Here is a 144,179-nt window from a genome sequence, read left to right as displayed (position 1 = left end):
TGTGTCACTATTGAATAAAGAAGTAGCTGTGTTTATCTAGGATTGTAATCAGTGACAACTGTCAACTTGTGTCACTATTGAATAAAGAAGTAGCTGTGTTTATCTAGGATTGTAATCAGTGACAACTGTCAACTTGTGTCACTATTGAATAAAGAAGTAGCTGTGTTTATCTAGGATTGTAATCAGTGACAACTGTCAACTTGTGTCACTATTGAATAAAGAAGTAGCTGTGTTTATCTAGGATTGTAATCAGTGACAACTGTCAACTTGTGTCACTATTGAATAAAGAAGTAGCTGTGTTTATCTAGGATTGTAATCAGTGACAACTGTCAACTTGTGTCACTATTGAATAAAGAAGTAGCTGTGTTTATCTAGGATTGTAATCAGTGACAACTGTCAACTTGTGTCACTATTGAATAAAGAAGTAGCTGTGTTTATCTAGGATTGTAATCAGTGACAACTGTCAACTTGTGTCACTATTGAATAAAGAAGTAGCTGTGTTTATCTAGGATTGTAATCAGTGACAACTGTCAACTTGTGTCACTATTGAATAAAGAAGTAGCTGTGTTTATCTAGGATTGTAATCAGTGACAACTGTCAACTTGTGTCACTATTGAATAAAGAAGTAGCTGTGTTTATCTAGGATTGTAATCAGTGACAACTGTCAACTTGTGTCACTATTGAATAAAGAAGTAGCTGTGTTTATCTAGGATTGTAATCAGTGACAACTGTCAACTTGTGTCACTATTGAATAAAGAAGTAGCTGTGTTTATCTAGGATTGTAATCAGTGACAACTGTCAACTTGTGTCACTATTGAATAAAGAAGTAGCTGTGTTTATCTAGGATTGTAATCAGTGACAACTGTCAACTTGTGTCACTATTGAATAAAGAAGTAGCTGTGTTTATCTAGGATTGTAATCAGTGACAACTGTCAACTTGTGTCACTATTGAATAAAGAAGTAGCTGTGTTTATCTAGGATTGTAATCAGTGACAACTGTCAACTTGTGTCACTATTGAATAAAGAAGTAGCTGTGTTTATCTAGGATTGTAATCAGTGACAACTGTCAACTTGTGTCACTATTGAATAAAGAAGTAGCTGTGTTTATCTAGGATTGTAATCAGTGACAACTGTCAACTTGTGTCACTATTGAATAAAGAAGTAGCTGTGTTTATCTAGGATTGTAATCAGTGACAACTGTCAACTTGTGTCACTATTGAATAAAGAAGTAGCTGTGTTTATCTAGGATTGTAATCAGTGACAACTGTCAACTTGTGTCACTATTGAATAAAGAAGTAGCTGTGTTTATCTAGGATTGTAATCAGTGACAACTGTCAACTTGTGTCACTATTGAATAAAGAAGTAGCTGTGTTTATCTAGGATTGTAATCAGTGACAACTGTCAACTTGTGTCACTATTGAATAAAGAAGTAGCTGTGTTTATCTAGGATTGTAATCAGTGACAACTGTCAACTTGTGTCACTATTGAATAAAGAAGTAGCTGTGTTTATCTAGGATTGTAATCAGTGACAACTGTCAACTTGTGTCACTATTGAATAAAGAAGTAGCTGTGTTTATCTAGGATTGTAATCAGTGACAACTGTCAACTTGTGTCACTATTGAATAAAAAAGTAGCTGTGTTTATCTAGGATTGTAATCAGTGACAACTGTCAACTTGTGTCACTATTGAATAAAGAAGTAGCTGTGTTTATCTAGGATTGTAATCAGTGACAACTGTCAACTTGTGTCACTATTGAATAAAGAAGTAGCTGTGTTTATCTAGGATTGTAATCAGTGACAACTGTCAACTTGTGTCACTATTGAATAAAGAAGTAGCTGTGTTTATCTAGGATTGTAATCAGTGACAACTGTCAACTTGTGTCACTATTGAATAAAGAAGTAGCTGTGTTTATCTAGGATTGTAATCAGTGACAACTGTCAACTTGTGTCACTATTGAATAAAGAAGTAGCTGTGTTTATCTAGGATTGTAATCAGTGACAACTGTCAACTTGTGTCACTATTGAATAAAGAAGTAGCTGTGTTTATCTAGGATTGTAATCAGTGACAACTGTCAACTTGTGTCACTATTGAATAAAGAAGTAGCTGTGTTTATCTAGGATTGTAATCAGTGACAACTGTCAACTTGTGTCACTATTGAATAAAGAAGTAGCTGTGTTTATCTAGGATTGTAATCAGTGACAACTGTCAACTTGTGTCACTATTGAATAAAGAAGTAGCTGTGTTTATCTAGGATTGTAATCAGTGACAACTGTCAACTTGTGTCACTATTGAATAAAGAAGTAGCTGTGTTTATCTAGGATTGTAATCAGTGACAACTGTCAACTTGTGTCACTATTGAATAAAGAAGTAGCTGTGTTTATCTAGGATTGTAATCAGTGACAACTGTCAACTTGTGTCACTATTGAATAAAAATATAGCTGTGTTTATCTGGGATTCTATTCAATGAAAACTGTCAACTTGTGTCAATGTTGAATAAAGAAGTAGCTGTGTTTATCTAGGATTGTAATCAGTGACAACTGTCAACTTGTGTCACTATTGAATAAAGAAGTAGCTGTGTTTATCTAGGATTGTAATCAGTGACAACTGTCAACTTGTGTCACTATTGTCAACTTGTGTCACTATTGAATAAAGAAGTAGCTGTGTTTATCTAGGATTGTAATCAGTGACAACTGTCAACTTGTGTCACTATTGAATAAAGAAGTAGCTGTGTTTATCTAGGATTGTAATCAGTGACAACTGTCAACTTGTGTCACTATTGAATAAAGAAGTAGCTGTGTTTATCTAGGATTGTAATCAGTGACAACTGTCAACTTGTGTCACTATTGAATAAAGAAGTAGCTGTGTTTATCTAGGATTGTAATCAGTGACAACTGTCAACTTGTGTCACTATTGAATACTAAGTAGCTGTGTTTATCTAGGATAGTAGTAAGTGACAAATGTCAACTTTTGTCACTATTGAATAAAGAAGTAGCTGTGTTTATCTAGGATTGTAATCAGTGACAACTGTCAACTTGTGTCACTATTGAATAAAGAAGTAGCTGTGTTTATCTAGGATTGTAATCAGTGACAACTGTCAACTTGTGTCACTATTGAATAAAGAAGTAGCTGTGTTTATCTAGGATTGTAATCAGTGACAACTGTCAACTTGTGTCACTATTGAATAAAGAAGTAGCTGTGTTTATCTAGGATTGTAATCAGTGACAACTGTCAACTTGTGTCACTATTGAATAAAGAAGTAGCTGTGTTTATCTAGGATTGTAATCAGTGACAACTGTCAACTTGTGTCACTATTGAATAAAGAAGTAGCTGTGTTTATCTAGGATTGTAATCAGTGACAACTGTCAACTTGTGTCACTATTGAATAAAGAAGTAGCTGTGTTTATCTAGGATTGTAATCAGTGACAACTGTCAACTTGTGTCACTATTGAATAAAGAAGTAGCTGTGTTTATCTAGGATTGTAATCAGTGACAACTGTCAACTTGTGTCACTATTGAATAAAGAAGTAGCTGTGTTTATCTAGGATTGTAATCAGTGACAACTGTCAACTTGTGTCACTATTGAATAAAGAAGTAGCTGTGTTTATCTAGGATTGTAATCAGTGACAACTGTCAACTTGTGTCACTATTGAATAAAGAAGTAGCTGTGTTTATCTAGGATTGTAATCAGTGACAACTGTCAACTTGTGTCACTATTGAATAAAGAAGTAGCTGTGTTTATCTAGGATTGTAATCAGTGACAACTGTCAACTTGTGTCACTATTGAATAAAGAAGTAGCTGTGTTTATCTAGGATTGTAATCAGTGACAACTGTCAACTTGTGTCACTATTGAATAAAGAAGTAGCTGTGTTTATCTAGGATTGTAATCAGTGACAACTGTCAACTTGTGTCACTATTGAATAAAGAAGTAGCTGTGTTTATCTAGGATTGTAATCAGTGACAACTGTCAACTTGTGTCACTATTGAATAAAGAAGTAGCTGTGTTTATCTAGGATTGTAATCAGTGACAACTGTCAACTTGTGTCACTATTGAATAAAGAAGTAGCTGTGTTTATCTAGGATTGTAATCAGTGACAACTGTCAACTTGTGTCACTATTGAATAAAGAAGTAGCTGTGTTTATCTAGGATTGTAATCAGTGACAACTGTCAACTTGTGTCACTATTGAATAAAGAAGTAGCTGTGTTTATCTAGGATTGTAATCAGTGACAACTGTCAACTTGTGTCACTATTGAATAAAGAAGTAGCTGTGTTTATCTAGGATTGTAATCAGTGACAACTGTCAACTTGTGTCACTATTGAATAAAGAAGTAGCTGTGTTTATCTAGGATTGTAATCAGTGACAACTGTCAACTTGTGTCACTATTGAATAAAGAAGTAGCTGTGTTTATCTAGGATTGTAATCAGTGACAACTGTCAACTTGTGTCACTATTGAATAAAGAAGTAGCTGTGTTTATCTAGGATTGTAATCAGTGACAACTGTCAACTTGTGTCACTATTGAATAAAGAAGTAGCTGTGTTTATCTAGGATTGTAATCAGTGACAACTGTCAACTTGTGTCACTATTGAATAAAGAAGTAGCTGTGTTTATCTAGGATTGTAATCAGTGACAACTGTCAACTTGTGTCACTATTGAATAAAGAAGTAGCTGTGTTTATCTAGGATTGTAATCAGTGACAACTGTCAACTTGTGTCACTATTGAATAAAGAAGTAGCTGTGTTTATCTAGGATTGTAATCAGTGACAACTGTCAACTTGTGTCACTATTGAATAAAGAAGTAGCTGTGTTTATCTAGGATTGTAATCAGTGACAACTGTCAACTTGTGTCACTATTGAATAAAGAAGTAGCTGTGTTTATCTAGGATTGTAATCAGTGACAACTGTCAACTTGTGTCACTATTGAATAAAGAAGTAGCTGTGTTTATCTAGGATTGTAATCAGTGACAACTGTCAACTTGTGTCACTATTGAATAAAGAAGTAGCTGTGTTTATCTAGGATTGTAATCAGTGACAACTGTCAACTTGTGTCACTATTGAATAAAGAAGTAGCTGTGTTTATCTAGGATTGTAATCAGTGACAACTGTCAACTTGTGTCACTATTGAATAAAGAAGTAGCTGTGTTTATCTAGGATTGTAATCAGTGACAACTGTCAACTTGTGTCACTATTGAATAAAGAAGTAGCTGTGTTTATCTAGGATTGTAATCAGTGACAACTGTCAACTTGTGTCACTATTGAATAAAGAAGTAGCTGTGTTTATCTAGGATTGTAATCAGTGACAACTGTCAACTTGTGTCACTATTGAATAAAGAAGTAGCTGTGTTTATCTAGGATTGTAATCAGTGACAACTGTCAACTTGTGTCACTATTGAATAAAAAAGTAGCTGTGTTTATCTAGGATTGTAATCAGTGACAACTGTCAACTTGTGTCACAAGCTGTGTTTATCTAGGATTGTAGTAAGTGACAAATGTCAACTTTTGTCACTATTGAATAAAGAAGTAGCTGTGTTTATCTAGGATTGTAATCAGTGACAACTGTCAACTTGTGTCACTATTGAATAAAGAAGTAGCTGTGTTTATCTAGGATTGTAATCAGTGACAACTGTCAACTTGTGTCACTATTGAATAAAGAAGTAGCTGTGTTTATCTAGGATTGTAATCAGTGACAACTGTCAACTTGTGTCACTATTGAATAAAGAAGTAGCTGTGTTTATCTAGGATTGTAATCAGTGACAACTGTCAACTTGTGTCACTATTGAATAAAGAAGTAGCTGTGTTTATCTAGGATTGTAATCAGTGACAACTGTCAACTTGTGTCACTATTGAATAAAGAAGTAGCTGTGTTTATCTAGGATTGTAATCAGTGACAACTGTCAACTTGTGTCACTATTGAATAAAGAAGTAGCTGTGTTTATCTAGGATTGTAATCAGTGACAACTGTCAACTTGTGTCACTATTGAATAAAGAAGTAGCTGTGTTTATCTAGGATTGTAATCAGTGACAACTGTCAACTTGTGTCACTATTGAATAAAGAAGTAGCTGTGTTTATCTAGGATTGTAATCAGTGACAACTGTCAACTTGTGTCACTATTGAATAAAGAAGTAGCTGTGTTTATCTAGGATTGTAATCAGTGACAACTGTCAACTTGTGTCACTATTGAATAAAGAAGTAGCTGTGTTTATCTAGGATTGTAATCAGTGACAACTGTCAACTTGTGTCACTATTGAATAAAGAAGTAGCTGTGTTTATCTAGGATTGTAATCAGTGACAACTGTCAACTTGTGTCACTATTGAATAAAGAAGTAGCTGTGTTTATCTAGGATTGTAATCAGTGACAACTGTCAACTTGTGTCACTATTGAATAAAGAAGTAGCTGTGTTTATCTAGGATTGTAATCAGTGACAACTGTCAACTTGTGTCACTATTGAATAAAGAAGTAGCTGTGTTTATCTAGGATTGTAATCAGTGACAACTGTCAACTTGTGTCACTATTGAATAAAGAAGTAGCTGTGTTTATCTAGGATTGTAATCAGTGACAACTGTCAACTTGTGTCACTATTGAATAAAGAAGTAGCTGTGTTTATCTAGGATTGTAATCAGTGACAACTGTCAACTTGTGTCACTATTGAATAAAGAAGTAGCTGTGTTTATCTAGGATTGTAATCAGTGACAACTGTCAACTTGTGTCACTATTGAATAAAGAAGTAGCTGTGTTTATCTAGGATTGTAATCAGTGACAACTGTCAACTTGTGTCACTATTGAATAAAGAAGTAGCTGTGTTTATCTAGGATTGTAATCAGTGACAACTGTCAACTTGTGTCACTATTGAATAAAGAAGTAGCTGTGTTTATCTAGGATTGTAATCAGTGACAACTGTCAACTTGTGTCACTATTGAATAAAGAAGTAGCTGTGTTTATCTAGGATTGTAATCAGTGACAACTGTCAACTTGTGTCACTATTGAATAAAGAAGTAGCTGTGTTTATCTAGGATTGTAATCAGTGACAACTGTCAACTTGTGTCACTATTGAATAAAGAAGTAGCTGTGTTTATCTAGGATTGTAATCAGTGACAACTGTCAACTTGTGTCACTATTGAATAAAGAAGTAGCTGTGTTTATCTAGGATTGTAATCAGTGACAACTGTCAACTTGTGTCACTATTGAATAAAGAAGTAGCTGTGTTTATCTAGGATTGTAATCAGTGACAACTGTCAACTTGTGTCACTATTGAATAAAAAAGTAGCTGTGTTTATCTAGGATTGTAATCAGTGACAACTGTCAACTTGTGTCACTATTGAATAAAGAAGTAGCTGTGTTTATCTAGGATTGTAATCAGTGACAACTGTCAACTTGTGTCACTATTGAATAAAGAAGTAGCTGTGTTTATCTAGGATTGTAATCAGTGACAACTGTCAACTTGTGTCACTATTGAATAAAGAAGTAGCTGTGTTTATCTAGGATTGTAATCAGTGACAACTGTCAACTTGTGTCACTATTGAATAAAGAAGTAGCTGTGTTTATCTAGGATTGTAATCAGTGACAACTGTCAACTTGTGTCACTATTGAATAAAGAAGTAGCTGTGTTTATCTAGGATTGTAATCAGTGACAACTGTCAACTTGTGTCACTATTGAATAAAGAAGTAGCTGTGTTTATCTAGGATTGTAATCAGTGACAACTGTCAACTTGTGTCACTATTGAATAAAGAAGTAGCTGTGTTTATCTAGGATTGTAATCAGTGACAACTGTCAACTTGTGTCACTATTGAATAAAGAAGTAGCTGTGTTTATCTAGGATTGTAATCAGTGACAACTGTCAACTTGTGTCACTATTGAATAAAGAAGTAGCTGTGTTTATCTAGGATTGTAATCAGTGACAACTGTCAACTTGTGTCACTATTGAATAAAGAAGTAGCTGTGTTTATCTAGGATTGTAATCAGTGACAACTGTCAACTTGTGTCACTATTGAATAAAGAAGTAGCTGTGTTTATCTAGGATTGTAATCAGTGACAACTGTCAACTTGTGTCACTATTGAATAAAGAAGTAGCTGTGTTTATCTAGGATTGTAATCAGTGACAACTGTCAACTTGTGTCACTATTGAATAAAGAAGTAGCTGTGTTTATCTAGGATTGTAATCAGTGACAACTGTCAACTTGTGTCACTATTGAATAAAGAAGTAGCTGTGTTTATCTAGGATTGTAATCAGTGACAACTGTCAACTTGTGTCACTATTGAATAAAGAAGTAGCTGTGTTTATCTAGGATTGTAATCAGTGACAACTGTCAACTTGTGTCACTATTGAATAAAGAAGTAGCTGTGTTTATCTAGGATTGTAATCAGTGACAACTGTCAACTTGTGTCACTATTGAATAAAGAAGTAGCTGTGTTTATCTAGGATTGTAATCAGTGACAACTGTCAACTTGTGTCACTATTGAATAAAGAAGTAGCTGTGTTTATCTAGGATTGTAATCAGTGACAACTGTCAACTTGTGTCACTATTGAATAAAGAAGTAGCTGTGTTTATCTAGGATTGTAATCAGTGACAACTGTCAACTTGTGTCACTATTGAATAAAGAAGTAGCTGTGTTTATCTAGGATTGTAATCAGTGACAACTGTCAACTTGTGTCACTATTGAATAAAGAAGTAGCTGTGTTTATCTAGGATTGTAATCAGTGACAACTGTCAACTTGTGTCACTATTGAATAAAGAAGTAGCTGTGTTTATCTAGGATTGTAATCAGTGACAACTGTCAACTTGTGTCACTATTGAATAAAGAAGTAGCTGTGTTTATCTAGGATTGTAATCAGTGACAACTGTCAACTTGTGTCACTATTGAATAAAAAAGTAGCTGTGTTTATCTAGGATTGTAATCAGTGACAACTGTCAACTTGTGTCACTATTGAATAAAGAAGTAGCTGTGTTTATCTAGGATTGTAATCAGTGACAACTGTCAACTTGTGTCACTATTGAATAAAGAAGTAGCTGTGTTTATCTAGGATTGTAATCAGTGACAACTGTCAACTTGTGTCACTATTGAATAAAGAAGTAGCTGTGTTTATCTAGGATTGTAATCAGTGACAACTGTCAACTTGTGTCACTATTGAATAAAGAAGTAGCTGTGTTTATCTAGGATTGTAATCAGTGACAACTGTCAACTTGTGTCACTATTGAATAAAGAAGTAGCTGTGTTTATCTAGGATTGTAATCAGTGACAACTGTCAACTTGTGTCACTATTGAATAAAGAAGTAGCTGTGTTTATCTAGGATTGTAATCAGTGACAACTGTCAACTTGTGTCACTATTGAATAAAAAAGTAGCTGTGTTTATCTAGGATTGTAATCAGTGACAACTGTCAACTTGTGTCACTATTGAATAAAGAAGTAGCTGTGTTTATCTAGGATTGTAATCAGTGACAACTGTCAACTTGTGTCACTATTGAATAAAGAAGTAGCTGTGTTTATCTAGGATTGTAATCAGTGACAACTGTCAACTTGTGTCACTATTGAATAAAGAAGTAGCTGTGTTTATCTAGGATTGTAATCAGTGACAACTGTCAACTTGTGTCACTATTGAATAAAGAAGTAGCTGTGTTTATCTAGGATTGTAATCAGTGACAACTGTCAACTTGTGTCACTATTGAATAAAGAAGTAGCTGTGTTTATCTAGGATTGTAATCAGTGACAACTGTCAACTTGTGTCACTATTGAATAAAGAAGTAGCTGTGTTTATCTAGGATTGTAATCAGTGACAACTGTCAACTTGTGTCACTATTGAATAAAGAAGTAGCTGTGTTTATCTAGGATTGTAATCAGTGACAACTGTCAACTTGTGTCACTATTGAATAAAGAAGTAGCTGTGTTTATCTAGGATTGTAATCAGTGACAACTGTCAACTTGTGTCACTATTGAATAAAGAAGTAGCTGTGTTTATCTAGGATTGTAATCAGTGACAACTGTCAACTTGTGTCACTATTGAATAAAGAAGTAGCTGTGTTTATCTAGGATTGTAATCAGTGACAACTGTCAACTTGTGTCACTATTGAATAAAGAAGTAGCTGTGTTTATCTAGGATTGTAATCAGTGACAACTGTCAACTTGTGTCACTATTGAATAAAGAAGTAGCTGTGTTTATCTAGGATTGTAATCAGTGACAACTGTCAACTTGTGTCACTATTGAATAAAGAAGTAGCTGTGTTTATCTAGGATTGTAATCAGTGACAACTGTCAACTTGTGTCACTATTGAATAAAGAAGTAGCTGTGTTTATCTAGGATTGTAATCAGTGACAACTGTCAACTTGTGTCACTATTGAATAAAGAAGTAGCTGTGTTTATCTAGGATTGTAATCAGTGACAACTGTCAACTTGTGTCACTATTGAATACTAAGTAGCTGTGTTTATCTAGGATAGTAATAAGTGACAAATGTCAACTTTTGTCACTATTGAATAAAGAAGTAGCTGTGTTTATCTAAGATTGTAATCAGTGACAACTGTCAACTTGTGTCACTATTGAATAAAGAAGTAGCTGTGTTTATCTAGGATTGTAATCAGTGACAACTGTCAACTTGTGTCACTATTGAGTGTATGTACTTGTAATGTCTCGACTAAGTGATAGTACCAGTTTTGTCAAGATTAAGTGATAGTACCTGTTATGTCTAGAGTAAGTGATAGTACCAGTTATGTCTAGTGTAAGTGATAGTACCAGTTATGTCAAGATTAAGTGATAATATCAGTTATGTCAAGATTAAGTGATAGTACCAGTTATGTCTAGAGTAAGTAATAGTACCAGTTATGTCAAGATTAAGTGATAGTACCAGTTATGTCAAGATTAAGTGATAGTACCAGTTATGTCAAGATTAGGTGATAGTATCAGTTATGTCAAGATTAAGTGATAGTACCAGTTATGTCTAGAGTAAGTAAATGTACTTGTTTAGTTTTGGCAGTTTTTTATGCTGTTAAAGACAGTGAAGTGTAATGACTGTTGTGCCTGTAACCTCCTTCTTGAACCGTGACGGTTGCTTAAATTTTTTTTTAATTTGAAAATATCAGATAAAAACATGAGTTAACACGTGTTATTTATATTTATCTCATGAAATAAGAAATATTCGACTGTTAATTTGGTATAAAATCCAGTCTTATTCATTAGTGAATACGCGCGTTAAGATATACAGTTAATGTAAATTGAATACCGACGTATCATATTATGTTTTTACGTTTAACGTTACATTCTAAGCAGAAATAAATGACAGTTTAAGGAAAAACACGTGATATGTGCTGTAGTTATGGTTCATGATATTCAGTTCAGGATATTCGAGGACGTCCTAATTAATACTGTTTGTTCAGTCTTTATTACACTGTGTCCAAACGGCGTATTGTAAGAACTCGTATTGTGAGATCATACTCTTAAGAAGTACCGTGTCGTGGCTATATATCTCATTAACGTCTGTTTGATGAAGTCACCAGTACGTTTAATATAAGAGATTTTATTTATGTCTACAGATGTTTATTTTTTAATTTATTCGTGTTACAAATTACCTGAGTTACAGTGATCCAGGTTGGTGTCTGTAGACATTTTGTGTGGAAAAGTTTAGTTCAGTAGTTTTTCAATGACGTACGTACGCGCCTGCGTACTTGATGTTACTAGTACGAACCACACAACCAATAACAGAAACAAGATTAATTAATCTCCGCCTACAATTAATACTTCTATTGTTCCCGATATCAATCCACTTGAACTTAGGGAAGTGTCTTCTTCCCCTAAGTTGGTCTCTCACAAAATTAAGAAGTTATAACACAAAGCTGGCCGGATAGCGATGAACGAACCACTGAACTGATTCAACGGGAAATATGAACGAGTTTCGATGTTATTATTTATTCCACACCTACAACAACTGAATTATGGAATAATATTAGTCACAGTATTCAATTATAAATCAGATCGTTGGAACTTTTGTCACTCTCCATGTACTTTGACATGTAAGTGGTATATGGCCACTCAAGTAGATTTCACAATTGTTATTCCAACTACGTCATGTTCAACCTTTGTATAGAAAACTTCATATAGAATAAAAAGTAAACAAACACCAACAGCATGTAGCTATGGAGAGAAAGATGATAATATAAAAATTAAAAATATTAACAGCACACGAAAATCAAGGATGTTAAAAAAACGTGACAGTATTCCGAGGGTGCTATAAATGACAACATGGCTTCGTTATGCTAAAGGAAGAAACCGCGGTTATTGGACTGAGTACGTTATATGTGACTGACGCAAAAGAAACTCACGTTGTCGTTAAGTTAGAAACAGATTGGGTCACTTGAAAGATTAACTATACTGTTTGACAATAAAAAAACAAATATTTCCAGTCACAACACTTTTACTGTTTGAATTAATTACAATATTAGTCGTTAGAGGGCGGGTGATGAAGAGAGAGGTTGATGGAAACATTGATTAATATATATTTTAGTTGGATGAATATTAACAACTATACGTTGATCAATATTGTTAGGCTGTTAAGATAATTTTAGTTTTTCTTTATATTTATAATAAAAAAATTAAACAATGCTCGATATGTGAAACTGTTTAAAATATTCTCAAAACAAAAGGGAAAAACATATTTTTTTTTGCTTTTATAATTTTAGGAAAATAATGGAAAGCCGTAGAATGTTTTTTTTTTTTAATAAATGTTTCTTACACAATATGTCCCAATATATCCTCAAAACCCAATAAGGTTCACTTATTAATACTCAGAGCTAACTGAAGATTCAAATCACTCTGAATTGTGATAATTTACGATTATATATACTGTTTGTTTGTTTGTTTTGAATTTCGCGCAAAGCTACTAGAGGGCTATCTACACTAGCCGTCTCTAATTTAGCAGTGTAAGACTAGAGGGAAGGCAGCTAAAAGGCACCCACCGCCAACTCTTTGGCTACTCTTTTACCAACGAATAGTGGGATTGACCGTCACATTATAACGCCCCCACAACTGGAAAGTGCAAGAATGTTTGGTGCGAACGGAATTACGAGTCGAACGTCTTAACACGCTTGGCCATGCCGAGCCTTATGTATACTATAGAGTTAGCCATAAAAAAACAAACAGGTATTTGTAAATAGTTCAAACAAGGGCTAGGGATGGATGAAGAAATTTTTCGGTGAAATTTTAAATCGGCAATCCACTAAAATCATGTAAAGTAAAGAATAAATCCACTTAATTAGCGTCCATATGAAACATATCAAGGTAATCTAAGAGGACGATCCAAACAAATTAACAAATCAACACAAGTCACGTCACAGTTACTATAATAGGAATGACAATGATATAATTTTATATTACATGAGACTAGCTGGTTTAGTCTGGTGTACTAATATAACTTTATTATCCATGAGATTAGGTGGGTGAAATTGATTTACTGATATAATTTTATGTTACATTAGACTAGCTGGTTTTGTTTGGATTACTAATATAACTTTATTAATCGTTAGATTAACTGGTTTTGTTTGGATTACTAATATAACTTTATTAATCGTTAGATTAGCTGGTTTAATTTGATTTAGTAATATAAATTTATGTTACATAACATTAGCTAGTCTAGCATGCATTACTAATATAACTTTATTATCCATGATATTAGCCTGTTTAGTTTGGTTTAATAGTATAAAAATGTGTTACGTGAGACTAGCTGGAATGTTTGTTTTAATAATATAACTTTATTATCCATGAAATTAGCTGGTTTAATTTGGTTTACTAAAACAAGTTTATGGTACATGAGATTAAATGGTTTACTTTGGATTACCAATTTTAACTTTATTATCCATGAGATTAGGTGGTTTATTTTAGTTTACTAATATACCTTTATTATCCATGAGATAAGCTGGTTTCCTTTAGTTTACTAATATAACATTATTATCCATGAGATTAGCCCGTTTAGTTTGGTTCACTAATATAACAATACGTTACACGAGATTAGCTGGTTTAGTTTTGTTTATAAACATAACTTTATTATCCATGAGATTAGGTGGTTTAATTTCGTATTCTAAAACAGCTTTATTATCCATTAGATGGTTTACTTTAGTTTACTAATATAACTTGCTTATCCATGAGATGAGATGGTTTTGTTTGGTTTACTAATATTAATTTATGTCACATGAGATTAACTGGTTTAGTTTGGCTTACTAAAGTAACTTTATTATCCATTAGATTAGCTGGTTTAGTTATGTTTACTATTATAACTGTGAGATTGGCTAGTTTAATTTGGTTTTACTAATATAAATTCATTATTCACGAGATTAGCTGGTTTTGTTTTGTTTTTAATATAACTTTATGCTACAAGATATCAGCTGGCTAAGTTTGGTTCACTAATATAAATTTATGTGAGATTAGCTGCTTTACTTTGGATTAGTAATCCAACTTTCTTGTGCACTAGAGTAGGGGCTTTAATTTGGCTTAGTAGTATTACTTTATTATCCGTGAAGTTTCCCGGTAGTATAGCGACAAGTTAACGGATTTACCACGCTAAATTAGGGGTTCGATTCCCCTCGGTTGGCTTTGCAGATAGTCCGATGTGGCTTTGCAATAATAAATAACTGTAAAATTTGCTGCTTTACTTTGGTTTACTAATTGCACATTATTATCTACAAGATTAGTTGTTTAGTTTGGTTTACTAATCGCACTTTTTATCTACAAGATTAGTTCTTTTGTTTAGTTTACTAATTGCACATTATTATCTACAAGATTAGTTGTTTTCTTTGGTTTACTAACTGCACATTATTACCTACAAGATTAGTTGTTTAGTTTGGTTTACAAATCGCACTTTATTATCTACAAGATTAGTTGTTTTGTTTGGTTACCTAATCGCACTTTATTATCTACGAGATTAGTTGTTTTGTTTGGTTTAGTAATTGCACTTTATTATCTACAAGATTAGTTGTCTAGTTAGGTTTACTAATAGCACATTATTATCTGCAAGATTAGTTGTTTTGTTTGGTTTACTAATCGCACTTTATTATCTACGAGATTAGTTGTTTTGTTTGGTTTACTAATTGCACTTTATTATCTACAAGATTAGTTGTTTTCTTTGGTTTACTAATTGCATTTTATTATCTACAAGGTTAGTTGTTTTGTTTGGTTTACTAATTGCACTTTATTATCTACAAGATTAGTTGTTTTGTTTGGTTTACTAATTGCGCTTTATTATCTACAAGATTAGTTGTTTAGTTTGGTTTACTAATTGCACTTTATTATCTACAAGATTAGCTGTTTAGTTTGGTTTACTAATTGCACTTTATTATCTACAAGATTAGCTGTTTAGTTTGGTTTACTAATTGCACTTTATTATCTACATGATTAGTTTTTGTTTGGTTTACTAATTGCACTTTATTATCTATAAGATTAGTTGTTTTGTTTGGTTTACTAATTGCATTTATTATCTACAAGATTAGTTGTTTTGTTTGGTTTACTAATTGCACTTTATTATCTACGAGATTAGTTGTTTTGTTTGGTTTACTAATTGCACTTTATTATCTACAAGATTAGTTGTTTTCTTTGGTTTACTAATTGCATTTTATTATCTACAAGGTTAGTTGTTTTGTTTGGTTTACTAATTGCACTTTATTATCTACAAGATTAGTTGTTTTGTTTGGTTTACTAATTGCGCTTTATTATCTACAAGATTAGTTGTTTAGTTTGGTTTACTAATTGCACTTTATTATCTACAAGATTAGCTGTTTAGTTTGGTTTACTAATTGCACTTTATTATCTACAAGATTAGCTGTTTAGTTTGGTTTACTAATTGCACTTTATTATCTACATGATTAGTTTTTGTTTGGTTTACTAATTGCACTTTATTATCTATAAGATTAGTTGTTTTGTTTGGTTTACTAATTGCATTTATTATCTACAAGATTAGTTGTTTTGTTTGGTTTACTAATTGCACCTTATTATCTACAAGATTAGTTGTTTAGTTTGGTTTACTAATTGCACTTTATTATATATAAGATTAGTTGTTTTGTTTGGTTTACTAATTGCACTTTATTATCTACAAGATTAGTTGTTTAGTTTGGTTTACTAATCGTACTTTTTATCTACAAGATTAGTTGTTTTGTTTGGTTTACTAATTGCACTTTATTATCTACAAGATTAGTTGTTTTGTTTGGTTTACTAATTGCACCTTATTATCTACAAGATTAGTTGTTTAGTTTGGTTTACTAATTGCACATTATTATCTACAAGATTAGTTGTTTAGTTTGGTTTACTAATCGCACTTTATTACCTACAAGATTAGTTGTTTAGTTTGGTTTACAAATCGCACTTTATTATCTACAAGATTAGTTGTTTTGTTTGGTTACCTAATCGCACTTTATTATCTACGAGATTAGTTGTTTTGTTTGGTTTAGTAATTGCACTTTATTATCTACAAGATTAGTTGTCTAGTTAGGTTTACTAATAGCACATTATTATCTGCAAGATTAGTTGTTTTGTTTGGTTTACTAATCGCACTTTATTATCTACGAGATTAGTTGTTTTGTTTGGTTTACTAATTGCACTTTATTATCTACAAGATTAGTTGTTTTCTTTGGTTTACTAATTGCATTTTATTATCTACAAGGTTAGTTGTTTTGTTTGGTTTACTAATTGCACTTTATTATCTACAAGATTAGTTGTTTTGTTTGGTTTACTAATTGCGCTTTATTATCTACAAGATTAGTTGTTTAGTTTGGTTTACTAATTGCACTTTATTATCTACAAGATTAGCTGTTTAGTTTGGTTTACTAATTGCACTTTATTATCTACAAGATTAGCTGTTTAGTTTGGTTTACTAATTGCACTTTATTATCTACATGATTAGTTTTTGTTTGGTTTACTAATTGCACTTTATTATCTATAAGATTAGTTGTTTTGTTTGGTTTACTAATTGCATTTATTATCTACAAGATTAGTTGTTTTGTTTGGTTTACTAATTGCACTTTATTATCTACGAGATTAGTTGTTTTGTTTGGTTTACTAATTGCACTTTATTATCTACAAGATTAGTTGTTTTCTTTGGTTTACTAATTGCATTTTATTATCTACAAGGTTAGTTGTTTTGTTTGGTTTACTAATTGCACTTTATTATCTACAAGATTAGTTGTTTTGTTTGGTTTACTAATTGCGCTTTATTATCTACAAGATTAGTTGTTTAGTTTGGTTTACTAATTGCACTTTATTATCTACAAGATTAGCTGTTTAGTTTGGTTTACTAATTGCACTTTATTATCTACAAGATTAGCTGTTTAGTTTGGTTTACTAATTGCACTTTATTATCTACATGATTAGTTTTTGTTTGGTTTACTAATTGCGCTTTATTATCTATAAGATTAGTTGTTTTGTTTGGTTTACTAATTGCATTTATTATCTACAAGATTAGTTGTTTTGTTTGGTTTACTAATTGCACCTTATTATCTACAAGATTAGTTGTTTAGTTTGGTTTACTAATTGCACTTTATTATATATAAGATTAGTTGTTTTGTTTGGTTTACTAATTGCACTTTATTATCTACAAGATTAGTTGTTTAGTTTGGTTTACAAATCGCACTTTATTATCTACAAGATTAGTTGTTTTGTTTGGTTACCTAATCGCACTTTATTATCTACGAGATTAGTTGTTTTGTTTGGTTTAGTAATTGCACTTTATTATCTACAAGATTAGTTGTCTAGTTAGGTTTACTAATAGCACATTATTATCTGCAAGATTAGTTGTTTTGTTTGGTTTACTAATCGCACTTTATTATCTACGAGATTAGTTGTTTTGTTTGGTTTACTAATTGCACTTTATTATCTACAAGATTAGTTGTTTTCTTTGGTTTACTAATTGCATTTTATTATCTACAAGGTTAGTTATTTTGTTTGGTTTACTAATTGCACTTTATTATCTACAAGATTAGTTTTTTTGTTTGGTTTACTAATTGCGCTTTATTATCTACAAGATTAGTTGTTTAGTTTGGTTTACTAATTGCACTTTATTATCTACAAGATTAGCTGTTTAGTTTGGTTTACTAATTGCACTTTATTATCTACAAGATTAGCTGTTTAGTTTGGTTTACTAATTGCACTTTATTATCTACATGATTAGTTTTTTGTTTGGTTTACTAATTGCACTTTATTATCTATAAGATTAGTTGTTTTGTTTGGTTTACTAATTGCATTTATTATCTACAAGATTAGTTGTTTTGTTTGGTTTACTAATTGCACTTTATTATCTATAAGATTAGTTGTTTTGTTTGGTTTACTAATTGCACTTTATTATCTACAAGATTAGTTGTTTAGTTTGGTTTACTAATTGCATTTTATTATCTACAAGATTAGTTGTTTTGTTTGGTTTACTAATTGCACTTTATTATCTACAAGATTAGTTGTTTTGTTTGGTTTACTAATTGCACTTTATTATCTACAAGATTAGTTGTTTAGTTTGGTTTACTAATTCCACTTTATTATCTACAAGATTAGTTGTTTTGTTTGGTTTACTAATTGCACTTTATTATCTACAAGATTAGTTGTTTAGTTTGGTTTACTAATTGCACTTTATTATCTACATGATTAGTTTTTGTTTGGTTTACTAATTGCACTTTATTATCTATAAGATTAGTTGTTTTGTTTGGTTTACTAATTGCACTTTATTATCTACAAGATTAGTTGTTTTGTTTGGTTTACTAATTGCACCTTATTATCTACAAGATTAGTTGTTTAGTTTGGTTTACTAATTGCACTTTATTATATATAAGATTAGTTGTTTTGTTTGGTTTACTAATTGCACTTTATTATCTACAAGATTAGTTGTTTAGTTTGGTTTACTAATCGTACTTTTTATCTACAAGATTAGTTGTTTTGTTTGGTTTACTAATTGCACTTTATTATCTACAAGATTAGTTGTTTTGTTTGGTTTACTAATTGCACCTTATTATCTACAAGATTAGTTGTTTAGTTTGGTTTACTAATTGCACTTTATTATATATAAGATTAGTTGTTTTGTTTGGTTTACTAATTGCACTTTATTATCTACAAGATTAGTTGTTTAGTTTGGTTTACTAATCGCACTTTTTATCTACAAGATTAGTTCTTTTGCTTGGTTTACTAATTGCACATTATTATCTACAAGATTAGTTGTTTTCTTTGGTTTACTAACTGCACATTATTATCTACAAGATTAGTTGTTTAGTTTGGTTTACTAATCGCACTTTATTACCTACAAAATTATCTCTTTTGTTTGGTTTACTAATCGCACTTTATTATCTACAAGATTAGTTGTTTTGTTTGGTTACCTAATCGCACTTTATTATCTACGAGATTAGTTGTTTTGTTTGGTTTAGTAATTGCACTTTATTATATACAAGATTAGTTGTCTAGTTAGGTTTACTAATAGCACATTATTATCTGCAAGATTAGTTGTTTTGTTTGGTTTACTAAACCCACTTTATTATCTACGAGATTAGTTGTTTTGTTTGGTTTACTAATTGCACTTTATTATCTACAAGATTAGTTGTTTTCTTTGGTTTACTAATTGCACTTTATTATCTACAAGGTTAGTTGTTTTGTTTGGTTTACTAATTGCACTTTATTATCTACATGATTAGTTGTTTTGTTTGGTTTACTAATTGCACTTTATTATCTACAAGATTATTTGTTTTGTTTGGTTTACTAATTGTACTTTATTATCTACAAGGTTAGTTGTTTTGTTTGGTTTACTAATTGCACTTTATTATCTACAAGATTAGTTGTTTAGTTTGGTTTACTAATTGCATTTTATTATCTACAAGATTAGTTGTTTTGTTTGGTTTACTAATTGCACTTTATTATCTACAAGATTAGTTGTTTTGTTTGGTTTACTAATTGCACCTTATTATCTACAAGATTAGTTGTTTAGTTTGGTTTACTAATCGCACTTTATTATCTACAAGATTATTTGTTTTGTTTGGTTTACTAATTGTACTTTATTATCTACAAGAATAGTTGTTTTGTTTGGTTTACTAATTGCACTTTATTATCTACAAGATTAGTTGTTTTCTTTGGTTTACTAATTGCATATTATTATCTACAAGGTTAGTTGTTTTGTTTGGTTTACTAATTGCACTTTATTATCTACAAGATTAGTTGTTTTGTTTGGTTTACTAATTGCACTTTATTATCTACAAGATTAGTTGTTTAGTTTGGTTTACTAATTGCACTTTATTATCTACAAGATTAGTTGTTTAGTTTGGTTTACTAATTGCACTTTATTATCTACATGATTAGTTTTTTGTTTGGTTTACTAATTGCACTTTATTATCTACAAGATTAGTTGTTTTGTTTGGTTTACTAATTGCACATTATTATCTACAAGATTAGTTGTTTTGTTTGGTTTACTAATTGCACTTTATTATCTACAAGATTAGTTATTTTGTTTGGTTTACTAATTGCACTTTATTATCTACAAGGTTAGTTGTTTTGTTTGGTTTACTAATTGCATTTATTATCTACAAGATTAGTTGTTTAGTTTGGTTTACTAATTCCACTTTATTATCTACAAGATTAGTTGTTTTGTTTGGTTTACTAATTGCACTTTATTATCTACAAGATTAGTTGTTTTGTTTGGTTTACTAATTGCACTTTATTATATATAAGATTAGTTGTTTTGTTTGGTTTACTAATTGCACTTTATTATCTACAAGATTAGTTGTTTAGTTTGGTTTACTAATCGCACTTTTTATCTACAAGATTAGTTCTTTTGTTTGGTTTACTAATTGCACATTATTATCTACAAGATTAGTTGTTTAGTTTGGTTTACTAATCGCACTTTATTACCTACAAGATTAGCTCTTTTGTTTGGTTTACTAATCGCACTTTATTATCTACAAGATTAGTTGTTTTGTTTGGTTACCTAATCGCACTTTATTATCTACGAGATTAGTTGTTTTGTTTGGTTTAGTAATTGCACTTTATTATCTACAAGATTAGTTGTTTAGTTAGGTTTACTAATAGCACATTATTATCTGCAAGATTAGTTGTTTTGTTTGGTTTACTAATCGCACTTTATTATCTACGAGATTAGTTGTTTTGTTTGGTTTACTAATTGCACTTTATTATCTACAAGATTAATTGTTTTCTTTGGTTTACTAATTGCATATTATTATCTACAAGATTATTTGTTTTGTTTGGTTTACTAATTGACTTTATTATCTACAAGGATAGTTGTTTTGTTTGGTTTACTAATTGCACTTTATTATCTACAAGATTAGTTGTTTAGTTTGGTTTATTAATTGCACTTTATTATCTACAAGATAAGTTGTTTTGTTTGGTTTACTAATTGCACTTTATTATCTACAAGATTAGTTGTTTTGTTTGGTTTACTAATTGCACCTTATTATCTACAAGATTAGTTGTTTTGTTTGGTTTACTAATTGCACTTTATTATCTATAAGATTAGTTGTTTTGTTTGGTTTACTAATTGCACTTTATTATCTACAAGATTAGTTGTTTAGTTTGGTTTACTAATTGCACTTTATTATCTACAAGATTAGTTGTTTTGTTTGGTTTACTAATTGCACTTTATTATCTACAAGATTAGTTGTTTTGTTTGGTTTACTAATTGCACTTTATTATCTACAAGATTAGTTGTTTAGTTTGGTTTACTAATCGCACTTTATTACCTACAAGATTAGTTCTTTTGTTTTGTTTACTAATCGCACTTTATTATCTACAAGATTAGTTGTTTTGTTTGGTTACCTAATCGCACTTTATTATCTAAGAGATTAGTTGTTTTGTTTGGTTTAGTAATTGCACTTTATTATCTACAAGATTAGTTGTCTAGTTAGGTTTACTAATAGCACATTATTATCTGCAAGATTAGTTGTTTTGTTTGGTTTACTAATCGCACTTTATTATCTACGAGATTAGTTGTTTTGTTTGGTTTACTAATTGCACTTTATTATCTACAAGATTAGTTGTTTAGTTTGGTTTACTAATTGCATATTATTATCTGCAAGATTAGTTGTTTTGTTTGGTTTACTAATCGCACTTTATTATCTACAAGATTATTTGTTTTGTTTGGTTTACTAATTGCGCTTTATTATCTACAGTTTGTTGTTTAGTTTGGTTTACTAATTGCACTTTATTATCTACAAGATTAGTTGTTTAGTTTGGTTTACTAATTGCTCTTTATTATCTACATGATTAGTTTTTTGTTTGGTTTACTAATTGCACTTTATTATCTACAAGATTAGTTATTTTGTTTGGTTTACTAATTGCACATTATTATCTACAAGATTAGTTGTTTTGTTTGGTTTACTAATTGCACTTTATTATCTGCAAGATTAGTTGTTTTGTTTGGTTTACTAATTGCACTTTATTATCTATAAGATTAGTTTTTTTGTTTGGTTTACTAATTGCATTTATTATCTACAAGATTAGTTGTTTTGTTTGGTTTACTAATTGTACTTTATTATCTACAAGGTTAGTTGTTTTGTTTGGTTTACTAATTGCACTTTATTATTTACAAGATTACTTGTTTAGTTTGGTTTACTAATTCCACTTTATTATCTACAAGATTAGTTGTTTAGTTTGGTTTACCTATTGCACTTTATTATCTACCAGATTAGTTGTTTAGTTTGGTTTACTAATATAAATTTTTGTTATATGATATTATTTGGTTTAGTTTCGTTTTTAATACAAGTTTATAGTAATGAGATTAGCGGGATTAGTTTACCATTATACTTCAATCTGTGATGACGAGAAATCCCACTTGTATAGAAACATATGTATGTAAAAACGGGTTGTATAGAAACATATGTATGTAAAAACGGCTCTTATGGGTTTAGAAAATTTCTTTAATACCACTACTAAAAAGTAAAAAAACCAACACAATTTCACAAACACTTTATTACAACCTACGTAAAACCGACTCACGCACACCGCAAATATACGTCATCCCCAAGCCTCATAAACCAGATTGTCCATTACGACCAATAATGTCCACATATCAGTGATGACGAGAAACCCACTTGTTGAGAAATTTATATGCAAAAACGGCTCGTTTGGGCTGAGAAAACACTTTATATAGAAGAGCGAACAACGTTTCGACCTTCTTCGGTCATCGTGAACTATATATCCCAACATCAACTTCACATGTGAACAAGAAGAAAGCAATCACATATCATTTCTTAACCTCAAAATTACAAGAACCGATACACAATTTAAAACAGAAATCCACCGAAAAATCACCCATACTGGACTATACATTCCTTGGGACTCAGCACATGAAACAAAACAAAATCTTAACATACTAAAAAACCAAATAAACACAGCCATAAAACTATGCTAACCAGATAAAATTAACGATGAATTAGACAAAATAAAACAATACTTCATCAACACCAATAAGTTTCCTCCACAAATAAGAAACATTATACGCACACACCTAAACAGAAAGCAAAATCAACTAACAAAAGTAAATATATCCCACGATTTAAAAAATCACGAAACCATATACTGCTACATACCATATATTCACGACATCAGCAGAAAAATAACCAACATTTGGCTAAAACTAGTTACAAAATATGACATTCCAGTTAATACCAAATTTATTCAAAAACCAGGCACAAAACTGAGGTCTATACTATGTAAAAACTACACTGACAAACACCACACCAACATTATTTATAAAATACAATGTGATAACTACCATGACTTCTATATTGGAGAAACAAGTAGAAAAATGGAAACCAGGTTCAAAGAACATAAAAAGTCACCTTCACAAGTTTTCAAGCACTGAAAATCAAATAAACACAACAGAAAACACTCAAATACTAAATAAAGAAACAAACAAACGCAAAATTAAAGAAGCCTTACTTATACAACAACTCAAGCCCAAATTAACCAATGCAAAGGAACACCTTTATACCTATATTAATAAATATAATCAAAATATAAGCACGCCCTCTACATTCCTACACTGAATTACACAATCCTCTTCAAACATGTGGTCAGCTATCGGTCAGTTACCTCTTTCTTTCTTTGTGAACCTGACGATGACCGAAGAAGGTCGAAACGTTGTTCGCTCCTCTACATAGACATTTTTACATCCCATTCAAGCCGTTTTCACATATATATGTAATATAACTTTATTATGTTCGAGATTAGTTGGTAAAGTTTGCTTTACTAATATAATTTTTCTATCCATGATATTTACTGGTTTAGTCTAGTTTCTAATACAATTTTATGTTACATGTGATTAGCTGATTTAGTTTCGCTTACCAATAATCTCTTTATTTTCCGTGAAACTAGCTACTTTATTTTAGTTTACTTACATTACTTTGTTTGGTGTCGCTTGATTGGTGTTGTTTGCTCATACAAATTTATTTTCCCTGAAAATGCTACGTTAGTTTCATTTACTAATTTAACTCTATAATCCCTAAGATTAGCTTGTTCTAAAATATAACTTTGTTGTATATGAGATTATCTGGTTTAGTTTGGTTTACTAATATGACTTTCCTATCCGTGAGATTATCTGGTTTAGTTTGGTTTACTAATATGACTTTCCTATCCGTGAGATTATCTGGTTTAGTTTGGTTTACTAATATGACTTTGTTATCCGTGAGATTATCTGGTTTAGTTTGGTTTACTAATATGACTTTCTTATCCGTGAGATTATCTGGTTTAGTTTGATTTACTTATATAACTTTATTATCTTCGAGATTAGCTGGTTTAGTTTGGTTTAATAATATAGCTTTATTATCCACGAGATTTACCTTTTAGTTTTGTTTACTAATATAATTTTGTTATCCAAGAGATTAGCTGGTTTAATTTGGTTTTTATTATAAGTTTATTATCGGCGAAATTAGCTGCTTTTGTTTGGTTTTTGACACAACTTTATGTTACTTGCGATTAAGTAAGTGGTTTAGTTTTCTTTACTAATATAAATTTATTATCCCCGTGAATATCTGATCTAGTTTGGTTTAACAATACAACTTTATTATCCTTGAAATTAGCTGCTATAGTTTGGTTTACTAATATAACATTAGTAACCTCTATTAAGCATGGCAATATTTGGTCGTGTTTATTCTTTGCTTTGGGTCTTCTCAGGGTATAGTATTAGATAATTATTGTTGTTAAACGTGGTGGACAATATAGATACCCTCGTACTGACAACAGTATATTTTTTACACGATCTTTAACCATGATAAGAAACCGATCTTTGTTTTGTACTCTGGTGATTCTCGGTGAAAACAAACAAACTATATTTAAGTAACAAACATTTCATGAGTTGAACGTTACTAATATTTTACAAATTTTCTGTCACAAAATGTACGTACATTCAGGGGCGGATACAGGATTTTTTTGGTGGGGGTGATGATCAACTCAGTAACAGTGACTTAAACCCGACCCCAAGTAAACTTTTCCTTGTTGCTGCAACGTAAATTTCATGGAATTAATTTAGAAACAAAGAAAAGAAACATATTTGACTATTAACACTCATTTATTGATTTTATTCTAAAATATCACGTTACAAGTAATTGTACAGCACTATCACTAGGTCTGAGGTCACTTTAGTAATGGTGAGACAGTAGCTCCTTGTTCCTGGTAAGATCCCACTCGGTGGTCTACGTAATAAAAAATATTCTAATTGAGATTATCAGTATTATATTTCTGATTTCCCATTAACCTACACAATTTTGGTATGGCCAGTCAGTATCCATCCCTGCGTACATTACTCGGAGCACTTCCGGAGGTTGATCGGATTATTCTCGGAATATTACGAAGAGCTATTGCCGATACTAGCTTGACATCTGTAAAATTTTAAGTGTTTTTCACATGTTTTTGAAGCGGTTTTGTTGCCTATTCGGTGTCACAAAAAAACATATCCAAGGCTAAATAGCTACACTAACGGATGTTCCTTCATACACTTCTCAAAGATGTTACTGTGTTTAATCTGGTCAAAATCGGATGTTTCCAAGAAACACGACCTTGGCTAATTACATAACCCTCGTTATGAGGGCTTGTTTGTTTGTTTGTTTTGAATTTCGCACAAAGCTACTCAAGGGCTACCTGTGCTAGCCCTTCCTCAATTTAGTAGTGTAAGACTAGGTGGAAGGCAGCTAGTCATAACCACCCACCGGCAACTCTTGGGCTGCTCTTTTACCAACGAATAGTGGGATTGATCGTCACATTATAACACCCCCACGACTGAAAGGGCGAGCATGTTTGGTTCGACCGGGATTCGAACCCGCGACCCTCGGAAAAAGAAAAAAATGTCTCATTACATTTATATATTCACAAACTTTGTACGTTAACATGACACGACCACAGTTAGGTTATTGTTTAGTTTAAATGAAATAACGGAACTACGTTCTCTTATTTATATATTTATTACGCTATTTAATATGACATACTGTGTAAGATAAAAAAATATTATTATACAGATGCGTTTATTCTAAAGGAGATAGAGGGGTTGATGGAACTTCACTGTTTATGAACCAATAAAATTTGTTTTATCGTTATTAAAAAAAACACAGACTAAATAATTAAAATACATAGATTGTCTCCAAGACAAACAATTTAAATACAAACACCATGAAAACACCTATGACGATCAATGAACGTTGTCCTGTGCTTTATAAGTGAAAGTTTCAATACCTATACCAGCAGTTCTGAGATACATTTTTACCTCAAGGGTGTTTCTCGTCATCACAAATTAGCTCATTGAATAGCTCTTGCTTTACCGACAGACAAACACAGCCTAAAATCGTTAAGACATGTCTTTGGTTTCAACAGATACTGTTTGTCTATGATTTACGTGCTAGAATGTTCTCCATAAGTGAAACGACAACGTCGCATCACGTCTCTATCTTGAAAGTCAGTTGCCGTATTTTCCCTGTACGTTTTTAGGCTTATATATTTTTGAAATTTCTTTCGTATTTCTATATAGTAATACAAGATTGTGTGTCTACAATTGATCAACAAACAAAAAAAGCTTATTAGGCATAAGAATCCGGAATCATATTTCGTGATGACAGAGAGGATTTGGGGTCGAGTTGTATTAAGTGACACCTTATATTTTTTATAGAGCGACATCTGTTAGTCTTTAAAAAAACTAGACACAAACGAATAACAAAAAATTGTCATCGTAACTGTGTTATCGCAGAACATATTTATAATTACTGGTATTGACAGCTAAAGAAAAACGAGAAATAGAAGTTAATATATCAAAGCTTTGAATAATTGATATTCATCGTTTAGTTTTCTAAAACTTTAAGGGTAGATCCAAAAATTACAGTCCAGTAAAGAAAAAGATAACAAATGTAGCTACAGTGTTTTAACTACTAGTGCTGTTTAATCAGCCATCTTATTTCTTTACAATTATGGAGCATTCATATGGTGTTACACTTTGGAAACTCACAATATTAACCTTTCAAATCGTATACTTATAGTGTTACACCTATAAAACTTATAATATTAACACCTCAAATCATATAGTTATAATAATATACCTGCAAAACTTACAACAGTATCTCTTGAAATTATATTCTTATAGTGTTATATCTACTGAGCTTGTAATATTAACACGTCATATCTTATACTTATAGTGTTATACTTACAAAGCTTTTAATGCTAACCCTTCAAATATTTTACTTATAGTGTTACACCTACAAAACTGATTAACCCTTCAAATCTTAAAAGTATAGTTTTATACCTACAAAATTTATAATGTTAACCCTTCACATCTTACACTTACAGTGTCTCACTTTAAAAACTTGTAATATTAACCTTTGAAGTCTTATACTTATTGTGTTACACATCCATAACTTATAATATTAACCCTTCAAATCTTTTACGTATAGTGTTATACACACAAAACATATAATATCAATACTTAAAATCTGATACTTATAGTGTTACATCCAGAAAAAATGAATATATTAACTCTTGAAATCTTAGTGTTATAATACAAAAACTGAAAATATTAACCCTTGAAATAATTTTATTATAGTGTGACGCCTTGAAAACTTATAATATTAACACTTCAAATCTTATACGTATAGTGTTATATCGACAAATCTCATAATATTAACACTCAATCATATAGTGCTATACCTATTTATATTTATGATATTAATCCATCAAATCTTGTAGTTATAGTGTTACACCTACAAATCTTTTTGTGTTAATAATTCAAACCTTATACTGAAAGTATTACACCTTGTAAACGTATAATATTAACCCTTGTAGTATTATACGTATAGTGTTATATTTAGAAGGGGTATAATTTTAACCCTTGAAATTTTATACTTATAGAGCTACACCTACAAAAACTTAAATATTAACGCTTGAAATCTTATACATATAGTGTTACACCTTCAAATACTTAGAATATCAATTCTAAAAACCTTATTCTTTTAGTGTTACACGAACAAAAATTTAAAATATAAACTCTTGAAATCTTATTGTGCTATATATACATAAACTTATAATATTAACACATCATATCTTAAACTTATAGTGTTACACCTACCAAACTTATTATGTTAACCCTTCAAACCTTATAGTGTTCCACCTACAAATCTTATAATATTAATGCATCAAGTCTTATACGTATAGTGTTATGCCTACAAAACATATAATAATAATCCCAAAAATCTTATACTTATGGTGTTACACCTACAAAACTTATAATATTAACACTTCATACATTATACTTACAGTGTTATACCTATAAAACTTTAATGTTAACCCTTCAAACCTTATACTTATGGTGTTAAATTTATGAAACTTATGATATTAACTTCTTTATTCTTATTGGTTTGGGTTATACCTACAAAACTGTTAATATTATCTCTTAAAACCTTATTCTTATAGTTTTATACCTAAAAACTTATAATAAAAAACTTATTTCATACTTAAAGAGTCACACCTACAAAACTTGTTAACACTTTAAATCTTATGCGTAAAATGTTATATCTACAAAACATATAATATTAATCCTTTAAATCTTTTTGTGTTATTCCCAGAAAAATTATAATATTAATTCTTCTAATCTTGTTGTTATAGTGTTATACCTAGAAATCTTATAAGTCTTTGAAATCTTATACTCAAAGTGTTACACCTAAAAACATATAATATTAATTCTTCAAATCGTATACGTATAGTGTTACACCTCGAAAACTTATTATATTAACACCTGATATTTTATACTCATAGTGTTATACCTATAAAACTTTTAATGTTAATGATTGAAACCGTACACTTACAGTGTTACACCTACAAAACCTTTCAAACCTTATAATTATAGTGTTACACCGACAAAAGTTATGAAACCTTCAAATCTTATATGAATAGTGTTATACCTATAACACTTATAATGTTAACCCTTTAAGTCTTATACATATTGTGTTATACCTATAAAACATAAAATATTAATCCTTAAATTATTATACTTCTAGTGTTACATCTACACAAATTTAAAATATTAACCATATAAATCTTATACTTAAAATGTTACACCTACAAAACTTATAATATTATATATTCAAATCTTATAGTTATAGTGTTATACCTACAAATCTTATAATATAAACATTTGAAATCTTACACTCAAAGTGTTACATATAAAAACGTATAATATTAACCCTTTAAATCTCATACGTATAATGTTATACGTACAAATCATATAATATTAATCCTTAAAATTCTATACTTATAGTGTTACTCCTATAAAAATTTAAAATGTTGGTTCTTGAAATCTTATAGGTTATACTTATAAAATTTATAATATTAACCTTTCAGATCTCATTCTGATAGTGTTATATTTACAAAACTTATAATATTGACCCTTCAAACCTTATCTTATAGTGTAACACCTAATAAACTTATAATATTAACCTTTCAGATCTCATTCTGATAGTGTTATATTTACAAAACTTATAATATTGACCCTTCAAACCTTATCTTATAGTGTAACACCTAATAAACTTATAATATTAACCTTTCAGATCTCATTCTGATAGTGTTATATTTACAAAACTTATAATATTGACCCTTCAAACCTTATCTTATAGGGTAACACCTAATAAACTTATAATATTAACCTTTCAGAACTCATACTGATAGTGTTATATTTACAAAACTTATAATATTAACCTTTCAGAACTCATACTGATAGTGTTATATTTACAAAACTTATAATATTAACCTTTCAGAACTCATACTGATAGTGTTATATTTACAAAACTTATAATATTAACCTTTCAGAACTCATACTGATAGTGTTATATTTACAAAACTTATAATATTAACACTTCAAATCTTTTTTTTTTAGTGTTATACGTTCAAAATTTATAATATTAATCTTCAACATTTATACTTATATTGTTACACCTACAAAAACGTAAAATAATAACTCTTGAAATCTTATTCATCTAGTGTTATACGTATAAAACGTAAATTGATAACCCTTGAAGTCTTATAATTATAGTTATATACCTACAAAACTTTTAATGTTACCCTTCAAATCTTATCTCATAGTGTTACACCTACAGGCCTTATAATATTAACCTTTCAAGTCTTATACGTAGTGTGTTATACCTTCAAAATGTATAATGTTATCTCTTTAAATCTTACCCTTATTGTGTAACACCTAATAAACTTATAATATTAACCCTTCAAATCTTATACGTTTAGTGTTATACTTACAAACTTATAATATTAATCTTTAAAATATTATACTTATTGTGTTACACATACAAAAATATAAGATATTATCTCTGATGTCTTATTCTTATAATGGTACACCTGCAAAACTTATAATATTAACCCTTCAAATGTTATACTTAAAGATTTACACTTATAGAACTCACAATTTTAACCCTTCATATCTTATATTTATAGTGTTACACCTAAAAAACGTATAATATTAACCTTTCATACCTTATACTTATAGTGTTATAGTATGCTTGAATAAACGCTTAGACAAGGTTAATTAATCAACAAGTTACTGAAATTTCTACAAACTATGTTAATATTTTTATGTGTCATATCGAAACTCAACTTTGATAATTATGTCATCTAAACTCTCCTGCATGAAGTGTTACGATATGTTTCTTGTTTCGATAACCGGTTTTAAATCACTTAAATTATTTATTGTATTTCCAAATTTCTTTAACAAAACAATGAAATTTACCTTTGATTACTCACAAACTCAAATTAACTTTGTTGTCGTTACTGTCCTTTTACACTTTGATTGCTCTCCAACTCAAATTAATTTTGTTGTCGTTACTGTTTTTTACACTTTGATTACTCGCAAACTCAAATTAACTTTGTTGTAGTTACTGTTCTTTTACACTTTGATTACTCGCCAATTCAAATTAATTTTGTTGTCGTTACTGTCCATTTACACTTTGATTACTCGCAAACTCAAATTAACTTTGTTGTAGTTACTGTTCTTTTACACTTTGATTACTCGCCAATTCAAATTAATTTTGTTGTTGTTACTGTCCTTTTACACTTTGATTACTCGCAAACTCAAATTAACTTTGTTGTAGTTACTGTTCTTTTACACTTTGATTACTCGCCAATTCAAATTAATTTTGTTGTCGTTACTGTCCATTTACACTTTGATTACTCGCAAACTCAAATTAACTTTGTTGTCGTTACCGTCCTTTTACACTTTGATTACTCGCAAACTCAAATTAACTTTGTTGTCGTTACCGTCCTTTTACACTTTGATTACTCGCAAACTCAAATTAACTTTGTTGTCATTACTGTCCTTTTACACTTTGATTATTCGCAAACTCAAATTAACTTTGTTGTAGTTACTGTTCTTTTACACTTTGGTTATTCGCAAACTTAAATTAACTTTGTTGTAGTTACTGTCCTTTTACACTTTGATTACTCGCAAACTCAAATTAACTATGTTGTAGTTACTGTCCTCAAACACACTGATTTGTTAAAAAACAAACAAAACTGTAGACAGACCGTAATAACTTTACTGTCACTCCTCTTGCCCTAAACAAAACATTGCCTATGGTCAAGTCCTTAGAATAGAGAAAATATGTTCAACTGAGACCAACCACAGAAAACACAACAAATATCTGAATCAAACCAGACTGAAGACACAAACAAAACTCAGCTAACAACGTTCTGAATCAGTGTGACAGCAAACTTTCAAATAGAATTACTTTTATTATTTCCTACCAGTTTAAAATCAGAAACGAATTCTAAGAAACATTTTCAATTCCTACAACTGGATGATCTCCATAAACATATATTTCCTGAAGTTCTCGTTGTCTTTTTTCAGATAAACAGAATCCTTAAAGATATCCCTGCTCACACAAAAGTGGATTACATCCAACCAAGGTTGTCAATCACGTAATAAATAATGGTTGTCAAACAAGCTCATAAAAACTGCTGACTCGTTTTCTGTCAATCACAACCAAAGAAAATTAACACTTTCTTAAGAAATCACTTGAGAAACATCATATAGTTTATAAAATCTAAAAAATTCATTTATCAATACGTAGGACATAGGTAAACAACTTTTATAGAACGTTTTAACAACCGTTAATATACTAGAAAAATTATCTCCCTGTTGCTCAACCCTTTAACCAACGCGTCGTTCTATTGAGGTCGTATTAAGACTGATAGAAAGATAAAATAAACTTATTGGATAATTAATATAAATAGTGTTATACTTAATGTAATAAATCTAGATACTGAAATCATCCATCATTAATTTGTAGTCTACCAGAAAAAATAATGGTATTTACTCCTAATACGTATTATTTATCTGTGAAACTTTCAGTACTTATCTTTATAAATTGTTCTGTTTGAATTTTTTCTCCATGTATCACCATTATTTTACTTTAAGAACAATTTGAGAATTGTTTCTCTTAACCATGTATAAACTGAGACATCTCTAACACCTTTTACATAACGGTGTCGTTTCCGGTCCTGTGTCACAGGAAACGAGGCATACTTACAATAGAAGATTGATAAATGAACAAATACATTAACTGGAAGCCCGAGTGACATTTTTATCGTCACTAAGTTATTTCTATATACCACTGATACAGTGACACTACCATTTCCAGTTTGCACCCGAAGAAATGAGGTTCACCTTTTCAAAGGATTCGGGTTTTGATCCCTTTGACATAACTTTAACTCATTTAACTTTAACATTATAGTATCGTACGTTTGGCGTCTATTGGTAACATATAACATAGTTACGAAGAGCTAAACATTACACTCGACTCATTTTTCTACGTTTGTATGTGGTAAAAATAATCCTGAAGTTCAGATATGTATATCATTTATTTTCTTCCACATCTACCCAGGGAGGTATCAGTTTTATTGTTTTATTTTTTACCGGTAAATACTGAACTCCAACAATGAAACTTTAATCACTATTATGAAGGCCTGAGAATATGTTGACAATAATTGTTTTATTTGAAGTACATTTTATTAAAATAACCTGCTCTCTTTAAACAAAAACAAACACTTGATTTCTATCATATCTCTTATCATGTATATAAATGTTGTTTTTTAAAGAGCATATTTATTACTGATATTTATCGCTACATAAAATCACATGGCTTTACGCGCAATTACCCACCAAGGCCATTATATTGCACGCTGTACTTGTCGAGCCTCGAATTTCAATACGAATCATAATATTAATTAAGCTTTTTCTACCAGTAGAAGTAACTTAATAGCATTAGCAAAAAATAAAAATAAGAATCACTGTTCGTTCTAATTAATAAGTAGAACTTATAAGTTTAACATTCATTTTCCGGACTTTTTTCTTAATGATGCAATTCAAGAAGTACATTTTATTTTATGAAACTCATATCCTGTTTTTATTCTCACTCTATTCATATTTTGACAGGAACTTAGATGAAAGATACTAAAATGCAGAAACTATCTATAACTGAAGGCGAAGCTGAAAACACTACTTTTGTTATAATTCTAAAGAACTTCAAAAGCTAAATTTTAGTTTAATTCTATACACTGCTTTTTGAGATAACTTAGAAGACTACAAAACCCAAAGTTTATTTTTGTACGAAGGTACACAAAAGAATATCTTCGTTATTTCCACCATGGAGAATCGAACCACGAATTCTGTTGTTGGCTTACTGGTACACAAAAGCTAGCGTAAATAACTCAGGTTAAAAACAACAATAACAACACAGTTCGAACTATCTAAACGCTCTTTACTTTAGTAGAGAAAAAAATGAGTACATTTCTGAATTTGTATCTGTCTCTTGTTCAAAAAAGCTCCACCTTTCGGACATTTACCAAGTTTTATATTTTGTGTGTCGTAGTAAAAATAAGCTTTTTATTTACAGAGTGAAACAAGTACATTTCTGTTGTTTTAAAAGGTAAGTTTGTTGAAATTTTGTTTTATAAAAAAAACATTCTACCAACACAATATTAAAGTTATCTATATATGTCAAGCACAATTATTTATAGAATCATCAAAAACTTTAAATTCTAAGTAATGTTTCTATGACAACACGACTACAATGTACTCGATTTTAAACTGTTACACTGTTTCTATGGAAACGAGAAAACAAGTACCTACCGTGATACTGGTTACTTACGTATGCTTTATAAAGCCACTCGAAGCGGGTAAACAGTCACTTCTAAACCAACTGAAAGTTAACTGAGGTTATCAACAATTATTTTATGTAGTTGTAAGTTATCTTGTTGGATATCGTGTATTCCATGGATCATTAACTGTGAGTCCTAACTAGTCTAAAGTAGTAAGATTAGTTTAACATGCAAGAATACGGTTAAGATTTGTGTAGATTAGAACCGTTAACATACAAGCTTAACTCTGTTATGAAAGTAAACAGTTACTCGAACTTTAGAATGTTTTCAGATAAATATATAGAAAACATATCACGTCTTTGATTTACTCATTCGATAAAATATAAAACCTAATATCTCATGTATATAATCAATTATATATATATATATAGAATATAACATTACTTTTAAATAACGTCTTTAACCATGCTTCAGGCAACTCTACAATGTCCATTTATTAATCAGCTATTAAAACATGACTGATATTTGAAACTAACAGACTCATTACTGTCTCAATTAACGTTGAATACACAGCATTATATCTACCACTATTGTAAAAAGTTAACTGGGGCTTATTGTCACAAGTGTAAGCTTATTAATTATTGTTAGATAATTTCTGGTGAAACATAAAAATGTACAAGTTTATTCACTAAGCCCGGCATGGACAGGTGGGTTAAGGCGTGCGACTCGTAATCTGAGGGTCGCGGGTTCCCATCCCCATCGCGCCAAACATGCTCGCCCTTTCAGCCGTGGGGGCGTTATAATGTGACGGTCAATCACACTATTCGTTGGTAAAAGAGTAGCCCAAGAGTTGGCGGTGGGTGGTGATGACTCGCTGCTTTCCCTCTAGTCTTACACTGCTAAATTAGGGACGGCTAGCGCAGATAGCCCTCGAGTAGCTTTGAGCGAAATTAAAAACAAACAATTTATTGACTACTACTGATACTATTAATTTTAGAATGCTATGTAGTTGGCCTGCGACTCTATACTTATATAGTTTAACATTTGCTTTGACCCCGATAAACCATTCGTTGTGTACACAAGTCTGGCTGTGTATTAACCATTCGTTGTTTGCACAAGTCTGGCTGTGTATTAACCATTCGTTGTGTGCACAAGTCTGGCCGTGTATTACAATGCTGGAGAGAATTCGTTATGCCTTTCGTGATAGAAACCCCATGTTTACGACTAAGCCCTCGGACTTCCCGGTGAGATACCAGTAAGCATGCATATTGGTTCATTGTTTGTTTGTTTGTTTTTGAATTTCGCGCAAAGATGCACGAGGGCTAGTTGCGCTAGTCCTCCCTGATTTAACAGTGTAAGACTAGAGAGAAGGCAGCTAGTCATCACCACCCACCGCCAACTCTTGAGGAAATCTTTTACCAAGAACAAAAAAAAGTATTAACCGTCACATATAACGCTAACACGATGGAAAGGGAGATCATGTTTAGTATGACGGGGATTCGAACTCTCGACTCTCATGTACGAGTCAAGCGTCTTAACTACTTAGCCATGTCGGACCAACATTAGGTAATGAAATGTTATTAGTGTCCGTGTGCTGTGCTCTGTTTCGTACTTTTCAAACTAGGTTATTTTTTTAAAAATGTAAGTGTAGTAAAAACAAGAAACAAAGAAAAAAAACTACTTATTATAGGTTATATCTACGCCGAGCTACGATATGTTCGAGGTGTTCCAGTTTTACTTTGTAAGATTCACTAATGAGTGAATCGCCCTGTGTCTTTCCACTACTGACACTGTATAGAAAACACTAAATACGTTAAATAAACTATATTTAAGCTCATGCAATTCGTATTGCGCGTTGGTTTCAAAAAAGTTAAACTTTCGGTACTCATCAGAGTAAAACTACCACGCCATCTACATTTTGTAGATAAAAGTTGTGTTGGCTCGAAATCAGATAGAGATTCGACAGCACAACTTACTGCATACGTTTGTACTAAACGTGTTCGTATCCTACGAGTTGCTATAAGTAGCGATGTTTGTTAGTAAAAAGTTGCAAGTTAGAGACAAAACTTTTCCACTAAAGCTGGTAAATGAAAAAGATTCCTTACCACAGTCTGGCACTTCGTCAAAAAAGTGTCTTGGAATAGTTCTGGCAGTCTTATCAGCAGTAATGGGGGCTGTAAATGGACTACTTCTTAAAACTACAGAAGGAATCTCCCCCACAGTAATGTCCGGAATAGCCGCAGTAGCACCAGGTGTCGCTGCGCTGCCATTGCTCATATACAGAAGAGAACCTGTTATATTTTCCAAGAAGAAAATGGCAATAATAGTTTCTCGATCTCTTTTGGGAACCTTCGGTGAGGTTGCTCGGTTCATTTCCTTCACCTGTATTCCTCTTGGAGAGGCATCTGTATTGTACTACTCTCTACCACTGTACAGCTTGGTCTTTGGACGTCTTGTGTACCGAGAACCTTGTGGAATATGGGAAGTTGCCTTGGTTGGACTAGATGTTACTGGTATATTCCTTGTTACAGTTCCATCAGTGGTAAGTGGTGTTTTCGAATCAAGTAATTATGTAGAGGAGAAAAGGATAACTGGAATTGTATTTGCAATTCTTGGAGGAGTCTTTGATGCACTTAGTATTTCCATGCTTCAAATGGTCCATGATGTTCCGTGGGCTTCAAACCAAGTCTGGAGAGGACCTGCAGGGGCATTCAGTGGCTTTATTTGTGCTTTGTTCTTCAACGAACTTTTCTTTCCTCCTTGTGGATCTGAGTCGACAATGACATTAGCTTTTCTCTTCCTCTCTGTGTGTTATCAATTTAGCATATACTATGCAACATACTTCATAGCAGCAAGTCATGTAACTGTTTTCCTTACCTTAGAAATAGTTGCAGCTTTTATATTTGAAGTCGCCTTCCTTGGAGATGTGCCAACCGTAACTTCTGTAATTGGAGCCATTGTGGTGATAGTAGCAGCAACCATGTTTAGTTTCAAAGGGAAACTGTTGTCGTCGTTGCGGGATTTATTTAGAAAGGAAAAGAACGAGTGTGAGTCGTTTAAAGAAAAAACTACTGAAAGTAAAAAAAAATCCTGTTCTCTGCCACTGGATCCAATTCCAGGATGTTCTAGTGAAGCTTAATTATCGTATATATATTTTTTTAAATTATTTTTTAAGACTTGAAATGTATTTTTCATCAGTAAAAACACACAAAATGTTGATCTAGGAACTAATCACTGATCATTTAACTTCTTAAAATCTGATTTAAAATAATCATTAATTAAACATTGTTTTATTATCTGGTAAGAAGCGTACTAATAGAATTTGACGAATTATTTTCAGTTTATCAAAAAACAAACTGTATGCAGTGTACAAATTTAGTAAAAAACGAATAAAGTTATCCTGCATAGATCGGGAATGTATTTATTACCAAAAAACTCCTGTTTTCTCAGAGACATCAGGTACAAATTAACAACAACGTACAAGTAATGGGAGATTCAATTTATATTTATATTGTCTGCAAAAAATTAATTTGAAACCCTAAATTACGTCGATACCTTAGTTACTGTGCTTGTTTTGAAATTTTATTTCCGGCGTGCGTACAGTTACAGATCAGTCACGGATACTGATCGGATATACCAGTCACTTAAAGAGGCCTTATAGCATGTAACAATGTTTGTTTTTAATCTTATGATAGGTTAGCGCTTATGATGAAACGTTTGTTTTATTGTAGGTTAGAGAGTGAAACATGTCCGCAAAACTAGTTAGAATCGATCAAATTCAACACAAGTGAATTAACAGAACTATTTTAAAATACATAAACAGAACGTGAAATCGACTCTGTTTAGAAGCCGTGTTTTCAAATTAGTTTTTTTAATTGTATCACCGCTAGTGAACTCCGACCTTCTGGGGCAGTTTTGAACCTAAATGTATAAGACGCTGATAAGAGATTTACGTCGTGTATTAAGAATGACACCCTTTATTTGAATGTTTGTTGATTCATTAGTTATTTGTACATTGTTAAATATTGTTTGTTTCTCTATTTGTCGTACAATATGTAAAATATCACAGTGGGTAACAAACATTTATTTTATAGTGCGTAACTGTTTGAAGGAAAATCTATACAATTTCTTTAACCTATGTGTTTATCCATCATTTATGACAATTTAAATTTATTTTTAAAGAAAGTAAAGTTTTTTTTTCTGTTCTATCATTTCTAAAAGTTAATGAAATGTTAAAGAATATTGTAGATACAATTTATTTTGAATTGTTATACTTTTTGCTACTCGATTAAATGTACAAACAGAAAATCGAGAAATTAGTTAGTAGTTTTAACACGAGGCTTCGTTAAAGTGTTTTTATTTTATAGCAGTCATTAAGTTTAGTCAATCCTCCTTACATCTCAATGTATGATTCCTAACAAATGTCCAGTTATGAGTAGTTCAGTGTTTTTTATTATGATTGAAGTATCTAACTAATTGACAGGTTTTAAGTATAGGTCAGATTTTTCATAGCAGGTGTCTATGACTTGTTTGTAATGAACTTCAACAAAACACTAACAGTACACAGTACACGTATTTTAAAAAAATATATTAAAACAAGAAACAAAATTTACTAATGCTCGTTACACTGTTGTATTCAGAGCTTCAAATAATCGTCTTTTTATGTAAAAGTTCACAAAGACTGGCACAATTAATTAATAACACAATTAAGAAGACAAACTATTCTTCTGTACCTTGTAATTATAATACAATCAGTGATCATTTCACTTTAAAAATCGTCACTATATAATTTTCATGCCTAAATTGACCATCATGTTATCTAGAACTAGCTATCTAACTCTAATTAACTTGAACTGCATTTTGAGCACGTATTTATAGTTGACAGAGAACAAGAACATTACACCTAATATCAGAAGTCTCTGGTAACCAGAAACAGTAATACAACAATTGTCAATTCAAAACAGTTGAATTGCACGATATAAAAGTATTTATATTTCTAAATATAAGCACACTTAACACTTACGCTATAAGTAAACTACCTGAATGTTGACACTCATATTAAACGTGAACAGTTGTGTATACTTAACATTAATCCTTTCAGAGAATAGAACGGCAACAGTTGACAAAAGTAACTTATCTGGTTTTCTCCGTGAGAGAATGCAACCTGGCAAAGACGTAACATTTAAAACACAACAAGTTTCGAAAAACTTTCCCCGAATTAATCAAGAACAATTCTCTCTTCTGCTGATCCCCCACTGGTACAGCAGTATGTCTGCGGACCCCAAACCCTAGAAACCAGGGGCTTCCAACCCAAAGTACTATTACAAAGAAATTATGCTTGTCTCTTGGTAGGGTCCAAATTATACAACATTTGGAATAATGAGAAAAAAAGTCAAGTTTAAAAAATATTTTTCACAGAATAAAATTCAATGAATATTTCGTTATTCGAAGAAATACAGTTCTGTAAGTGACGTACAAAAAAAACTTTAGACCTTCACATAATGGTTAACATAATCACAAAGACTAGCTATAATATATTCGTTCTGATACAATCGAGGCCCGGCATGGCCAAGCGTGTTAAGGCGTTTGACTCGTAATCCGAGGGTCGCGGGTTCGCATCCCAGTCGCGGCAAACATGCTCGCCCTTTCAGCTGTGGGGGCGTTATAAGTGACGGTCAATCCCACTATTTGTTGGTAAAAGAGTAGCCCAAAAGTTGGCGGTTGGTGGTGGTGACTAGTTGCCTTCCCTCTAGTCTTACACTGCTAAATTAGGGACGGCTAGCACAGATAGCCCTCGAGTAGCTTTCTGCGAAATTCCAAAACAAACAAACAAACAAAACTGATACAATCGATTACCAGACAAAACTTACAAAATTTATAAAATACTTTTAACTAAATATTCTTGACAGAGAGTTTTTCCGCTCAATGTATTTTTCTTACACTAAGTTTATATATTTTAGTTATTCGAGATACATTATATGAAAATCAGTTTAGGAATGTCAACTGGCCTTGTACGTCTTTTTGTAGTTTATGCTTTAACTAAATTATTACATACCATCCTACATTTTGTATTTCTTTAGGTTGGTTGAATCATCTTAAAGATAAACGCGGAACTAGTTATATTAGTTAAGTACAAGTTATATTACTCGTTGTATCAAGTCTCCGAGGATTAAGTTATTTCTAAAACTGGGTATACTGTTTTCTATTCATGGAAGTATAACCCAAATACACGAGACTTCCCTTGAAAACAAACTAATACTTAAACACACAGCTGTTGTAAGGTCTGTGTTTTTAACTGTAATACTTAAACACACAGTTATTGTAACATCTGTGTTTTTGACTGTAATACTTAAACACACAGTTATTGTAAAGTCTGTGTTGTTGACTGTAATACTTAAACACACAGGTATTGTAGGATCTGTGTTTTTGACTGTAATACTTAAACACACAGTTATTGTAGGATCTGTGTTTTTGACTGTAATACTTAAACACACAGGTATTGTAGGATCTGTGTTTTTGACTGTAATACTTAAACACACAGTTATTGTAGGATCTGTGTTTTTGACTGTCTAAATGGTTTAAAGCATTGAAACTAAATACCACTACTGAAATAAAACTAACATTGTAAAGTAGACGTAGTTCACTTGATTAATTTTAGTATGTAGTGCATTAAGTCACTATGAACAACGAAACTTATAGTATGCATTAAGTCACTATGAACAACGAAACTTATAGTATGCATTAAGTCACTATGAACAACGAAACTTATAGTATGTATTAAGTCACTATGAACAACGAAACTTATAGTATGTATTAAGTCACTATGAACTACGAAACTTATAGTATGCATTAAGTCACTATGAACAACGAAACTTATAGTATGCATTAAGTCACTATGAACAACGAAACTTATAGTATGTATTAAGTCACTATGAACAACGAAACTTATAGTGTGTATTAAGTCACTATGAACAACGAAACTTATAGTATGCATTAAGTCACTATGAACAACGAAACTTATAGTAAAGTAAGATGAGAACAGATTTCTTATTTCACAATCAGTAACAATAAGAAAAACGTGTTTTGATATTTCTATTTCTGAAAACTAATTATCAATCGAAGTAGATGTAACATTGAAGGTTAAAAATTTATCTTACCAATAGTTGTAGCACTCAAGGTTTAAAGTTTATCTTACCAACAGCTATAACATTCAAGTTTTAAGGTTTATCTCACCCAAAGTTGTATCCTTCAATGTTTAAAGTTGATCTTGCCAACAGTGGTAACATTCAAGGTTTAAGGTTATTATCTTACCAATAGCTGTATCCTTCAAGGTTTAAAGTTTATCTTATCAATAGTTGTAGCAGTTAATATTCAAGGTTTATCTTACCAATAGTTGTATCATTCAAGGTTTTTATCTTACCAATAGTTGTATCATCCAAGGTTTAAAGCTTATCTTAACAATAATTGTAGCAGTCAGTATTCAAGGTTTGTCTTGCTAATAGTTATAACATTCAATGTTTAAAGTTTATCTGACCAATACTTGTAACATTCAATGTTTAAAGTTTATCTTACCAACAGGTATAACATTCAATGTTTAAAGTTTATCTGACCAATGGTTGTAACATTCAATGTTTAGAGTTTATCTTACCAATGGTTGTAACATTCAATGTTTAGAGTTTATCTTACCAATGGTTGTAACATTCAATGTTTAAAGTTTATCTTACTCGTAGTTATCATATAAAAGGTTTAAGGTTTATCTTATTAATATTTGTAACATTCATGGATTAAGGCTGAGTATCTTAGTCACAGTTATGACATTCAAGGTTTAAAGTTGATTGTCTTATCCATTGTAATAACATTCAAGATTTAAGGTTGATTAGTTTATCAATTAGTTCGAGTTAGTTTAGAGGACATGGTTGTATACATTATTGTAACATATAGTTTACTGTGAAACACCAGCAAAAACACAATTCTCACTCTTATGTTTTTTTATATATTCTAACAACGTATAACCAGTAATAAGTATATTTGATAACTAAGGAGCATACTAAATGGACTGATTCACACGTACATCTTTATGGGATGTATACAGAGTAGAAAACAAAATGTTACTTAAGTTTTACCATCACACTAATCTGAAGCCCCCCGCTAACACAGCGGTAAGTCTAAGGATTTTCAACGCTAAAATCAGGGGTTTGTTTCCCCTCGGTGAACTTAGCAGATAGTCCGATATAGCTTTGCTATTTTAAACACATACATTAATCGAAAGTAGACATACGGTTTTAGTTATTCTAAATACAAGTTTAGGTTAATAAAGTCAGCTAGCTACCAGGTGGCTTCAAAGACATGGAAATTAAAGTTTGTTTGTTTTGGAATTTTGCGCAAAGCTACACGAGCATGTTTGGTGCGCTGAGGTTTCGAACGCGCGCCCCTCAGATTACGAATCTAAGGCCTTAACCACCTCGCCATGCCAGGCACCGGAAATTGAAAAGTAACCAGCAACCAGTGAAATGTAAGAGATTGCAACATGTTTACAGAATTTTCGTGGTACTAATGAGAATACTTTACATTAATTAATTATAAATTAATCTAAATTATCAGAGATAAGCCATAACTAAACGAAACGAGTTATCACACTATCAAGCTTTTCAAAATAATAATTTTCAGCAGGAAAGCTGTGATGTTCTATACAATAGAGGCTACTGTAGACCTTAGATCCACGTCATATTTTCTCCGCACAACAGTATACAGCCTCACTTTCACGTAATCAACATCACTCTTCGAACCGTCTTAGTCCCAGGTAAGGAGTCAGATAAGAAACACATAAAGAGATTAAAGCTCTCAACTGAATACTTCAAACACATTTAACTTCATTCAATCCTAGATTCTGAGTTCAACCAGAAGAGAAATATGACTTTTTATCCAGAATGTTTTAACACATGAAACCACAATTGGAGAAACTGATATTTTTAACCACGATTCACACATACATAAAGCCAGTTCTTGAGGCAGTTATTATACACTATTGTCTAACTCATAGCTTTGTTAAAACATGACTTATTTTTACGTAATTTCTATTCTTATAAAAAACAATCGCATAATTAGTTAACTTTTATCAAATTATCCAGTTCTGACCTCTTTAGTGATACTATGTAACATGTAGCGCTCAGTGTTATAGTGTTTTAAGATGTGGGTTTTAATTTACTTACCTGGACTAAATGACACACCCAAGATTATATTTTAATCCGTGTAACTATGTGATGTTAGAGAAAAAGTTGTGGTAAGTTTGTGTGTTTTATAAATAGCTTTTGAAGTTGAAAGAAGCTTCGTTGTTTTGTTGAAATACTCAATATATAGGTTATGTTAAACAGGGAGGAGTGCTGTGGCAGCTTTACGGTTTGGCTTCTTCACATTATTAAAATAGTCAAACGTGGTGATGTGGACTGTCGCTACGTGGTGAATCTCCAAAACTGTTATACAATCACGTAATCAACCGTTGTAGTTGAACTATGATAACGAATAGTTTAAAATAATGAAACATATCTCTAATATATAACTAAAAACTAGTTTAAAATGTTTTAAAGTCAATGATTTTTCGAATACATCAATTGCAAGATAAAGATTCATTTCATAGCATTGAATAATGACAATAAATTAATAATAAAAACTAACATTTTGGAAAACTAGAAACTTTCTCTTTTCACCACCAGTTATTATATTAAACGTTAAAAAAGATGAATAAATCATTTATTTTTTCCACTATAATCTGAACATTAAACACAGATCTCTACTTAGTAGATCTGCTTTCACCGTGAAAGTGACTTCCGCAAATGTCTGATACTGATGCGCTATCCTTGTTATAAGACCACGTAGCCAGCACGTCTTTAATATAACGTTAAGCTTAAATAGTCCATTAAAAGTAGATTATTTTACTTCACATTTAACGGGATGAAGCTACTAAGCCTTCAATTGGGATGCTTCGAACGATGGGATATAACGTTTCGGGGTGTCCATTTTACTTCCTTCCAGAGGTTGAATCAATTTATCAAGTGTGACAAATGACACGTCCATAATATAAAACATCTAAAGGCTTTCTTCAAAGTTAATTTCATAACTAAACAATATTGAAGTTAAGGCTACAAAACTATACCATCTTAATTTAATGTTTTCTTTAATAATAAAACAGTATCTAGGTAAGGGCTATAAACCTATATATGGATGATATAATAATAAAACTTTATTATTATGTATCATAAAGAACCTACATATGTCTCTTATTTCAGGTGTGGTAATAATAAACTTTTACTATGTATTATAAGGAACCTACTAGTGTGTTGAAGGTTAATAATGAAAGGATGTTTTATTAGATATAACAAAGTTAACTAGTGATCGTTATTTTAGTTGTGGAAATAGTAAACATTTGTTATTATGTATTATAAATACATTATAAATGTTCGTAAGGCTATTTTGTGGTAGAGACTACAGTCCAAAGATAACTTATGCGTAATGAGCAAGTCTCACCATGGAATATGGATCCAAGGGAAATATTAAAGAATCGGTTTCAGACACATATCCAATTATTTATATATAATTACCAATAAAGGAAGGTAAACATAGAAAAAACTGGAAAGGCAATACTGATTGAATCTCGAACACAGATCTTAAAGAGTAAATATAAAGAGGTCATGGGTGAGCTTTATCCCTGTGAACTTTATCCCTCAGGACAACGAAATTGAAGTAATGATGATGTTGTTTATACATGTCTAAAGTAAAGCGAGTCAGTATTTAAAGATAAACAGAGAGGTTAGCCAGTGATAACAGAATAGTTTTACTTTAAAAGAAGGATTATTGGATTATAGAGTAAAGTTAAAATTGGTTTTTAGATTACAAAAAGAGAGAGATGCATACCAGTGACGATTTGAAATTTTTACAACTCACACTCCAGTTGAGAAGAAATTAATGTGTTTAGTTATAGTTGTGTCTTAACAGCCGACAATTTATTTTTATACCTTAATTATCACAGAGATTCATGCTACATAAACAGACTTCTCAATATTTAAACAATAAATTATAAAAAATAGATATATCTTCACTCAAAACAATACCATATGTTCACAAAAAAATAATGTTGAGTAGAGTAATTCATAATTATATAATCTTCGAATAATTTATTTGTCTGTTGTTAATAAAGTGTATACACGTACTAATAATATAAATAATTTATTTTTCCATTGTTAATAAAGTGTATACATGTGCTAATGATTTAAATATTTTATTTTTGTGTTGTGAATAGAGTGTATACATGTGCTAATGGTTTAAATAATTTATTTTTCTGTTGTTAATAGAGTGTATACATGTGATAATGACAAATATAATTTATTTTTCTGTTGTTAATAAAGTATATACATGTGCTAATAATATAATAATTTATCCTCTGTTGTTAACAAAGTGTACGTATGTGTTATACAATATAAATAATTTATTTTTCTCTTTTTAATAAAGTGTATACATTTGCTAATAATTTAAATAATTCATTTTCTGTTTTTAATAAAGTATATACATGTGCTAGTGATTTAAATATTTTATTTTTGTATTGTAAATAAAGTGTATACATGTGCTTATGAGTTAAATAATTTATTTGTCTATTGCTTATAAAGTGTATACATGTGCTAATGAAATGAATAATTTATTTTTCGGTTGTTGATAATATGGAGTAAGTTGTACTATTTTTTATCTAACATCGTAAAATCTGCACTATCCAACACACTTAGTCCGTTGTTTTGGTGTTGGAATATTATAGTATTTGAGAGATGGAAAGTGATCGGAGATGAACTCCTGTTCTTTACGTTAATATTTGAAGTACTTTTAATCTAATTTAAATGTCTTGTGTATTTCATGCGTGCAGCATATGGTTTAGTTTTTGGCCATACACAATGATTTTTTACATTTACTAATATGCACTTATTATATATGTACACGCTTAAGATTGTTTGTAATTTATGTGTTATGTGTTGTTTTGACTTTGTTGGCCAGATAGTCGTTATAAATCTTCATAAAAATGAAACACAAAATAACCCAAACCACTTTTGCAAGTTAATATTGTGTCAATATATTCTTGAAATTCAGTACTATTGGCAGGCTGTTAATATGTTTGTACAGATATTCCTGAGTGATCGATTGACTGCCATCTCTCCTTGAGTACTTCAAAAAGTTCATCTTCCTTGTTTGGCTTGTGATCTTTTGTTAATCAATATAACTGAGCCGATAAATTTTCAATGGGATTGATATCAAGTAATTCACCTGGTCATTCCATGACATCGATTTTCTTATTTCTAAGATATCTTTTAACGACTCTATAATTACAGAGAAACTTTTTTATCATTTTGTAGAAGTAATAAGATGTTAGAAACTACAGCAGGTGTACAACACTATTGATGAGAACATGTAACTAAAATCATGAAAGGTTTAGGTAGTTACGAAAGCCAGAATATCATATTTGAACATTTCTCATTGATGGCGTTTTAAAAACATATCATTTTGCATATTTTACAGCCATATAATAAAACATATAACAAATTAAGAACATTTTTAATATGGCCCACTTTCTTCTCCATCCCTGCACATATATATTTATATTCACATACATATATATTATCCAAGTTTTTTGTTATTGATTTGAAATTAACTAAAGGTTACCGAAATATTTAGTTTATAACACTTGAATTTTCTTATGAAGTAAAACTGAGTCTGTTGTCTCTGTTGTGATAAGAACCTGACTTTGCAACCTATATTTGTAAAAACAACTGGTATGGATAGAGAAAACACTATGTAGAGGAGCGAACAACGTTTCATTCTTCTTCGGTCATCGTCAGGTTCACAAGGGAACAAAGAGGTAACTGATCGGAAGCTGATCACATGTTTGAAGAATGTTGTATAACTGAGTGTAGGAATGTAGAGGGCGTGCTTAATGTTTGATTATACTTATTAATATAGGTATAAAGGTGTTCCTTTGTATTGGTTTATTTTGGGCTTCAGTTGTTGTATAAGTAAGGCTTCTTTAATTTTGCGTTTGTTTATGTTTGTTTCTTTATTTAGTATTTGAGTGTTTTCTATGGTTATGTTGTGTTTATTTGACTTGCAGTGTTCGAAAACGTGTGAAGGTGACTTTTTATGTTCTTTGAATCTGGTTTCCATTTTTTTCTTGTTTCTCCAGTATAGAAGTCGTGGCAGTTATCACATTGTATTTTATAAATAATGTTGGTGTGGTGTTTGTCAGTGTAGTTTTTACATAGTATAGACATCAGTTTTGTGCCTGGTTTTTGAATAAATTTGGTATTAACTGGAATGCCATATTTTGTTACTAGTTTTTGCCAAATGTTGGTTATGTTTCTGCTGATGTCAGGAATATACGAGATATTACGTATGGTATGCAGCAGTATATGGTTTCGTGATTTTTATTCGTGGATATATTTATTTTTGTTGGTTTTCTCGTCATCACGGATTATGAGTTTGCAATCTGAGGATTAAGTGTGCTCTTTCTTAGTATGTGTGTTTACTTAAGAATGAAAATATTCGAATTATGTTATCTAATTCAAAATTACATTGATTAAAACTCAGAATAATATAACTGTGTGATAAAACCATGAAAATGAAAACCAAATTAATAATAGTAAATTTAAGACAAATTTTGAGGATACTCTTTATAACAAAAATTTAAATACTACGACGTTTAGCAGAAACAGAATCCAAATCCATAATAAATTTTCAAAACTGATCCATTGTTACGTCATAAACAAAGTTATAAAATAACAATATTAAACAATGTGTAAAATGTGTAGTTTATAAAAAAAATGTATAAAAAATTTCAAAATGTATCCACAAGCATTGGTTATGTTAAATCTATGAAAGATAATGGAAAAAATAAAATAAAAAATTGACATTAATGGTGACGAGAAACTCACTTTTATGTTTATATAGAACTCACAACCAGTTTTTACTTATGGTAGTTACCCCTAAAATCTACCTTTTTTAACGCGAATAATGGTACTTTAATCATGAAAACAGAGTAGAAATATCTGTTGATGTAAAAGGTCTTGAGCTTTTGCGTGAAACCCACGGCTATATTCTACTTTATGGCAAAATTCAGAGAACCCTATACTTAAATGGTTCAGTAATAATTTATTTTTTGTTTAAAAGCATTTTTGACATGCCAAGCAGGTTCTGAGACAAACTCAGTTTCTTGGTAAAGATGGGAAACCTCAATATGACATAGAAATCTGAAATATTAAAATATTAAACATTAAAAAAAACACACAAGTAGATCTGTTTTGTAGTCCTTCTTTATTTTTGAAATGAAATCATTAATTTAACACAAAACAATTTACTATAGAAAAGTTATCAGGATATTTTTAATCTACTCCCTTGCATACCGATAAGATTAATGTCTGGGATATTCGGAAAACTCTCTCTTATATACTGACAAATTAAATTGTAGTTTTGGGATTTAAATGTATATTTATTTATATTAGTAAATTAAATGCTAGTATTAACCTGTTGACTGCCAAGTATTTCAGCTGCTACAATACAACTGTAATGCTTCTTCATTTTGTAACTTTTTTCGTCACGCCATTTTGGATCGCAAGTGAAGCAATTTGTAAGTAGGTCACGTGCATGTATGGTACTCACATTTAGCGTTGAAGTTAGGTATTCTTGAGAACGAATTAACTCGTCCGTGGCACTGTGTTACCGATCGGCTTGGACGAGTTATCTTATCTTGTCTACGGCACTGAACAGGTTAACGGTTTACAGAAATCCATTAAAATTAAATACGAACAATTGAGTCAAGTTTTTGTTCGAAACTTCGAAATTACGTAAATGGTCTATAAAATTTAGATTTATTTTTAAACCAAGGAATACAGTTAATAATCCTGTCTCTATAAAACTCTATATCTTGTATTTTATTGTAAATAAAATCATTGTTAGATTATGTTTCATATCATTGTTCATTCGTACCAAAAGCAGTGCATTATATATGAAATATCTGACTACTCCATATTTAATTGAAATAAAGGCTTCTTTTTATATTATATGTATTGATTATATTTTAGATCTCAGTTTCATTATTTCTAAACAGGACTACACTCAAAACCAATATATATATATATATATATATATTACTTTACTATCTGTATTAACTATGTTATTTTTAAACAACAAACCTTTAAACGAATGATTTGTATAGCTATGAAACCCTGTTTTTTTTATTTTCTCAAATGTGGTATCCAAACGTTTATGAAAATATTTTTATTTAAACTTTCCATTATATTAATGACTTGATTTTTATTAATAATTTCACACTTTATCACCATAAAATTTATCCCACAGAACATACATTACAAAAGAGGTAGCAATACTATTTATTGTAGATATTAATGATGTATAGATGTAGAATGAATGGTGCAGTTGATCATTAAAATAATTCAATCTACGAGATCTGATCAACAACTTCTAAGACTTCTTCTGTTATAGGTACCAGTACAGAGGACGTGAGCTTCACTGAGGTGTGTACAAAGCACAAACATCGATCCACCACACAAACAAGCCATTTCTCCAGACCTTATATTTGTGTGTTGTGAAAAACGTGTTCAAAGACAGACGTGTCTCTTGTCCCTGTGGTAATATAAATGGACAGAAAAGAAGAACAATGTGTTTGTATCAAGTTTTGTGTGAAGAAACCACGTGTTTGTATCATGTTCTGTGTGAAGAAACCACGTGTTTGTATCAAGTTCCGTGTAAAGAAACCACATGTTTGTATTATGTTCTGTGTGAAGAAACCACATGTTTGTATGAAGTTCTGTGTGAAGAAACCACGTGTTTGTATCATGTTCTGTGTGAAGATACCACATATTTGTATCAAGATCTGTGTGAAGAAACCACGTGTTTATATCATGTTTTGTGTGAAGAAACCACGTGTTTGTATCAAGTTCTGCGTGAAGAAACCACGTGTTTGTATCAAGTTCCGTGTAAAGAAACCACATGTTTGTATCAAGTTCTGTGTGAAGATACCACGTGTTTGTATCAAGTTCTGCATGAAGAAACCACATGTTTGTATCAAGTTCTGTGTGAAGAAACCACATGTTTGTATCATATTTGTGTGAAAAAATTACATGTTTGTATCATGTTCTGTGAAAAAATATTACATGTTTGTATCATATTCTGTGTAAAAAAATTACATGTTTGTATCATATTCTGTGTGAACAATGGTAAAGGAGGAACAGAAATCTTCGAAATGTAAAGAACTGCCTTTGGTGATGAGTGCTTAAGTAAGGATGTCACTTATCAGTGGATAAAACACTTCCAAGATGGCCGGGAATCAGTCAAAAATGGTCCACGTTTAAGATGACCGTCGACATAGTTCACTGATAAAACGATAGTTGGGGTGAAAAAAAAATCGAAGTGGCCAGTCAGTTAACCAGGCCCTTTATAAAGAGGTCTTAATTAGCGTCAGGAAGAAAGTTAGAAGAAACCGCCACGAGCTGTGTGAGAATGGTCACTGGTTTCTTCATAACGACAACGCGCCTTCACACACTGCTGTGAGTGTTCAAGAATTGTTGGCAGATAAAAACATTCCCGTGATACCACACTCCTCGTGTTTTCACGATCTTGCCCCGTGTCATTCTTTTCTGTTTCCAAAAATCAAAATTAAATTGAAAGGAAAGACATTTGATGATATTCCAACATCCATAATAATGTGAAAGTAGAACTTAGTTATATAACAGTTGATGAACATTTGATGATATTCCAACATCCATAATAATGTGAAAGCAGAACTTAGTTATATAACAATTGATGACTACAGAACTTAGTTATGTAACAGTTGATGAACATTTGATGACATTCCAAGTATCCATAATAATGTAAAAGCAGAACTTAGTTATATAACAGTTGATGAACATTTGATGACATTCCAACCATGTATAATAATGTGAAAGCAGAACTTAGTTATATAACAGTTGATGAACATTTGATGACATTCCAACAATGTATAATAATAATGTGAAAGCAGAACTTAGTTATATAACAGTTGATGAACATTTGATGACATTCCAACCATCCATAATAAAATGAAAGCAGAATTTAGTTATATAACAATTGATGAACATTTGATGACATTCCAACCATGTATAATAATGTGAAAGCAGAACTTAGTTATATAACAGTTGATGATTACAGAACTTAGTTATATAACAGTTGATGACTAGAGAACTCAATTATATGAGTTGATGAACATTTGATGACATTCCAACCATCCATAATCATGTGAAAGCAGAACTTAGTTATATAACAGTTGATGACTACAGAACTTAGTTATATGACAGTTGATGACTTCCAGCATTCCTCCCGAAAATGGCAGGAACATTGAATAAATGTTCAGATGGAGGAGATCACTTTGAAGGATATAGCATATTATACTCTTGTATGTACATTATTTTTCGGAATAAAAGTGAGGTGTTAGAACTTGTTGATCACACCTCGTATATACTGGAGTAATAACACAAAATTACCAAGGTAACGGTATATTTCTCAACATCCCAAAATCAATGATGATTCAGGTTTCAGTCATTATATGATTATCAGTTCTTCGAATACCCATACGTAACACTTAGTTCCTCTTCAGCTAAATTACTATCAATCAAACATAACACTTAGTTTCTATTCAGCTAATTTACTATCAATCAAACATAACACTTAGTTCCTCTTCAGCTAATTTACTATCAATCACACATAACACTTAGTTTCTATTCAGCTAATTTACTATCAATCAAACATAACACTTAATTCCTCTTCAGCTAATTTACTATCAATCACACATAACACTTAGTTTCTATTCAGCTAATTTACTGGTAATCAAACATAACACTTAGTTTCTCTTCAGCTAAATTACTATCAATCAAACATAACACTTAGTTTCTATTCAGCTAAATTACTATCAATCAAACATGACACTTAGTTTCTATTCAGCTAATTTACTAGTAATCAAACATAACACTTAGTTTCTATTCAGCTAATCTAATATCATCACACATAACACTAAGTTGGATATCTCTATTATTTTCATAACGATTTTGTTCTACAGTATTTACTCGTTTGTTCTCTGTTTCCTTTCAATTTGCTGTTTCTGTCTTTCTTCATTTGGATCAGTCAATTGGTTATGACGATATCTTTGGTTTTTATTATTATTGTGGCGTTTGTTGTCAGGGAGCGTTGGCGTCACTTGATTTTTCTGATAGAAGCACGAAAATATTAGACGAAATCCTTTTCTAAAATTCTCACTGCAAGCACCATAGATGATTGGGTTAATAGCTCCGTTTGCATAAGTGAATAGATGGGCCACGAAGAACACACGTCTGTACCAGTTCGGCAACTGAAAGTTAAAAATAATATGTTTATGTTTCCTTGAGCAGATATTTTCACATGACGATAAAATTACACATCACATAACTGATCAAAAACAATTGATATCGAGGTAAACAAACGTTAGAATTTTGTGTTTCAGATCTCAACATATTTGTATGAATGGATGATTTAGAAGAACCCTTATCGTTAACAAGGAAACATTAGGTAACCATAAATCTACAACGAAACGCGATATAATTAATTCCTCTTTATATACCCTCATCACTCCATACAGTGCGATCTATAGTTTAACCTCACCTACACAGTACTTACCTTCATCACTTCATTCTGTGAGGTCTATAGTCCACTTTTACATACACTGTACTTTCCAATATCCGCGTACCTTAAGATAACAGTTCCGTGTATAAATATATACACACAGAACCTATAATATATATGAACTGTTTCACCTGTTTTTACATAACCATAATTTTAAAGGTAATTTCCCATAATAAGTTTATTTATAATCTTTAAATATTATAAAGAACTTTCATATAAATTCTGCTTTTGAGTCTAAATGTCTATATTGTCTTTACTATTATAAACATACCCATTATAAAATAACATACATCCTATGAAAATATAAAATAATTATTAATAGCAATCACATTACCTAATTTTTGTATCTACAAGGTCTCTCAAAACATTTTTTTTTTACTTTTAAAATATTTCATAGTTCTGGCAGAATTAAAAACAGAGAATATGTCTTGCTACTTAATATCTATCATACTAAAAGTACAATACAGTGCAATATCTTTAATTAAACTCTTACCTCATAATTGGTTGATTTGACGTGGAAATATAACACAATGACTTTAATTAAACTCTTACCTCAGAGTTGGCCGATTTGAAGTGATAATATAATACAATAAGTTTAATTAAACCCTTATCTCATAGTTGGTTGATTTGAGGTGATAATATAATACAATAACTTTAATTAAACTCTTACCTCAGAGTTGGCTGATTTGAAGTGATAATATAATACAATAAGTTTAATTAAACCCTTATCTCATAGTTGGTTGATTTGAAGTGATAATATAATACAATAACTTTAATTAAACTCTTACTTCAGAGTTGGCTGATTTGAAGTGATAATATAATACAATAACTTTAATTAAACCCTTATCTCATAGTCGGTTGTTTCAAGTGGCGATACGACATATAGACATGAAGTAAACACCTACCTTATAGTTGGTTTATTTTAAATGGTGATATGACATAACAACTTGAACTAAACATTTACCTCATAACTGGTTGGTTTAAAGTGGCGATATAACACAACAACTTGAAAAGTGAACCAACACCAGAAACAGTTGAGGAGGTAGACAAACAACATCTTTATAACCTACAAGTCAATAAAAATAAGTCTAGTAAGTATTAACCTACAAGCAATAAAAGACATGTCGTTAGTTCTAACCTACAAGGCAATACAAGATGTTTAGTTAGTCCTAACCTACAAGCCAATATAAGATGTTTAGTTAGACCTAACCTACAAGCCAATAGAAGATGTTTAGTTAGTCCTAACCTAGAGGCCAATAGAAGATGTTTAGTTAGTCCTAACCTACAAGCCAATAGAAGATGTTTAGTTAGTCCTAACCTAGAGGCCAATAGAAGATGCTTAGTTAGTCCTAACCTACAAGCCAGTAAAACATGTTTAGCTAGTCTTGATGATGGTCTGGCGAGAAAGGAGAAAATGAAAATAAAGAAATGTTTAAATAAGTGTCAGGTGCCATTATATAAAAACTTGTAGTATAACTTTATAATACGTTTCTATTTACACGTTCTCATTCGTCTTGTAAAGATTAGATTTTTCACTATTATTTTAACTATATGATTGAAAATTATTATTTCGTTTTACAGTCCAAGAACTTAGTCACTCTTCATGCTGTTGATAAGTTTTGTGTTTCCTTTACAGTTATCATCAAGTTATTTAAAGAAATAATGAGAACTATTCTTTTTTTAATTAACCAACGAATTATTTTCAAAACAGTATGATAACATTTGCTTATCTATATAGCTAGTAGTGAGACTAGTTACAGGCAGAAAGTACAGTGGCTTGTAAACGTATTCACACATTCTCTTAAGTTTTCACATTTTGTTGCCGAATGAGTTTGTAATGATGAAACTTTCAAATAGACCTTCATATTAAGAATCTACATAATCTAGTCAGACAGAGAGAAAAAAACGCTGATATTATGTATGTAAGATAGATTTTGAAAGAAAATTTTTATCGTCTCAATTTTAAAAAATGTTCGGCCCTTTTGCTACGACAATGTTAAACCAGTTCACGTGCAGAAGATTTGTTTAAGTGGTAACAATATTAATGTGATGGTCTCTGACTCTGTGTAACCAAATTGGTTTAATTTTGGCTAAGAGAAATTTATAGGTTTAATCGACAAATCACATTTAGATGTATCAAACTAACCATGAAGACCTAGAAACCATCCAGAGAAGTCAGGGATGAAGTGGTAGAGAAGTACTGATCAGAAGGTTACAAGAAGATGTGTCCCTTTGAGAACAGTGAAGTTCTTTATAAAGATGTTGTATGTGTTTCATACCACCCAGATCAGGCAACCCTTTTAAATTAAGCAGCTAGACAAGTATGAAACTGAGACGCCTTGGAAAGGTTTGTAAAGTTCCATGTCTGAGATGGGAGTCAGTGTGCATACATAAACAAATATCCTGGTCACTATACAAAGCTGGTCTGTATGGATAAGTGGCAAGAAAGAAGCCATTACTCAAAATCAACCATTTTAAATCTCGTATGGAGTTTTTCACAAAGCATGTAAGTGATACTGCAGACATGTGACAGAAGGTTTTGTGGTTAGACGAGACAAAAATTGAGGATTTTGGTCTAAATTCAAAGCGTTATGTCTGGCACAGTACATCACCCAGACATCATCATCTCAACTGTACAATGATGGTGGTGTCAGCATCATGTTATGTGGATGTTTGTCATCAGTAAGCACTGAAGAGGATGTTAGGATTGTGGATAAGTTGGATAGTGCAAAGTACAGACAAATCATACAGGAAAACCTTGAGTCAGCCAAGAGTGTAAAACTTAGTCAAAACTTCACATTTAGCAGGATAATATCTCAGGATTGTGGATAAGTTGGATAGTGCAAAGTACAGACAAATCATACAGGAAAACCTTGAGTCAACCAAAAGTCTAAAACTGAGTCAAAACTTCACATTTAGCAGGGTAATATGTCAGGATTGTGGATAAGTTGGATAGTGCAAAGTACAGACAAATCATACAGGAAAACCTTGAGTCAGCCAAGAGTCTAAAACTTAGTCAAAACTTCACATTTAGCAGGATAATATGTTAGGATTGTGGATAAGTTGGACAGTGCAAACTACAGACAAATCATACAGGAAAACCTTAAGTCAGCCAAGAGTCTAAAACTTAGTCAAAACTTCACATTTAGCAGGATAATATGTCTGGATTGTGGATAAGTTGGATAGTGCAAAGTGCAGACAAATCATACAGGAAAACCTTAAGTCAGCCAAGAATGTAAAACTTAGTCAAAACTTCACATTTAGCAGGATAATATCTCAGGATTGTGGATAAGTTGGATAGTGCAAAGTACAGACAAATCATACAGGAAAACCTTGAGTCAACCAAGAGTCTAAAACGGAGTAAAAACTTCACATTTAGAAGGATAATATGTCAGGATTGTGGATAAGTTGGATAGTGCAAAGTACAGACAAATCATATAGGATAACCTTGAGTCAACCAAGAGTCTAAAACTTAGTCAAATGTTCACATTTAGCAGGATCATAACCAGAAACACAAAGTCGAAGCCACTATGGGATGGTTTTAAAAGTAGAAAGAAAGTGTCCTTAAGTGGCCCAGTGGAAGTTCTGACATGAATCCAATAGATGTATTACTTTCCACAGAAGTTCAGATACATCGCGATTATAACACTGTTCAATTAACAATATATTACTTCCAACAGAAGTTTAGATATATCACGTTTCATAAATTCTTCAGCTAAGAATTTATTACTGTTCTTAGACTGTTCAACTAAGAATGTCTTACATTCCACAATTTAATATATCATGATTCCTAGACTGTGATTTAACGAAGTATTGATTTTCACAGAAATACTTGGTAAAAACATTTTTACCAAGAAATAATTAAACATTCTGTATAACATTTTAACATGACTTTATAACCGTTAATCAACAAATGTCTCGCTGTGGGAGTCTCTTAACCTCCTATAAGAACATTAAATGTAAAACAGAGGGATTTGTTTGTTTGTTTCTGTACACTTGGATGAACTTATATATTTTAGTATCCCTTCCCCCGAGCTTCCCCCGAGTTTAGTAGAAAACACCGTAAGTATTTTTTTCTCTCTCTTTTGCTTCCAAATGCGAAAGCAACTTGTGATTTTTCTGACATGTTGAAAGCCAGTCGATGCCTGTTGATGTATGCCTTTTATTGTCCAGGAAATGACTTCCACTCCAAAGTCCTTCTCTGGTACACCGGTAAGTTTTTGGATTCACAACACTAAAATCAAGGGTTAGATTCCCTTCGGTGGACTCAGCAGATAGCTCAATGTAGCTTTGCTATAAGAAAACACACACACATACACTCCGAAAGCTACACCACGTAACTATAATAACTTACTTACATTCAGCCACTCAGCACGAACCACCATGACAGGTGACACTGAATAACTTACTCTTCTGCGGTACTTCAGTTTAATTGGATTTTCTCGCAGAAACGGTTGCTGTTCGTAACGATCCAGAGAACAGATGATGACAACATAAGCCACAGTCATCACAGTCAGTGGGAGATAGGAGAGTAGAGTCAAGATAATGAGCCAATAATATTTTAGTTGATCCATGTTCGTGTTTTCCGAGCACCAGATCTAAAACAAATAATAATAATTGGGTAAAACATGGCGGAAACTAAACTTCTCAGTGGTTTAATGAATCAGTTTCTGGTTTAAATGTCTTAAAAATAAGATCACCGGTTTCATTAGTTTGACAATAAACTCACTATTTTCATCAGATTGAACCTAAGCCTCTAAGCGGTTTCGGTAAGTTCAAAACAAACCTAGTTGTTTAAATACTTGAAAAGAAATGTGATGATTTTATTACTTTAAAAACAAACTGTTTTAAAAACATGAGAGAAACTTTCTGCTAAAAATAGTTAAAAATAAACTTAATGTATTCAATACGTTATTACTTAAGGTATTCACGTTATGTTTACGTGTACATCTTTTATTGGATATTCTTTACAGTTTCCTGGTGTTAGAAAAGTGTTCGTTTAGCTTGTTTTGAATTTCGCGCAAAACTACACGAGGGCAACATGCGATAGCCGTCACTAATTTAGCAGTGTAAGACTAGAGGGAAGGATGTTTGCTTTTAAATATATATATATATATATCATTTGTTCTTTGTTTTGAATTAAGCACAAAGCTTCACAATGGGCTATCTGTGCTCTGCCCACCACAGGTATCGAAACGTGATTTTCAGCGTTGTAAGTCCGCAGATATATCGCTGAGCCACTGGGGGGGCCATATACATATCAATACGACTATCTTTGTTGTTACATATATATATGTGTGTGTGTTGAAATGTCTATTTCTGTTATATATATATATATATATAATTATTTTGTTATTACTTGTATATACATATACATACTTAATTTGTTATTACTTGTATATATATATACATAATTAATTTGTTATTACTTGTATATATATAATTAATTTGTTATTACTTGTATATATATAATTAATTTGTTATTACTTGTATATATATATACATAATTAATTTGTTAATACTTGTATATATATATACATAATTAATTTGTTATTACTTGTATATATATATAATTAATTTGTTATTACTTGTATATATATATATAATTAATTTGTTATTACTTGTATATATATATATACATAATTACTTTGTTATTATTGTTTATATATATACATAATTAATTTGTTATTACTTGTATATATATACATACATAATTAATTTGTTATTACTTGTATATATATATATAATTAATTTGTTATTACTTGTATATATATATACATAATTAATTTGTTATTACTTGTATATATATAATTAATTTGTTATTACTTGTATATATATATACATAATTAATTTGTTATTACTTGTATATATATATACATAATTAATTTGTTAATACTTGTATATATATATATATATATAATTTGTTATTACTTTTATATATATATACACATAATTAATTTGTTATTACTTGGTATATATATATATAATTAATTTGTTATTACTTGTATATATATATATAATTAATTTTTTATTACTTGTATATATATACATAATTAATTTGTTATTACTTGTATATATACACATAATTAATTTGTTATTACTTGTATATATACATATATATATATACAGTTATTTCTCATTTTTTACCTTGTTTTTTTTTCCTCTAATTACGTTAGTTAATCTGTTTCACTTTCCACTCACCTCCAAGTGATCAGCCCATTGTCGTTCTGATAATGACCGCCAGATGGCGAGAGGAGTAGCACAAGCTATAGCTGATATCCAAATACAGACGATGATGATAAGAGCTTGTCGTTTTGAGAGTCGACGAGAGAAGGGAAAAACAATCCCCAGAAGTCGGTCACATGATATAACAATGAGGGAAAAGGCACTGGAAAGTAGGCACATCACTGAAACACAAATAAACTTTAGACGCCATCTTGAAATGTATACCATTCAAAATAAAAGGCCCTCTATAGCTAGGTGATTAGGTCGCTCGACTCGTAACCCGAAGATCGCGGGTTTGAGTCCCAGTCATACTAAACATGATCGCCTTTTTAGCCGTGGGGGCGTTATAATGTGGCCGTCAATCCCACTATTCGTTGGTAAAAGAGTAATATAAGGGTTGGCAGTGGGTGGTGATGAGAAGCTGTCTTCCCTCTAGTCTTACATTGCTAAATTAGGGACGGGTAGCGCAGATAGCCCTCCTGAAGCTTGACGCGAAATAAGAAACAAACAAACAAACAAAAAATCAATTTAAATTTTAAAAACTAGGTAATTTGTTTGTTTTTAATAGTTCTACTTAATTACTTGTTGCTTTTTTATATGCAAAAACGGCTCGTTTGGGTTGAGAAAATATTTTACATAGAAGAGCGAACAACGTTTCGACCTTCTTCGGTCATCGTCAGGTTCACAAAGAAAGAGGTAACTGACCGGAAGCTGACCACATGTTTGAAAGGGGTTGTGTAACTGTGTGTCGAAATGTAGAGGGCGGTATTAGATGTTTGAATATATAATTTTATTTATTTTATTATATTAATATAGGTATTTAAACCAACGAATTATTAATAGAAGAAATGACATTTATTTTATTCAACAATGTAGAAAAGAACAACTAACCCCTAATTTTGTAAAGGTAAAACTTTCAAAAAATTTTAATACATGCACAAACATTATCAAAAATTTACAGAAAAAACTACTTAAAGCCATGTTAAACACAAAATACAAAGAACTACATGACTTACAAAAACAAAAAATGAACCTAGACCATCAACTGGCATGCTGCATTAAACCAGAGATTTACGGACTTATACAACGAAACATAAACGAAATCAATACTAAGAACGACAGAGACAAAAAGATCTGCCACAACAAAAAACTAGAAAAACTAAGATGCAAACAACAGAAAAGACACATAAACAACAAACCGTTGACTAACCTCATAATTAACAGATCCGACCGACAATTAAACACAGACGAGATACATCTACTTAACAAAGGACTCAACTTCGCAATAGCACCTAGGTACATTCCAACCATAGAAATCAAAACATGTTTAGAAGATTTAGCCAGGAGACTTGTGATACTTTCTACAGAGAAGAAAAACAAGGAAACAACCAAACACAACCAACAGAAAGAAGACAACTTAGATAATTTTATTGACATCCAACAGCCAAACTTCCCAGGTAAAATTACAAATTTATATTTTCCAGAAACACCTAAAAACAACATCTTAAACGATTTTTTCAAAGAATTTTCTCACAAAACCATCAACATAATTTCACAAAACAGAAAACTAAAAAACAACCTTACAAAAAGAGACATTAATTCCATTAAAAACCTAAAACAAGACAAAACATAAAAATTCTAAAAGCAGATAAAGGTAACGCTATAGTCATAATGAACATGAATGAATACATCCAAAAATGAATAACATCTTATCAGACACGAACAAATTTAAACCAATACACACAAATCCAACAAAGACACACGAGACGCAACTGAACAAATTACTACTACAAATGAAAAAAGCCAACACAATTTCACAAACACTTTATTCCTACCTACGTAAAACCGACTCACGCACACCGCAAATATACGGCATCCCCAAACCTCATAAACCAGATTGTCCATTACGACCAATAATGTCCACATATGAATCGTTTAATTACAATCTTGGTAAATACATAGCATGGGCATTCTCTAAATATGTAACATCAGCCAGCTCATTCATCAAAGACTCTTTTAATTTCAAGTCTAATCTAAATCAACTTAATCATAAAGCCTTAATGGCCAGTTTCGATGTTATATCCCTCTTTACAGAAGTTCCAACCACTGAAGCCTGCAAGATAGCCTTAGAACTCTATATCCGAGACCCTAACCCAACTATAGAAATTCCCAGTAACCAGTTAGCAACCCTCATAGAATTCACCACGATAAAGACCAACTTCATGTTCAACAACCAAAACTATATACAAACAAATGGCCTAAGCATGGGCAATCCAGTATCACCAGTTCTAGCCAATATTTTTATGACACAAGTTGAAACACAAGCAATTAACACAGCATTACATCCACCACTATACTGGTACAGATGTGTAGATGACACAGTTGCGGGATTCAAATCTACAGAACACATACTTAATTTTTTCAATCACATTAACTCTATACATCCCAACATTAACTTCACATGTGAACAGGAAGAAAGCAATCAAATATCATTTCTTAACCTCAAAATTACAAGAACTGACACACATTCAAAACAGAAATCCACCAAAAAATCACCCAGACTGGACTATACATTCCTTGGGACTCAGCACATGAAACAAAACAAAAACTCAACATACTAAGAAACCAAATAAACACAGCCATAAAACTATGCTCACCAGATAAAATTAACGATGAATTAGACAAAATAAAACAATACTTCATCAACATCAATAAGTTTCCTCCACAAACCGTAGAAAACCATTATAAGCACACACCTGGACAGAAAGCAAAATCAACCAACAAAAATAAATATATCTCACGAATCAAAAAATCACGAAACCATATACTGCTACATACCATATATTCCTGACATCATCAAACAAATAACCAACATTTGGCAAAAATTAGTAACAAAATATGACATTCCAGTTAATACCAAATTTATTCAAAAACCGGGCACAAAACTGAGGTCTATACTATGTAAAAACTACACTGACAAACACAACACAAACATTATTTATAAAATACAATGTGATAACTGCCACGACTTCTATATTGGAGAAACAAGTAGAAAAATGGAAACCAGATTCAAAGAACATAAAAAGTCACCTTCACACGTTTTCGAACACTGCAAGTCAAATAAACACAACATAACCATAGAAAACACTCAAATACTAAATAAAGAAACAAACATAAACAAACGCAAAATTAAAGAAGCCTTACTTATACAACAGCTTAAACCCAAAATAAACCAATATAAAGGAACGCCTTTATACCTATATTAATATAATAAAATAAATAAAATTATATATTCAAACATCTAATACCGCCCTCTACATTTCGACACACAGTTACACAACCCCTTTCAAACATGTGGTCAGCTTCCGGTCAGTTACCTCTTTCTTTGTGAACCTGACGATGACCGAAGAAGGTCGAAACGTTGTTCACTCTTCTATGTAAAATATTTTCTCAACCCAAACGAGCCGTTTTTGCATATAAATTTCTCAACAAGTGGGTTTCTCGACATCACTGATTACTTGTTGCTTTATATTGAATGAAAACAAAATATAATAAATTACATGTGAATATCGCTATATAAACCTTCCACGTCACAACTCCATAAGTAAAAAAAATTACTGTTCTGCCTGAGTATAAATAATGTCATGGAATTACATTAAAAGAAGATAGAAATACTGTAGAACTAAAATCTACTTCTTGGGTTACTTCTTAATAAAGAATAGTGAGATTGACCGTAATTTTATAACGCCCCCACGAGTGAAATGGCCAGCTCGTTTGGTGGGACAGGGGTTCGAGCCCGCGACCCTCAGATTACGGATCGAGCGCCCTAAGCACCTACTCATGTCACTTTAATTAGTGAGGTTATACAATATTTTTTAAGGAAAATAACCACTCAGAATAATGGCTTGCTTCAAATTATTACGTTATAGAGCATTATAAAAATAACTACTTTTGGAAGATTACATGAAGTAGATATAGCAGGAAAATAACCATTTCATTTATTGATGTTTGTTTGTTTTAGAATTTCGCACAAAGCTACACGAGGGCTATCTGCACTAGCCGTCCCTAATTTAGGAGTGTAAGACTAGAGGGAAGGCAGCTAGTCATCACCACCCACCACAAACTTTTGGGCTACTCTTTTACCAACGAATAGTGGGATTGACCGTCACATTATAACGTCCCCACGGCTGAAAGGACGAGCATGTTTGGTGCGACCGGGATGTGAACCCGCGACCCTCAGATTACGAGTCAAACGCCTTAACACGCTTGACCATACCGGGCTCAATTTATTGATGTAACACAATGTTTCAAAACATAATTCAGGGCAAAAATTAAATTATTTTCAAACTAGTATATTGTTTAGTGAATTAATAGAAACTTTACACTTCGTAAAGTCATTACTTGTGTTTGAACATTTATTGTCCTGACATAATTTGGATTTATTGTCAGTAGTTGTAGTGGAATATCTACTGAGCACCATACTTAATCAATTAACTTGGATTAAACCATCTTGTGTGGAATTAACATAACATTTGGTTATGGTGTACCAACAGAACAGAATAATTAACTTGAATTCAACCTTCTTGTGTGGAACTAACATAACATTTGGTTATGGTGTACCAACAGAACAGAATAATTAACTTGAATTCAACCTTCTTGTGTGGAACTAACATAACATTTGGTTATGGTGTACCAACAGAACAGAATAATTAACTTGGATTAAACCTTCTTGTGTGGAACTAACATAACATTTGCTTATGGTGTACCAACAGAACAGAATAATTAACTTGAATTAAACCTTCTTGTGCGGAACTAACATAACATTTGGTTATGGTGTACCAACAGAACTGAATAATTAATTTGAATTAAACTTTCTTTTGCGGAACTAACATAACATTTGGTTATGGTTAACCAACAGAACACAGTAATTACCTTGGATTAAACGTTCTTGTGTGGAACTAACATAACATTTGGTTATGGTTTACCAACAGAACAGAATAATTACCTTGGATTAAACCTTCTTGTGTGGAACTAACATAACATTTGGTTATGGTGTACCAACAGAACAGAATAATTAACTTGGATTAAACCTTCTTGTGTGGAACTAACATAACATTTGCTTATGGTGTACCAACAGAACAGAATAATTAACTTGAATTAAACCTTCTTGTGCGGAACTAACATAACATTTGGTTATGGTGTACCAACAGAACTGAATAATTAATTTGAATTAAACTTTCTTTTGCGGAACTAACATAACATTTGGTTATGGTTAACCAACAGAACACAGTAATTACCTTGGATTAAACGTTCTTGTGTGGAACTAACATAACATTTGGTTATGGTTTACCAACAGAACAGAATAATTACCTTGGATTAAACCTTCTTGTGTGGAACTAACATAACATTTGGTTATGGTGTACCAACAGAACAGAATAATTAACTTGGATTAAACCTTCTTGTGTGGAACTAACATAACATTTGGTTATGGTGTACCAACAGAACAGAATAATTAACTTGGATTAAACCTTCTTGTGTGGAACTAACATAACATTTGGTTATGGTGTACCAACAGAACAGAATAATTAACTTGGATTAAACCTTCTTGTGTGGAACTAAAATAACCTTTGGTTATGGTGTACCAACAAAACAGAATAATTACCTTGGATTAAACCTTCTTGTGTGGAACTAACATAACATTTGGTTATGGTGTACCAACAGAACAGAATAATTAACTTGGATTAAACCTTCTTGTGTGGAACTAACATAACATTTGGTTATGGTGTACCAACAGAACAGAATAATTAACTTAGATTAAACCTTCTTGTGTAGAACTAACATAACATTTGGTTATGGTGTACAAACAGAACAGAATAATTAACTTGGATTAAACGTTCTTGTGTGGAACTAACATAACATTTGGTTATGGTGTACCAACTGAACAGAATAATTAACTTAGATTAAACCTTCTTGTGTGGAACTGACATAACATTTGGTTATGGTGTACCAACAAAACAGAATAATTAACTTGGATTAAACCTTCTTGTGTGGAACTAACATAACATTTGGTTATGGTGCACCAACAGAACAGAATAATTACCTTGGATAAAACGTTCTTGTGTGGAACTTACATAACATTTGGTTATGGTTTACCAACAGAACAGAATAATTAACTTAGATTAAACCTTCTTGTGTGGAACTAACACAACATTTGGTTATGGTGCACCAACAGAACAGTATAATTACCTTGGATTAAACCTTCTTGTGTGGAACTAACATAACATTTGGTTATGGTGTACCAACAGAACAGAATAATTAACTTGGATTAAACCTTCTTGTGTTGAACTAACATAACATTTGCTTATGGTGCACCAACAGAACAGAATAATTACCTTGGATTAAACCTTCTTGTGTGGAAGTAACATAAGATTTGGTTATGGTGTACCAACAGAACAGAATTATTACCTTGGATTAAACGTTCTTGTGTTGAACTAACATAACATTTGGTGATGGTGCACCAACAGAACAGAATAATTACCTTGGATTAAACCTTTTTGTGTGGAACTAACATAACATTTGGTTATGGCGTACCAACAGAACAGAATAATTACCTTGGATTAAACCTTCTTGTGTGGAACTAACATAACATTTGGTTATGGTGTACCAACAGAACAGAATAATTAACTTGGATTAAACCTTCTTGTGTGGAACAAACATAACATTTGGTTATGGTGTACCAACAAAACAGAATAATTAACTTGTATTAAACCTTCTTGTGTGGAACTGACATAACATTTGGTTATGGTGCACCAACAGAACAAAGTAATTACCTTGGATTGAACCTTGCTGTGCGGTACTAATATCTCATGCGACTGTTGGTTACCAACTGAACAGAGTTTCTTACCTTGAATAAAACCTTCCACTTTACAAAAGCGACCAAGGATGTAGTTCTGGTAGAAATCGTATATTAAGTAACTCCAGGAGCTGAAGAGAACCGTCAGTAGGTCAGCCACAGCCATATTAGTTATAAATAAATTGGTGCATGTTCTCATGCTGCGGATCTGCACCACCACCACGATTATGGCACTGTTTCCAAAAAATCCTAAAAATATTAAAGGTATAAATGCTAAAATTTTAACTCCCATTTCCCAGTCAGGGACTCGGACCCAAATAAGCTGGCCATCACTGTAGTTATGTTTGGTGAAGTCAATGTCAGTGAAGTTGAGAGAATTCGAGAAGTGCATTTTTGTTAGTTGACTTACAAAAAGTGAGACATGGTTGTGAACAAACAAAATAGAATAGAACGTTTAGAGTGACTGGTTTGAACAGAAACTGACGTTTCTAGTCATTTACGTAACCTTATCTTTTGAAGCTCTGATTACAAGTACACAAAAACTCAACATTGTTAGCAAAGATTCCAACAAGTATATCAGATTGTTTCATTCAAGTGAAAATATTATATCTCCAATGAGAAGAGCGTTTACCGACCAGAACCACTAAACTATAAAATGATTTACCCTTTATCTAAAGCACTAATTAGGTCTTTAAATGACAGTGGGTTCCCACGTGTATGAAAACCGATGGACTTTGATCGTTTTATCAGATCTCATACTACAAAAGGTATTAGTGATATGGAGGTCAATATAAAATACACTGTAAAGTTTAAGGATTTTTTTCTTCTTCTATATTCCTGAAAAACAAAGAAACACCATTTGGACAACGTGTTTAGTGTTTAAAAACAAGTGATAAACAATCGCTACATCTTATTTCTTCTGTTCTGACGGATATATTTTCATTTACACGTGTTTTTCTTCTTGGATAATATATGTTTGTTAACCATGAAAGTTCGTTATGTTGAAATTCAAACTGTAAAGAAGAACAGATGGGTCTGACTTCCTGAGAGTGGCGTGATTACAGAAGTGTTTAACTGATAAGAGCTTAATTAGTCTAATGCGTCTCCACAGCTTTGCTTTGGCCACGTGGGTAATGTTGACATTATGTTAAGTAATAAAGGTAATTTTTCATTAGCTGGAGCTTGAAAGTAAGTAATTTCGTATTAATTAAATATTTCACGTTGCCGTAGCTCGTTAACCAAATATTATCTGTCTGTAATTGGATTTTCAATTAGCCTGTTTAATTTGTTGTCAATTTACTCTGTACAGCTCTGCCTAACAGTTTTAATTCCAAAAGTATTTAAACGAGTAGAGCGTTTTAGAAATAATATAATATTTCGAATCAAACTTTCACTGTCCGCCGACAGGGGATAAGTATTGATGCTTACAAGATCGAACAGTTCGGTTAAGTCGAATAAATTGTTGTTTTGAATCGAATCAAACTTTCACTGTCCGCCTACAAGATCGAACACAATCGATCGAACAGTTCGGTTAAGTCGAATAAATTGTTGTTTTGAATCGAATCAAACTTTCACTGTCCGCCGACAGGGGATAAGTATTGATTCTTACAAGATCGAACAGTTCGGTTAAGTCGAATAAATTGTTGTTTTGAATCGATTCAGGGATAAGTTGACAAGATCGAACAGTTCGGTTAAGTCGAATAAATTGTTGTTTTGAATCGAATCAAACTTTTACTGTCCGCCGACATGGGGTAAGTATTGATTCTTACAAGATCGAACAGTTCGGTTAAGTCGAATAAATTGTTGTTTTGGTATCAAAACCCGGTTTTTAGCGTTGTAAGTCCGCAGACATACCGCTGAGCCACTGTGGGGGCTAAGTCGAATAAAACTGTTGGACTTTCAACATTTTTGTGTTATAAAGCTGCAGTTTGATTCCTCATTTCGAAAAATCAGTCAACGTCAAAAAATAAACACGTTTTTCTTTAGTTACTGTTTTCCTAACATAAACTGTTTTTTCGATATTTTGATAAAATCTCCTCAATATTTAAACTTATTTATGTCTATAATTAACACAAACTGACTTTTTCTGTTGATATTTATTTTCTAATCGTTTGTTATTTGAAACAGTTAAAGGTTCAAACTCGGGTCGAACCTTTTTCACAGACACAGTGGCAGGTGCTTCTATGAATTGTCAAACTAACACACTTACTAGCGTTTGATGCATGTGATAATTCGTTACATCAACTTTATAAGGCTTATCGTGCTCGGAGTATGAAACGGAGAGTTCCAGGTTTGCAGTTGCAAGATTCTCTCTCGCACTTCCGTGCAGTCAGTGTGATATAAGAGGCAAAAGTAGCCCAAGAGTTGGAGGTAGGTGTTGTTGACTAACTTCCTTCCCTCTAGTTAATAAGTTAAAAAATATGGGTGTTATTCTTCACTAAAAACTTTTTTTTGAGTTTGGATAAATATCCTAAAACAAACAAAACATTTTATTGAAAGCATCACAATAAACTGTATGTATGTTCTACGAACAAAAGAAATCTTGACGCTATTTTGCATTGGAAATAGTAGATTGACGTAATATCTGTTTAATGTTATTTGTAATGGTTATGTTATTTCTTTTATCAGATCCTAGACTGGTTATTCAAACCAGTTATTGTTGCTTTTTATTGTCATGTAAAGTTTGACTTGTATGGTAGCTTTGGCAAATTAATAAATAAAAACCCATACAAAGAGTTAAATATGAGATCTAATAAAAATGTAGAAATCAAAATGGTAACACTATGTGATCCATGGTAACATTATGTTATCCATGGTAACGTTATGTGATCCATGGTAACATTATGTGATCCATGGTAACGTTATGTGATCCATGGTAACGATATGTGATCCATGGTAACATTATGTGATCCATGGTAACGTTATGTGATCCATGGTAACACTACGTGATCCATGGTAACATTATGTGATCAATGGTAAAGTTATGTGATCTATGGTAACATTATGTGATCCACGGCAACATTATGTGATCCATGGTAACATTATGTGATCCATGGTAACACTATGTGATCAATGGTAACATTATGTGATCCATGGTAACGTTATGTGATCTACGGCAACATTATGTGATCCATGGTAACATTATGTGATCCATGGTAACGTTATGTGATCCACGGTAACATTATGTGATCCATGGTAACATTATGTGATTCATGGTAACGTTATGTGATCCATGGTAACATTATGTGATCCATATGGAACGAAATAAAACAAAGCTAAAAATTATATCAACAGAACGTTTAAATGAAAGTAACTCTTTGTACATTAACATAAAATAGTAATTCTTTAGGTCAGGCAGAAAATAAAACATTTTGGGGGTTTGGTTTGAATTTCTCGTAAAGCTTCACGAGGGCTATCTGCACTAGCCATCCCTAATTTAGCAATGTAAGACTGGAGAAAAGACAGCTAGTCATCACCACCCACCGTCTACTCTTGGGCTACTCTTTTACCAACGAATACTAGAATCACATTATAACGCCACCACGGCTGAAAGGGCGAGCATGTTTGGTGTGACAGGGATTCGAACCCGCGACCCTCGGATTACGAGTCGAGTCAAGTGTCTTAACCACCTGGCCATGTAGGGGCCTAACATTTTGTAGAAATGTAAAAGCTTCAAACAAAATTATCCCAGAATACTTTATCTGATCCCATTCTGTATCACAACCTAAAGACTAACAAGGAACTGATACTTACAAGGAGCTGATACTAATAAGGAGCTGATACTTACAAGGAGTAAGAACGTTACACAGAGAGGATACAACAGATTTTTGTTTTTAGGTCCTGAGAAATCGTTGGAAACAAAACAGACTCAAATTCTTTAAGGTTAAGGAAGAGCTAAATAAAACCTGAATGATGGAAAGCCTGACGTAACAGAAGTTAGGGAAGAGAGAAAAAGAGCTTACGTTCTTATGCTCATAGTTAGTGTGTAGAATAATATATTAATAGGGGCTCTGTATGACTGGCTTAGGTCGTACAGTCAGAGTTAAGGTGTGAAAGACAGATTAATAAAGCTAGCAAATTATAAAGAGGTAAAAATAATAGGTAGACACCTATATATATTTATATAGGCGGGCTAGGGCAATAACGTAAAAATTCGGAAGATTGACTCATGGTTTGGTGTGCTGAATCAATACCTCAAGAAAGTTTGCTTAACTCGGAGATTGTGTCAGATTTATACAAGATTTCAATGTTTGAATCTGATTATTAGTAACACAGATAGGTTAAGTCAATAACTCAGGACTTACACAGGTTAATCAAATAATTTAGAAACTGAGGAGGTTAAGTAGACGACATCCCAACTTAGAATGTCGAAATAACTCAGGACTTACACAGATTAATTAAATAATTTAGACACTGAGGAGGTTAAGTAGACGACATCTTAACTTAGAATGTCGAAATGACTCAGAACTTACACTGATTAATTAAATAATTTAGACACTGAGGAGGTTAAGTAGACGACATCTTAACTTAGAATGTCGAAATGACTCAGGACTTACACAGATTAATTAAATAATTTAGACACTGAGGAGGTTAAGTAGACGACATCCTAACTTAGAATGTCGAAAGACTGAATATAAACCTCTGATGGAAAAAACAACAACAGTGGAAATCAATTTTGTAATGTTTCTATGGAAACTCAACTACAGTATTTCTTTTTTAATTAAACAGAAAGCTACACAATGGGTGATGTGTGCTCTGCTCACCACGAGTATCGAAACTCGATTTCTAGCGTTGCACGTCAGCAGACATGCCACTTGGGGGCTAACTGCAGTGTTTCTGAGTTTAAACCACACCTTTCTTACGTATAGCAAGTTTTCAGAGTGTTTTCTCTTTCTTTATTCAACTGACTTGTTCTGAAATTGAACGGAAGGCCTCTTGGTAACTGATAAAAATAGATAAAAAACGTTGTTTTCAAAAGCTCTGTTTAACTTGTACGTGATTTCTAATTATTAGACATGTAGAATATGTTTCTTTCTTGTGCTTGAAGGAAGTCTTTCTTTATTAGAGTGTGCAAGTTTCAACTTTATTGGTACGGTTTTTTTGTTCGATTTATTGACGGATTTTTTTTTCTTGTAGTTGCACGTGATTTCTTATAGTTTAATTTGTAGAACGTTTTTCTACGTTGGATTTATAAAAATTGCATTTTTGGTACATTTATATAAGTTTAATAATTATTGGACTTCGCAACGTTCGTTGTAGAATGCCTATGTTAAAGATATTTTTTGATACAGATTGTAAAGCAACCTTGCCCAGAAAGTTAAGTAAAAACTCGACTCCCTAATTTGTTGTTAGTTTAAGGATTATTTAAATACCATTTAAATAGCAATTATTAATAACATTTATAATTCTTTAAAAAATTATTTTTAGTTAAGAACTTTTAACGTTACCTCGTTTCTAATGCGTGTTTTCTTAGAGCAAAGCCACATCGGGTTATTTGCTATGTTCACCGAGGAAAATCGAACCGCTGATTTTAGCGTTGTAAATCTAAAGACTTACCGCTGTCCTAGTGGGGGATTTATTTTACACAAAAAGGAGAGAATGACAATAATTATAATTAATTAATTTTTATCAGATTTTTTCATAAAGTATATAACATAAAGAAATGTTTTTGTCATTTTAAAATATTTTACATTTAGATTGTTTTTGGTTTGTTTTTCAATTGCGCTCAAAGCTACACAAGGGCAATCTGCGCTAGCCATCCCTAATTTGGCAATGTAAGACTAGAGGGAAGGCAACTAGTCATCACCACCCACCACCATCTCTTGGGCTACTCTTTTGCCAATGAATAGAGCATGTTTGGTTTGTGATTCAAACACTATTTCATCTTATAAATAATTGTCAAGTTTACAGTGACAAAGGAAAAAAAAATCATTTCACCTTATATACTGAGGGCCGTAAAATTCAGCCTTACCTATAGTTATAGGTTTACTTTCAAAATTATATTTCCAAACGGTGTTATAGATATTATAACAATGCCAAAAGGTCCTAATGATGTGGAGAGGCCTATTGATTAATTTTGTTATTTATTTTAGTCCTTATGTTGTTGAAACATTCATTGTTTATATTTTGTGTTTACTTTGGTTATGATGTTTAAATTTACTGTTTACATAACTACTGTGATGACTATTTAGAATTCCAAAGATAATTTTGAAATTCAAGTCCGATTTGATAGAATTACAAATTTTGAACAACGATCTGAAACCCTTATTTGTGCATTATTTGAAAAATATAATTAGTTAATATACTGTATAAGATATAGTTAATATATTGTATAAGATATAGTTAATATATTGTATAAAATATAGTTAATATATTGTATAAAATATAGTTAATATATTGTATAAGAACAGGAAAAATAAAAATTCTTCTCCTATTGGTGGATTAGGCCTTGAAAAATTAAACATTTTATTTCCCATTTAGCACAGAATTGAGATATTTCTTTAAAAGGGCAGCAAACACGATGTACAATTTCCAGGTAGCGCAAGTGAAGTATTTCTACACATAAAACGCTGTGACGTAAAAACATAACGCAGAAAGAAATATTACAATAAGGCCTAAGTATTCATCTATGTCGCTTGCATGAATGAGTTAACGGTTCACAAGTTATTTTTGGCTTATGTTAAGTACGATTGTAGTAAAATATAAACCAAACTCGTCCAACGAAACGTAACTCATTTCTCAAGTTGAGTATAGCCAACAGAAATGTGACGAAAGATCCAGATATAATAAGGTGAGTATAAAACGAAGATAATATTTTGAATATCCAGATGTTTTTAACGTAAATTTGACCAGTTCTGGGGTGTTTTGTCTTTTGTGGAACTATTAGTTAGATAAACGTATGTGACGGTTGTAAATATCTGTCAGTAAAATATCACATTGCATAACCAAAGAAAGGATAAACGAACATCTGTAATATGAAATGCATTTACTGTATATTGTATAACGCAACTCAATGGTTAATCGTAATTCGTTAGTGTACTGGTTTTCTTCTTAAATGGCTGTATGTTGAGTTTGAGCTATCAATTACACTTATCCCATAATTACTATTTCATTGTTGTTTTTTTTTTATTTTTGTGCAGCATCAAGCTAGAGGCCGCTACGATGTAGATAAACCAGAAAATAAAAACTGCTTTTACGAATAATTTGGAAGAAAAACGTGAGATATTTTGAAACAAAATAAATCAGAAGTAACTGTATGCTCGTTTGTCGAGTAATGACGAAATTTCTTCTACTTATATGTGAGTACATTTAGAAATTAGTTAGTTCATGTAACATTTTGATTTAATGTATGTAATATAGGAAAAATGTCTAGTAACTTTCAACGATGTACGTTTTATCTATAATAGAAGTTATTGTAACAAACAGCCGCAGGTATAACATCGAATGAACAAAATGTAATTATTTTTTCTGAAAGTCGTTTCGTCGTTCGTAGAATTTCGGCTTTGACAAATTCTACTCTTTTCAAATGTTAGATATCTAAGCAACAAAAATTGAGAACTGATTCGGCAAGAATGCTACATTAATTATCTTTGAAACGTTTTGGTCTTTGTTATTACTTTAACATATGTAAATATCTACATGTTGATAAAGACAGGACTATATTATAACAATTATGTTTTAAATAAGATATCTTTTGCTTCGAAACTAACAGAAAATTTCGTTTTTTTTACATTTGGTTTGGTTGTTTTTTTTTAATTTCGCGTAAAGCTACTCGAGGACTATCTGCGCTAGCCGTCCCTAATTTTGCAGTGTAAGACCAGAGGGAAGGCAACTAGTCATCACCACCCATCGCCAACTCTTGGGCTTGTCTTTTAGAGAGGTATAATTAGTAACACTACGTCCTGTGTAACTGTCCAACATGAACCAGCTGTATAGAGAGGTATAATTAGTAACACTACGTGTTATATATCTGTGCAACATGAACCAGCTGTAGACAGGTATAATTAGTAACACTACGTGCTGTGTAACTGTCCAACATGAACCAGCTGTAGAGAGAAGTATAATTAGTAACACTACGTGTTATATAACTGTCCAACATGAACCAGCTGGAGAGATTGGTATATATAGTAACACTACGTGTTATATAACTGTCCAACATGAACCACCTGTAGAGAGAGGTATAGTTATTAACACTACGTGTTATATAACTGTTCAACATGAACCAGCTGTAGAGAGGTATATATAGTAACATTATGTGTTGTTTACTGACTGTTTAGATTTAGAATTTTTTCTGCTGTTTTGACTTTATTTGGTTCACACGTTACTTTTTGTTTTCCTATTTTCCTAAAAAACGAAAATAAAAAATAAAAATAATATGAAAGTTTTTCTGGTTCTTAGTGTTTTCTTTTGCTTAATATGATAGTTTTGAGAAGTGAGTTTAGAAATATTCGATAAACAGTTCGATTCAGAAAAGTTTGTTGAGTGTGAGTCCAAACAGACGATTACAATCGAGCAAATAGTATAATTTAAAACAAACAACGTTATTCTTGATTCTCGTGACAATTCTAAGGCATTCTCTAACTTTTTGAATATTTCTATCTCGTAAATAAAAGTTCTGTTGATAAGTTCTTGGATTCATCTCCGACAAAAGATCTGTTTTGATTTTCAATGTATGGATGTTGCGTGCGCAGCTGCAGTATAGCTTAGCTGGCATTCCTCGTGAAGCAACTCGCGCAACAGCTGAAATCTCCCTGTAGCGGCTTGGTGTGTGTAACACCTTCACCAGTTAGGCATTATCAGGATGGACCCGAGTAATTTTGTAAATAACACTAGTATTTCTAACGTCAGGCAGGAACTAGAGGCATTGGGTCCGGACTTGCAGGTCTTTCTTATTGTCCTTTATTCACTGAGCGCATTCTTAGCTTTAGGCGGGAATGTCACTGTCATCGCCGTCTTATCTTTTGGGAAGAAGTCTTCCCGTGAATTACGGGCCTACCTCATCAACTTAGCAGCTTCGGACATCACTATGGCCACCTTTTCTATCCCTTTCACCTACACGGACTTCATGTTAGGACGATGGATTTTCCAGCCATTTTTTTGTCCGATTGTGTTGTTCATGCAGCATTGTTCAGTCACTGTTAGTGTTTTTACCCTGACAGTCATCGGACTAGACAGGTCAGTTTCTCTTCTCTTTATACCAAGAACTTGATGCATGACATACGAAGCTAGGTTATACAGGAGCGTTTAGCACACAACTTCCCACGCTAAGCTACTCTTGGTCCTAATGTTGTGTTACACGACTCTTCGGTCTGAGATATAAGTAGGAAACTGCAGTTGTTATAAAGTAAATAAATTAATCTTTTGGAGATAATCACTTTAAAAACTGTGGTTTATTTTCGTGGCGAAGTTTGGAGCAAACGTTCTTTTTTAAACAGAGAAAAAAAATGTCAATTCAAAAACGTTTTGAAGTGAAACAGTACACAGAAATAGAAGGTAACGTGAGAAAGAACCACGAGAATAAAATAATATAATAAAGCTGATGATTAGGTGGTTCTTTGATTGGTGTTTGAGGGAGCATGACGTGGGACAAATACTCTAAAGTGCCCAAGAGAATTATTACATTTATGAAAGTGTCCAGCTCGTGGTTGTTCTTGATTGTGTGTGAAGACGCAACGTAAGTGTTATGATGTAATTTCAGCGAACATCCAGCTAGTTTCTTCTGTGTAGATTTGGTCACAGTTGTTGCATATGTTACAGTAAAATAGACATTTAAATGAACAGTTGAAACAGTTATTCATAAAATACGTTAATTTAGGGCCTGTAACAGATGTTCTACCATCAGTGTTTGTTTTAAATTCCGCGCAAAGCTACATGAGGGCTATCTGCGCTAACTGTTCATATTTTAAGAGTGAAAGACTAGAAGAAAGACAGCTATTTATCATCACACACTGCAAACTCTTAGGCTATTCTTCTATCGACGAATAGTGGGATTGACTATAACATTATAACGCCATTCCTGGCTTATTTAGGAGTAAATATTGCGTCTTCTTTTCTGACAATTGTAGATACAGTGTCACGTGATGTGTACAAGCTATTCAGAATATAAATATTTAATGTTAGTGATCGTTTATAAGGAAATTAGAGGTTTGTTAGAGAGCACGTGACCGATGGTATTGTCCTGTCATGAATTTAAACACATCTAGCATTAGTGTAGACAATGGTTATAGTACAATAAATGGCACATCATACATCGACGAACTATAAGGATTTCATGAATTTAAACACATCTAGCATTAGTGTAGACAATGTTCATATTAAAACTTATGGTTACATTCCAGCTTATCTAACATGTAGCATTAGTGTGTGCAATGTCCATATAAAAATTTACTACAACACTCTAGATTAGATAACATGTAGCTTTAGTGTGAACAATGTTCATATTAAAACTTACGGTTACGTTTTAGCTCAACTAACAAGTTGCATCTTTGTGGAAAAGGATTATTATTAGCCGTCTATTGTATGTTGTTTATATTGTTTCATATGTATTATTATTAGCCGTCTATAGTATGTTGTTTATATTGTTTATCAAGGATTATTATTAGTCGTCTATAATTTGCGTTATTTTTTGACAGTTTATTTACTTGTTTTTAAATTCAGTGTTTCAGTAGATATATTAAAGGTATTTTTATAAAGGGACAATAATAACAAAGGTTACACTAGATTTACTATGAGTACTAGTTAGTAATACGTATAAAAGCAGACAATCCTTTAGAATCACCTCAATCTATTCCGATGACATCATTCTTTGGGATTTTATCATGTATTTTAAAAACAAGTAGAAATTAGTCAAAGTCCAAGCTTCTTTTGTTGAGATATTTACAGACATTACCAGAACTTGCGACTCAGTCATTAGCTATATATTTTTATAATCTCTGTATAGTATTCTAAAGTTTTGATGACCTATTGGGAAGATATTTAAAAACCGTTCCAATTACAATCCAGGCTATCCTACCATAGCCAGTGCTGCCACCTGCCTGAGATATGCCTGTGTTGAATGTTCATGTTGTTTCTATATTTCTTTCTCTGTCTATGGTGAATGGTTTTAGTAATAAACATTTAAACATTATCTTATTATACATAAAGTTCATCATGAGTGTGTTTGTCCTTAAAGCCTATTTTTACGTCTGATGTGTATTAGAGGCGCAAAGCTACTCGAGGGCTATCTGCGCTAGCCGTCCCTAATTAAGCAGTGTAAGACTAGAGGAAAGGCAGCCAATCATCACCACCCACTGTCAACTCTTGGGCTACTCTTTTGCCAATGAATAGAGCATGTTTGGTGTGACCGGGATTCGAACCCGCGACCCTCGGATTACGAGTGGCACGCTTGGCTATGTCGGGTCCGTGTGTATTAGAGCTTAGGACCTGGAGAGAACAGCTTGCTTGTCTGTTACTGCTATTTACTTTATTATGCGTGTTACACGGAGATTAAGTAATCAATGAAAACACACTTCATGCTATTTAATCGGAGCTTGTATACATTTAATCGTGGAAAAGTAACAGAGGATATTTTTGTTACGACACTCGGATTCTAAAAACGTCATTTTCAGAAGAAAAAAACAGCCTTTTCTGTTATTATCTTAGAAGGGAATACTGTATTTGCTGAACTCGGATATCTCGTACTGGGATAGTGCTGGGATGCACATATAACATTATTACAACTTATTTGTTTACTTCGATATTAAAAACACCCGCTGCTGTCTTACGATAGAAGCATAATAAACGAAGTAAACTTCAACTGTTTATCTTGGATAAGAAAAGAAGAATAATGGAATATAGTTTATCTCAGAAAGAGGTTTTTGACTTGTTTACCTTCTGGAAGAAGTTTTTTTCTAATCTTCCATGGCTTCACCAGCACCTAGTGTTTCATAAATAGTATTCATTTTTCCAAAAATATCAGAGAAATGTTGCAAAACAACACATTACAAGAATATATGAGACAACACCAAGTTACGAGAAACGTACCGGACAACACCGAGTCTCTAGAAATGTACCGGACAACACCGAGTCCCAAGAAACGTACCGGACAACACCAAATTTCAAAAGAAGATATCGAATAACACCAAAAAAGAAGAAAAATATCAGATCATCATAACATGGAAGACGTTACAGAAACTAGAGGGCGTTGAAAAGCCAAGTTCTTACAAATTTCTAAAATTTATTTAATGTCAGTATCATAATTTGTAGTAATTTGAGTTACACAACACAATAATAACTAGATACAGTAAAATTCGTAAATAAAAGTAAAACGATTAGTTTCAGTTTAGATTATATCGGTGTAAACTGTATTACAACTTTAAATTAGGCTTAATAAATTTGAAGGTATTTTTGGCTTAGCTTTAATTTAACTTACTTGTAAATCTTTTGTGAAATAAATACCACCTAAAAACTAGGTTATTGCGTATTTGGATTTTAAGAATTAACTTGTTTATTATTAAAGACAATATTAATTACTTTGTTTCGAAACAAAGTACTGATTAAAAACTAATATAATGTATTCTTAAACGGCTTAACACTGACAGTATTGACTGACAGTCAGTAGTTTACTGGTATTTGATATTAATAATTTATTTACAAGTTAAAGTGTAAATAACAATGGTTAAGATTAGCGTAGGAGTTAAGCGTTCACATGTACTTATAAGGAAGCTAGTAATTTTGTAGGTTCGAGGCTGGCATAATGAAAGTGGAGGCAATAGATAAAGATACATTTAGATTGTAAGAAATGGTTCAAGAGAAGCTTAGACCTTTATATGCAAGGAATACACCAGTTAAGAGTGACTCTCGTGTAGTTATAAAGGGTAGTATTAGAGTAAAGAATACTGAATGTAGTTATAATAAACCTATTCTGTTGGACAATAAATTTCAGTCCTTGGATTCTGCAGATGACGAACTATTGCTGGCGGGGAAACAAAAGGATGACTCAGAGAATGATTGGTTATAGTTATAGGTGATTCTTTGGAAAGGTTTGTGGGTAGAATAGTCTGTGAGGTAAACAGAGAGAAAAGAATCAGATGGAGGATGTAACTGACAAAGCAGGAGATATAGTAAAGGAGGCTAGCAGAGAAGCAGGTTTTGTGATGCTTTGTTTGTTTTGGAATTTTGCACAAAGCTACTCGAGGGCTATCTGTGCTAGCCGTCCCTAATTTAGCATTGTGAGACTAGAGGGAAGGCAGCTAGTCATCACCACCCACCGCCAACTCTTGGGCTACTCTTTTACCAACGAATAGTGGGATTGACCGTAACATTATAACGCCCCCACGGCTGAAAGGACGAGCATATTTGGCGCGACCGGGATGCGAACCCGCGACTCTCAAATTACGAGTCGTACGCCTTAACACGCTTGGCCGTGCCGGGCCCGTTTTGTGATGCGTGTAAGGGCTAATGATGTAGGGAAAGATAGGTCAGAGAAGCTTAATTAATGAGTAGAAGGGGTTGATAAAATCACTTAAAGTAAGAGGCCATAACATAATTTTGGTGAATAAAGTTACAAGAAGGTTACACAGGTTAGTATCTAGGATTAGCAGTTTTGCTGGTTGAACTTATGGAATTAGTTTAGTGTCATCCTGATGACAAAACATAGCTTAGTTGTTTATCCATTGTAAACATGTTGATATTTAACATGAACTGCTCTGGCTAGTTCGATACTAATAGAAACCAACAAAATACTTTTTTTTGAGATATAAAGTAGTGCATTTATAATGTTTTACTCTTTTGTCGTCCACGTTGTCACATACGAGTGATACATTATATTACCATGAGTTCCTTTTATAAAGCATGTTTTATAAAATTACCGAACCACCTTTATGTGAGATAAAGAAACGTTTTTATTCTAGAGTAAAGTGAAACTTGACTTTCGGTCACTTGAAATACCGCCTCATTGTTCAGAAATGTTCATCCATACGGAGAAAAAAAATGGTTCGTCTTTCTAAATGCTTCTAGTCACGTTTGTGTTGTATACATTAGGGTCGTATCAATATTTCACATTTTATATCCTGAACACCAGAGTGAAGAATTCACACAACAAACCAGATAACAACGAGGCTAGAAGTGACCACCTTTGGAAAAAGGGAAAATATAAATAACTTTATTATGTGTATTACCCTAAGAATTAGGAAATACGAAATCAGTTAAATAAAGTGCATTACTTGAAGAAACTGGAAACATATACAAGTTTATAATGTCGTTACCCGAAGAATAAGACAATATCAACAAGCTTAAACGATGTTTGTTATCTGTTTAATGTTTGAGGAACATGTTACAAACCCAACGTTTGCTACATGTTTTTATATTTTACTACTGGATTAATTAATTGTAGGTAGTAGTATGAAATGTAGCGAATGTGTACCAATCTGTTTACCATACGGAGTAGTTCTTTATGTCGAGAACAAACCATTTGGTGATGTTGTGGTAACCATATGGAGCAGTTCTTTACGTCGAGAACAAACCATTTGGTTGTGTTGTGGTAACCATACGGAGTAGTTCTTTACGTCGAGGACAAACCATTTGGTTGTGTTGTGGTAACCATACGGAGTAGTTCTTTACGTCGAGGACAAACCATTGGTGATGTTGTGGTAATTTTTAAATATTTGAGACGTACTTGTTTTTGGTTATTTAGTTAGTTGTTTTAGAAAATTAGTAATTCAATAATGTACTTACACTTGATTGTTGTATGCTTAATATATTGAATAATATTGTACTTACACTTGATTGTTGTAAGTTTAATATATTGAATAATATTGTACTTACACTTGATTGTTGTATGTTTAATATATTGAATAATATTGTACTTATACTAAGTTGTAGTAAATCTAATGATTTAATTAATATTGGTTTAGTTTTTGGTTTTCTGAATTTCACGCAAAGCTACTCGAGGGTTATCTGCGCTAGCCGTCCCTAATTTAGCAGTGTAAGACTAGAGGGAAGGCAGCTAGTCAACACCACCCACCGCCGACTCTTCGGCTACTCTTTTGCCAACGAATAGTGTATTGACCGTCACTTTATAACGCCCCCACGGCTGAAAAGGCGAGCATGTTTGGCGCGACGGGGATTCGAACCCGCGACCCTCAGATTACGAGTCACACGCCTTAACACACTTGGCCATGCCGGGCCAATGAATATTGTAAGTATACTAAATTGTAGTAAATCTGATGGTTTAATTAATATTGTGGTTATACTAACTTGTAGTAAATCTAATGATTTAATTAATATTGTAATTATACTAAGTTGTAGTAAATCTAATGGTTTAATTAATATTGTAATTATGCTAAGCTGTAGTAAATCTGATATATTAAATAATATTGTTATTATACTAAATTGTAGTATGTCTAATGGTTTAATTAATATTGTATTTATGCTAAGCTGTAGTAAATCTGATATATTAAATAATATTGTAATCATACTACGTTATGGTAAAGCTAATATATTAAATAACATTGTAGTTATACTAAATTGTAGTTTGTTCGTTGTTTACCGAGTATTAATTCTGCATGTTAGTCATGTCTTTATTTGTTATCAGATAATATCAACATTCCAAGAGTAATCCACTCAGTGATAACCTTCGAAGTTTTATGTTTTTCAGCTTTGATGTAGGAAACTTTCCGTTAACGGATGCAGTTTTGTCTGTTAATAAATATATAAGTGCACTTTCCGAACACCCTATATATTCTTTTTTAAAAGTTTCATTTCCTTCAAATATTTGTCGTCCAGGATAATTTTGATATTTGTAAATTGTTCTCTCAAACGTATGCTACTTTTATAACATAATGCTATTTTCTAGGGATTTTAGAACGAATAAATAAAATACTGAACACAATGTCTAGAAACTCGACTTTTTACCTACATTCATTCGATATTTTGCAGCTGGATCCCATTCAATCAGCACATTGAATTATCCATTCAAGTTCTAGGACGGATGAAGCCTTTTGATGGACAGTTCAGTTTCTCTGTCTCTTACAAATGAGAATTTATTCTACTAGGTTTCAAAGTTATGTCTCTCAAATGATTAATACTGTCTAGGGATAGTCTCTCTGAATGCATGGTCAAATGTTGCATTGCTTGTTTCTGAGTTCATTTGATCTAAATGTCTCAAAAAGCAGTCCATAGCTTCTTTTTTCCTACTTTAAGCTACAATCTGCTTTACTTCTATCAGTTTTTAATATAAGCATCCCTTTCGTGCAGTATCAGCCAACATCAGATTGATTTATCCATAACACCTTGGACGTGATGGACGAGTGTTAAATCATAGTAAGCTTTTCAGTTTTGTGTGACTCTTAGTGACGAATGGCAGGTCTGGTAGTTTTCAGTTCATCATGGAGATGCTTGGCACTTCCACACAATTCACTGCATTTTGCATTTATTGTTTTGCCTGCTAGTAATCGTGGTATATTTCATCGCTGTGGTTGCCCTAATTCGCCTCACGATTATCACGGGTTTCTGAAGAAACTATTCCATCTAGTTTGAAACCCGCCAGTCTGCACAGAATCACAACAATCCTTAGATGTTAGAGCCTCATATTTTTTCAGACTATACCTGAGAGGTAGAAACTCCTCGACTGATCTTAACTACAGCAGTTATTTTTCTCTGGTCAGTAGCTACAAACAGGATAGTCATCGATGATAAAAGTTCAGAATAAGACAGTTTCTAGATCCGAAGGTTTTATAGGGCAGCTAATTACCTCCAGTGATTTATATTTCCTTCCTTTTGGTGATAATCCTTATACCTCATGAAAAATGTCTATTTTTCAAGCATTAAGCATTGGCTTAACAGCACGAAATATTAACAAAAAGAATATAAAGAGACAAATACTCCATTCTTGATAAAATATCAAATCCTGTTGTCATGTCATCAGAGATTCCCTCCACTATTTAAGGAATTAGCTGGTATAATCTTACTAGCACTAGTTCTGTAGACAAATATGTAAATATGAGATGAGGACTGACCTAGTGAGAATTAAGTATTTAACTTTATAATTTTACTGTTACTAACGTTGTAATACAGGAGTTAAAACCAAGAGATGAGGACTGATCTAGTGAGGATTAAGTATTTAACTTTATAATTTTACTGTTACTAGTGTTGTAATACAGGAGTTAAAACCAAGAGATGAGGACTGACCTAGTGAGGATTAAGTATTTAACTTTATAATTTTACTGTTACTAGTGTTGTAATACAGGAGTTAAAACCAAGAGATGAGGACTGACCTGGTGAGGATTAAGTATTTAACTTTATAATTTTACTGTTACTAACGTTGTAATATAGGAGTTAAAACCAAGAGATGAGGACTGACCTAGTGAGGATTAAGTATTTAACTTTATAATTTTACTGTTACTAGTGTTGTAATACAGGAGTTAAAACCAAGAGATGAGGACTGACCTGGTGAGGATTAAGTATTTAACTTTATAATTTTACTGTTACTAACGTTGTAATATAAGAGTTAAAACCAAGAGATGAGGACTGACCTAGTGAGGATTAAGTATTTAACTATATAATTTTACTGTTACTAGTGTTGTAATACAGGAGTTAAAACCAAGAGATGAGGACTGACCTAGTGAGGATTAAGTATTTAATTTGTATAATTTTACTGTTACTAACGTTGTAATATAGGAGTTAAAACCAAGAGTTGAGGAGTGAATACTGAAGCTGATATAATTTACTGGCATAATATGACTCATATTATTGTTGTAGTGTTGGAATGGATATTTATGTATTATTGTTGTAATAGGTATTATTGTATTATAGTTGTAGTGTTTTAATGGATGTTATTGTATTATTGTTGTAGTGTTGTAATGGACATTTTTGTAATATTGTTGTAATGGATAGTATTGCATTGCTGTTGTAGTGTTTTAATTATTATTAGTGTATTATTGTTGTGGTGTTGTAATGGATATTATTGTATCATTGTTGTAGTGTTGTAATCGATATTACAGTATTGTTGTTCTAGTGTTGTAATGGATGTTACTGTATTATTATTGCAGTGTTGTAATGGATATTAAATTGATTTGTATTATTATTTTTCAGATGCTAATATAAGTGTTCTGACGTTTTTAGTTTCATTGTTGTTTACATTAGTTTTTATATGGAAATTGTGGAAAGTATGTTACATTAACATGAAACTACATAACAAAAAACGATTTGGAGAACATCGTAACATTATCTGTAGAATGGATACTATATGTTTAAACAGTACGTTTCTAACTTACTGCTAATATCGTGACAAGTGATGCTTGAGCACTATTATTCACATATAATAATACAATTCACGCACAATAATATGATTCATATACAATGTCATTCACACACAATAATATAATTCCCATATGTTAATATCATTCATATAAAATAATACTATTCACTTATAATAATAATATTCAGACAGAACACTGCTATTCACTAAAAATAACATTTTTGCCTAGAATGATAATATTCACACACAATAATATTATTTATATACAATAACATTATTCACCTACAATAATAATATTCACACACAATGATATTATTTATATACAATAACATTATTCACCTACAATAATAATATTCACACACAATAATATTATTTATATACAATAACATTATTCACCTAATAATAATATTCACACACAATGATATCATTTATATACAATAACATTATTCACCTACAATAATAATATTCACACACAATAATATTATTTATATACAATAACATTATTCACCTACAATAATAATATTCACACAAAATGATATCATTCAAATATAGAATAATCACATTTCTAGTAGTTATAAAATATCACACAAACACACCTACACAACTACAAATATACATTAAATATATTTTTGTTCAAAGTCCATTATAATTTGAATACTTATCACTTTCCGAATACACTTTTTATTGGTATTGATTTATGTGTTTCACTTATCTAACAGCCAGAATTTTATAAAAGTTCACATCTCAGTAATACAATCCTGTATTACATAACAAATATCAAAGAAAATATTTTGTGTATTCAGAGGCTGTTTAATTAACACATCTACGTTTTGAAAAGAAATTTATACTAATGTTTATAAGTGATCAGGAATTCTATAATATATTAACATAATATACATTCAATAAAAAATCTCCCAGTTACGTATTTATTTATAATTCTGATATAATAAAACCTTGTAAAGATTTTAAACAAATTGACTTAATATTCAAGTGGAGTTAAAAGCTTTTTAGTTTTAAAATTCAACAAAATACATGGCTGTTGAATAGAGTTTAAGCGCTGAATCTGTTATTTTCAGTTTCTCTATATTTGGTTCTGTATTTATCATCTAACATTGTTTGTGCATAGCAAGTCATTACTGTACGTTTTAAATTATTATTAAAGTTTCGCCGCTTCTGCTGAAGTTTATATGAAACACGACAATTTCTGCGATAAATAATTATACATTTTACCTAGACACGGAAACTAAAAGGTTGTTCAGGGAAATCAGATTTTTTCTTCAATATACACAACCACTATTATTTTGTCTTAACCTTTAAAAGCAGTTTGTTAAATTTATCTAAAATATAAGATCTTGTTTCTTCTATTGAATAGTTTTACCTCTTTTAAACTAGTTTTAACTATTTAAATAGTTATTTTGGTCGTTAGTTTCCTCTTCATTGGCTACTTGTATATTAACATTTTGTTACATTACGACAAACCTTTTAACCGAATGACACAATATTTAAAAATAGAAAATTGTTTGAGTTGAAAAATTAGGTTTCGGTTCTTCTAGAATAAGGTATATTTCGTATAGTTAATAATGTATACCTCATTTATTTAATAATGTGTTCATTATTTAGTTAATATGTATATTTCATTCAGTTAACAATGTGTATTTCATTTAGTTAATAATGTGTTCATTATTTAGTTAATATGTATATTTCATTCAGTTAATAATGTATATTTTATTTAGTTAATAATGTATATTTTATTTAGTTAATAATGAGTATTTTATTTAGTTAATAATGTATATATTATTTAGTTAATAATGTATATATTATTTAGTTAATAATGTGTATTTTATTTAGTTAATAATGTGCATTTTATTTAGTTAATAATGTATATTTTATTTAGTTAATAATGTGCATTTTATTTAGTTAATAATGTATATATTATTTAGTTAATAATGTATATTTTATTTAGTTAATAATGTATATTTTATTTAGTTAATAATGTATATATTATTTAGTTAATAATGTATATATTATTTAGTTAATAATGTGTATTTTATTTAGTTAATAATGTGCATTTTATTTAGTTAATAATGTATATTTTATTTAGTTAACAATGTGCATTTTATTTAGTTAATAATGTATATTTTATTTAGTTAATAATGAGTATTTTATTTAGTTAATAATGTATATATTATTTAGTTAATAATGTGCATTTTATTTAGTTAATAATGTATATTTTATTTAGTTAATAATGTGCATTTTATTTAGTTAATAATGTATATTTTATTTAGTTAATAATGAGTATTTTATTTAGTTAATAATGTATATTTTATTTAGTTAATAATGTATATTTTATTTAGTTAATAATGTATATATTATTTAGTTAATAATGTGTATTTTATTTAGTTAATAATGTGCATTTTATTTAGTTAATAATGTGCATTTTATTTAGTTAATAATGTATATTTTATTTAGTTAATAATGAGTATTTTATTTAGTTAATAATGTGCATTTTATTTAGTTAATAATGAGTATTTTATTTAGTTAATAATGTATATATTATTTAGTTAATAATGTGTATTTTATTTAGTTAATAATGTGCATTTTATTTAGTTAATAATGAGTATTTTATTTAGTTAATAATGTGTATTTTATTTAGTTAATAATGTGTATTTTATTTAGTTAATAATGTGTATTTTATTTAGTTAATAATGTATATTTTATTTAGTTAATAATGAGTATTTTATTTAGTTAATAATGTGTATTTTATTTAGTTAATAATGTGCATTTTATTTAGTTAATAATGTGCATTTTATTTAGTTAATAATGTATATATTATTTAGTTAATAATGTATATTTTATTTAGTTAATAATGTATATTTTATTTAGTTAATAATGTATATATTATTTAGTTAATAATGTATATATTATTTAGTTAATAATGTGTATTTTATTTAGTTAATAATGTGCATTTTATTTAGTTAATAATGTATATTTTATTTAGTTAACAATGTGCATTTTATTTAGTTAATAATGTATATTTTATTTAGTTAATAATGAGTATTTTATTTAGTTAATAATGTATATATTATTTAGTTAATAATGTGCATTTTATTTAGTTAATAATGTATATTTTATTTAGTTAATAATGTGCATTTTATTTAGTTAATAATGTATATTTTATTTAGTTAATAATGTATATTTTATTTAGTTAATAATGTATATTTTATTTAGTTAATAATGTATATTTTATTTAGTTAATAATGTATATATTATTTAGTTAATAATGTGTATTTTATTTAGTTAATAATGTGCATTTTATTTAGTTAATAATGTGCATTTTATTTAGTTAATAATGTATATTTTATTTAGTTAATAATGAGTATTTTATTTAGTTAATAATGTGCATTTTATTTAGTTAATAATGAGTATTTTATTTAGTTAATAATGTATATATTATTTAGTTAATAATGTGTATTTTATTTAGTTAATAATGTGCATTTTATTTAGTTAATAATGAGTATTTTATTTAGTTAATAATGTGCATTTTATTTAGTTAATAATGTGCATTTTATTTAGTTAATAATGTGCATTTTATTTAGTTAATAATGTGTATTTTATTTAGTTAATAATGTATATTTTATTTAGTTAATAATGAGTATTTTATTTAGTTAATAATGTGCATTTTATTTAGTTAATAATGTGTATTTTATTTAGTTAATAATGTATATTTTATTTAGTTAATAATGTGTATTTTATTTAGTTAATTTTGTGTATTTAATTCAGTCAACTTTACTGATAAATTGGTTATTTTCTAGCAGACTTACTATCCAAAGAGATATGTTTTTTCAGGCAGAATTACAAGTCTATTTATATTCCGTTAAAGAACAGATTTAGTTCATCTCAGTTCTATTTAAGATATACTTCCCATGGGTTTAGGTGCCTCACCAACTCATCTTGTACTATCGGACTAGTTCAAAGAACTCACGGAAATACAGTATTTAACTTTTTGACAGTTTCTAGAGATGAATTGTATTTTATTCTTAGCTACACTATTCTTTTTTAAATGTCATAAGAGCAGATGTTATCAGATAAAGATAACAGTCTTGGTACATGGACCATAAAGTCTTACCCAGACTTCCTGTTTATCTTGTTCGAAAATTGGTTTTAAAGAAAGTAGGCCTAGAATTTATTTATTACTAAGCGCTGTCTCTGTTGGGTCTGGTACATTTAGATATAATAGGAAAGGTATGAAAGGAATATCTTGAATATGAGTGTACTTAACATATTTACTGTAATACATATATATATGTGTGTGTATATTGCTGAAAATATGGCAATCAATAAATGAAAACACCAAAAGTAATTGATATCAACTAATCGTTCAATATATTTATATGTCTCTTCACGATAAACTAAAGCAGAAATATAAAAGTTATTTTTTCACACTTTTTGCCAAAACACAAACCAATCCCTGTCTAAACCATGGCTGATACCCAGGAAACTATGTAACGACCAATAAAATTTCGACATAGTTGAAACCATAGTAACCAACTAGGTGATAAACTTAAGCAGTAAGGAAACGTTTTGAAAACACTACGATGTTAACTGTTAATAAATAAAACACGATCTGACATAGATCACAACTGAAAATTAACTATGTAATTAACTCTTTTAATCATTAACTTGAAAAAGATGAAGGTATAGTTGAAAACGTTATTTTTTCTCCAAAAGTGTTTTCCAGAATTCCACACTTTTCTTTTCGAGAGGTTATTTGTCTAAGTAATGAAATCGCATGTGACATCTTCGTGTATCATATATACCATGTGGCTTCAAACTTCGAGAAAGTCGCACTTATAAATTCAATTTTTGTCAAAATTCTCGTGATCCGTGCGAGTACAAATCTGAAATTTCCCGGACAAGTAAAAGAAGTTTATTTAATATACCTGTCCAATTATGTATAAACGAATTGAAATGTTTATAATTAAACTGCAGTGTTTCATCAGTTGGGTTCTTTGCTGTTATCGTTATATTAAACGTAACCCAATTAATATTCCACGATGTTCGGCCACGTTAGTGCTAACGATGTATACCAAGATAAGTTTCTGTTTGTTTGGTTTTTCTTATAACAAAGCCGCATCGGGTTATCTGGTGTGTCCACCGCGTGGAATCGAACCTCTGATTTTAGCGTTGTAAATTCGTAGACTTACCTTTGTCCTAGCGGGAGACACCAAGATAAAAATGCGAAATAATAATAAATATAATAGTTTATGAACGATAATAACATAAAAACGTATTGTATGTAAGATAAACATTTAAACAGTACTATTAATGAAAGTAATATTAAAGAAATAGTTTCTAATTCTGTTTAGGCACAAAGATACACAATTAGTTGGCTGTTATCAGTGCCAGTACCAAATCCTTACTTTTTCCCAATATAAGCACTCAACATTACCGCTGGGGATTTGAGGAATATTAAGGAGATAAAATGAAATACACATTACGTGAAGATACGTGAGAGTAACTTGATAGTTTTTAATGAAATACACATTGCGTGAAGACACGTGAGAGTAAATTGATAGTTTTTAATGAAATACACATTGCGTGAAGACACGTGAGAGTAAATTGATAGTGTTCTTAATGAAATACACATTGCGTGAAGACACGTGAGAGTAAATTGATAGTGTTCTTAATGAAATACACATTACGTGAAGACACCTGAGAGTAAATTGATAGTGTTCTTAATGAAATACACATTACGTGAAGACACGTGAGAGTAAATTTATAGTGTTCTTAACGATCATTGATTTCCTGTAGTACAAATTTAGATGTTTGAGATATTTTGCTTTTCATAAATTTCTTATAAAGTTTTTTAGCTATTTTTTTCTAGAACAGACTAGTGTTAAAGTAAATGGATGACGAAATGTGCGTAACAATTATTTTTTAATTGTTGAAAAACAAAAACTAGCTAAATTCTTCTGTGTAATTTATAACCATGAAACAATTTAGTTAAGAAACAAGACTTGTTAATATGAAAATAAAACAAATATTCAACACCTTTGAACCAAAATTTGTGTCATTTTACACACGTTGGATTATAATTCCGGACTGCAAACTTTATACACGTGTAAGAAGGCGACATCTCTTTCAATACACAATTCAAACAAAAATGCCTCTCATCTGGTCACTTAAGCTTTCTTCATCAGGTAGATGGAACTGTAATCCTTGTTCAGGTTGAGTGGTTGTTAACTCTACAGTTTTAATCAAGTTAATTGATAATGTGTAGGTGTCCTTCCAGATGATTTGAAAAAGTCGTAATTCGTAAACTTTTAATGAATATAACACTTTATCCGAACGTGTTAGAATTATTCTCTGCCTGTTCGAAGAGCCACAAGTCAGTACTATTCTGCCTCACAAACTTAACATTGTGATCACATTAACTCTTTTATTCTGCCTATAAGTATTGCTGCATCACTTTCAGAGGCTCCATTTTAAGTCAGAAATTATAACAAACTCCTAAACTAACTCATAAGAAATATTAGGCTTAACACCTGGTCTTTTAGACTGATTTATAGGGTATAATAAATTTCAATTTTTCTCTAAATGTTAATGCTTTGTCTCTTATAATTCAGCCTGAAAGTTTATATGCTAAGTTTATCATTTCGTATGGGATTAGCCCGGCATGGCCAGGTGGTTAAGGCACTCGACTTGTAATCTGAGGGTGTGGGTTTGATTCCCTGTCACACCAAACATGCTAGCTCTTTCAACCATGGGGGCGTTAAATTGTGACTGTCAAACCCACTATTCTTTGGTAGAAGAGTAGACCAAGAGTTGGCGGTGGGTGGTGATGACTAGCTGCCTTCTCTTTAGTCTTACACTGCTAAATTAGGGATGGCTAGCGCAGATAGCCCTCGAGTAGCTTCTCGCGAAATTCGAAAACAAACCCGAGCAATCCTATGGGATCAAATATCAAAGTGGTACTTCAATAGAGTCATTTTAATACACGTTGAGCTTAAATAATGCAAATTAAAAGCAATTTAATACTTAAAACATATTTAATAAGTTAATTGTCATTCATGATTTGATGTTTATTTGTGTTTACGACGTTGTTATCTTAAAAAAAGTATAAATGTGTATTCGCATTTAATACTTACTTTTTTTATTAACTATTGTTACCAAATTTTACGAGAAAACTAAAGTGAAATGTTGTTAAGAATAATGAAACTCCATTTAGTGTGATACACATAACAGAATGACTGCAAATGTTTTCAAACACAAACTCACAGGATTCCGAGCCACCTACATCTTATTTGTTGTAATTATTCAGTTTTGATGTAAACGTTTCCACACTGTTTTCTTCTGATGTTATTGTACACATACATAGATTATATAGATATTGAGTAAATGAGTGGTAACAGAAAAGGTGACGTACGATTGGACAAACGTGTACGAGTTGTTATTATGGTCTGTATATGTTGTTTTGATCATTTTTCGTCAAACATACACGCACACCTATTTTGTGTAGAAGGGTGTTCTTCTGGTGTAAACTGTTTGAAACAGATCGACACTTTGCTCAGACAGTTTCTCTGCACTTATTGTAAACTGTAGAGTCATGCCTCATAACATGCCAGAAGTTATATAGCGTCAAGTATTTTTCCCTATTCAGAAATATTATGAAGCAAACAGCCATTGCCAGGACAAAAGGATACCCACAGTGTACTGTATCCAGAATTCTCAAACGTCATCAGTCTAGAGGAAAATATTCCCCAGGAAACTGTACTCGTAGACGTTGAAAAACTGCTGCTGGAGATGACAATATTTAGTTTAGGTTAACATGTCAAGGTCAAAAGAAGTCCTGCAGTACCTTACGACAGGAAAGACACGAACACATTCTTTCCAGGATATCCAGAAGAATAATGAAGAGGAGACTGACAAAAAAACGTTTTTAACAGTACTGTGTATAAACCGATTTTAACCAGAATTTCCCACCGTCACCATGTTACTTTGGCAAGGCAGCATACAAAGTTACATATAATTTGAGATGAGTTCTGTTTTCGGTTTGTTAAAGCTGATGGTAGAATTCGTGTTCGTTGTTTGTCTGGAGAATAAATGATTGAAGACTCTTTCCCATGCAGAACACATAGGAGGTGGTGCAGTACACGCTTGGACAGCTATTCATCAAGGTGGAAAACTACTTTTCTTACCATTCATGGTAATATCAATGACTTTTCGGACACACATCACATGCTAGGGCAAGGTTTAGCAATAACTGCCCATGCGCGCGTTGTACAAGACAGTCTCTGGCAAGAGGACGTTACAAAATTGCCATAGCCAACAAAGTCTCCAGGTTGTAACCCTACTGAAAACTGGGCAAATTTCATTCGGAAAATTACTAACCACGGCCTTAAACCAACTACTGTAACTGAGTTGCAGTTTGGATGAAATTACAGTATATTATATTACAGTGTATTGGTAATATACAGTATATTATATTACAGTGTATTGATAATATACAGTATATCAGTAGTCTCATCTAGAACATGCCATATTGCCTTGTGGGACTTATTGGAGTACGAGAAGAACCAGCTAAGTACTGATTGTTTAATATGAACTGATATAATGATGAAGACTCTATTTATGATAACTGAATGTTCTATTTTGTTATCATATGTGTTTTGGTAATGTGTTGTTGTGTAAGGTGAAATGCTGAATTACACATATTTCTACATGTATCTGATAAAATTCTTTGCTGTTCTAATAAGTCGTTCATAATGTCCATAGAGCCTGAATCATTGTACACATTACACGTTTAATATAACACGTTTCTCAGTTTGATAACACGCAGTATATTTGTATTTTGTATTCAAATACTATGACCAAAACTGAATATGACGGTAGCATCAACAGGCAGGCTGAGATAGTGCTTCTTGATTGGTTGATTATGAACATCTGCCCAAGGTGCTACACACTGAACAGTAGAGTAGCACATTACAGTAGTGAAAATAATTTTGTAAGAAAACTTGGTTTTTACTCTTTCATCAAAAGAAGATGGATGAAGAAAGTGATAACAACCTCTGAAGATGTTCAGTCAAACCACATTCTGTTTCTGACAGGGTAATTAACTCTTTACCCACAGGGTACAAGCCTCTTACTCGTGGAATATGATGTATTTTACTTTTTTATACCCAGGGTGTACAGCAGTTAACTTTTTAATTTCAGGCTTTATTGATATTTCATTGTTTACTTTCCGTATTTTCTCGTATTTAGAGTAACAAAGGTAAACTTACTATCCAGGATGTCAGCGAATTAACGTTGTTGTTGTGAAAGTTATATTAACTGGACACTTACAGGATCAGTCGCGTCACAAATGTTTCAATTCATATTTGACTGACCCACGCTAGTACAGTGGTATTTCTCCTGATTTACAACACTAAAATCAGGGGTTCGATTCCCTTCGGTGGGCTCAGCAGATAGCCCGATGTGGCTTTGCTATAAAAAACACACACACATATTTAATTATCATGGATGCGATTGAGCAGCAACAATCAGTTGAGAAATTGCTGTAGAGAGTAAAACTAGTATACAGTGCATAAGTAATTTAAAATGGTTTATGAAAAAAATGTCTTTTTACACCAATGTTTCGTAACAGTTCAAAAGACTGATGAATGTATGGTCACGTTATATAGTTAACTATAATTTCTGTTTGCTTATTTTCACATTTATAGTTTCTTAATGTACAAGTAATGATGGGATAAGGTAGTAAGTGTATCACGGTATTTGTGTCCTGTGGACAGTGGTTTTAAGGGTATCACTTTTCCATTAGTTACCGTGATGTAAAGTTTTGTACCAAGGGAATGAAGGTTTCTATTTCTTATTTTACTGATATTGAAAATATATCAGCTATAGATGTAAAGTATTCGCGCCCCTAAGTTTTGAGAAGAAATACCACTTGCAAAAATACGTGAAAGCTTGTGATTTATCTAATGAGGTGTATTATTAAACTAAGTCTGTTTTTATGTATTCATAGAGCAACTGTTTCTTAAACATTGAAACTTTGGATACGTTTCCTTAAGCCTAACGTCTCTAACCTTTAAAATTACACAATGGTTTATCTATGACGTGATTACAGTAGGTATCCAAGCTCAAATTTTAGCCTTATAAGTCGTTAGGCTTACTATTGAGCCACCACAGGGAGGAAGGAACTTTGTAAGGTAAAGGATATGTTTATCGATAACCAAAGTGTATGTTGACTTTACTTTTCGAATGGTGAAACACATTCCTGAAAATATTGTTCTACTGATTTTTGAATTACAATGTTCCAATGATATATTATGTGTATTATTAACAACGTGGTTAACTGTTAGATAACAATAAATTTTCCACTGATGATATATTATGTGTATTATTAACAACGTGGTTAACTGTTAGATAATAAATTTTTCACTGATGATATATTATGTGCATTATTAACAACGTGGTTAACTGTTAGATAACAATAAATTTTCCACTGATGATATATTATGTGTATTATTAACAACGTGGTTAACTGTTAGATGACAATAAATTTTCCACTGATGATATATTATGTGTATTATTAACAACGTGGTTAACTGTTAGATGACAATAAATTTTCCACTGATGATATATATGTATATTGTATTATTAACAACGTGGTTAACTGTTGGATAATAAATTTTCCACTGATGATATATTATGTGTATTATTAACAACGTGGTTAACTGTTAGATGACAATAAATTTTCCACTGATGATATATTATGTGTATTATTAACAACGTGGTTAACTGTTAGATGACAATAAATTTTCCACTGATGATATATTATGTGTATTATTAACAACGTGGTTAACTGTTAGATAATAAATTTTCCACTGATGATATATTATGTGTATTATTAACAACGTGGTTAACTGTTAGATGATGATGAATAAATTATTCCACTGATGATATATTATGTGATATATTATTATTAACAACGTGGTTAACTGTTAGATAATAAATTTTCCACTGATGATATATTATGTGTATTATTAACAACGTGGTTAACTGTTAGATGACAATAAATTTTCCACTGATGATATATTATGTGTATTATTAACAACGTGGTTAACTGTTAGATAATAAATTTTCCACTGATGATATATTATGTGTATTATTAACAACGTGGTTAACTGTTAGATGACAATAAATTTTCCACTGATGATATATTATGTGTATTATTAACAACGTGGTTAACTGTTAGATGACAATAAATTTTCCACTGATGATATATTATATGTATTATTAACAACGTGGTTAACTGTTAGATAATAAATTTTCCACTGATGATATATTATGTGTATTATTAACAATGTGGTTAACTGTTAGATGACAATAAATTTTCCACTGATGATATATTATGTGTATTATTAACAACGTGGTTAACTGTTAGATGACAATAAATTTTCCACTGATGATATATTATATGTATTATTAACAGCGTGGTTAACTGTCAGATAACAATAAATTTTCCACTGATGATATATTATGTGTATTATTAACAACGTGGTTAACTGTTAGATGATAATAAATTTTCCACTGATGATATATTATGTGTATTATTAACAACGTGGTTAACTGTTAGATAATAAATTTTCCACTGATGATATATTATGTGTATTATTAACAACGTGGTTAACTGTTAGATGACTGTTAGATGACAATAAATTTTCCACTGATGATATATTATGTGTATTATTAACAACGTGGTTAACTGTTAGATAATAAATTTTCCACTGATGATATATTATGTGTATTATTAACAACGTGGTTAACTGTTAGATGACAATAAATTTTCCACTGATGATATATTATGTGTATTATTAACAACGTGGTTAACTGTTAGATGACAATAAATTTTCCACTGATGATATATTATGTGTATTATTAACAACGTGGTTAACTGTTAGATAATAAATTTTCCACTGATGATATATTATGTGTATTATTAACAACGTGGTTAACTGTTAGATGACAATAAATTTTCCACTGATGATATATTATGTGTATTATTAACAACGTGGTTAACTGTTAGATGACAATAAATTTTCCACTGATGATATATTATGTGTATTATTAACAACGTGGTTAACTGTTAGATGACAATAAATTTTCCACTGATGATATATTATGTGGTTAACTGTATAGACAATAAATTTTCCACTGATGATATATTATGTGTATTATTAACAACGTGGTTAACTGTTAGATGACAATAAATTTTCCACTGATGATATATTATGTGTATTATTAACAACGTGGTTAACTGTTAGATGACAATAAATTTTCCACTGATGATATATTATGTGTATTATTAACAACGTGGTTAACTGTTAGATGACAATAAATTTTCCACTGATGATATATTATGTGTATTATTAACAACGTGGTTAACTGTTAGATGACAATAAATTTTCCACTGATGATATATTATGTGTATTATTAACAACGTGGTTAACTGTTAGATAATAAATTTTCCACTGATGATATATTATGTGTATTATTAACAACGTGGTTAACTGTTAGATGACAATAAATTTTCCACTGATGATATATTATGTGTATTATTAACAACGTGGTTAACTGTTAGATAATAAATTTTCCACTGATGATATATTATGTGTATTATTAACAACGTGGTTAACTGTTAGATAAATTTTCCACTGATGAATAAATTATTCCACTGATGATATAAATTTTATGTGTATTATTAACAACGTGGTTAACTGTTAGATGACAATAAATTTTCCACTGATGATATATTATGTGTATTATTAACAACGTGGTTAACTGTTAGATGACAATAAATTTTCCACTGATGATATATTATGTGTATTATTAACAACGTGGTTAACTGTTAGATAATAAATTTTCCACTGATGATATATTATGTGTATTATTAACAACGTGGTTAACTGTTAGATGACAATAAATTTTCCACTGATGATATATTATGTGTATTATTAACAACGTGGTTAACTGTTAGATGACAATAAATTTTCCACTGATGATATATTATGTGTATTATTAACAACGTGGTTAACTGTTAGATGACAATAAATTTTCCACTGATGATATATTATGTGTATTATTAACAACGTGGTTAACTGTTAGATGACAATAAATTTTCCACTGATGATATATTATTAACAACGTGTATTATTAACAACGTGGTTAACTGTTAGATGACAATAAATTTTCCACTGATGATATATTATGTGTATTATTAACAACGTGGTTAACTGTTAGATGACAATAAATTTTCCACTGATGATATATTATGTGTATTATTAACAACGTGGTTAACTGTTAGATGACAATAAATTTTCCACTGATGATATATTATGTGTATTATTAACAACGTGGTTAACTGTTAGATGACAATAAATTTTCCACTGATGATATATTATGTGTATTATTAACAACGTGGTTAACTGTTAGATGACAATAAATTTTCCACTGATGATATATTATGTGTATTATTAACAACGTGGTTAACTGTTAGATGACAATAAATTTTCCACTGATGATATATTATGTGTATTATTAACAACGTGGTTAACTGTTAGATAGATGACAATAAATTTTCCACTGATGATATATTATGTGTATTATTAACAACGTGGTTAACTGTTAGATGACAATAAATTTTCCACTGATGATATATTATGTGTATTATTAACAACGTGGTTAACTGTTAGATGACAATAAATTTTCCACTGATGATATATTATGTGTATTATTAACAACGTGGTTAACTGTTAGATGACAATAAATTTTCCACTGATGATATATTATGTGTATTATTAACAGCGTGGTTATTATTAAACAACGTGGTGTATTATTAACTGTTACTGATAATAAATTTTCCACTGATGATATATTATGTGTATTATTAACAACGTGGTTAACTGTTAGATGACAATAAATTTTCCACTGATGATATATTATGTGTATTATTAACAACGTGGTTAACTGTTAGATGACAATAAATTTTCCACTGATGATATATTATGTGTATTATTAACAACGTGGTTAACTGTTAGATAATAAATTTTCCACTGATGATATATTATGTGTATTATTAACAACGTGGTTAACTGTTAGATGACAATAAATTTTCCACTGATGATATATTATGTGTATTATTAACAACGTGGTTAACTGTTAGATGACAATAAATTTTCCACTGATGATATATTATGTGTATTATTAACAACGTGGTTAACTGTTAGATGACAATAAATTTTCCACTGATGATATATTATGTGTATTATTAACAACGTGGTTAACTGTTAGATGACAATAAATTTTCCACTGATGATATATTATGTGTATTATTAACAACGTGGTTAACTGTTAGATAATAAATTTTCCACTGATGATATATTATGTGTATTATTAACAACGTGGTTAACTGTTAGATGACAATAAATTTTCCACTGATGATATATTATGTGTATTATTAACAGCGTGGTTAACTGTCAGATAACAATAAATTTTCCACTGATGATATATTATGTGTATTATTAACAACGTGGTTAACTGTTAGATAATAAATTTTCCACTGATGATATATTATGTGTATTATTAACAACGTGGTTAACTGTTAGATGACAATAAATTTTCCACTGATGATATATTATGTGTATTATTAACAACGTGGTTAAGTGTTAGATAATAAATTTTCCACTGATGATATATTATGTGTATTATTAACAACGTGGTTAACTGTTAGATAACAATAAATTTTCCACTGATGATATATTATGTGTATTATTAACAACGTGGTTAACTGTTAGATGACAATAAATTTTCCACTGATGATATATTATGTGTATTATTAACAACGTGGTTAACTGTTAGATAACAATAAATTTTTCACTGATGATATATGAAATGAAATGTATTACTATTAAAGGTGCTATATTCGTTTTCTTTTTGAAAGGTAGATCTTTGATCTCTCACACAGATATTACGCCATAATGTATCCTCTTAGCTTGCAGTGGACCAAATCCAAGGGGACAATCATCATAGTCGTCATCTGGACAGTAGCTTGTGGAGTGTCTAGTGTTCAGTTGATTCATGGACGGGCAGAAGTGTTCTTTTTACAAGACCAGATGTTTTACGACTGCAATGAAGTTATGGATGAATTCGACAGCAAGGTGTGACTTTTAGCTGTTTTTGTTCCATTGGTACTTATATTAGCAAATTTCACGTGCTTACATACTTTCTTTTCCCACTTTTGAAGATGGACTTTAGGACAAATGTTATTAGTATTCTGACCATGATTAAGAACAATAATTCACATTAAAGTGTTTTTACCAAGTTTTCAACTTGCCATCGAAATATTGTTTCGATTTGTTCAACTCACGCCATTTAGCAATCAACGAAACGGAAACTATTCCACCAGATTTACAAAAACATGATTTACTACACGTGGAAATGTCCACGCACCCTCTGAAGGCTATATGGTTCTAATTTTTAACATCTACTATATACTGGTACTTCCAATGTTCCTAGAACATCATAGAAGACCGTAATTTATTTGTTATACGTGAAAAAGTTTAATTCATTCACTTTGCTAGCCCATAAATACATTTGAAAATTAACAAACGAAGGTCACTTGTGTAACATTGAGCCATCAGTGTTGTACGTCGTGCATTTCAAAGATGGAATATGAAAGAAGTTGTGCTATCTTCCTTTGGTTTGCCATTTTGCTGACCCACACATCAAGATTCTGGAAAGCTAATTGATAATAATTATAGAACATTATCTCTACTTGGGCAGATCTGTGTCAAACTAATGCTGCCTTCATCCATTTCGGGCATTGTTTATGTGGAGGTGTTGTGTTCCCAAGATGTACAATCGTGTAGTGCATTCTTCTTTGGAAGCACAGAAGCACAGATGACCTGTTTTACAAGCAACACCAACAGATTATATCTGTAAGACATTCATCTAGAAGATACCAATGTAAGAACTGAGACCTCTGATCACTAACGTTATTCTGTTTTTGGTATTACTTACATGTAGTCGAACACATTCCTCTCCTGTTGTCCACATTACCTACACATTGTTGAACACATTCCTCTCCTGTTATTGCATTACCTACATATAATTTGACACATTTTTCTCCAGGTACCCTTTACCTACATGATTAACTGACAAGAGTAAAGGTTTCACTCTAACCTTTGTATTAATTGCAAGCCCGAAGCTGCACAGTCCTAAAAAACCTTGTTGTTCTCCTCAATGATTTGGTACAAAAGGGATTAGAGTTCCATTATTTTTGTATAGCAGTAGCAGCTTTATCTACAACATCCCAATATCCTTCCTGTAAATGTAGCACAGGCAATTAATAATAGTTACTTTGTGTATGTTGCTGCTCTCTTGGATATTGACAATATGAAAGCAACCCTGTTGAGTACGGTTAAAGCAAATGTTTTGTCAAATGCTTCCTGGTTATCTCATGATAAATGTACCAATGCCAGGGTTGCCAAGACCCGAATGCTACAATTCTTTGGAAACCATCGTGATTGTGCTGCAGATTGCATTGGTTGCTGGTTTGCCCTCTGCAAACTTTGAGTTTTATGTGAATTATCTGCAGGAACAGAAAATGGTCCGTTCAGTTGCTGCTTTTGTCTTTCCTTTAACCTACTTAAAGTCATTACTTTGACTTTAGACACCACAGAAATTGCTTCTGATAAATAACAGTATTTTTAAACCCAAGTGAATAATCGTCATCTTCTTATAAACGCACCAACAAGGTTGTAATCAATCTGTAGAAGGTATTACAGGGTATGTCTTCACATTGAAATGACAATGGTTATCAGAGTAGCACCCAAATTCTAAGTTTTCGAGCTTTAAACTTCGCCTGAAGAACAGCTCGGTTCTCTACTAAATTGAAATGTTGGTATAATTGAGGTAAGGCCAAAATTAGGCTGAAATATTCAGTACATTCACGTTGTGTTGAAGTGAGCTGACGTAAAGCTACTTAAACATGGCTGATTGTTAGATCCTTATCCTAGAGTTGCAGAATTGTGATTTACCAGAGTAATTCTCTATAAGCTGTGGTTTCCATGGCAGTATATCACCCATCATATAGTGGCTTTTCACTGCTGAATAGAACACCTCCCTCACCTGTTCCTGCTTGACGTCTTGCTTACTTGTAGAACTTGTTGACGTTACAGACTGAGAGAATATATTGTGAAACCAATAAGTCCAGTTCTGTTTGAGATCTACATTCCACTCACGTAACATTACTTGACTCAAAAGTAAAATAAATCTCTGTCATAATTTATACAGTAACTGTCAGGTCATGCCATGTCTTTATTAAAAGAAAGTATGCGTGCTATTCTTGTTGAATGACATATTTCCATGAATAACTAGTTTCAAACATTTAGTGGCTCCCTTTATATCCTTTCTTATCAATACCAAAACTCAAATTATACAGAATATTTCACAGATTTGTCGGATAACAAACGAGAAGGATATATGGTTGTAAATTAAGGTAATTTTTACTTAATTATGCTTTAAATTATAACTGTTGTCAATATCGTTTTTTTTGGTTTTCAGTAAAAATGTAAGTACTGTTTATCCTTAACTGAATTCCGCTGTTGTTATTGTAGATATTTACAAGTAGCTGCTCTTACCTATTCAACTACTTGTTTTATCTTCCCAGAAGTGTGCTTAAATAATCATAATGTTAACACTTAAGCTCAGTTCACTTTTACTCTATAATAAAGTATGATTCTGTTTCAGCTCTACACTCTTGTCGTTTTCGCTGTGACGTTTCTCCTACCCATGCTTGTTTTAACTTATGCCTATGTTGCACTAGGCATGAAAATGTGGAGACACAGGTCTCCGGGCAATGCCCACGACATAAGAGACAGTCACCAACATCGGTCTAAAACAAAGGTAAGTCAGATTCATTACCCATAAACTGATTTAATAAATATGGAAGTATATGTAATACTTTAAACTAGTTTAACCAACTCACAGAATTCGTAAGGTATACACTGCTGGCCCAAATCTTAAGGCCAATGAACATAAAGAAAAAATACGCATTTTGCGTTGTTAGACTCAATTACTTATTTGAGTAGAGCTTCAAAAGATGAAAATAAGAAAAGGGAAAATAAAAATAAAAAACTTTTTTAGCATTTAATAGGGAAAATGTGAACACTATGAAATTAACCTAAATACTAGCTGGTCAAAAGTTTAAAACCATACTGAAATGAAGCGTTAATTGGTAAACACGTAACGAAATTTAGTCATTTGTGTTCAAGCATTAGCGTTGTCAACATCTCTCACTTACATCTCCTGTGTTACATTGGGAAAAAACAATGCAAAGCCTAAAAGGCTGACAGTTTGAACGTGGCAAAATTGTCGAGCTGTAAACGCAAGGTCTCTCTCAACGTGACATCGCTGGTTGGACGTAGTAAAACTGGTGTTGCAAATGAGGGATATGGAACGAGAATATCAAGTAATCGGCCCAAGAAAATTTCGCCGGCGTTGAGCAGGAGGATTCTACGTGTTGTCCGACAAGACACCAGCTGATCGTCGAACCAGATTAAGGCCCTTACGGACGCAGAATGCAGCTCAAGAACAATGAGACGGCATCTACGAGAGAAAGGCTTTATAAACCGCAAACGTCTTCAAAGGCCACGTCTTCTTCCACACCACGAAACAGCTCAGTTAAACTTTGCTGAGAAGCACCAAACGTAGAACGTAGAAAAGTGGACAAAGATTTTGTTCTCTGATGAGAACAATTTAACCTGGATGGTCCACATGGCTTTCAACGTTACTGGCAAGATAAGGATATCCCACCGGAGACATTTTCTACACGACACAGTGGAGGAGATTCCATCATGATCTGGGGTGCTTTCTCCTTCCATGGAACAATGCAGCATCAGGTTATACAGGGGCGTCAAACAGCAGCTGGCTACATTGGCATGTTGAAGAGAGCATCCTTACTGACTGAAGGCCCTCGCTTGTGTGGAAATGACTGGATCTTTCAGCAGGACAACGCTGCAATCCACAATGCTTGCAAGACAAATAACTTTTCATGGCGAATAACGTGATTCTTTTGGACCATCCAGCGTGTTCGCCCAAACTGAACCCCGTTGAAAATGTCTGGAGATAGATGGCAAAAGGGAAGTCTATAAAAATGGACGTCAATTCCAAACAGTGCATGATATTTGTGAAGCCATCTTCACCACTTGGAATAACATTCCAGCCAGCCTTCTGCAAAAGCTAATATCGACCATGCCAAAGCGAGTGTTTGCAGTTATTCGCAATGACGGCCGTGCAGCTCACTACTGAGACCTCTTGTTGGGTATTTCCTACCCTGTCTAGGACTTCCTTTTGGCATGGTCATAAACTTTTTACCAGCTAGTATTTAGGCTAATTTCATAGTGTTCACATTTTCTCCTATTAAATGCAAAAACGTTTTGTTATTTTTATTTTCTCTTTTCGTATTTTCATCTTTTGAAGCTCTACTCAAATAAGTGGTTGAGGCTAACAACGCAAAATGCATATTTTTTCTTTGTGTTCACTGGTCCTAAGGTTTTGGGCAGTGGTGTATATATACACCATTGTTAGACTCGTACTATGTTGTTTCTTAAATTCTGTTCTAAAAAACTCTTCTAGATGAAATAATTCAGAGGTTTTGAATTACTTTATACAGAGCACATGGCTTAAAAATAAAATGTATTCCTATATTTCACTTTTGTGTGAATTCATGTCTTTTTAATTTCTAAAATATATTATTTTCACATCAATGAACGTGCTCACCCTTTCAGCCATATGGTATTATAATGTAACAGTAAATTCCACTATTTATTGGTTAGGCCCAGCATGGCCAAGTGGTTAAGGTGCTCTACTCGTAATCAGAAAGTCGCGGGTTCAAATACCCGTTACATAAAACACGCTCGCCCTTTCCGCCATGGGGGCGTTATAATAACACGGTCAATCCCACTATTCGTTGATAAAAGAGTAGCCCAAGAATTGGCGATGGGTGGTGATGAATAATTGCATTTCCTCTAGTCTTACGCTGCTAAATTAGAAACGGCTAGTGAAGATAGCTCTCGTGTAGCTTGGCGCGAAATTAAAAAAAACAACAACAAACTCCTGTGAGGTTACATGTTTGTTGACATCTGATTCTCATCTTTAACTTGTTAATATATTCTAGATTATCAAGATGCTGGTCACTATAGTCCTGCTCTTTGTTGACACCTGATTCTCATCTTTAACTTGTTGATATATTCTAGGTTATCAAGATGCTGGTCACTGTAGTCCTGCTGTTTGTTGACTCCTGATTTTCATCTTTAACTTGTTGATACATTCCAGGTTATCAAGATGCTGGTCATTGTTGTCCTGCTGTTTGTTGACTTCTGAATTTCCTCTTTAACTTGTTGATACATTCTAGGTTATCAAGATGCTGGTCACTGTTGTCCTGCTGTTTGTTGACTCCTGATTTTCATCTTTAACTTGTTGATACATTTCAGGTTATCAAGATGCTGGTCACTGTTGTCCTGCTGTTTGTTGACTTCTGATTTTCATCTTTAACTTGTTGATACATTCCAGGTTATCAAGATGCTGGTCACTGTTGTCCTGCTGTTTGTTGACTTCTGATTTTCATCTTTAACTTGTTGATACATTCCAGGTTATCAAGATGCTGGTCACTGTTGTCCTGCTGTTTGTTGACTCCTGATTTTCATCTTTAACTTGTTGATACATTCCAGGTTATCAAGATGCTGGTCACTGTTGTCCTGCTGTTTGTTGACTTCTGATTTTCATCTTTAACTTGTTGATACATTCCAGGTTATCAAGATGCTGGTCACTGTTGTCCTGCTGTTTGTTGACTTCTGATTTTCATCTTTAACTTGTTGATACATTCTAGGTTATCAAGATGCTGGTCACTGTTGTCCTGCTGTTTGCTGTTTGCTGGCTCCCGATCCACATATTCAACTTGTTGATATATTTCAAGGAAGGCTTCACGATCGTTAACAGCCAGGAGGAATATTTTGCTTTTGTTTCTGCCTTCTTCTGTTGCCACTGGCTCTCCATGGCCAACAGCTTCGTGAACCCAATGATTTATTGTTTCATGAGCGAGAACTTTAGGGTAACTACGTTTCATATGTAACTTTACTTATTTGTCTTGTAGTTAGAAACTGGCCAATAGGAATCTACATTTACACAAGTTTTGACAACAACATAGAAAATGTGTACATGTAGGTATACTACATTATTACATTTAAAACCCGGATTGAAACTACAACGACATCGTAGTTTAAGGTAGGGTTCATTCATGTTGTAAGGACATTACACAATCAAGTTTGAGGGTGGCTTTACTGGTGATAACGAAAGTCACGATTATTTAGACTGGGTTGCTGTGACGGTCGCTTGTGATGTGTTAGGTTGGATTCGGTTTTATTGTGTTATTACTACATAACATACTTAGGGACGATATATCTGCCTTTGGGGTGACACAGTAGGATTACAATAAAACACGAACCTTCCTATATCTCTCCAATTGGGACCCTAACTGATATAAGAGATCAGAGTTTCCGTAGGCTGGACTTTGTCCGCTCGTGTACCAAGTACACATTTTAATTAATAAAATATTAGAATGTCAAGACAACTGAGTTAATAACACAATGGAACACAAATTTTGTTCCTGGATAGTATGTGTTATTTCGTAATTGCTCATGTTGTAAAAGTACAGAAAATGGACAGTATTCCCTTCAAACTTTGCTTTAGTGACCTGGATAATGAAATGTAGAAATTAACCTATTTTCTATGTAAAAACAGGCAAATTTGCACATTTTAATTTACATCAGGTTTGAATAAAAACATGTATTTATACTAAAGTTACCCAAAAATTTAAAATGTTTAGAAGTGAATAGTTTTTCGAGATTTGCGACTGTAATGTAAATCACTTTCACGTATCAGCCTCCAAATATATTCTCCCATCATGTTTTCGTTATACGCTACCAGGCCACAAAAGCAAAGTTTGAAAAGAAAAATTTACTTTAGGCATAAGTAATTGGGAAATACTACTTTCTGCCCAGGAACAAGAAAAAGTAAAAATTTTGTTACATATCTTAATGGGACAAATAAACTCTGTAGGTTTAGTAGAGTCCAGTGCCACGCTATTTGTTGATTGTTCTGTGCACAATGTTAAGCAGAGTACAATGCCACGATGTTTGTTGATTGTTCTGTGCACAATGTTAAGCAGAGTACAGTGCCACGATGTTTGTTGATTGTTCTGTACACAATGTTAACTAGAGTACAGTGCCACGTTGTTTGTTGATTGTTCTTTACACAATGTTAAGCAGAGTACAGTGCCACGATGTTTGTTGATTGTTCTGTGCACAATGTTAAGTAGATTACAGTGCCACGCTGTTTGTTGATTGTTCTTTACACAATGTTAAGTAGAGTACAGTGCCACGCTGTTTGTTGATTGTTCTATACACAATGTTAAGTAGAGTACAGTGCCACGATGTTTGTTGATTGTTCTGTACACAATGTTAAGAAGAGTACAGTGCCACGTTGTTTGTTGATTGTTCTGTACACAATGTTAAGTAGAGTACAGTGCCACGATGTTTGTTGATTGTTCTATACACAATGTTAAGTAGAGTACAGTGTCACGCTGTTTGTTGATTGTTCTATACACAATGCTAAGTAGAGTACAGTGCCACGATGTTTGTTGATTGTTCTATACACAATGTTAAGCAGAGTACAGTGCCACGATGTTTGTTGATTGTTCTGTACACAATGTTAAGTAGAGTACAGTGCCACGAAGTTTGTTGATTGTTCTGTAACAAATTTAAGTAGATTACAGTGCCACGATGTTTGTTGATTGTTCTGTACACAATGTTAAGTAGAGTACAGTGCCACGATGTTTGTTGATTGTTCTGTACACAATGTTAAGTAGAGTACAGTGCCACGATGTTTGTTGATTGTTCTGTACACAATGTTAAGTAGAGTACAGTGCCACGAAGTTTGTTGATTGTTCTGTAACAAATTTAAGTAGATTACAGTGCTACGCTGTTTTTTGATTGTTCTGTACACAATGTTAAGTAGAGTATAGTGCCACGCTGTTTGTTGATTGTTCTGTGCACAATGTTAAGTAGAGTACAGTGCCACGCTGTTTGTTGATTGTTCTTTACACAATGTTAAGTAGAGTACAGTGCCACGATGTTTGTTGATTGTTCTATACACAATGTTAAGTAGAGTATAGTGCCACGTTGGTTGTTGATTGTTCTGTACACAATGTTAAGTAGAGTACAGTGCCACGCTGTTTGTTGATTGTTCTGTAAAAATTTAAGTAGATTACAGTGCCACGCTGTTTGTTGATTGTTCTGTAACAAATTTAAGTAGATTACAGAGCCACGATGTTTGTTGATTGTTCTATACACAATGTTAAGTGGAGTACAGTGCTACGCTGTTTTTTGATTGTTCTGTACACAATGTTAAGTAGAGTATAGTGCCACGCTGTTTGTTGATTGTTCTGTAACAAATTTAAGTAGAGTACAGTGCCACGCTGTTTGTTGATTGTTCTGTAACAAATTTAAGTAGATTACAGTGCCACGCTGTTTCTTGATTGTTCTATACACAATGTTAAGTGAGTATAATGCCACGTTGGTTGTTGATTGTTCTATACACAATGTTAAGTAGAGGACAGTGCCACTCTGTTTGTTGATTGTTCTATACACAATGTTAAGTGAGTACAGTGCCACGAAGTTTGTTGATTGTTCTATACACAATGTTAAGCAGAGTACAGTGCCACGTTGTTTGTTGATTGTTCTGTACACAATGTTAAGTAGAGTACAGTGCCACGCTGTTTGTTGATTGTTCTTTACACAATGTTAAGCAGAGTACAGTGCCACGCTGTTTGTTGATTGTTCTATACACAATGTTAAGTAGAGTACAGTGCCACGATGTTTGTTGATTGTTCTGTACACAATGTTAAGAAGAGTACAGTGCCACGTTGTTTGTTGACTGTTCTGTACACAATGTTAAGTAGAGTACAGTGCCACGATGTTTGTTGATTGTTCTATACACAATGTTAAGTAGAGTACAGTGCCACGAAGTTTGTTGATTGTTCTGTAACAAATTTAAGTAGATTACAGTGCTACGCTGTTTTTTGATTGTTCTGTACACAATGTTAAGTAGAGTATAGTGCCACGCTGTTTGTTGATTGTTCTGTGCACAATGTTAAGTAGAGTACAGTGCCACGATGTTTGTTGATTGTTCTTTACACAATGTTAAGTAGAGTACAGTGCCACGCTGATTGTGGATTGTTCTATACCTAATGTTAAGCAGAGTACAGTGCCACGATGTTTGTTGATTGTTCTATACACAATGTTAAGTAGAGTACAGTGCCACGTTGTTTGTTGATTGTTCTGTACACAATGTTAAGTAGAGTACAGTGCCACGCTGTTTGTTGATTGTTCTGTAACAAATTTAAGTAGATTACAGTGCCACGATGTTTGTTGATTGTTCTATACACAATGTTAAGCAGAGTACAGTGCCACGATGTTTGTTGATTGTTCTGTGCACAATGTTAAGTAGATTACAGTGCCACGCTGTTTGTTGATTGTTCTTTACACAATGTTAAGTAGAGTACAGTGCCACGATGTTTGTTGATTGTTCTGTACACAATGTTAAGAAGAGTACAGTGCCACGTTGTTTGTTGATTGTTCTGTACACAATGTTAAGTAGAGTACAGTGCCACGATGTTTGTTGATTGTTCTATACACAATGTTAAGTAGAGTACAGTGCCACGCTGTTTGTTGATTGTTCTATACACAATGCTAAGTAGAGTACAGTGCCACGATGTTTGTTGATTGTTCTATACACAATGTTAAGCAGAGTACAGTGCCACGATGTTTGTTGATTGTTCTGTACACAATGTTAAGTAGAGTACAGTGCCACGAAGTTTGTTGATTGTTCTGTAACAAATTTAAGTAGATTACAGTGCCACGATGTTTGTTGATTGTTCTGTACACAATGTTAAGTAGAGTACAGTGCCACGATGTTTGTTGATTGTTCTGTACACAATGTTAAGTAGAGTACAGTGCCACGCTGTTTGTTGATTGTTCTGTAACAAATTTAAGTAGATTACAGTGCTACGCTGTTTTTTGATTGTTCTGTACACAATGTTAAGTAGAGTATAGTGCCACGCTGTTTGTTGATTGTTCTGTACACAATGTTAAGTAGAGTACAGTGCCACGCTGTTTGTTGATTGTTCTTTACACAATGTTAAGTAGAGTACAGTGCCACGCTGATTGTGGATTGTTCTATACCTAATGTTAAGCAGAGTACAGTGCCACGATGTTTGTTGATTGTTCTATACACAATGTTAAGTAGAGTACAGTGCCACGTTGTTTGTTGATTGTTCTGTACACAATGTTAAGTAGAGTACAGTGCCACGCTGTTTGTTGATTGTTCTGTAACAAATTTAAGTAGATTACAGTGCCACGATGTTTGTTGATTGTTCTATACACAATGTTAAGTAGAGTATAGTGCCACGTTGGTTGTTGATTGTTCTGTACACAATGTTAAGTAGAGTACAGTGCCACGCTGTTTGTTGATTGTTCTGTAAAAATTTAAGTAGATTACAGTGCCACGCTGTTTGTTGATTGTTCTGTAACAAATTTAAGTAGATTACAGAGCCACGATGTTTGTTGATTGTTCTATACACAATGTTAAGTGGAGTACAGTGCTACGCTGTTTTTTGATTGTTCTGTACACAATGTTAAGTAGAGTATAGTGCCACGCTGTTTGTTGATTGTTCTGTAACAAATTTAAGTAGAGTACAGTGCCACGCTGTTTGTTGATTGTTCTGTAACAAATTTAAGTAGATTACAGTGCCACGCTGTTTCTTGATTGTTCTATACACAATGTTAAGTGAGTATAATGCCACGTTGGTTGTTGATTGTTCTATACACAATGTTAAGTAGAGGACAGTGCCACTCTGTTTGTTGATTGTTCTATACACAATGTTAAGTGAGTACAGTGCCACGAAGTTTGTTGATTGTTCTATACACAATGTTAAGTAGAGTACAGTGCCACGTTGTTTGTTGATTGTTCTGTACACAATGTTAAGTAGAGTACAGTGCCACGCTGTTTGTTGATTGTTCTTTACACAATGTTAAGCAGAGTACAGTGCCACGCTGTTTGTTGATTGTTCTATACACAATGTTAAGTAGAGTACAGTGCCACGATGTTTGTTGATTGTTCTGTACACAATGTTAAGAAGAGTACAGTGCCACGTTGTTTGTTGATTGTTCTGTACACAATGTTAAGTAGAGTACAGTGCCACGATGTTTGTTGATTGTTCTATACACAATGTTAAGTAGAGTACAGTGTCACGCTGTTTGTTGATTGTTCTATACACAATGTTAAGTAGAGTACAGTGCCACGTTGTTTGTTGATTGTTCTATACACAATGTTAAGCAGAGTACAGTGCCACGATGTTTGTTGATTGTTCTGTACATAATGTTAAGTAGAGTACAGTGCCACGCTGTTTGTTGATTGTTCTGTAACAAATTTAAGTAGATTACAGTGCCACGATGTTTGTTGATTGTTCTGTACACAATGTTAAGTAGAGTACAGTGCCACGATGTTTGTTGATTGTTCTGTACACAATGTTAAGTAGAGTACAGTGCCACGAAGTTTGTTGATTGTTCTGTAACAAATTTAAGTAGATTACAGTGCTACGCTGTTTTTTGATTGTTCTGTACACAATGTTAAGTAGAGTATAGTGCCACGCTGTTTGTTGATTGTTCTGTGCACAATGTTAAGTAGAGTACAGTGCCACGCTGTTTGTTGATTGTTCTTTACACAATGTTAAGTAGAGTACAGTGCCACACTGATTGTGGATTGTTCTATACCTAATGTTAAGCAGAGTACAGTGCCACGATGTTTGTTGATTGTTCTATACACAATGTTAAGTAGAGTACAGTGCCACGTTGTTTGTTGATTGTTCTGTACACAATGTTAAGTAGAGTACAGTGCCACGCTGTCTGTTGATTGTTCTGTAACAAATTTAAGTAGATTACAGTGCCACGATGTTTGTTGATTGTTCTGTGCACAATGTTAAGTAGAGTACAGTGCCACGCTGTTTGTTGATTGTTCTTTACACAATGTTAAGTAGAGTACAGTGCCACGCTGTTTGTTGATTGTTCTATACACAATGTTAAGTAGAGTACAGTGCCACGATGTTTGTTGATTGTTCTGTACACAATGTTAAGAAGAGTACAGTGCCACGTTGTTTGTTGACTGTTCTGTACACAATGTTAAGTTGAGTACAGTGCCACGATGTTTGTTGATTGTTCTTTTCACAATGTTAAGTAGAGTACAGTGTCACGCTGTTTGTTGATTGTTCTATACACAATGTTAAGTAGAGTACAGTGCCACGATGTTTGTTGATTGTTCTATACACAATGTTAAGCAGAGTACAGTGCCACGATGTTTGTTGATTGTTCTGTACACAATGTTAAGTAGAGTACAGTGCCACGAAGTTTGTTGATTGTTCTGTAACAAATTTAAGTAGATTACAGTGCCACGATGTTTTTTGATTGTTCTGTACACAATGTTAAGTAGAGTATAGTGCCACGCTGTTTGTTGATTGTTCTGTGCACAATGTTAAGTAGAGTACAGTGCCACGCTGTTTGTTGATATTTCTTTACACAATGTTAAGTAGAGTACAGTGCCACGCTGATTGTGTATTGTTCTATACACAATGTTAAGCAGAGTACAGTGCCACGATGTTTGTTGATTGTTCTATACACAATGTTAAGTAGAGTACAGTGCCACGTTGTTTGTTGATTGTTCTGTACACAATGTTAAGTAGAGTACAGTGCCACGCTGTTTGTTGATTGTTCTGTAACAAATTTAAGTAGATTACAGTGCCACGATGTTTGTTGATTGTTCTATACACAATGTTAAGTAGAGTATAGTGCCACGATGGTTGTTGATTGTTCTGTACACAATGTTAAGTAGAGTACAGTGCCACGCTGTTTGTTGATTGTTCTGTAAAAATTTAAGTAGATTACAGTGCCACGCTGTTTGTTGATTGTTCTGTAACAAATTTAAGTAGATTACAGTGCCACGATGTTTGTTGATTGTTCTATACACAATGTTAAGGGAGTACAGTGCTACGCTGTTTTTTGATTGTTCTGTACACAATGTTAAGTAGAGTATAGTGCCACGCTGTTTGTTGATTGTTCTGTAACAAATTTAAGTAGAGTACAGTGCCACGCTGTTTGTTGATTGTTCTGTAACAAATTTAAGTAGATTACAGTGCCACGCTGTTTGTTGATTGTTCTATACACAATGTTAAGTGAGTATAATGCCACGTTGGTTGTTGATTGTTCTATACACAATGTTAAGTAGAGGACAGTGCCACTCTGTTTGTTGATTGTTCTATACACAATGTTAAGTGAGTACAGTGCCACGAAGTTTGTTGATTGTTCTATACACAATGTTAAGCAGAGTACAGTGCCACGTTGTTTGTTGATTGTTCTATACACAATGTTAAGTAGAGTACAGTGCCACGCTGTTTGTTGATTGTTCTTTACACAATGTTAAGCAGAGTACAGTGCCACGATGTTTGTTGATTGTTCTTTACACAATGTTAAGTAGAGTACAGTGCCACGCTGTTTGTTGATTGTTCTATACACAATGTTAAGTAGAGTACAGTGCCACGATGTTTGTTGATTGTTCTGTGCACAATGTTAAGTAGATTACAGTGCCACGCTGTTTGTTGATTGTTCTTTACACAATGTTAAGTAGAGTACAGTGCCACGCTGTTTGTTGATTGTTCTTTACACAATGTTAAGTAGAGTACAGTGCCACGCTGTTTGTTGATTGTTCTGTACACAATGTTAAGTAGAGTACAGTGCCACGCTGTTTGTTGATTGTTCTTTACACAATGTTAAGTAGAGTACAGTGCCACGCTGTTTGTTGATTGTTCTATACACAATGTTAAGTAGAGTACAGTGCCACGATGTTTGTTGATTGTTCTATACACAATGTTAAGTAGAGTACAGTGCCACGTTGTTTGTTGATTGTTCTATACACAATGTTAAGTAGAGTACAGTGCTACGCTGTTTTTTGATTGTTCTGTACACAATGTTAAGTAGAGTACAGTGCCACGCTGTTTGTTGATTGTTCTGTAACAAATTTAAGTAGATTACAGTGCCACGATGTTTGTTGATTGTTCTATACACAATGTTAAGTGGAGTACAGTGCCACGCTGTTTTTTGATTGTTCTGTACACAATGTTAAGTAGAGTACAGTGCCACGAAGTTTGTTGATTGTTCTGTAACAAATTTAAGTAGATTACAGTGCCACGCTGTTTTTTGATTGTTCTGTACACAATGTTAAGTAGAGTATAGTGCCACGCTGTTTGTTGATTGTTCTGTGCACAATGTTAAGTAGAGTACAGTGCCACGCTGTTTGTTGATTGTTCTTTACACAATGTTAAGTAGAGTACAGTGCCACGCTGATTGTGTATTGTTCTATACACAATGTTAAGCAGAGTACAGTGCCACGATGTTTGTTGATTGTTCTATACACAATGTTAAGTAGAGTACAGTGCCACGTTGTTTGTTGATTGTTCTGTACACAATGTTAAGTAGAGTACAGTGCCACGCTGTTTGTTGATTGTTCTGTAACAAATTTAAGTAGATTACAGTGCCACGATGTTTGTTGATTGTTCTATACACAATGTTAAGTAGAGTATAGTGCCACGTTGGTTGTTGATTGTTCTGTACACAATGTTAAGTAGAGTACAGTGCCACGCTGTTTGTTGATTGTTCTGTAAAAATTTAAGTAGATTACAGTGCCACGCTGTTTGTTGATTGTTCTGTAACAAATTTAAGTAGATTACAGTGCCATGATGTTTGTTGATTGTTCTATACACAATGTTAAATGGAGTACAGTGCTACGCTGTTTTTTGATTGTTCTGTACACAATGTTAAGTAGAGTATAGTGCCACGCTGTTTGTTGATTGTTCTGTAACAAATTTAAGTAGAGTACAGTGCCACGCTGTTTGTTGATTGTTCTGTAACAAATTTAAGTAGATTACAGTGCCACGCTGTTTGTTGATTGTTCTATACACAATGTTAAGTAGAGTATAGTGCCACGTTGGTTGTTGATTGTTCTATACACAATGTTAAGTAGAGGACAGTGCCACTCTGTTTGTTGATTGTTCTATACACAATGTTAAGTGAGTACAGTGCCACGAAGTTTGTTGATTGTTCTATACACAATGTTAAGCAGAGTACAGTGCCACGTTGTTTGTTGATTGTTCTGTGCACAATGTTAAGTAGAGTACAGTGCCACGCTGTTTGTTGATTGTTCTTTACACAATGTTAAGCAGAGTACAGTGCCACGATGTTTGTTGATTGTTCTTTACACAATGTTAAGTAGAGTACAGTGCCACGCTGTTTGTTGATTGTTCTATACACAATGTTAAGTAGAGTACAGTGCCACGATGTTTGTTGATTGTTCTGTGCACAATGTTAAGTAGATTACAGTGCCACGCTGTTTGTTGATTGTTCTTTACACAATGTTAAGTAGAGTACAGTGCCACGCTGTTTGTTGATTGTTCTTTACACAGTGTTAAGCAGAGTACAGTGCCACGATGTTTGTTGATTGTTCTGTGCACAATGTTAAGTAGATTACAGTGCCACGCTGTTTGTTGATTGTTCTTTACACAATGTTAAGTAGAGTACAGTGCCACGCTGATTGTGGATTGTTCTATACCTAATGTTAAGCAGAGTACAGTGCCACGATGTTTGTTGATTGTTCTATACACAATGTTAAGTAGAGTACAGTGCCACGTTGTTTGTTGATTGTTCTATACACAATGTTAAGTAGAGTACAGTGCTACGCTGTTTTTTGATTGTTCTGTACACAATGTTAAGTAGAGTACAGTGCCACGCTGTTTGTTGATTGTTCTGTAACAAATTTAAGTAGATTACAGTGCCACGATGTTTGTTGATTGTTCTATACACAATGTTAAGTGGAGTACAGTGCCACGCTGTTTTTTGATTGTTCTGTACACAATGTTAAGTAGAGTACAGTGCCACGCTGTTTGTTGATTGTTCTGTACACAAAATTAAGTAGAGACAGGGCCTCGCTGTTTGTTGATTGTTATGTACACAATGTTAAGTAGAGTACAGTGCCACGCTGTTTGTTGATTGTTCTGTACACAATGTTAAGTAGAGTACAGTGCCACTTTGTTTGTTGATTGTTCTGTACACAATGTTAAGTAGAGTACAGTGCCACGCTGTTTGTTGATTGTTCTAAACACAATGTTAAGTAGCGTACAGTGCCACTCTGTTTGTTGATTGTTCTATACACAATGTTAAGTAGAGTACAGTGCCACGCTGTTTGTTGATTGTTCTGTACACAATGTTAAGTAGAGTACAGTGCCACTTTGTTTGTTGATTGTTCTGTACACAATGTTAAGTAGAGTACAGTGCCACGCTGTTTGTTGATTGTTCTAAACACAATGTTAAGTAGCGTACAGTGCCACTCTGTTTGTTGATTGTTCTATACACAATGTTAAGTAGCGTACAGTGCCACTCTGTTTGTTGATTTTTCTGTACACAATGTTAAGTAGAGTACAGTGCCACGCTGTTTGTTGATTGTTCTGTACACAATGTTAAGTAGAGTACAGTGCCACGCTGTTTGTTGATTGTTCTTTACACAGTGTTAAGCAGAGTACAGTGCCACGATGTTTGTTGATTGTTCTGTGCACAATGTTAAGTAGATTACAGTGCCACGCTGTTTGTTGATTGTTCTTTACACAATGTTAAGTAGAGTACAGTGCCACGATGTTTGTTGATTGTTCTATACACAATGTTTAGTAGAGTACAGTGCCACACTGTTTGTTGATTGTTCTATACACAATGTTAAGTAGAGTACAGTGCCACGATGTTTGTTTATTGTTCTATACAAAGATGAATACAGAGACATGCAGTGTGTTCACTTCTGTAGTGTTTTATGTACTTTATGTGTGAATTATTATCTGTTTTAAAGCAACATTTATAAATTTTAGTAATTTTTCCAGCTTATTGTTATTCAGTTCTCGGTTCTGCTACAGTTTTATTGTTTTCCTTATTCTACATAATTTATATTCCCGATAAAACATCTAAATTTTGTATTTATATAGAAGCCTGATTTGATATAAGTTTTTAATTTAGTAATGATGATTTTTAATAATACTACGTTTCGTACAGCAATTTTTTTTTTTTTTCAATTTCGCGCAGAGCTAGTCGTTCCTAATTTAGCAGTGTAAGACTAGACGGAAGGCAGCTAATCATCACCACCCACCACCAACCCTTGGGCTACTCTTTTACTAACGAATAGTGGGATTGACCGTCACATTATAACGCCCCTACGGCTGAAATGGCGAGCATGTTTGATACAACGTGGATTTGAACCCGCGACCCTCAGATTACAAGACGAACTCCTTAACCCACCTGGCCATGCCGGGCCTTTACAGCAATAATATTTGCTACATAGGTTAAACTGTTTTTTGTTGTTATTTATTACTTTCAAAAATGTAATTCATTTCAATATAATATCTTATAGTTTGGTATGATTTAATTTTATTAACAAATCTTCTATATGCTCCGCTAGAGTACCAATACTTGTGTGCGGTCTTATATAATTATATTGCTTCAAACCGACTTAGTAACAAACAAGATAAAGCAGCTTTTATTTCTAATTACTTCAAACATTTTGTTCGCTGTATTTAAAATAGAAACATTATTTATATTTCGAAAAATCAAAATTTCTTTATTTCGAATTTAATTGAAATTTGTGTGACTGCAAATAGTGAAATATTAAGTTAGAAGTTTGTTTTTTTTATTTTAAGCACAAAGCTGCACAATGGGTTACCTGAGCTGTGCTCATAGCGGGCATCGAAATACGAATTTTAGCATTATACGTCCACAGATTTACCGTGGATTCTAACGATGAGTGGACCTGAGGATTAATGAATTACTTCTTTAAACAATTGTCTGTTAGTTGTGAACTTATTATTCGATATCTGTTTTAGTTTTGATAATTCTGTGTTTAGAATTATCTGTGTTCTGTGTTCTTGTGTTGAGAATTATCTGTGTTCTGTGTTCTTGTGTTCAGAACAAACTTTATATACAGTATGCACGACATGTCCAGGTGGGTTAAGGCGTTCGACTCGTTATCTGAGGTTCTCGGGTTCGAATCCACGTCGTACCGAACATACTTGTCTTTTAAGCCGTGGGAGCGTTATAATGTTACGGCCTATCTCACTATTCGTTGGTAAAAGAGTAGCCCAAGAGTTGACGACGGATGGTGATGACTAGCTGTCTTCCCTCTAGTCTTACACTTCTAAATTAGGGACGGCTAACGCAGATAGTCCTCGTGTAACTTTGCGCGAAATTAAAAATAACATATATGATTTTTTGATCTGTGAGTTCCTTACTTTTGTGATAGATATTTTGACCTTTCGTCTGAGAAATTTATTACACTTCACATAAATCTTAAATCATTTCTATAAGGAAATAACACTTCATTATGTTTCTTTATATGAGTATATTTTGCATAAAAATGAAATTCATATTAAGTATTGAAATAGATGTCTATTTCTCACGCATGTACTAAAAGAATAAAATAATCTAACTAGTTTAAGCATTGTATTTCGAAATTTATTTGATAGGTTGAATACAGGTCAGAACGGTCTAGATAATGATAAATCTGAGTATATAATGAAATTTTGTGATGAACTGTATAGACATGAGATGAGCGCGTGCCACTGTTTCTCAACAGTAATCTTTCGTTACGTTATTTCATGTGTTTTTTTTAACATGAATCTCATATAACTAAAGTTTTTTATAGGTCTAGCTAGCAGAATGCTTTATTTATAGGATAACCTCTCTCAGAAATATATTTTTTTCAGAAACAGTTGAGCAAAAGTAAAACGTTTTTTAAATTCGAGTTCGGATTCTGATCACCTTTGGTCACTTGCTCTCCAATCAGTATGTACGAAAATTATATTTTACAGCGAAGATCTCATATTATAATACATTCTCGTTTTCGCCAAACACTTTTGGTTTGTTACAGTTAGTTCGATATTTTCCATATTTTATTTATTAACACTACACTTTTAATTTAGGCTGACCTGAAACAGATGTGTTTACTCTGCTGTTCGTCCAGGACTCAAACACTGGCAAGGTTAAACTTTCCAATGACCCGTGGCAATTATGCGGACTCGTTTCGCACCACAACTGACCATTCTAATTTTAGTCCTTCTGTCACAATCCGTATGAAATCGTTTTCTAATCCTGACAAACCAAGTCATTGTGGAGGACAAATGACCAGAACCTGAATTATACCTTTCTCCTCAGTGTGTTCCGAAAGAAAAAACACAAATACAAGCTAATGACAGTTTATGTTCTGATCTAATGTGTGTTTCAAAGTGTGCGTGGAGGTAAATAATATTTATGTCTTTTTGAGTGTAATAACGTATTCTGTTGTAAATTGTGTTAAAAACCACAGTTGTTGAAATCAGATAAAAAACAATATTATATATAATTAATGCCAGTGTATACATCAAAACACTAAACAGTATAATGTTAATACAGGCACTCAGTAGTTTTTGGTGTTCGATTGATTTAACATTTTAACAGAAAAGATGTGCTTGTTTATTTATAAGATCTTATCCAGTGCTGTTGTGGTGTGTGATATATATATAGAGTAAAATATGGGGACCGTTTTTACATCTACCATGTACAACAATTACTGCTGAGGTCTGAACTGTTTTTGTTTTATGTATTCTTGAGACAATAAGATATGAGGATCATACTTTGATGTATTGTGTCGAAGAGTTACTGTTCTGGTCTCAATTATTGTTATATATATTCTAAACACAATAAGAAGCACGTGTTTGACCGAAACACCTTAAAAATAATTAATTAAACACCAAATACTTACATTTATGTAAAATATGACAATATGATTACTTCCCCTTATACTCTTTGTTCATTGTTGTTTTCACGTTTTTATGAAATAAGTTTGATGATTTAAAATGTCTAACTTCAGTAATTTTCACATTAGGTGTTAGTAATGAAGTACCATAATAGATGTCAGCACCAGGCAAGTTTTGTATCGTCGAGTTTGTAGTTTTCAAACTGTTATACATTCGAAGAATGCTATGGTTTACTGTTAAATGTGTATGAGGCTAATTGCACTAGGTGAAGCACTGTGAGATATATATACATAAATTTTCGACATATATATATTTTCTGTTGATGTTTAGAATATGATTTATAATTGATTAGAGGTCAAAAGGTTTAGCTACATTAATCCAATTAATTTCAAGGACGTAAAAATTCGATTATATGTCCTTGTATGCTAGCTGTAAATAAGGCCTAACACTAATTAGTCATAAAGTAAGTGTAAATTAGGCACGAATCTACGGCTTAACATGCATACAACAAGAATGGCTGCTTCTTGTGATGAGAAACCCACTTCAAATAAAAATGTTCCTCAGAACTGCTGTTACGGGTATTAATATCATTAATACTTATTAATAAAAGCATGGCCGATATCTGTGGTGTTTCTCTAAACTCCGCTGCTAACAACTTACAATTTTCTTATTAACAACACCTGCGTTTATTTAACGCTTGACTATATACCCAAAGTAATTAAAAAGTGAATTTTGACTCTTTGAAGTTTACATATTACAGGTGCTACAGAGTTATAATTTATACTCGGGTAAGTTGCTAAATTGACGAGTAATAATAAGGACTGTAAAGTTTTGTTCAAGAGAGTGTGGTTGTTGTCACAGTGCCTTGAAGAAGACCCGCCATTCCAAGCGTGTTAAGGCGTGCGACTTGTAATCTGAGGGTCGAGGGTTCGCATCCCATTCGCGCCAAACATGCTCGCCCTTTCAGCCGTGGGGGCGTTATAATGTAACGGTCAATCCCACTATTCGTTGGTAAAAGAGTAGCCCAAGAGTTGGCGGTGGGTGGTGATGACTAGCTGCCTTCCCTCTAGTCTTACACGACTAAATTAGGGACGGCTAGCACAGGTAGCCCTCGAGTAGCTTTGTGCGAAATTCAAAAAACAAAACAAAGCCTTGAAGAAAGCTGAAGTAGGCCTAGTACATTGCTACACATCTTCAGTACGAACCTATACTAGAAGTTTAGGTGGACTGCGCTAGGAAACTAATTCCTACTTCATTTTGTAATAAACACGTTCACTGCAAGGCACGTGCCACTCATGTCACTTCTAATTTTTCAGTTACAAATGATGCTTCACATCGTGGTAAAAATTCATATTTGAGAGTAATCATTTAAGGATAAAAATTAGCTTACATTGTTAGTTTTGACAAAGCAGTTTATAATTAAATATTCGTTGATGGAAATCTTACACACTGGACCACTTGCGACATGCTTACCCGTGGAAACTGCGCTTAAGATTTTGATTTTGTATATCTGTTTGTTGGTTTGTTTTTATATTTCGCGCAAAGCTACACGAGGGATATCTGCGCCAGCCATCCCTAATTTTGCAATGTAAAAATAGAGGGAAGGCAGTTAGTCATCATCACCAACCGCCAACTCACGGGCTACTCTTTTACCAACGAATAGTGGGATTGACCGTCATATAACGCCCCCACGGCTGAAAGGGCGAGCATGTTTGGTGCGACGGGGATTCGAACACACGACCCTCTGATTACGAGTCGAACGCCTTAACTCACCTGGCCATGCCGGGCCTTTGTATGTCTATAAAGTTATCGCTGACGATTAGAATTTCTAAAATATATTAAAATGGACTTATTTACAGAAATGCGGATGTATATCTATTTACTGGTAGTTTGAAGAAAAGAAAATAGTTCTCTTTCAAAGAGTAGAGAATGTATAACATATTTGTTCTAGTGTAAGCCAAAGTATGGAAGAAGTAATTGGTTCATTAAAACTCTAAACTTTATTTAATTATCAAAAATAGGAACAAAACTTTTGTTTATATTTACAGTGAAACCAGAATAATGATAGTGAAGAGCAAACAGAAACATATGTTTTGGATTTGTAAAGCCGGTTTTCAGTGGTACGTCTGCTGAGTCACTGAGAGGTAGACAAAATAAACGTGCGTTTCTTATGAACATATTAACATAAACGATATAAATGACAAACAATGAAACAGTTAGACACAAAATGGCTACTCTTGGATTTATATATATAATTTTATAATAATCTGTACTCTCACGTGAGTTATTAAAAAAAAATAACTGAGAAAATGTACTTTTGATCAATTTTGAACAGTAGTTTTGTTTTGTCGTTTCCGAAAATCTGAATTAAAGTTTCAAGATGTTATATATACTCTAGAAACATATACCTATCAGTTCAGTTTTATATCAGTATCTGAAGTTAAATATGGTAAATGACATGCATGTATTGAATAAACTAAAAACTTGAGATATTCTCAGTTTGTCTCAGCATATAATTGAATTAGGCCTAGTTCTGTGGTTTTTTGTTAAACCATTAAAACCGAACGTATATACTTGCTGAAAGAAATGCACCAGACATTTACAAAATCAGTGTCTGAAACTTTGTAGAATGGACGGCAACTGTCTGTTGTGGAGACACAAGTGTATAGGACGACGTTTCAAAAGTCTTCCGCCTTTCGTCTTCAAGTCAGTTTGTGTTATTTCTTGGTAGGTATTTAGGTTATATTATTATTTCGTTCCCCATAGGGGAACGGAAAATAACCCGGAGCGGTCAGAAACTCTTGTTTCTCGTGACTCCACATTGGAGTTAATTCAGCACATAGTTTGAAACTTAATAACTGAATTGGAGTGACACTTATTTAGTAAACTAGAGTGGTGGTAGTAAATAACCTTGGTTATCGTTGGTAGGTTTATTATCTCTTTGAGGTACGCCGGTTGAAACTGCTATGAGGGTTCGGCAAGACGGAAACCGTGTCAAGAGTCGGACGAGAAACTGCAGCTCACGTTCTCTCGAAAATATCTGTTGGTGTAGTTGTGGTCATGGCGAAAAGTGCAGTGAAACACAAAGCCAGCACGTCAACACTGTAAATACACGTGACTAGTAGACACTGTAAATACACGTTACTGTAGTTTGTGAAAATTTAAATACTTAAAGACGGGCCTCTTTTCGGGGCTTGGATCTAGAGATCCAAGGAAACTGAAATTTTGCTCTAGGGGGAAACGGGAGTACCCCCGAGAAAACTAACTTTTACTGGTGGGACGCCGAATAATCTACCCCACCAGAGCCCAACACTGACAGTTAAATGATATATATGATTAGATATTTGAGTTTTCATTCAGGGCGTGAATATAGTTGTACTGAGAGAGGTATCCCTGCCATGTTCGCGGGTTGACTGCTAGTTCTGAAAATTGTCTTGTTAATTGGGTACATTGGCGGCGCCAAGGGGGAGTTTGAGCCCCCCAAATTAGCCAAGTCCCCCAATATTGTTACCTAAATATATTCATAAAATATGGAAAACACAATCGTCGTTGTTGCTTAACAATTAACATCAAAGATGTTAACATAGATCTGTAAAACTCAACGTCTTCATTAAGACAAAAGTATGTGTCATGCGTCCCATAGCAACGTACTGAATGTACTGAAACTCATGCGCTGTTTTGCCGCTCCCTGTGTAATGCCATTCTATCTTGAGCTTTGACGAAGATTAGACAACCACGTTGATTTCTTAAACCACGTTGACAACCCTAAAGCGTCTTGTGGAGGGGGACAATGTCCACAGAGCCATTGAATCAAAGGGCCTGTGTATCCTCCTAAATCAGCAGTTTGTAACCAGTCTAGTAGCCATAGAAAAACTACTGCTGATAACAAAACAGCTATCAGACCACCTCCAGTCACCTGACCTGCAGCTGGCGTCTGCAGAGGACCTAGTACAATCTGTCATCTCTGGTCTCTCAGAAATGAGAACTGAAGCAGCATGGAAAGACTTGAAAGAGTCTGCTGAGGACATATGTAAGAAATTGGGAATATGCACTGAGACGGTGTGTCAAGGTGGACAGCGATCTACCTCCAGACACCTGGACAAATACATAATCACATCCAGTGCTGGCCAAAGAGATGAACCAACACCAGATGCCAGGAGACACACCTTCTATGCCATCATAGACAGGATGCTCAATGAGCTGAGTGGAAGATTCTTCTCTGATGCCTGCAGTGTTCTGATGGGTGCAACTGCATTGAACCCCAAACTCTCCACATTTCTGGACAAGCAAGCACTCTTAGGAATGGCAGCAAACTATGGTGTGACAGAGGATGACCTTGCAGTGGAGGTCCACCAGTTGAACCGGATAATTGCCAAGAAGAAAGAATAGGGGCAGGAAGTATCCACACCATTTGAGCTTGCAACAATGCTGGAACCATACAAGGATGCCTTCATGGATCTCCACAAAATTGTATGCATCGCTGTGACCCTGCCTGTCACTTCAGCTGCCTGTGAGAGAAGTTTCTCATGTCTGAAGCTTCTCAAAACATACTTGTACAACAGCAGTGGTAACAACCACACCAGCAACCTGTCATATCAGTAAACTCCAGGAGGGCAAAACAACTCGATATTGATACTGTTATAGACACATTTGCTGCCAATCACCAGAACAGGTGTATTGTTTTGAAGTAATATTGACTATAAACACAACATGATGAAAGATAGCCTGATAGTAACCTTACTTTTCCTTAAAGCGTATTAACTTCACATGGGATAATTCGTTCCTACTATGTAAACTATGTCTTTTGATTTGTAGCTTTACTCTTAATGGTATATTAAATGTTCAATCTAAGGTAATCTTGATTTTCTTTATTATTATGTATTACCTTGGGTAGAATTTAGGTGAGCTTCCTCTTTTACATATACACATATTTTCATAAACAGATTATTTCTAATTTGTAATAATCAATTATTAATCAGAGTATGAGTTTCCAATGAAAACTGCATTGAAAACGTAGTTCAAAATAGCACGCCTTTCTGAAATGTACCGTGGTATTTACATTATTATAATTTACCATCTATACTTCATATTGATGGCATTCTGGGAAGCCCCTCTACAGTTTACCTCAGCCCACCCCAACGAAAATATCCTGGCGCCGCCATTGATTGGATACGATTACATGCTTTTTTATAGTATTGTAATGATAGAGAGATTAGTCTATTTTTGAGGGAAGGGATGTTACTTGCTTTCTCGAGGTAGGCAGTCGGTGCGTATGCAGGAAGACGATATGCCAGTCGAATGGCGAGATTCTGGGCTTGTTGCAGTTTTTTTAGATGTTTAAAGGGTGCGTTTCCTGTAATCATGTTTCCATGTTCTATGATTGATATATCTTGTAAATGATAAGAATAGTTTTGGTTCTGCAACCATTGACAACACTACTGATTCTTCTTAAATAGAAGATTCGTTTACAAACTTTTGTGAGAATGTTTTTGAAATGGTCGGTCCATGTTAGTTTCCTGTTGAATGTAATGGCTATTATGGTGAGGAAGAAGAGATTTCCTATAGATTCAACCAATGGTAGCCACAGGTTACTCACCTCTAATACAGAATCTCTACTTAGTGAAGGTTCAATAGTGTTAATACAAAATGATTCTTTGATTTTTCTTGTCTTCCAGAATTTGTCTGTGTCAATGATTCTAGTTTTCTCCCAGTTTATTCTGTGTCCAGTTGACGTGGCGCGCTCTGGAATGGCTGAATTTTGTGTTTTCATGAGTCTTGTACTAACTTTATGTTATCTTGTTCTTCCTGTTTCTACAATGTATGTATCGTGGTACGAACACGGAATTTCATAGAAGACGTTTTTGAGATTCTCTTTGGTAGGTCGCTGTTTGTTTTTTACCAGAATGGACCTTAAGGTACTGTAGGATTTCCACCAGCCTTTTGTTTTGAATGTTTTGGCTATGTGTTTGAGTTTTTCACTGAAATGTTGCAAGTATGGTAGGTAAATGGTGGTGACTTTCTGATCTTTCTTTTCTTTCTGTCGTGTTTATGTTTATATGTATTTTTTGTCAGATCTGGGCACAGGACAGGTAAAATATTCGGCGCCTGTCCTGTGAAAGTGGGGTTTCTCGGGGCACTCCCGTTCCCCCCACATTCAAATCTTTAGATCCCAGCCAAGGCAATATTCTTGCCCGGCCTAGAATCGTGCCGTTTGATTTGATGTCTCGTTTGCTTTTTGGACTACGGGCTCCGGCCTGGCCTATTTCTCTTGTGTTACCTTTGTCTCGCCCCCCCTCCATCTCACCCGTCATTTTCATAACGCCCCATTCCACTTGATCACCTTAAACAAGTGAAATAAAATTACAAGAAAACTTCCGCGTAAAAGTAAATAATCTTTCATGAGAGGGGACGAAGAGGAACCACAACGTTCCTGACCACCCCACCCCGTTGAAGAGAGAATTCCTCAAACCACTCTATCTCTAAACTAAACCCCTGCCAAGTGCGTTTGCACACACACTGACTTGAAGACGAAAGGCGGAAGACTTTCGAAACGTCGTCCTCTACATATGTGTCTCCTCAACAGGCAGTTGTCGTCCATTCTAAAGTTTCATCGTGTATACTCTGCCTAAACAATCTATGAAAGAATGAAATGGCTATATAATCCCAGCAATTGACAATTTATTTATAAAAGGAAGAAAGAGGACAGTATTTATAAAAAATACAATTATAAGTCTGTATTTATGAATCTTTCAGACTTTATTTAGAATCTCAACGGAAACGTTCGTCCCAAAGCTTTGAATTTACCTCAAAAAACCTTGTATATTTTAATGCCATAAGACGTAATCTCTTTAACGTATATAACTTGTGTCATCCTTTTTCTGTGTTTAAACTAGTTTTCAACTATTGGTTCTTTTAAAGAATTATCATATTTTTGCATATCTTTTAAGTTATTACTGATATTTGTCTAATAATCCAAAATTAACTGTGTTTTTAGACATAGGGAAAACACTAGCAAAGTTTTATCTCCTGTTGTTCAGATGTACGTCATTAGTATATCGTAACATAATTGATTTTCTGAAAAATACTAACGGCAGCAGAAACATGTTTACCTCTAAGCCTAAAGTTGTTCAGTACTTAAACGTTGGTAAAATTAATATTATTGCATGATTTTCAAGGAAATTACCTGATTCGATAAAATCAATAACATTTATGAAATAAATGAGTGGTTTTGTATAACTAATAACATGTCGTAATTACAAAATGAATATATAAGATTAATAAAATATACGTCGAAAGTTATTAATGTGATTAAATAAACAACTAGTTCTGTTACAGAAAACAAGTATAATTTCATCTTAACACAAAATCAAATGATGTTAGGCCTAATGCAGGACACAAAACCAAATGATACGAGGTTTAATAGAGCACGTGAAATAAAGTGCTGCGAGGCCTAAAATATTATGTAAAATCAAATGATGTGAGGCCTATTACACTTAAACCTTATATAGGATTAAAAATCGAGTGATGTGAAGTTTAATAAATTTCATATATTGAAATTAGTTCAAGCACAAAATGAAGTGATGTAAAACCTAATACAGGACACAAAAACAAATTAGTTGAAGCCTGATAGAGAACATCAAGGCTCCTTGTTCTATATATTTTATTAGTGTACGTTACTAGGCACAAATATTGTAGTACTTTAGACTATTAAACATGAACATTGTACATATATAGGGTATAAGCCACAAATATTTATACTAGCGCAGGCTATAAGACAAAAACATTTTACTACTATTTGTATCCAGACAAAAACACTTTAATATTGTGGGCTATTACATACAAATATTGTATTGTTGTAGGCTATTGTATCATTGTAGGATATTAGCCACAAACACTGTTCTAGTGTAGGCTATTAGATGCAAACATTGTATTATTGTAGGCTATTAGCTACAAGAACTGATCTACTGTAGGCTATTAGATGCAAACATTTTATTATTGTAGGCTATTAGCTACAAGAACTGCTCTACTGTAGGCTATAAAATGCAAACGTATTATTGTAGGCTGTTATCCACAAACACTGTTTTACTGTAGGCTATTAGATACAAGCATTGAGTTATATATGTTATATCTATTTATATCAGTTGTTTGTAAAATGAAAGTTTTATATACTAAATGAAATGAAAAATCTACTAATTTTCGATTATTTGTATTTGAAATTCATGTTAATAAAAACTAATTCGCTAAAAAAATTCACGTCAAAATAAATATGGTTAAGTGTTGTTTTTAGCTTTCAGACAAGATCGACCTTAAGTTTTGATATTAATTCGTTACTTGAACTGCGATTGTCTGGATATTTGTTCTATTGATCTAACATTAAAATAGATAAAAGACTAAGTGTGTGCTTTAACTTGGTTGTTCTTGGAAAAGTTACCACGATATCACAGTATGACTTAACGATACCCTCTCTCTACGTTACGTTACTTTACCTTATTTATAGAATAGGTAGGTCAATAGGATAACAAGTATTCATATCATTACTAGGTAACCAGTATATTAATGCTATTACATCTTTTTTCAAATTTCAGGAAAAAGTTTATTGTAACATATTGTAGCCTGTATTGTACGAGTACTATTAGTATGTTTCATGTAACCAAAGAAAAAAATAAAGTAATTTGAGTTTAATAGTTACCTTCAACGTTTTTACCGTTTCATGTGTTCAAATACACTACAAATGGAACTATTTATACTGTACAACAGGGTTAACACGTTGAAGTACACTACAAATGAAACTATTTATACTGTACAACAGGGATAACACGTTGAAATGCACTACAAAAAAACTATTTATACTGTACAACAGGGTTAACACGTTGAAGTGCACTACAAATAAAACTATTTATACTGTACAACAGGGTTAACACGTTGAAGTGCACTACAAATAAAACTATTTATGCTGTCCAACAGGGTTAACACGTTAAAGTGCACTGCAAATGAAACTATTTATACTGTACAACAGGGATAACACGTTGAAATGCACTACAAAAAACTATTTATACTGTACAACAGGGTTAACACATTTAAGTGCACTACAAATAAAACTATTTATACTGTACAACAGGGTTAACACGTTGAAGTGCACTACAAATAAAATTATTTGTACTGTACAACAGGGTTAACACGTTGAAGTGCACTACAAATAAAACTATGTATACTGTACAACAGGGTTAACACGTTGAAGTGCACTACAAATAAAATTATTTGTACTGTACAACAGGGTTAACACGTTGAAGTGCACTACAAATGAAACTATTTATACTGTACAACAGGGTGAAGTGCACTACAAATGAAACTATTTATACTGTAGAACAGGGTGAAGTGCACTACAAATGAAACTATTTATACTGTACAACAGGGTGAAGTGCACTACAAATGAAACTATTTATACTATACAACAGGATTAACACGTTGAAGTGCACTACAAATGAAACTATTTATACTGTACAACAGGGTGAAGTGGACTACAAATGAAACTATTTATACTGTACAACAGGATTAACACGTTGAAGTGCACTACAAATAAAATTATTTATACTGTACAACAGGATTAACACGTTGAAGTGCACTACAAATGAAACTATTTATACTGTACAACAGGGTTAACACGTTGAAGTGCACTACAAATGAAACTAGTTATACTGTACATCAGGGTTAACACGTTGAAGTGCACTACAAATGAAACTATTTATACTGTACAACAGGGTTAACACGTTGAAATGCACTACAAATGAAACTATTTATACTGTACAACAGGGTTAACACGTTGAAGTGCACTACAAGTAAAACTATTTATACTGTACAACACGGTTAACACGTTGAAGTTCACTACAAATAAAACTGTTTAATCTCTAGAACAATTTTAATACGTTAATTTGTTTGTTTTTTAAATTTGCGCAAACCTACACGAGGGCTATCTGCGCTGGCCGTCGCTAAGTTAGTAGTGTAAGACTAGAGGGAAGGCAACTAGTCATCAACACCCACCGACAATAGAGGGATTAATCGACACATTAATGCGCCCATACGGCTGAAAGGGCGAGCATGTTTAGTGCGACCGGAATTCGAACCCATGACCCTCAGATTACGAGTAGAACGCCCTCACTCTCCTGGCCAGAAATGGTTCTCGCATACTTATATTCCTACTTGAATTACTATTTTACAAATTATATACCTATACGAATTTTTATTTTATAACGTATATACATACAAGGATTTCTATTTTATAACTTATGTACCTACCTGATTTACTAGTTTATAACTTATGTGCCTATCTGAAATACTATTTTACAACTTACATACCTACTTTAATTACTATTTTATAACTTATATACCTATCTGAAATACTATTTTATAACATATATACCTACCTGAATTATTATTTTATAACTTATATACCTTCTTGAGTTACTATTTTACTACTTATATTCCTTGCGCAATTACTATTTTTTAACTTATTTACCTACCTTAATTATAATGTTATATCGTATATACCAGTGGTGCACAAACTTTTTGAGTCAAGGACCACAAACAGACTTCTTGTAACTGTTGAGGGCTACAAAAAAGTGAAGATTAAAATCGTTCCACAGGTGTATCATACAAGATGGACATCACATTTAAGAACACACAAATAACGATTACATCAAAGAGTTTACACATTATTCTAAGAAATGTTATGATATGTCAACTGTCACAAAGTTATTGCAATGGATGTTTCAACATGCCATCTACGAGCTTAGAAATGTCCGGCTTGATGTTTGACATTGCAAAACGCAAGATTGCTTCCAGATGATCATTAGTCAGGTGATTGCGAGTGTTGTTTTTGTTCAGTTTTATGTGCGAGAAAGCCTGTTCGCAGCAGTACATGATGCCAAACATGCTGGTGTGGACAAGTGCGTTCTCTTTCAGATTAGCAAGTGTATCAGGCAACGTTTTGTAGAAGTCAAGCAAACTGTTTTTTCTGTAAATAGCACGCAGTTCATCAGATGCCTGGAGATCAGTAAGTTCGAGCTGATATTCTGCTGACGAGTCATCCACCGACACACTGAATGGATCAGCAAAAAGTTTCATCAACAATCTGCATTGGTCAAACTCATGAAACCGTGAGTTGAAGGATTGAATCAAGGTATTTAGCTTCCCAACATAAACTTGTGTGTCAATGTCCTGATTCTTCTGTAGCTGTGACTTAAAAGTGGGAAAGTGCACGAAATTGCCTGATGCTACTTGCTGCCGGAACAACTTTGTCCTGAAAGCTGAGACGTGATTTGCAAGCTGAAAGACAAGCTGATTTTTGCCTTGCAACTTCAAATTCAGATCATTCAAGTGTTGTGTCATGTCGACCAGAAAAGTCAAATCAGCTTACCATGCTGGATCAGTAATAGAAATCACTTCTGTGTCTATGTTCTTTCTTCTGATGAATTCTATCACCTCATCAATCAACTCCCAGAATCTTCTGAGCCTCTTCCCTCGACTCAGCCAGTGTCACCATAGTCTGAATCAATTTCTTCAAGAAGACTTCGAAACTGACGGTGATTGAGCCCTCGTGATTTGATGAAATTAATGGTTTTCGTCACTAATGACATCAGTGCCTGAAAACCAAGTTCTTTACTGCACAGGTTCTGTTGGTGAATAACACAATGCAACTTCACCAACTGTCTGTTCTGCTATCCTCGATGCTTCATCAACAGTGCTACCAGCCTGCTACTTTCTCCGGTCATGACTGGTGCTCCATCAGTTGTCACACTTACCAGTTTCGTGAAATCCAATAAAACAGTACTACTTAGTCGTACTGTCTCCTCGAATAGAGCAGACCCAGTTGTCTGACCCTTCATGGAACCCATGCCGATTAGTTCCTCTGTGATATCAAACGATGACGACACACCAGGAACAAAAACTAGTAGCTGTGCTGTTGAACTGATGCCAGTCGGCTCGTCTGCTGCCAAAGAGAAGTAGATAAAGTTGGCTGCTTTATTTGTAAGCTGCCTTGTCACGTCTGCTGAGAGGTGTGAAATTCTTCGTTGAACTGTCACACGATTCAAAGCTACCGTCTGTAGCTTGCGAACTGCTTCCGGACACAACTTTTCCGATGCAGTAATCATACATTGCTTGACAAAATCACTATCAGTGAACGGTCGGCCAGATTTCGCTATCATCAACGAAATATCGTAACTGACCTCACATGCTGCACCTGCATCTGCTGACTGCTTTGAGAAAACGTTCTGCTGGTGATTCAGCGACCGCTGCAGAGATTTAATTCGAGCTGTTTATTCATCACCGACAACGTTGTGGAAATCTTTATGGTTCGATTCATAATGACGCTTTATATTAGATACCTTCGCCACTGCGACTGTCGAATGACACAGCAGACAAATCACGTTCTTCTGTTGTTGAACAAAACAGTATTGCGCAGTCCGATCATCATGAAACTGCCGGTTTTCGTCGTCAACTTTTCTTTTACGATTAGCTGCCATTTTTGTTACAAAATAATATCAAAATAGGGCTCGTAAGTAAATCTCGAAGAACAATTGGAACGCGTGAGATTTCGTAATTGTGGAAATATTACATTATTGCACCAATGATTAAATGCCTATGTGTTAACGAGATTTGCTTATCAAATTTTCTTTATTGCTCGACACAAATATGGAACCATACAGTATCTAATCTAATGCATATTCTTCTATAGCGCTTAACCTTCGCGCAGGCGCGAACTCTCTATGTTTGACTTTCCTGTTGAACATCGCGGGCCACTCGTCGCGGGCCGGACTTTGTGCACTTATATACCTACATGAATTGTTATTTTATAAATTACATACCTTCCTAAATTAATATTTTATAGCGTATTTACCTACCTCAATTACTATTTTATAACTTTTATACTTACTTGAATTACTATTTTATAACTTTTATACTTACTTGAATTACTATTTTATAACTTTTATACTTACTTGACTTACTATTTTATAACGTATATACCTATTTGAAATTCTATTTTATAACATATATACCTACTTTAATTACTACATACCTACAAATAAAACTGTTTATTCTGTAGAACAGTTTTAATTTGTTGAATTACACTACAAAAATACTATTTATTCTGTAGAACAGTTTTAATGCTGTAGATGTCTTTTTGCTGGCGAAAACTGATTACAATAAATTATTTTTCTCTTACGGGTCTTATTGTTCTGGTCTTACTGTTCTTTTTATTATTCTGGTCTTATTGTTCTTCTTATTGTTCTTATTGTTCTGGTCTTACTGTTCTTCTTATTATTCTGGTCTTATTGTTATTATTGTTCTGGTCTTGCTGTTCTTCTTATTGTTCTGGTCTTACTGTTCTTCTTATTCTTCTGGTTTTATTGTTCTTCTTATTGTTCTGGTTTTATTATTCTTCTAATTGTTCTGGTCTTATTGTTCTTATTGTTCTGGTCTTATTGTTCTTCTCGAACACTAAACTATTCACTCTTTTCATGTCATACATTTTTCAAACTTAGTTATTTATTCTTTTAACCATTTAATGTATAACTTTTTATCATTTTACTATTTACTGCTTTCCGATCTTGATGCATACGTTTTAAACACTATCGACACACTATACTCACTGTATTCACTATGTTCACTGTATCCACTGTGTTCACTGTATTAACTGTATCCACTGTATTAACTGCGTTTACTGTGTTCACTGTATCCACTCTGTTCACTGTATTCATTGTATCCACTGTGTTCAATGTATTACCTGTGTTCATTATGTTTACTGTATTCACTGCCTTTGCTGTTGGTAATAGCAGCTTACGGTGGAAATAAATATATTCAGCGAGTTCAAATATATTTTACAAACAGTTTTTATTTTATCCGGTGTGATATTTTCGATAATATTCTGTTCACCATATGTGTTTCAGACGTTATTATGCACTCTACATTCTGTTCACCATATGTGTTTAGGACGTTATTATGCACTCTACATTCTGTTCACCATATGTGTTTAAGACGTTATTATGCACTCTACATACTGTTCACCATATGTGTTTAGGACGTTATTATGCACTCTACATTCTGTTCACCATATGTGTTTAGGACGTTATTATGCACTCTACATTCTGTTCACCATGTGTGTTTAGGACGTTATTATGCACTCTACATTCTGTTCACCATGTGTGTTTAGGACGTTATTATGCACTCTACATTCTGTTCACCATATGTGTTTAGGACGTTATTATGCACTCTACATTCTGTTCACCATATGTGTTTAGGACGTTATTATGCACTCTACATTCTGTTCACCATGTGTGTTCAGGACGTTATTATGCACTCTACATTCTGTTCACCATGTGTGTTTAGGACGTTATTATGCACTCTACATTCTGTTCACCATATGTGTTTAGGACGTTATTATGCACTCTACATTCTGTTTACCATGTGTGTTTAGGACGTTATTATGCACTCTACATTTAAGACAAAAGATGACCGTATAAAACGTATATTGTTGCAATTAAAGTTAGCCCGATATTTCTGTTTTATGAAAATATAGTTAGTTACCCTGTCTAATGTAACAATGTGTATAGTGTGAAACTGAGATGTGGGGTAACTATCTGTTTAGTGTGAAGCTTGTAAGTAGCGGTAACTATTTGCACAGTGCAAAGTTGAGAGGTAGGTGTAACTATTTATATAGTTATAGTGTGAAATGAGAACTGGAGTCTATTCGTACAGCGTGATACTTTAACACTACATCGAGAGTGTTACATTACTGGTATTTGAACTGATATAAAATATATTTTTGTCTTAGTATAAGTTGTTGGTTTCAAAATTAGATAGATTTTAATTTTTGGAATAGGAAGATAATTTACAACAGTAGATATTAAGTTAAAACATAAATCAAAACAGCCAAATAATATCAATCGATAGTTTGAAATCGATTACGTCAATTTACTAGTTTTATAAGTCGTGGTTCTATGAAGTGATGATAATTTGTCATGTTAGGTAACATGTGATTCCTCGATTTCAAATATTACGTTCAACATGAATAACCCAACAGTTCGTAATATCAGAAGAGATGTTGACACATCAGTATTATGTGTATATCTCTAATGCAGAGATGTCGACACATCAGTATTATGTGTATATCTCTAATGCAGAGATGTCGACACATCAGTATTATGTGTATATCTCTAATGCAGAGATGTCGACACATCAGTATTATGTGTATATCTCTAATGCAGAGATGTAGACACAGCAGTATTATGTGTATATCTCTAATGCAGAGATATCAAAACAACAGTGTTACGTGTATATCTCTAATGCAGAGATGTCGAGACATCAGTATTATGTGTATATCTCTAATGCAGAGATATCGACACATCAGTATTATGTGTAAATCTAATGCAGAGATGTCGACACATCAGTATTATGTGTATATCTCTAATGCTTATGTTTCTTTCATATTTGCATAACATTAATATAGATTGAAAATAATATAACTTTATAGTAGCTGATAAAATAACATTACAGTCTCGACGTTATATTTTAAGGTCCATTTTTGAACTCTATATAACTTCAGCTTATTTTCCCTTGTTCTACTTTCTCACTAAGGAACACCCTTTCTCTTTTACTTTATAAACAAAGCATAAAATTGTAGGAAAAAAAAAACACTTTTTCAAACTTTAGTTTTTTCACTTATCGTAAAATATTTTCGAGGAAGTTTCTTTCGTGAAACTCTTAAAAAGGCAGAATGTTAAAAAGTTCGTGAATATTGACAGTGTCAGTATTGTCAGTCCATGAATGTCCTAAAGATTACATTCTTGTTTTAGTGGCTTACCTCTCGACGATGGGTGAAAAGTAAGTACGACAGTTGAGAAGGAAAAAAGCTGACAATTTCTTTTTATGTCAATCCCCTTTTGCAATTTTCTTCGTTTTTATTTTTAAAAAGAATAACACCAGCGACATGTGTTCAAAACGTACATAAAATATGAAAATCAGGTTTAGACTTTAGATAAATAGATATAGGGGTACATAACTGATGGTCATTGTTAGAACTGTTCTAGTGGACATTGAACAAATCCCTTCAAAACAACACTCTTTTTTTATTTGCTTTTGCAGTTGTAATAAAGATTTTCTTAAGGATTTCATTATGTAGCATTTTACCAAAAATATTTGAACAGTATAATTTATCCTAATAGTAATCACGTTCCTGAAGCAACACCAATATCACGGTGCAGTGCGTGGTGGCTAGCTAATGTCAAATGCCTGTTGTAAAACAAAAACTGACATCTAATAAATTATCCATAATCCATTACTTTAACAAGAATTAACGACTGAAAATCATGAAATACAATGTAATATAAAGTCAAACAATAAGTTATAATTGGTGCCCTCACAATGTAACATGAGATGAAACACTTCATTCTGCTATCTAACAAAAGTGTTATGAAGAAAGTCGAAGACTATTCTTTGCTGAACCAATTCTAGATGGTCTGGAAGATGTAGGTTATGTGAGTATATGTAACTACATAGCATTTTATGTTGGTCCTTGATGGTCGGGAAAATGCTACATAATGTGAGTAAATGTAACTACATAGCATCTTGTGTTGGTCCTTGATGGTCTGGAGGATGTAGGTCATGTGAATAAATGTAACTACATAGCATCTTATGATGGTCCTTGATGGTCTGGAGGATGTCATACTGAAACTACTAAAAAAAAAAGCTAGCCTTTATCATTCATATAGCTATCAAGCTTTCTTTTAAACACACTGGAATTTACTGCCACCACAACAACTGAAGGAAACCCATTCTATGGGTCAACAATTCTGTTTGAAAAAATCAATTTGTCTTAGCTGAAGACGGTTTAAATGTTGCCTAAAATCTACGTGTCTCATAGGTCTCACTGTTAAGTATGGACGATGTTGATGACACAACATTATAAATTCTTTTTCTTAAACAGTTCAAACATAACCCCTATAGAATTTCTTTTTTACAAGAAAAAAACAATTTTAAAGATCGGAATCCCTTTTCACATGAGAACTCCTCCACCGAAGGTACCAATTTGGTAACCTTCCTCCGAACTCTTTCCAATAATTCAATGTCCTTTATACGGTTAGGATCTCAGTACTGAACATAATACTTCAAATATGACCTAAACAGTGACATGTACATTGAAATTATAACCCATTTAGACTTGTGTTTATTATTTCTTTAGATACAACTGAAAATCCTATTTGTACTATAACTAGCTACAGCACACTACTAGGATGACTTTATAGAGTGATAAACTATTACACCAGGACGTTTTTTTATTCATGATACTATTAAAGTTATTCTTATCCAATATATACTTATAATTGAAATATAATGCACATACAATATCTTGCATTTGTTATAGCTAAACTCCGTCTACAACTGATTTTTTCAACTCACTAGATGATATAAATCCTTTTGTAAATCACCAGCGTTCTCTTTGCAGTTAACAACAACAAAGATGTTGATATCATGAACAAATTTAAGTAATTTATTTACTATTCCTTCATCTATGACAAAGATACAAAATCTATAGAGAAATTTAACAGAGGTCTGATTGCAGAAAAAAATGAGCCAGGAGTATTACCTACCAAGGAATCTAAAAACCACACAAATTTAACTGAAACAGTTAACCAAACAGAACACAGAAACACTTAACACAAGGAACGCATGTCTGATGAAACATTGTTACAAGTAATCAAACAGCTAAACAATATTGACATAAAATCCTGTGACAACTAATGTAATAAACAAAATTAATATTTATATAAAATATAAGAAGCATATAAAGATATTAGAATCATATACATATATATACACTGTTTATACACTGCTGGCCAAAATCTTGAGGCCAATGAACATAAACAAAAAATATGCATTTTGCCTTCTTAGACTCAACTACTTATTCAAGTAGAGCTTCGAAAAATGAAAATAAGAAAAGAAAAATATTTTTTTTTTAGCATTTAACAGGGAAAATGTAAACACTATGAAATTAGGCTAAATACTAGCTGGTCAAATGTTTAAGACCATGCCAAAAAGAAGTTCTAAACAGGGTAGAAAATGTCCAACAAGAGGTCTCAATAGTGAGTTGCACGGCCGTCATTGCGAATAACTGCAAACATTCGCTTTGGCATGGTCCATGTAAGCGTTTGCAGAAGGCTGGCTTGAATGTTCCAAGTGGTGAAGATGGCTTCACGAAGATCATGCACTGTTTGGAATTGACGTCCATTTCTATAGACTTTCCTTTTGCCATCCATCTCCAAACATTTTCAACGGGGTTCAGTTCTGGCGAACACGCTGGATGGTCCAAAAGAATCACGTTTTTCGCCATGAAAAAGTCCATTGTCCTGCGGACACTGAATTGCAGCTTTGTCCTGCTTAAAGATCCAAACATTTCTCCCAAGTGAGGGCCTTCAGTCAATAAGGATGCTCTCTCCAACATGCCAATATAGCCAGCTGCTGTTTGACGCCCCTGTATAACCTGAAACTCCATTGTTCCATGGAAGGAGAAAGCACCCCAGATCATGATGGAATCTCCTCCCCCTGTATCGTGTAGAAAATGTCTCCGGTCGGATATCCTTATCGTGCCAGTAACGTTGGAAGCCATCTGGACCATTCAGGTTAATTTTTTTCTCATCAGAGAATAAAACCTTCTTCCTCTTTTCTAGTCCCATGTTTGTTGCTTCTAAACAAAGTTTAACCGAGCTGTTTCGTGGTGTGGAAGGAGGCGTGGCCTGTGAAGACGTTTACGGTTTTTAAAGCCTTTCCCTCGTAGATGCCGTCTTATTGTTCTTGAGCTGCATTCTGCGTCCGTAAGGGCCTTAATCTGGTTCGACGATCGGCTGGTGTCTTACCGGACAACACGTAAAATCCTCCTGCTCAACGACGGCGAAATTTTCTTGGGCCGATTACTTGATATTCTCGTTCCGTATCCCTCAGGGCCTTTTAAGACATTTGCAACAGCAGTTTTACTACGTCCAAACTCACCAGCTATGGCACATTGAGAGCGACCTTGCTTTTGCAGTTGGACAATTCTGTCACGTTCAAAAAGTTCACAAACAACATCAACTACAAGGAATCTAGAAAGCAGACAATGTTCATTTAAACATCAACTAAACTGAATCTAACAACCAGACAAGGCCTATATAAACATAAATTACATGAATTTTAACAACCAGAAAAGATCTATATAAACATCAACTTCATGAATTCTTACAACCACCTAGATTCCTTGCTACAAATAAAAATAACCAACTTCCATAAAGGCGAAGACCAAATGCCACTTAACGAGTCCACAGGAACACCAACCAACAGGAATATAACTGTAGGCAGTGATACAAGAAACATTATCTGAAAGGAATCTAACCAGTATACAAGGTTTACAGAAACACCTACCACATGGTACTTAACCAGCAGGTAAGATCTACAGAGTCAACTATCACATGATATCTAACCATCTTACAAACTTTATAAAAACATTATCCACAAATAGCCTGACAAACAGAAAATGTTTGTAGAAACATCAAACACAAGGAATTTGACAAGCAGGAAAATTCTATTAAAAAATACAAGAAAAGTTTTGTTTGTTTGTTTTTAATTTTGTGCGAAGCTAACGAGGGTTATCTGTGCTAGCCGTCCCTAATTTATCAGTGTAAGACTAGAGAAAAGACACTTAGTCATCACCACCCATCGCCAACTCTTGGACCACTCTTTTTACCAATGAATAGTGGGTTTGATCGTAACATTATAATGTTCCTACGGTTGAATGGGCGGCCATGTTTAAATGAAAATATGTTTAGATGAAAACATATGTTACAGAGTATAAAACCTGTTATATGTACCTTGTTTTAATGTTCAGTATTTTTTCTTTAAAGACAACAATAGTATGATAACAATGAACATGAACACAACAGAAATAAATAAATTATTTGAAACGTTTCACCATGTAAACTGTTTAGAAACGTTTTTCATCCCAAGTGTGTGAAAGGGAGTTGCAGTTAGTTTCCACTGATATGCAGGTTTATTTGTTTATAAGAAGAACCTTCAACAAACCAAGTACATCGTGATCCCAGAGGGACCAATATTGTCTTAGTTAAATGCAGCAGACATGAGGTCTGTTTAAAACCATAGCGAATAATAAATTATCACTATAAATGGGCATGGTTGTAGTATTTATGGTGAACTCACAAATGAAAGTATGAAGTGTGTTTAGCGAAATATTTCTTTTCGAGACATTCCCAACCGCAGCCCAGCACGTTAACCAGCAGTCCAAAACTCAAACACTGGCCGGTATATTTAATTTAAGACATTTGTAGGCTTAGCATATTTTGAGAAGTTTGCCTTGTTGGAGACTTTTATACCACGACTAAATATTTAAATTTAAAGAAAGTGTCACACCCTGAAAAACTAAAATAAAAGAAAGTACAGTAAAACTATCTTCCGTATTTGGTGTATTGTGTATTGTATTATATACTTGTTTCAGTTTTATAAAACAAACTGAGAATAATCACCTAGTAGTCGAATTAAGTAAGTGATTATAAATATGGTATGTAAATACATGGTATTTGTATATACAGTGTTTAGACTTTCTCTTGAAAGATTATACTATTTATAATTAAATAGTTGAAGTTATAAATAACACTGACTACACGAATAACTTGATTGGTTATAAGTTGATTATATCAGAGATACACTTGTTTTCGAAAATGAACTTAACACCGTTGTAAGGTTGGGAGAATAGATTTTATTGTAATAGACAAACAGTCGGTAAGAGAGACATAATATTGGTAAAGTTTGTTACAACGTTTCACCAATGTTTCACAGTGTGCAGTAAAGTAAACAAACAGTTCACAATCCTACCAAAACCACACTTTATTTCCATTTGAAAAGAGGGCGCTATACCTTCCTTTCAACGTGACAAACTTATATCCTATAGTTAACAAAGTAGAAGCAGGGTGCTATATCAGTCAAGGAGCAAATCTTTTGACAGGTTACCAACGGTATTTTAGCGGTAAAATTGGGTGCAGTGCAGTTGTTAAAGGGTTAACATAGTTGGCACGCTTTCCGACAGTATCCTTCCATATAACTCGCAAAAGGAACGCAGTACCCTTTTTTCGCCCACGTATCACATTTCGTATTGCGGTTTGTACAGACACTCACTAGATCTCCTGTCAAGTGGAAAATAAGCAGTTAATATAATAGCACGTGTTACAAACACATATATTAGAACCTAAAATTAAGGTTCCGTCATTCTACAGTCAGAGGTATACACTTTACAATGTGAAATATTAAGGTTTAACTCGTTTTATGAGAAATAGCTGCGTTGTATCAGTACTATATACACTTTAATAATATGATAGTGTGATACTCTATATCAGTACTATATACACTTTAATAATATAATAGTGTGATACTATATATCAGTACTATATACATTTTCATAATATGATAGTGTGATACTCTATATCAGCACTGTATACACTTTAATAACATGATAGTGTGACACTGCATATCAATACTATATACACTTTAATAACAGAATAGTGTGATACTGTATATCAGTACTGTATACACTTTAATAACAGAATAGTGTGACACTGTATATCAGTACTGTATACACTTTAATAACAGAATAGTGTGACACTGTATATCAGTACTGTATACACTTTAATAACATGATAGTGTGACACTCTATATCAGTACTGTATACACTTTAATAACATGATAGTGTGATACTGTATATCAGTACTGTATACACTTTAATAACATGATAGTGTGACACTGTATATCAGTACTGTATACACTTTAATAACAGAATAGTGTGATACTGTATATCAGTACTGTATACACTTTAATAACAGAATAGTGTGATACTCTATATCAGTACTGTATACACTTTAATAACATGATAGTGTGATACTCTATATCAGTACTGTATACACTTTAATAACATGATAGTGTGACACTGTATATCAGTACTGTATACACTTTAATAACATGATAGTGTGATACTGTATATCAGTACTGTATACACTTTAATAACATGATAGTGTGACACTGTATATCAGTACTGTATACACTTTAATAACATGATAGTGTGATACTCTATATCAGTACTGTATACACTTTAATAACATGATAGTGTGATACTCTATATCAGTACTGTATACACTTTAATAACATGATAGTGTGACACTGTATATCAGTACTGTATACACTTTAATAACATGATAGTGTGATACTCTATATCAGTACTGTATACACTTTAATAACATGATAGTGTGATACTCTATATCAGTACTGTATACACTTTAATAACATGATAGTGTGATACTCTATATCAGTACTCTATACACTTTAATAACATGATAGTGTGATACTCTATATCAGTACTGTATACACTTTAATAACATGATAGTGTGATACTCTATATCAGTACTGTATACACTTTAATAACATGATAGTGTGATACTCTGTATCAGTACTGTATACACTTTAATAACATGATAGTGTGATACTCTATATCAGTACTGTATACACTTTAATAACATGATAGTGTGATACTCTATATCAGTACTGTATACACTTTAATAACATGATAGTGTGATACTCTATATCAGTACTGTATACACTTTAATAACATGATAGTGTGATACTCTATATCAGTACCGTATACACTTTAATAACATGATAGTGTGATACTCTATATCAGTACTGTATACACTTTAATAACATGATAGTGTGATACTCTATATCAGTACTGTATACACTTTAATAACATGATAGTGTGATACTCTATATCAGTACTGTATACACTTTAATAACATGATAGTGTGATACTCTATATCAGTACCGTATACACTTTAATAACATGATAGTGTGATACTCTATATCAGTACCGTATACACTTTAATAACATGATAGTGTGATACTCTATATCAGTACTGTATACACTTTAATAACATGATAGTGTGATACTCTATATCAGTACTGTATACACTTTAATAACATGATAGTGTGATACTCTATATCAGTACTGTATACACTTTAATAACATGATAGTGTGATACTCTATATCAGTACTGTATACACTTTAATAACATGATAGTGTGATACTGTATATCAGTACTGTATACACTTTAATAACATGATAGTGTGATACTCTATATCAGTACTGTATACACTTTAATAACATGATAGTGTGATACGCTATATCAGTACTGTATACACTTTAATAACATGATAGTGTGATACTGTATATCAGTACTGTATACACTTTAATAACATGATAGTGTGATACTCTATATCAGTACTGTATACACTTTAATAACATGATAGTGTGACACTGTATATCAGTACTGTATACACTTTAATATGATAGTGTGATACTGTATATCAGTACTGTATACACTTTAATAACATGATAGTGTGATACTCTATATCAGTACTGTATACACTTTAATAACATGATAGTGTGATACTCTATATCAGTACTGTATACACTTTAATAACATGATAGTGTGACACTGTATATCAGTACTGTATACACTTTAATAACATGATAGTGTGATACTCTATATCAGTACTGTATACACTTTAATAACATGATAGTGTGACACTGTATATCAGTACTGTATACACTTTAATAACAGAATAGTGTGACACTGTATATCAGTACTGTATACACTTTAATAACATGATAGTGTGATACTGTATATCAGTACTGTATACACTTTAATAACATGATAGTGTGACACTGTATATCAGTACTGTATACACTTTAATAACAGAATAGTGTGACACTGTATATCAGTACTGTATACACTTTAATAACATGATAGTGTGATACTCTATATCAGTACTGTATACACTTTAATAACATGATAGTGTGATACTCTATATCAGTACTGTATACACTTTAATAACATGATAGTGTGATACTCTATATCAGTACTGTATACACTTTAATAACATGATAGTGTGATACTCTATATCAGTACTGTATACACTTTAATACTGTATATCAGTACTGTATACACTTTAATAACATGATAGTGTGACACTCTATATCAGTACTGTATACACTTTAATAACATGATAGTGTGATACTCTATATCAGTACTGTATACACTTTAATAACATGATAGTGTGATACTCTATATCAGTACTGTATACACTTTAATAACATGATAGTGTGATACTGTATATCAGTACTGTATACACTTTAATAACATGATGTGATACTCTATATCAGTGACACTAACATATATAGTACAGTACTGTATACACTTTAATAACATGAGTGTAGTATACCAGTACTGTATACACTTTAATAACAGAATAGTGTGACACTGTATATCAGTACTGTATACACTTTAATAACAGAATAGTGTGACACTGTATATCAGTACTGTATACACTTTAATAACATGATAGTGTGACACTGTATATCAGTACTGTGAC

General features: G+C 32.5%; 4 protein-coding genes across 4 annotated transcripts in view; 2 read left to right on the top strand and 2 right to left on the bottom strand.

Moving 5' to 3' along the window:
• Window positions 1–36,603: 36,603 nt before the first annotated feature.
• Window positions 36,604–37,713, top strand: LOC143257728 (solute carrier family 35 member G1-like). The gene has a single exon (XM_076516761.1). It carries the CDS (start codon window positions 36,604–36,606, stop codon window positions 37,711–37,713), a length of 1,110 nt encoding a protein of 369 aa, XP_076372876.1.
• Window positions 37,714–51,899: 14,186 nt separating this feature from the next.
• On the bottom strand, window positions 51,900–66,827 carry LOC143256194 (substance-K receptor-like). The gene is made up of 5 exons (XM_076513064.1): window positions 66,439–66,827; window positions 59,511–59,716; window positions 57,719–57,907; window positions 54,274–54,375; window positions 51,900–52,998 (listed from the first exon to the last, which is right to left on the bottom strand). Exons 1-5 carry the CDS (start codon window positions 66,776–66,778, stop codon window positions 52,714–52,716), a joined length of 1,122 nt encoding a protein of 373 aa, XP_076369179.1. The 5' UTR covers window positions 66,779–66,827; the 3' UTR covers window positions 51,900–52,713.
• Window positions 66,828–73,565: 6,738 nt separating this feature from the next.
• LOC143257727 (RYamide receptor-like) lies at window positions 73,566–105,380 on the top strand. Its single transcript, XM_076516760.1, has 4 exons — window positions 73,566–73,685; window positions 99,645–99,837; window positions 102,431–102,586; window positions 105,333–105,380. The coding sequence occupies exons 2-4, from the start codon at window positions 99,658–99,660 to the stop codon at window positions 105,378–105,380; spliced, it is 384 nt and encodes a 127-aa protein (XP_076372875.1). The 5' UTR covers window positions 73,566–73,685; window positions 99,645–99,657.
• A 35,157-nt stretch (window positions 105,381–140,537) lies between these two features.
• Window positions 140,538–144,179, bottom strand: part of LOC143257726 (hatching enzyme 1.2-like) — a 21,003-nt gene continuing 17,361 nt past the window's right edge. Inside the window, exon 10 of the mRNA XM_076516759.1 lies at window positions 140,538–140,884. Coding sequence (XP_076372874.1) covers window positions 140,760–140,884 — 125 coding nt within the window. The 3' untranslated portion in view covers window positions 140,538–140,759. The remainder of the gene's footprint in view (window positions 140,885–144,179) is intronic.

The sequence above is a fragment of the Tachypleus tridentatus genome, chromosome 7 (assembly GCF_004210375.1).
Source record: "Tachypleus tridentatus isolate NWPU-2018 chromosome 7, ASM421037v1, whole genome shotgun sequence".
NCBI classification, from domain to species: Eukaryota; Metazoa; Arthropoda; class Merostomata; order Xiphosura; family Limulidae; genus Tachypleus; species Tachypleus tridentatus.
Note: the sequence above shows the minus strand (reverse complement) of the source record. Positions and strands in the feature narration are given on the sequence as shown.

Bases quoted from the DNA above. Each gene is read 5' to 3' on its own strand.
- LOC143257728 (XM_076516761.1), top strand. From the start codon at position 36,604: ATGTTTGTTAGTAAAAAGTTGCAAGTTAGAGACAAAACTTTTCCACTA.
- LOC143256194 (XM_076513064.1), bottom strand. From the start codon at position 66,778: ATGCACTTCTCGAATTCTCTCAACTTCACTGACATTGACTTCACCAAA. The intron at 59,717-66,438 runs GTAAGAAACTCT...TTTGTGTTTCAG, and splicing joins AGTGGAAGGTTTTATTCAAG to TGATGTGCCTACTTTCCAGT. The intron at 57,908-59,510 runs GTGAGTGGAAAG...TATTTGTTTTAG, and splicing joins AATGGGCTGATCACTTGGAG to ATCTGGTGCTCGGAAAACAC.
- LOC143257727 (XM_076516760.1), top strand. From the start codon at position 99,658: ATGTATCCTCTTAGCTTGCAGTGGACCAAATCCAAGGGGACAATCATC. The intron at 99,838-102,430 runs GTGTGACTTTTA...ATTCTGTTTCAG, and splicing joins TGGATGAATTCGACAGCAAG to CTCTACACTCTTGTCGTTTT. The intron at 102,587-105,332 runs GTAAGTCAGATT...GATACATTCCAG, and splicing joins AACATCGGTCTAAAACAAAG to GTTATCAAGATGCTGGTCAC.